Below are 113241 nucleotides of genomic sequence, written 5' to 3' on the forward strand. Positions count from 1 at the left end.
CCTGATAATCGACCACACATATTTAATGTGATAGACTTGCATTGGTGCAAGTCGTGGAAAATGGTAATGGAGTGGGAAAGTAAAGAAATAAGTGGACTGTGGTGAACACTGCATTTGGAGCCATACACTAAATACTAATTAACACAAATCTGTCTGTACATTTGTCTTTCTTAGAAAATATGATATGATAATAATAATAATAATAATAATAATAATAATAATAATAATAATAATAATAATAATAATAATAATAATAATAAAAATAATATTTTATCCATGAATTACCCCCCTCTTGTTATTCAGTAACTGACATCTCAGAACTCTGCTGGCTTTAATTCTTGCTGCCACATAAACAGAAGCCAGTTTACACATGGACTGCTTTGTGAATACAATTAACTAGCTGGTGTACTAAAGTGTAGATGTGAGATGCATCCAACACAAACTGCCCCAGTCTGTGCATATAAAGACAAATATAAACCAGGAGTTTGATTACTAACTTAGGACCCACTTCTGACCTTGTTGCCTTCAAATAGATAGTGTGAGTGTAAATATGATTGCTCTCGACTACACCACAGGTGTTTGGGAACAGATACAGATACATGTGACACATAAATTGTTTTTGTATGAAGTATGTCAAAAATAGCACAAAGGCATTTTCAAGCGCTGCGCACATTTCTCATGTTGTTTGGGTTTTCTCTCTGTAACCAATGGCGTTGTTTGTGTCTGCATCCTCCTGGAAAGCAGTGTGGTTACAGTGATGATCCTCATTCCAAATCTCATTATTTTAGAGCTAGAGTTATTTGTGTTGTGTAACTGTAATACTGTAGAGTGTAAGTAATTATTTTCAAGGAACGCATGGATGGTTTTATGATAGCAATTCCTGTCAGCGTGATCAACATTTGTTAAAATTGTCCAGTGGTTTTCCATTGCCTCGCTGTACACCTTCACACAGGTGAGACTTAAATAAGGATTTTTGTTAATGCACAACCTGGCCAATATATGGTAACACAACACAGCGTATAATCAATACAACCATTACCAGAAGACAAAAAGAGGGTGATCACTCAGGGCCTCTCAGTGAGATTAGCTGGCCAGTTTATTTTTATTTTATTTTATTTTTTTACAGTATCCAGATAGAGATCAAAGGCTGTAGGCACTGTAGGAAAAACATTGCTGATAATATTAATGCATCCAGGATTACTGGCAGAAATCTAAAGTAAATACATCACTCAAGTACTGTACTCAAGCACTTTATTTGAGAATGTTATATTGGGTATTTCCATACATCTTTTCCACTACATACCAAAGGGAAAAGGTGCAGTTTTTCTCCAATCCAGTAATCTGATGGCTGTCATTACTTTGTAGATAACAATGTAACATTCAATATGGCATTTTATAGATTTTACTAACTAACAGCATAATCTAGTAATATATAGTGTCTCTTAATATCTGCAGCATTATAACACTGTCTACACAAATATTTCAGGATAAGTACCTAAAAAAATCGATTTTAATTCTTCCCTGCTTTGACATTCAAATTTAGAATGTGAAACTGTTACTTGGAATGGAGTATTACCATGGGATATTGCTACTTTTATCTAAGTAAACAATCTGAAAATGTCTTCTTCCACAGATTAATGGTTACATTTTTTGTGCATTTTGGTGATAATTATCAAAACAAGACATAACGTAAAAGTATACAAAGCTAAACAAATGTTTAATGACAAGCTTTAATATCCACTAAATTAAAAATAAAGGATCTTTGTCGGTGGGGTATATCAGATGACAAGTTGAAATGGGTTTTCATCCATATAAAATCCAGCTGGATGCAATGTGTCTGGAGATGTTCTCCAAGGCATTTTTTTGATATGTACAGTAGGAAGCAAGTAATTGAAGAAAGAGTAAGCAACACAGGCTGAGGGAACATAAGTAAAAAGATAAATTAAAAACACCCACAATCCTCACAATGGATGAAATAGTGTGGGAAGCTGCCCTCACAAGTCTTTTCTCACTTGTGTGCTCTTGTGGGGACATCTGTTATCAAGCAGTCAAATCACAGTTTATATGTTCTCACTGATTGATTCATACATAAACATACACACTTAGATGCATACGCCCATACAGTACACACGCAAACATGCACAGTTCCTATGGTTGTTGTGGGTGGCACAACCACATCTAACTGCTGACTGCCATAAGGCAACTTTGCAGCCTGGTGCTGCCTGATATGGCCTCTATAAACTTGAGTTGATGAATGTATGTTAGCAGAATGCTAAATAAATCACAGCAACATAGATGATGGTGCTCAGTTCATGCTATTTTACACACCGGCTTCACCCTCGTGTCATGCTAATGAAACGTTTCATAATCCACAGAAGATTTCTTTCAGCCGAGAGATCCACAATATTGCGCATAATCTTAATGTCAGGGGGTGAGTTCACTTCAGGAACTGGAACTCATTTTGAGCCTCATGTTGAACAGGACTTGGAGAGACAGATTGTAGATTTTAGACACATACGCTCCTCTCTCAGCCTTGCCAAGGCAGAGCGACCACCAGTGAGCAGATGCCGACTTGAGGTAAGCCGGGGAAAGGCACGGACCCGGCAAGAAGGAGGACACTACTGTGACATAAAGGGCTTTCACTCCCTCTTTTACTCACATGAACACGTACAGCACACACACATACTCTAAGCATTGACTATGGTCCTGAAAGTGAATCATATTTTATGCACCACCAGTCATCGCTTTAAATTTCACCACATCCTATAAAGAATTTATGATGTTACCACTGGTTAGTACCAAATAAGCATGTGTGACATCCTTGCTTAACACTGAGGCTCGTTCCCTAGTTGGCACTCACTCTATAACATGACATACAATGAGACAGAGAGACAAAGAGGAAGAGTTTTGGCATGGCTGCCAGTTTGGAAGATGATGGTGACAGCAGAGGCACCACAGAGAGGAGTTAAAGGAGAGATGAGGAAGAGAGAGAGAGATTGAAGACCCGGAAGAGATATCTGGATATGAGAGATGCACTAGCAGCTGCCTTTCCTCCAGGGAGAGTGGGAAAGGACAAGCTTTTTTTTTTTTTTTTTTATTGTAAGCACATTCCCACAAAAAGCCAAAACCAACAATGAATTGATTCTATTAACAAGTGTTGTGCAGCCAAAGCCTGATGTAGCTTATTCCTCTGTGCCATAGAGCTCCATTGTTGTCCAAAACCTATTAATAAAAACACACCGGTGAGCCACATTGTTGCACTGGGTAATTTAGTCCTTTATTACCATGAACATGGGCACTGTAGTTTACTGTATTTGAATCTGTCCCACTGACTAATGCACAGAATGTCTATTAATCCATGTCTTAAAATAGTCCCCAATAAAAGCACAGCAAAAACGTGCTAAAAACTACGATGCCCAGATGTTTTAGAAAAGTATGAAGTATGCTGCCTTTTTTAGCCATGCTAGTGGCATGGCTCTAAGGATGGCAATGTCAGTTAGTCCACAACTAACTGACGTGTCGTCTCCCCCGCCCCCTCCTGCCCAGACTCGAAGTTCACGGGGGTTGCCAGGCTGAGACCGCAGCATTCACAACAATGTTGCTAAACGCTTTTCTCACATAGCCAGACATTACTCCACAGCACAGCGGAGTAGCTAACGGTAGATGCTGGCTATATTGACAGTCATAAAAGCCCGTGCTCACGCAGAGCTCTGTAACCAACTGACAGACGCACTTTCTCGTGGCTTCAAATAACTCACGTTGTCGGCTCCAGCCGCTGAACTACACGTTGTAAACAGCCATGGGCTGCATGCCTGGTCCTCCCGGTAACGTTAACAGTTAGCAGGGTTAGCATGGCGGCGTTAGCCAGGACCAGTCGGGATCACTTTACTGGCTATGTCTCAATTGTTTTTGCGAGTAACCAACTTGGGTACTCTAGCTATATAATTCAATGTGAGTACACAAATGTTGAAATGACAAAAAATGCCCATCCCTAGTAGCTGTGATAAATTAGCCTGAAGCTAATGCTTACCTGTTCAGGAGAAAATAAGCCAACTCTGCGTCCTTTTGGGATCTAAGCTGTCTCCATCTTTCAAATACATCTCCAATATTTACCAGGGGATTGTTACGTCTCTGGTCACGCAACTGTTAGAAACATGCTGTTTTCTTTTTTTTTATGTCATGTAGAATCTATCTCCGTTGATCCTGTTCGTTTGTTTGCTGCTTTCATGGCTGTACTACCGTTACAGCTGTAGCGTGCTGGGTTTACGTGTTTACAGGTATATCTGGCAACCCGGCCTGCCTGTCAAACTGGGCCGTTGATAACAACACACAGATCAAAACATAAACATAAATTCCGTAACGGAATGTAAATTTCAAAAAGAAAAAATACTGACATTAGCATTGTTGTCAGAAAAGATAGTATTTCAGTTTAACATGTTTCCTTAATATCTGATGAGGCATTGGTGTCATTTTTGGATTTATTACTGTACAAATATTACATATTGGACCTTTAAATAAATAAACACAGCTATACTGTATGTGGTTTCAAGAAAGAATCACAAAGAAGGAGGGAAGGGAGAATGACAGAAAATAAAATCTAACTAAAATATAAAATGATGATAGCTACTTTAAAGGAATTTAAATGATAAATGTATTAGTGATAAAAAAAACGACAGAAAATTGAGGGCAAAACCTGCTTAACCAGTATATTCAGTATGTATCGTGTTAGAGATAATTAGACTGAACTGTAAAATGGTGATGGTAAAGTGAATCTAGATTTTTTTTTTTTAAATCTAGATTAATTAGGAGAAAAAACACTGCTCACCCCTGAGATTGACTGGAAAGCAGCTTAACATACAGTATCTCCTTTAACAGATACTGATTTAGCTTGCACGCTCAGGCAAAGTAATCAGAGGAATACTGTATATATATACGAAAGATGTCAACACAAGGAAGAAACTGCTGGCATGATTTAAGTTTTTTAATAAGCCTGTTTCATTTTACTATTTCATGTGCAATGCATGAATGAATTTGCTCATTAGAGTTGAATTGAGCTTACAGTGTTCATGGCAACGTTCCATTAGTTTCATTGTCACATTTTATCAGATGTTTCAGTGTGGCAGGTAGGGAGAAGTAGAAAGAAGAGAGAGACAAAGATGTGCTGAATGAAATAGAAGGGTAGAAGTAGGAGGAGCTGTAATGTAAATAATTGATGATACTGATAAATAAATTGTGGTTTCACTTTCATCGCTTTAATATGACCAGGCTCCGATTATTTGTCAGAAGAGAAATTGATGCTGATTGTGGCTTTGTCAGAACAGGGAGACTTAGGAGAGTTAGGCGGAGAGAACTGAAAATAGTCTGGTAATTGTGAGGGTCAAGGTCACTCGTTGCTGCCAAGTTGAGCAGCATGTGGACAGTGTGATGGGACACGGTGGAGTTTCCTTTGCATTCTCGAACAAGCTTGTTAGCCTCACAGTCGCTCACGACTGAGTACAAAGAGTGTTTGTCTAAAATTAATTTGTTAAGATGTTTTCATGTATCCTGTTCCCTCTGTTTGGAACTGATTGCAGACTTGAAAAAGCTTTTCCCTGGGTGTTTAAAATGATTGCACACAATGCAGAGGAATAATGGAAAAGTAGAGTTCTAAAATCAATTCTTGTTTTTATCCTTGGTTTGTGCTTGCCTGCTGTTGGAATTTTATTTTAATTTTGCTCAAGTAACATTTTGATTTTCACATTGTTAGTTTGTTGGTTTTTAATGATGGGACATAGATGGATCTCCCAGATAGATAGACATAACTGTATATGGTAGCCTGCTGGCTGACGCAAGGGAAGGTTTAGTTATAGTTGAACCTCAAGATACTGTAGAGCAGACAGCCTATTTTTTAAATAAAAAATAAACCATAAAGGCTGCAGAACATAAACAATCCAACCTCATGCACCACATTGCTGTTAATGGCAGCAGCAATGTGGTATGTGACTGACTTTAATGGCTATATTGTGCTGCAGATTGGAGCATCACCTCCTTTCAAAGGATTAACTGATGGTTTAATCAGCTCCATGTCCAGCTTGTTACTAATTTAGCTTATTCCCCGCAGTCCTTATGTTTTCGCCCCGCAGTTTACCTTGGATTAGGGTGGCACCTAAATCATGGTTGCAGCTGAGTCTGTCTGAGGTTTCTCCCTAAAAGGAAGTTGTCCTCACCACTCAAGGTTTCTGCCCAAAAGGAAGTTTTCTTCACCACTGTTGCACTAAATGCTTGCTCTTGGGGTAATTATTGGAAATGTTGGGTCTTTGTAAACTATAGTGTGTGGTCTAGGCCTATCTGCAAAGTGTCTTGATATAACTCTTGTTATGATTTTATACTATAAATAAAATTGAATTGAATTAAATTGAATTGAATTGAATGTTGGAATAATACAGCAGAGCGACTCACGTCATGTTATGTCACAGGACTTTTAGCTATACCATCCCTCCCTCACCTCTGTCATTATCAGTTCATAACCCTTAACTGGAGGCAAGGAGATTAGGCTTGATTGGTTATTGTGTATTCTTTCACTTGCCATTTAAATATGTATTAACAAAAAATGATATCAATACCTACAGTATGTCTGCTGCAACAATGCTTGTGGCAGATTTTGTTACCTTTGAACAGATCCAGACTAACTATTCCCCCCCTTCTTCCAGTCTTTATGTTAAGCTAAGATAACTGTCTCCTGGATCATAGATCGTCTCATCTAAATCTCTGCAAGAAAGTGACTTTCTATTTATTTACCAGGTACCCTTTAATGTAATCAAATTGTAATGCATACCAGCATACATGTGCCATGTGTTAACCAAGACATCTGAATTAACACACAGTATGATCATTAGAGAATAATCATGGTTTTAACCATAGACTGTAAAAAAAATGATGGACGGAGCTTCTGGGTCAGAGTGAATCCATTGCGGAAGTGCTTTAAACCTGCATTCTATAAAGGCTATGAGAAAACGACCCTACTTCTTACTTGATTTCTTATCTCAGTAAACATTTTCATATGAGTTTTTTTCATGAGTTTATGGTCTTAATCGCTAGTTTCAAGATTTCTTCAATACAGCATGATTTTTATTTTGTAAATGATGGTGTCATTTATTTTAAAATAGATGATAAAGCCAGGCATGTTTTAGGGTATGGCTACACGCCAAACTGTCAATCAGGACAGAGGCTTAGCGATGCGTATCCATGGCACTGTGTACATTAAAACAGCCATGAATTTAGGGTGCTGTGTCTTAAATGTTGATCTTCTCACTGAGTTAATTGGAACACTTGTCTAGCGTTAGCTGGTAACTTAAGGGAACATTTTCTGTGTACAGCAGCACATGCAGATGAAGGGCATCAGTACCCAGAGGTCCGCGTTTACCCGGCAGTAAAATGTCGCCAGATGACTCGCTTCAGCCCTTCAAAAATGGGCAACTTTCCATTTTTAGTGTTTAGCTTAGCGCAGGGCTATTGAAACCATAGACGGCACTGGCTTAGCCACGTCATCCTCCCCAGCTTGTCCAAAAATCAACATGTCCTGTTTAAAAAAAATAAAAAATGGCGATGTCCAAATTGCCAAAGTCGAGGCTTCAAAAGGTAGCCCACAAACCAATGGGGGACGTTACTGCTGCTGCTGTGGCCATTATTCTTTATAGTCTATTGTTTTAATAAGCAGTGCACAAGCTTGTCCACTTCGCCCTATACTATTAGTCACTGTAGGCCTATTTTTGAGCCTTTTCACCTATTCATCCTACTACTGCAGCTGCTGATGCTTCTGCTGCTACGCATACATATAGAGAACGACATCCACACAGCATCTATGGTCTCAACATCCCACTGAGACTTCAAACACTGACATACTCCTTGTCTGTTGACATGAGAGAACAACCAACAGTTTTGTTTTCCCAGAGTCACAGTGTATCCCCTGGTCTTTAACCACACAAACACTCTCACGTCTGTAACCTACTGCGCAATCCAAAGGCGAGCGTGTGGGACAAAGGAGAAAACCGCTGAATGGATATAAAGAGACACAATGTGAAAGGAAAAGGCATAAGAAAAAGCTAATAATGGGTACATTTTAGAAATTCTGTTTGTCTGTCTCTTTGTTGCATCACTGTGACTGCAAAAACATGGCTTCTGCATTCAGCTTCAACAAATGCCAAGTGAAAGTCAGTTTAGCATTCAAGGAAGACGTGCAACAATTTTAAAATCTTAAATGTATCATGCCTATTGCTACGTAAGTTCCCTTGGAGGATAATGCACAAGGAGGGAAATGGCTGGGTTTTAAATGAGAGTCATTGAGAATATAATCATCTTTAGGTTTTGTTTTTGTTTCAGTACATTTTGTCAGTTTGAGCAAAACAGTGCATACATACAAGTACATACAAGTTTTTATCATCAGTAGTGTGCTGCTTGCAACTGCCCTCTATCTCCATTCTAATACCCATATTGACTCATTATTTTCAACCTCTGCTGGAAAGAGCCTCATTTTCTTTTATAGCTGCAGTGGCTGAGGGAAATGTGCCGGTGAGTCTTTTGCAACACTCTACGCAATATGATGCACTTCAAAATACAGGTCTGACACCAATGATTAAACTAGTAAGCTTCAAAACTTAAAAGCTTGTTACTTTTTCTGAATTTATCAGATTGGCATCAGGATTCCATTTGGTGAACAGTCATTCTTGCTGGTAAAATACAAAACAAAGTTCCAAAGAAGTAATTTTTCCTCTGTTCACCATGAGGAAATATTTCTGTTGTAGCTGACTACTTTAACAAAAGTTAAGTGAGTTGGCTCCTGCGCTTGGCATCACTTGATGAAGGGCAAACTTTGGGTGAAGGCTTTTCTAGCTTTTAGGAAAAGTTTGGTCCATTAAAGAAAGAAAGAAACAAACAAACAACAAAGGAACGAAAGAGGAAGACATGATAGAAATGGACATGAAAGCAAAGACAGGCAGTTGAATGAGAGGCTGATGGGGCGGAAAGACAGCAGGACGAACAGACAAACAGAGAACCTCGGGTAATGAAGGCAGCAGAAGTTGAAGTGCCCTCAGTAGCAGGAGGATGAAGATCTTTACTTTAAAGAAGCCAACTCTTGACTATAATTGGGAGCTAGCGAGTGCTGAGAAGTGAGTCTGTGATGTGATCATTAGCCCAAGTGTGGAGGCTTCCCCCTTTAGGAAGAGAGAGGAGCAGAAAGGACAATGAGCAGAAATGGCGAGCTAAGTATATGGAGACTTTTTTTAGACCAACATAAAGGTACCAAAGTACCAAAATCACAAGTGTCTGGATGAAGAGGTGGAGGAAGGACGAAGATAACGGTCAGACTTAACAGACATGGGAAATACCCAAGAATAATCTGATTCATCTAGGACACCCACTGGCACTCCATCTACTAAGATGTGAGGAGTAAAGGTAGAGTACAACAATTCGTCTATGTCAGAAACAGCTGTGGGGAGCATCTGGTGCTCCTTGTGCTGGATTGTATGGCAACACGAGAAATGGGGCCATCGGTGCACCGTTGCTATACCAGGCCTCAGTTTGGTGAAGTCAGTGGCTGGATACAGTTTAAGAGATGGATGCCTGAGTGCAGATCAAAAGGATGTGCTTTCACAGCACGCCAACTTCATTTGTTGGATGAGTGGTATTGGCTTCAACACCACAACAAAAGACGAAACCACTGCCAATCGCTTTAAATGCCTCATTACCGCTTGTTGCATTAAGTAAATTTTTCTTCAGTGGAATCGACATGCAGCACAACACATTCAGGCAGACGCTTGAAACAGGGATTACTGGCTGAAAATGTGCATATTACAGGTTTGTGTCGAATCCTGACAGCACAGCTATGGGCCTGGTAGAAAAGTACTTTAGCTGCTATTATACCCAGAGAATGATTTGAGGTTGTTTGACGGAGCTAGGCTGAGTAAAGAGTAACTAATTACTTTTGCTGTTTGAATAATTTAATTAAAATAATAATTAATTTAAGGAACTGGCCAAACTCATGATTGTAAGAGAGAAGTTTGAGTAATTCATATTGTATTTGATTAATTGCCATCTATCTCTTACATGAAGTCTTTGCCCTTTTTCTGCTGGGAAGAGTCACAGACCTTGCCACCTGACCGCATAGCCTTCTCTAATTAGCTACAAGTGGATCCACCGCTCCAGCTAAATATTTTATTGGAAGTGAAGGTCACGGCAGAGCTCCGTATAGGATGTTATGTGAGAAAGTGTTTTAATTTATGCCTGAAATTATCAAAGCCAGGCACTGTGACCAAAACAGGCCTCATTCTGCATTTCTCGAGGTCGAGGAAAAATAATGAAGAGAAAGGCCCGGGAGCTCAGACCTCTGTGAATGTGTCAGCAAACAACAAACACAAGAGACAGAGAATAGAACTATGGCTAAAACACAGTCCCTCGTGACAGTTCACACAGCACATTACACCTATATCACATTGAGCGTAATTGAAGCATGCACAGTTCGTGTCAAAGGCCACCCATTGATTTTCATGACGGTTTAGACTTCCCTGCTTACATTACAACGCTGCTCTTTTCATGTCCAGGCTTGGGACTGTGCTTATTTGCTGCCTCCCAGCAGCAAGTATTTTTTACTCTCCTCATCTGTATTTTTCAGATTAAGCTGTGATCTGTATTTACATAAGGAGTCTGGACCAGGCAAGCGGTCTCCTTGCCCATGGTGTGTTGGTGTTCCCAAGTTCTGTCTCCTCTGACTTTACACACACATCCTCAGGCAACCAATGTACTGCCTGTGTTTGTCCGTGGAGCCTGTCATCTTCAAAACTGTCATGCCGTCTCTCTCTCCATCTCTTTCCTTTCTTTCTCTCTTTCCCCTCTCTCACTTCATCATGCAGTACCTCCACTGTCACTGTTATCTTTGCGCAGAAAGTCATCTTTTTGTGTCTTGCCTTTATCTCTTTCCCTCCTCCTTACCCTCCTCCTTTCTGCCATCTCTACAGCACTGCACTGTCTCTTTATATTTAATGTATTACAGTAGTGTTCTCACATATAAGCATATTCTGAGAAGAAGTCACACTGAAGTCAGAGCAGTATCCCATCAGGAGCATGCATGCAGCTTGTGTGTTAATGAGTCTTTAGTGTCCTTTTTGATTGGTGCACAATAGCATTGATCTACCACAGCTCTGCCGGTGCCTTATGAATGCTGTGAGGCAGGAGAGGATGGGGAAAGAATGCAGAAAGTGGTGTCAAACTGATAGGAGGAGAGATAGATAAAAAGATGGGATAGGCAAAGGGCCAAGGGAGGAATGAGAAAGAGACACATATAAAGGCTGGGGGGAGGCTATGAATAACATCAAATTACATCACAAAAGAAAGATCTAAAGTACCCCGCTGTATCAAGAGCTACAAGGAATACAGTTTTAAAAAATAGCTTTGGATTTAAACATGTATTTTTATTCAGGCATTTATTCAGTATGTACCATGACACTCCACAGGGATTTTTATACCACAAGCATTGAGGCTCCAAAAAAATACCATTGCTTAAATGTCTAAAGAACTTTTACGTTTTGTATTGTTGTTTTGTATTTTTGCAGTAGGTTCAATGAGCAGATCTGGGTCTGCAGGGCACAAAAGGATTAGGAGCGTTTGTGGCATTGCCCACCCTCTCTGTCCCTCTGTGAGAGTGCCATTTGATTGGCATATGTGTATGTTGCCATGTTTATACATGTATGAGTGTGTACTGTATGTGTGCATGCGCTGGTCTGCATCTGCTGGGATGATTGGTGACAGAAGTCCTTGGCATTTAATGTGTTATTAACTGTCACTCAGTGGGACCTTCTCAACCATCACAATCAATTAATGTCTTATCATATAGCCAAGAAGTGAGCAGTAGTGTCTGAGTGTTGATTTCAATAGCAACATAGATAGCAGATAATATACTCCAGTTTATTATGGTGACTAACTTTATAACAACTTTAAGGACATTAAATCAGCTGTTGGCATCTACCTTCCATACCCTTCTATAATGACTTATGCTTATTAGTATTCTATCCTTTTCTCTTAATGCCAAAACTACAAGCATACCATGCGTTCTCGAGCTAATGAGTTCAGATGTTGTGGAGGTACTGACAAAGTTTAAAGTTACACTCAATTAGATTAGAAGTTTTCATATTATTGATATAGCTCTCTCATTCTAATTCCCACTGCACAATTATTTTAAAAAATCTGTGCGAGTGGGATTGAATAGAAAGGACTTTAAAGGTAGTTTCAATAAAGAGCTGTACTGCTACTACAGTTAACATTTTGACATGGGCTGCTTTCATAAGACCTAGATAATGGCTGGGCAAAAGCAAATTATACATTTGAAATGGTCAGCTACTTAATTGGTTCTATTTTCTCTGAGACCAACATGAGATCGATTAATTTACTTTGTTTAGTTGAGGTTGTAACGTTATACAAATAATGAAGAAAGATACTACATTATGGGAGCAGACTAGGCCATATCGGGACTACGGGCGGAAAATAGCTCTTGTGCTAAAACTCAGTACAATGCATCTCTCCTTGTTCTTATACAAGGTTAATGTTAACTTATGCATTGTCCCTGTTTAAATAAAATAAATTCAAATCAGGTCATAGTGAAAGAAAACAAACACAGCACCTGAACACCTCACAAGGTCCTGACCTAGACTAGCATATCCACATTTTTTGCTTTGTCTTTTTCCTACACTGCCATCCCCATTTAGTTGACTTTACTAGATATTTGCGTGGAAACCCGTTACCTTAAACCATTTACGTTTTTACACAAGGTGAAACTTAACAGAGAATTCAAAGTTGATTTTAACACATAGCTCTGTTGTTTGTAAATTTAGAGTACTGTCAGTAGCGAGAAAAACCAAAAAAAAAGGGTGCTGCCAACACCATGTTATCCTCCTTCTACAGTTTGCACCCAGGAGACTGAAACAGGGCAAATTTTAAACGTGCTTTTAGCCTCTTAACATGTTCAAAATGTCATTACAAGTGCCTACCCATGTGAAGTGATTCCTTCCGAGTGAACCCAGTGAATCTGACTGCAGTAGATTTGAAAGAAATGCATTAGCATTCCATTGACTGCCATTCATTTTGGTGTCACTCTGAGAGCGAATAACTTTACATCTGAAGCGTTTAAAGACTCTATTTGTCCATTGTTTATTTCTAAAGAAACACAACAATATATGAAAGGCTCCATTACCTTGTATCTCCCGTTATGGCGTTTTTGTAAAAATAACGATTGTGTCATAACTGCGCGACTTACTGTCGCATAGTAGACAAATTACCATATAGTCAGGAGAAGCTCGCAGGCAGTTTCGACTTACATTAGCTGTTTAAGTTTAATTACTAATGTTAACTAGCATTTTAGTTAGCAATAATTAGCCTGTGCCTATGTTATCTCCTTACATATACCTACGCTCTCCGGCTCTGCAAGATTCAAAATGATTGAGATTTCTCTTGGCACAGCTACCAGAAGACTTCCAACAGGTTGCTCATGTCACATCTACGTCTTCAAGCTCAATTGGAGGTTGTGCAGCCATTACCAGAAAAGTGCTTCTTATAGACATCATTGGTCTCCGTGGAAATCTACGGCATAGTTATTTCCATTACGTTCACTGTCTATGAATATTACTCTTTTACAAGATATATTATCTTCAAAGAGAATTCAATATTTAATATCAATTTAAAAAAGATTTTGATATAGGGCTTTTTTGTTACATATTATTTTTAAAATGGATCTATTCGGAGTAGTGTAATTTTTATTTAATTTATTTATTTATTTATGTTTGTGTAATTATTGTGTTAACTGTAAAATATGATTTGTATTTTCAAATGTTGTGAAATGTGAAGTAATGTCTTGTGTGTACAGTGCGTAATATAATATTGTAAATTGTATTGTCACATAATAGATTGTAGGAGCTCAGGAAGTATAGCTTTTTAGCTGATACTGAAGCTAATGGGGATCTAAATAAAAGAAAGAAACAAACATATCCCTCTGAAAAATAGCTCACTGCCCAGACCCCATTAGTCCCCACCCGGGTCTCGGTCATGGTGCAACAATAAATGTAGATCAACATGAACCCTAAATCAACCACACAAAACTAAAACCCAGATAACGTGAATGCACACCCAACATTAACATAACATTATTAAAACACACTTTAACTAGGACTGTTCAGAACATATATTTTTTCCCATGAGCCTTTGCACCACTTCAGTGCAGAATAGTTCAAATGACCACACCCCTCCTAACATCCTTAGTTATCTCTGCTTAATATGATGTGTACACTACATACTTAAGCTGATTATTACAAATAACTAATGTGATTTAGTAATGAATATGGTTTTCAACAAAACATGAAAGAATAAGTAGTGCATGCTAAAAAGTTTAATTACAACTAAATCTGGGTTTGACCGCTTGTGAAAGTGAACCACAGGAGACTAGAGAACTTATTATATTACATTTTGGACAGCCTCCCAGAATAATTTTTGAGTATAGGAGAAACTTTTGCATCATAAATGATTGTGCTGTGAGAAAAGGCAGTCAAAGGCCAATTTAAAGCTTCTGTGACCAAAGAAGCTACATCAAAATTCGGACAGTGTCAGAAATATTGGACCAAATTCCCACAATGTGACTGCTGCTACAATCTATGTCTATCATATTAAGACATGAAATTATGCAAAATACACTGACAAGCTAGAGTAATGCTGCTGCTTTAAAACATATTTACCTCAATCTCTCTTAGCAAAATCAGCAGTCATGTCGTCCTCTCTTCTCTAGCTGCAACTGGCTTGGTCATTCATCATACAATCTGACATGCCTCAAGTTGTAGAGTACAATATTTCATGTTATATGTCCGACTGTAGAATGCATTACATCCACCTTACACTTCACTTATTAGAAGTCATAACCCTAACATGTTTGTTCAGAAGTTTCACAGCTACCTATGTAATTTACCTACTGAGAGAGGGTACCGACAAACTAGTAAACCTACACCTAAACTAGATTTACTGTGTGGCAAGTGGAATCACATACCTACATACATACATACATACATACATACATACAGCAGCTGGAGTTAGATGTGGATACTTTGCTCATGGGCACATTTGTTGCTCATCAACTTACCCCCTCTCCATAGCCTGACAAGCCAGACCCACATCTGGTGCCGCTAGGGTGCGTCTAGATTTCTAGGCTACCCTCCCCACTGATTGGGTTGAAAATCACTGAAGCATCAGTGATTTTAAACCCATGCACAACCCCTTTGCTGCTCAGTCTTGTCTCCAACATTAAGGCTACCACCAACCCCCACTGTTGTTTCTGCAGAGTTGTTAGCAATCAGACAGGACTATTACTAAGATCACAGTTGACAAACCTTGTGTATTTTTACTGAGCTTTACATGTTTTATTTCCAGCCATTTGTATATCTGAAAACCTCAGGCCCATAGGCCCGCAGTAAACCTCATTTTTCAATTTGGCATTAGTATGTATTTGCACAAACTATTATAAGATAAATATCCCTGGAGGCAGTTAATTTTTTTCATGCTGATGATATTTAAACGGCACATTTAGAAAATAAATGGTTCAGTGAATGTAAAAATGTTTTCTAAGTGTGTCATTGAAAAATAGATGTCAAAACTCACAGAAAGAGGTTCTGTAAGGGTGAAAGCTTTGTGTGTGGTTTTAAAAGAGCTGCCACACCAGTTCACTTGTTCACCAGTTCAGTGTTTTTCAATATACTGTAGAGAGGAGTAAAATTTCAAGAGACCAATTGGTAATTTACTCTGAAATCAGGGATTGTAGTATATTAGCATGCAGAAACAGACTCAGTATGTGGTGTATATAACATAACTCCTGATGAGCAAGAAACTGCTGGCCCACCGTTGTGTTTGTTTCCTGAAAGGTATTCAGTTCAGTGACACATATCGGCTCCTTAATTTTTGCTTGACATTTTTTCGTTTATCCTCTGGATTTCCCAGTGAAGAGATAAAAGTACACAGTATGATTCATTATGTGACCGGGGAGACTAATATATTCAGTTTGCCTGTTACACCAAGATTGAAACAAGAAAAGCTCATGCATAACCCCACTTTTTCCCCAGGAAATTAATTTACTACAGGACAAATGCAAATGTGTGCGTGTGCATAGGCATGTGTGTGTGTGTGTGTGTGTGTGTGTGTGTGTGTGTGTGTGTGTGTGTGTGTGCATGTTTCCATCACCCTCAATTAAGGCAACCATTTTGTTTGAAAAAAATGCCAGAAACCGAAATACAACTAAAATCCCTGGAAAACTAATTTGTCTTAAGTGCCTTGTTTCTACTGCATGCTCTTATTCTCTCTCTCTCTCTCTCTCTCTCTCTCTCTCTCTCTCTCTCTCTCTCTCTCTCTCTTTCTCTCTCTCTTGAACAGAGCAAATGAGACTCAAAACTAATGTTGCTATGTGTCCCATTAGTCCTAACTTAAGGCCGTTGATTTAATAATTTAAAGTTGCCTCTGAGATTTAATTATGTTTGTATTTCTTCTCACCAACTCTTATAGGAAGTAGTAGTAGTTACACAGGCTTCGCTTTCATGTCATCCATTCAAATTGTCCGTTTTGGTGTTTCATTCAGACTTGCCAGTTCACAGGTTAATTGGTTCTGGACAGCTGCTGAGAAGCAATTTGTTTACTATTATCGCAAATGCCTCGCCTCAGTCAAGCTCTATTCTAGTATTCAATCATTTCCTTCTTTGCCGGTTTCCACAGTTGCACAACACGTAACCCGATCCAATTCAAGCTAGATCAAATTCCCTTGGTTAAGTGATTTTTTATGGTGCAGTGTAGGTCAAATTCACTAGGGGAAGTGAATTTGATCAACACTGCTGAGAAGTGCAACATGAAGGGGCTGTTAGAGAAAGGCAAAGAATAGGAATAGGTGTGTTGGGACGAGAGACTGCAGTAATGATGCTGTCTGTTGTCTTCTTCTCTCTACTTCGCCTAGTCTTTAATATTGTCTTATACATGTACATTCTACTTTCTTTTTAGCCTCATAATTATTGGTGTTAGGATCCTTTCCTCTCCATCCCTTGGAGTGGATTGCAATGAAATGTTGTTCAGAGATTCATGATCCCCAGAGGTTCAATCCTACAGACTTTGGTGATTCCCTGACTTTTTATTTGGCACCACGGGTTTTAATTTACTGCATCCAATACAAAATCTCAACATCTACTGGCTGGTTTGTCACAAAAGTTTGTACAGACATTTATGGTTCCCAGATGAGGAATCTTAATGACTTCTAAATGTTACTCTGGTGCCACCATGAGTTGATGAGTTGACTTTTGTTTTGATTGAAAGGTCTTGAGAACTAATGTGTTGCCATGGAATTTATATTGATGTTCCCCTCAGGGTGAATAGTAATAACTTTGGTCATCGCTGATTTTTTATTTAGCTGCATCATCAGGTCAAAATTAAACGTTAGCCAGTATTATGTATTATGGCCCAAACGAGGATCAGCCGTACTTCATTGTTAATTAGAAAATGTTAAGATGGTTAACATGGAAAGCATTTTACCTGATAAATGCTAGCATGTAAGCCTTGTCATTGTGAGCATGTTAGCATGCTGATGTTAGCATTCAGCTCTAAGCACCCATGTGCCTAAGTACTGTACAGCCTCACAGAGCCACTAGCATGGCTGTAGACTCTAAGTCATGTTGTGTTTTGATAGGTGATATCTAATTGTGGACATCCAAATGTGGTCATTTCAAAATATAATTCACAAAATGATCTTCATGATCTGAGGTTTGGATCATGGAACCTGGAGAAAAAGATACAGCACAGTGTAGTAAACAATGAACTTCTTGAATTTTAAAATTCACAATTTACATTGTAGACAACTCCATTCCCTGGCCATCAAACACCAAAATATCCTATTATTATACTGTACAATGCAGCCCCATTTGATGCCAAGTGATTTATTTTGTTTTAGATGTTGTCTCCACACAAGATGACGATGGACCTTTGCTTCAACATTCCCCTCTTCCTACTGATAACTTCCTGCATCTCAGTAACAGATTGTCCTGTTTCCAGGCCTGACTGTGTCAAGGCAGATAAGGTCAGCTGTTCCCACTGGTAGTCAACTGCTGCAAGGTTGTGAAAGGAAGTCTCCAATAAGGGGCTATGCTGTGTGGTTTTGCTATTGATCCTGTATTCATTAGCTGCTGCTTCAAATTATTAGTTAAGTCACAGAGGTTGCTCACATTCATCCCTGCCAGATAAGCTTGAAGGCTTAATCAAACTACAGGCCATGCTGTGAATTATGTAAATAATACTAACGTAAGAAAAATTCTAAATAATCCGCCATTTTAAAGAGGTAATAGCTGTGGATAAAACATGCACCGTGTGTTAATTGGTCTCAGAGGATTTGTGGAAAGGAGCTTTGACTTGAGTACCTTTACAGATTTGGGATTTATTGTTGAAATAAGGGTCTCCCACCTTGCAGGAGATAACAGCAGAGAAGAGCAGCTGTTATTTGCCACTGCCGATCTATAACTTTGTCTTCCACAGATTGAACCTGCTGGCATCAGAGGGAATTTAAGAAATTAATAACTTAGTTTTGATCCCCAGCAATAAGTCTCTGTTTGTGAGCCACGACTTATCATTCCTAATGATTGCCCTTGATTGAGGCATGCATGTGAACATACTTGGGTGAAGAGTGTGCATTTATAACCATGTTTCTACATTTATCAGGCAAAGTGGGGCTCTCTCTAACTACTAGTGAAACATATCAGCCAACTGCTGCCTTGGCTGCTGCACAAAAGTAATAAAGCACCAAGCTTGCCAGAGGTCTGGCAATGTTTTAAAATCTTCTCCTTTCCCCATGATCAACTTTTCACATAACAGCACAATTAGAAATGTTTGTTAACGTACAGTGTTAATTTCCCCCTCCCCCACTTTTGTCTAATGAGGTTTGGCAATGTTTCATTGTCTGTATCTATTCTCCCTGGAAACAATGTTGCAGTAGCACCACACAGTAAATTTTCATCTAGTCAACCGACCAGTTTTGATTGATTAGATAAAACCCCGTATTTCAGGCACAGTTACCTTTGAATTCAGCCAGCCTGCGTTGTAATGTTCTGCTTTGTGTCATTTTGTGTGCAGCGCCTCAGGTGTGGCTGAACACACAGCCATGATTTAGCACTTCTCTGGCAGCCAGGTGTTCATTTCACTAACAATAGAGCTGCGACGTCACTGTGCAACGGGCCAGCTCCATCCTCTCATCACAAATTAGAAAGCAGGGCCCAGTCACTGCCTCGCTTCCGAGTCTGACTTGTAAATGGTCTTTTTATTTAAGGCAACCCTTTTGTCTCGCTAATCAAAGATGCCTCTTGTTTGAAATGCGGGTGAATGAAATGGAGGATGGGATGATGGATAGGAGAGATGGACTGGAGAGAGGAAAGGTGAAGGTATACGGTAAAAGGGTTGCAGTTTAATTCATGGATTCCGTTTTAATTAGGCCTTTTAAACAGATGGGGTTTTACAGTAGATATGTTTTTTTTTTGTTTTTTTGCAGTATCAGCCCTGAGTGGCAATGACAAAGACAATGCAAAGGCTGGAGTTCAGTGATTTATTTATTCACTACAGATAAAGGAAACATCCCATATCGGCGGCAATATTTGAGAAAACATTTGAGAAAATAAACACCTGTGTTCTCTAATGCTCACAGTAGGTGAGCAGAAGTATGATCCACATATATAAAATGACGGTGATGACACTGTGGCTGACAGTAACAGTCTTCCATATGGTTTAGTGTTGATTCTACATCAACTTACAGGTCTGCTGCATCTGTTGCTGCATCTGAGGTTGCATTTGATTTAAACAAAAGATCATATAAACCAAACTCGCTTTGTGGCTATCAGAAATAAACAAATACCAGATTAGAAAAGACATGACAGGTTTGAGGAAATTGCTCACCCATCTGTGTGGAATGGTAAGAAAAAACTAAATGAGATATGTGCACAATATAAAATATTGTGCGAAACTAAAATACAAAACAGACCAATTCTGTTAAAAAAATAGCTTTGATAGATTACATGACAGTAAATGAATATTCCTGAGAATCTAGGCTTCTCATTCAGTAGTCAGGAGATGATCTCTATTTGTCAAACACATCTACCTCTTTGCTCTCCTTTATGCCAATGATACATCAGGGGGATGATAACAACTCTGAAACAGCAAGGTTGCTATAATTATACAGACAGGAATAATTCACAGTCTATACATTGTCCTCAGACAGATAATGCTAAATTTCAGCATAAATGTTCTCCAGAGGTGCTTCAAAGTTGTCCAGGTGCAATTTAACAGCTGACAAAGACACAATAAACACTTGAGTGTTCTGTTTCCCTAATAAACATTGACTTTGAAGAATGTATGAGTCAGAGGGGAAAGGTAAATCTCTAATCAAATATTGACTAAATAATAGTGTGCTGTTGCCAATTAGAATCACAGCTGTGCATTAGTAGGACTGTGCTGACAGTGCATCTTGTTCAAAAGCAAAAATTGTGATTCTTAGAGAGCTTTGGCTAGAGACTTATCCCTGCATGACCTTAGCAGTAGTTTGACATTTTATTTGCACTAAAACACAAATATGAGCCTCTTTTTAGTCTTTTACTTTCTTTCAGATGGTTTATAAGGTTATAAATCCAAGGAATAGTTTGATAATTTGGGAACTGCGCTTTCTTGAGTTAGATAAGAAGATTGATTCCACTCTCATGCTTGTTTAGTAATGTGAAGCTAAAGACAGGAGCTTAGCTTAGCATAAAGGCTGAAATCAGCGGGAAACAGCTAGCCTGGCTCTGTCCGAAGTTAACAAAATTTGTCTACCAGCATTTGTAGTTCACAAATTAACACATTATATCTTGATTTTATGTTAACTTTGGACAGCACCGAGCTAGCTGTTTCCCCCTGTTCAGTCTTTATTCTAAGTTAAATGAGCTAACTGGCTGCTGGTTCTAGCCTTATATTTACCAGACAACCAATGAGAGTGGTATCTGTTCTCATCTAGGCAAGAAAGCAGAAAGGTGTGTTTCTCGAAATGTGAAACTATTTCTTTAAATGTGACGTTAAACATTACATTTCATGTTTGTTTGTTAGATGTAAAAATCCTATTTAGACAATTATGTTTAATGTGGTGTATCTGTAGACATATTTATCCTTAACCAACATTGTGTGAACACTGTGCAATGATCTGTTACCATTTTAAATTGGGTTACCTTTCAAATAAGCCATATTATTTTCTCTAGCACATCATTTGTTTTCAGAAGGTGAGTCTAATTATTACTGATTTATTATCAACCCAGCCTGGTAAAAAAAACAAAAAAAAAACGGTTGGCTTTAACTCTCTCTTTGGTCCAAATCCCTGAATTCCAGTTTAATTAATGTCTACTAAATTAGAGATTGTTTGCAATCCAAAAATGTCTCTCATCTCTCCTTGGCTGGAAGTCTATAATCAAGCTGTAACTTGGACATTCTACAAATTAATTAATAAGGTGTGGGCTTTTTTGTGGCCAACATCCCTGCCCTGTCTAGAAGTATACAGCATGAAATGTGAAGATTCAGAATTATGAGTGGGCTGCCCATGGTTATCTCAAAAGCTTCCTTGGAAGAAATTATTTAGTTTCTGTGCCTCCATTTGAAATGTGTGCATTCGTCTATGAGTTAAAAGAAATGTAAATCAGCAGGCAGGATAATTACTGTGGAAACACCTTTTTAGCTCCAACTTGGTCTGGTACAATGCTTTGAAAATTCTGTGTAAAATAAAGTGGTGCCACACAGAGGGTGGACCCCTGAGGAGGAGAGGGGAGGAGAAGATAATGAGGGAAAAGCAGGTTTCATGGTTATCCTAGTTAGAAAGCGGAAAACCAAAGCATAATAATTACTCACTTTGTATTTTATCAATATGTTCCAATCAATCATAACTCTTTAATGTTTAAACAGATAGGTGATAGGACTCCGCTCTAGCAAAGTGACTATTGATCAGCAACAATCAATAACCTGTGTTTCTGGGTGACTGCAATGTCTGGCAGCATAGACATGCTGCATCATCACTGCTCAGGCCACAGCCAAAAGTCTCTGATCAACCCACCGTCCAAACAGATAATCAATAAATAAAATCAGTATTTATTGTAAAAAAAAATATCTGCATCATCAGCAACTTGCAAATCAAAAATCACTCTCCTCATCAAACAAATGTCCAACAGCATGGTTTTTCTGCCTGATACTTGCTTGACAGGGAACTATCTTCTTCTTTCTTCATTCTTAAGTTGTCTTTGATTTCATGTCAACGTTTAATGACATACTACGCTTTACACTAGGGGGAGACAAATACCTTCATAGATGGACAAGCATTGTTTACTGCAGATTACATGAATTATGATTTAAAGTCATATTTTATGATGGTGGAATAACAAATTGCTGCAATTCTTGGAGTCATTCTCAGGCAAAAAGTGAGAAAGTGCGGCCTACATGTTTAAAAAAAAAAGAAGCAGTGTTGTACTGTATGTGAAGACTACTTTGTCATTGGGATACTGAGCTACTAAATCAACACGTTATGTGATTAACTAATCATAAGCAAAGAAAATTAGCTGCAAATTAAGAGTGTTTATAGTCACGGCTAATCCACGTTTTTGGTGTGATGTACCAGAGAACAGAGGAAGTTTGGGGGCCTGGTAGTTATATTGAAACGTATATAAGAAGAATGTGGGCCATATTACTGGGTTGTATCCTGAGGGAGGCACATTGTAACAATAGACACAAGGAGAGACACAAAGAGGAAAGGAGAAGATAGAGAGAGAGAGCGAAAGAGAGAGAGAGAGAGAGAGAGAGAGAGAGAGAGAGAGAGAGAGAGAGGGGGGGAGGGTTATAGAATTGCACTTTTCACAATGCATCTCAAAGCCATAATGCCATATTGTTGCAGAGTTTATGGGATGTGTCGCACAATCAATAACCAATCTATGTGAACTTGATGGATGGATAAAAGTTCATTTGTTACATAACCGATTTGCCGTTCAGACAATATACCTGACGTTGGTAGGTTTGTGGATGGATTTGTTCTGTCTATCAAGCCTCTTGTGGCAAAGCATGCTGGGTGACTGGTGGCTTCTTTATACATTTTGTGCATAGTAAGTAATAAACCACTCTACTTCTTTATGGCCGTGCATAAATGAATTTGTCTCAACTATCGCAGGGTAATATCTTTCCCAGGCAATCTGCCTTGCCACAGGCATGCCTGGGTTGCTATAACAACAGCTGCTGCTATATCTGTCACTGCATTGGGTCACGGCTAGCTAAAAGAGCAATGTACATCACATCTCTCCATAACTGCAAGTCTTTTCCCCTTTCCCTCTTCTTGCCTTCACTTTTTGCAGTCTTTTTTTTTTGTCTTCCATGTTTCTGGCCTGCTTATCTGGACCAGCCCTGCTCTCACTGAATAAAACTCTCTGCTACACAGCACTGTAGCTCAGCTCTGCATTTAAATTACACAGAGTTTAATTCAAGTAGAAACATATTGAAAGTCTTTTTGTTTAGCTGGTTTTCCTTTCAACAGCACCACAGTCCCAGACGATAAGGAGAGCATAAGATGGAAACAGCTGAGAATCAATACTGCATTTTCCTTTTAACATCTTGTGGACTCATTTAATTGTGCAGTTTCAATGGAATCTGCACTTACAATTACACAGAAGTGAGAATGTTTCAGTAAACAGAGGAGCTTCAACACAGACTGTGGAATGCATTACATTTATTAGTTCAAAACCAGCTCACACACATTTAGTCTCAATAGCAATGCCAGCAACAGTCAAAGCTTAAGAATACATGTTAGAGTAAGTGTAAAACTACTACTGAATGTACTTTAATGTCAGTGCTGAACATGGATTAAAGATTTATACAGAGGAGAGTATTGGAATGAATTAGATGAATTCAGATCAACTCAAATAGAATGACTTAATATAATCTGTTTTTCTACATTTCCATTTCCATTGTGGTTTCACTGATGCTCAAAGCAAAATAGGGAGAAATGCACATCCACGCAGTATAAAAGCTTAGCAATCCATTTTCCTTAAAAAGACATCAGAAAGATATTGGCCAATACAAATAAAACTGTGACCCAAAATCTAACTCTAGTCTATAAAATTGTAATAAAACAAGAAAATGTGTACTACAGAGTCAGTATGTAAGTTATACATGTAAATACCACAGCATTGACAGCAGTCAGACCTTTCATTGGATCTTTTCTGTTTATAGGCTATAAATCACAGAGGCACTACTAACTACTAAGAAATATCTAGTAACTCGATGCACTGGCAGGTCCAAATAGCGCATGTCTGGTATTTATCTGATAATAAGTGCATTGTTATTTAACCTGCTCTATTTGTGAAAGCATTTTATTTCAGATGCCTGGCACGAAGGTAATAAAAAAAAAAGGGAGGACAAGGAGGAGAAACATTGAGCACTTGGACATTTTTGACTGGCTCTTCACATAACACAGTCAATACACAGGGGAGGTCTGTTGGCAGGATTCCCATGGCTGTCTAGGAGTAATGATACCTTCATAGTGGCATAGATGAGGTTGTGGACACTATGCCTGTTTCTGTCACATGACAGATGACTGAAGTCCCACCGTGATTGGTTAATACCTAAAAAAAGAGTAGAGAACATGTTCAGTCTTTTTTAACATGAAATGATTTATATGCTAAATAATCAGTGTCATAACTGCAATATTAAGCGATATACAAATTCAACATAATCTAATTCACATAAACAACTGTGCCCTTTAGGATTATTATAACTCAGGAGCCCTGCTTCATATACATGCAAATGCCATACATTTTAGATTGCTATATTTTACTATCTTCACTATGCAGATCAGTGCCTGAGGGGACCGTGTTTGAATTTCATCTATTTGAAATCGTCATGCTCATACTGAACTGTTGAATGAAATACTGTACACTGAATGAGGAGCGAGAGGAGGACTTGTGATCAGGTGACATTTCCAAAAATGGCAGGAATGAAATCCCTTTTGAAGGGAATGAGCAAGAGGAGACAAAGGAGGTGTTGAAGCAACAGAACTCCACTACAGAGCTGCACAGTTATGAGTAATAAAGGTACAAACAGGGTGATGATGATTTCACTGATGGGATCAGGTTGAGAGAGTCACATGTAAAATACCGTGTCACTGATAACCACTTTTATTCGGTAACAGGAGTGGCTGGGTTGTCTTTCTGCTCAGAGGGAATGGCTAGGTAGTTTGTCCTGCAGACAGATTGGTAGAAAAACAGTGTCTAAGTCCTGGTGGTAGGGCCTTTTTCTACCAACATATACCACAGAATAGTGCTGGTTATGGTTTGAACAGCATTCACTACAGTGGAACATGAATTTCCCTTATTTTGGGACTGTGATGCTTTTGTGTATTCATATTTTCCCCTTATTTTACAACCACAGAGGAAATGGAAGATAAAAACCATCACTGTAATGTGAGCAGTGGGGAGCTATTCTACAGGCTGCACATCAGGAAGACATGACATCCTCATACAGTATTTAACAGCAAACTTTCATATTGTTAAAAACCACAATACCTTCGACAAATTCAATAGAGCTGTACAGAAACTGTGTAGATAAAGCAAAATCCATAAAAGTAAAAGAGTTTTGTGACTCTCTCAGCACATTTCAAACATAGCCTCATTTTGTATCTCTTCAACAGATTATCACTTTTGCTGCTGTGTTCCATATTTTCCCTCCGTAACATGACTAATATGATAGGAGGCACTAATGCATCACAAAATGTAACCTCAAAATGTTCTAGCTGTGGTACATATCCATTAGGACAACCATCAAATAGCCTCTTTGAGTGGGTGTAGCTTCTCACTGTGGGATGTGTTGTCGGGCTGTGAGGCGGCCACAACCCATTAACTCTTTCAGCTGCAGGAACTGATGAAGTTTACAGAGTTACGCACATTCGATCACTTAATGCCTCAATTAATGTGCGCCCCTAATCTGTCCATGGATCAATAAAGTTTACTTAAATGCTGAGGGCTCATTCTACTTGTCGACAGCCCCCTCATGGCTTAAATGTTACAAATAACTGTACATTACCTTCCATGGCCGTTATTAACTGATTTAAAAATTACCTAATTGACTTTATAAGGGCTTTACTTCAGTTTTCAAATAACACAAAATGCAGAAATACATATGTTATGGTGCTTGCTAAGGTCTAATCATGTTTTATCCACAAAACTGCAGTTAATTAACATGTTTTTGGGAAAGTGCACAACACACAATCCATGACAAAGACATATGACAAAGAAAAGTAGCACATCTTTTCATCATCTCAACATTTGGGCAGCTGGACCCAGCACATTTGCATACATGGAGCTTCCCTATTCTTCCCAGAATAAACAACAAATGACACAGTTCTTCCCAGTAAACTTTGTAATAAATTAGAAGAAGTAGTAAAATAAAGTGTTACATTACATTGTGTTTCTATTATGTTGTGCACACCCTCAGTATATTTACTCTTTGGGGCTCTATGCATCAATGCAGGAGTCAGGATTAATTATCTGCAAACCACAATAACTGGATCAGCACATGTGTGCTGTGTTATCTGTGATTGTTCTGTCTGGGACATAAATTGCCTGTTCAAATGTTGTCAACCTGGATCGACTGGCCTCATCAACACCATGGCAATCCAGTGGGAGCTGACTATACAGGCGCTTTCGGGTCTTTGTCGGTGCTGACAAGGTGACGAATAAAGTGGGTTTTTGATGGAGCTGCAAATCCACCGCTGATGTTAAAAAGGTTGTTTTGAAAAAAGAGCAGTCAGCAGTGTTTGGAATTATTCAGGCCTGTCAGGTAGTCTAAGGGAAAAGACAGATTACTGTTGCAACAGGGTTACAAACTGATGTACTGTAGACTCAATTAACTCTCTGTCTGTCAGTCTGTTTGTCTGTCTGACTCTTTCCCTTCCTCTCTGTCCTGCACTCTCTGCCTCCAGATTGCCTCCTAAATCTATCTTTCCAATATGTTTCTAAATTATTATTATGTAATAACCAGACATCCAGGCGTGCACAGGTAACACTTTTTTGTCACACACTGTCTTGGTGACTCATAATATGAACTCACTCCCTTGCTTTGTTGTGGGTCATAGAAAAGAGAAAGTTAGTACAGATATGTATCTGGACATTTTGCAAAAGGTTTGTTTTCAGGACACACAGTGTTTCAATTTGCTGCTTTCAGCCACACCCTGACACACACTTACAGTAAGTGTGTTTTCATCCATTATTTGTGTCTGTGTGAGACTCACGCGGTGTCCTGTGCCTGCTCATCAGACTTGGAGATCTTCCTGTAGCAGTAGATCATCTCTACCAGCAGCCAGAAGGTCAAGCACACCAGCAACACATACATCATGATCTCTGAGTAGAGCGCTGCGACATCTCCAGTGGCTGTGGAGCCCAAACAATAGCACCGAAAATGTATTATTCAGTATGCACCCTTCCTATGGATGTCCTTGTGTTGAATAAAGCAGTAAAGATGTGTTTATTCACTGATTAAAGGAAGTGCTAAGCTTGTTCATGTATGTGCAACACTGCTGACCCACAATCAACGGTCAGTTATAATAGAGAAGGCAATATTTCTATGGTTCAACTCAATATGTGCAATAGTTATTGCTATGCATCTGAACTGTAAGCAAAGCAAGGTTGTGTTTTCTGGTGAGCATCCTGTTTGAAAATACACTTCAAAACCATGTTGGGTAACACTTGACTTAAAGGTATCAACAAGGCATGACACTGTCATGAACACATGACACTGTCATGACACAGTCATGACACATGAAACCTAACCCTAACCATAACCCGAACCATAACTTGTGATGACAAAAACCGAATGACCCTTACTAAAAGAAGCGTTGTCATAAATGTTTACGACTTGTCTATAATGTTTATGACCCGTTCATGACAGTGTCATGTCACTTTTATGTAGATACCTTGAAGTGAAGTGTAACCCCATGTTGCATACAGAACATTATGACCATACCTGTAGTACAATGACAATAAAGCCTATATAAACATAAAGGTGCCCTGTGGAGCTTTTTTGTAAACCGTGTTTCTTACCAAAATACATTGTGTGTATCCTTAAGGTCTAACAGATGGGTTGTGTTTATTTCAGTCCTCAAAAAACATTTGCAGAGCCATTTTTTTTTTACATATTTGAAATTGTGCATTATTTACATCCATGTTTGCTTGTAAGCGTTCTTCTTTACTGCTGTTGTTGCTGCATTGCTTCAGTTGTTGGTGCCACCAACAACTGTCGGTCAGTAGAATGGCGTAGAATGACCTGCGTGCACGATACAAAACTCGTAAATATATTGCTCCATTGTGCTGCTCGTTGTCAAAAACTCCACAGGGTACCTTTATGTATAAAATAAGACGCATAATAAGTCACAGTGTTCTCAGGGCTTACACGCCTCATATTTTAGGTCATATTTTGGTTTTATGTATACAAATGCAAGACTAATTATATTATAATTCATTAAGTTATATCATATTTTATTTTTGGGGATAGGTTCACATTATTCCAAGTCTGTCTTAGAACAATACATTGAAATAGTGCTTTCAGTGTAAGTGATGGGGGAAAAAAATCCCAACAGTGGGGGTCAGTTCATCAGATGAAGCGTGTATCGGACAATGTTTGTGTTTTCACCGAGCTGTGGCAGAAGAAAAGCAACAAAAAGAGGGAATTTCGCACTAAAAATACTGTAAGTTTGGGAAAAGCCTGAAGCTTTGTTTTAACATGATTAACATTTCTACCTTATTTTTGCAGACAGAGGACTGTGGATTTTTTCCATCAAACGCATTAGAAAGAGATATTTTAATTGGCCGGTATGAGAAGGAAGAATGATTACAGCAAGCAAAAACAGTTTTAATGTACATATGTGCACCTGACTTGAAAAAAATGTGAACCTATCCTTTATTATCTTTCATTTCAGGATCATGATGAGACACTGCGAACCACTGCGCCAGTGAGTGTGCACCAAATTCCATAGAGCCTGCTGACCACACAGTTGACAGCTTTAACTGATTTGATTCTGCAGTCTCTGCAAATAGTGGCTATTAGTGTTATATAATCCCTTAGATGGAAAATCACGGATACGTTTGCCATGAGCTAATCCATTTTTACTACTATGGACATCATTACTGTAACCCGATTCCCTAGCTGTAATATACAGTTCACTGGCTGACAGCTTTGTGAAATTTGGGTCCACGTGTATGAAATATGACGGAGAGGCTTTTGAATATGTATAAAAGATCAAACTGTAGTATATTTTGGAATGTTGCACTTCGGAGGATCAACACATCCATTTTTCACTCTTTCCAGGTACAAATCAAACACTGGGATCGAAATAGTGTGGCCTATCTTTAAATGCCTCTGATAGTGAACTATATACCACGTGCAAGCAGATATAAACAATTTAAAGTTGAAGAATAAAAAAAAAAATTTCAAAATATACATATTGTATTGTATCAATCGATCAAGGTGGAAAATGACACATTCAGCAAGCCAAGCATTCGGGAAGCAGAATACATTACCCGTTATTAAAGATTGCAAAGTAGTTGGTTTGAATTAACCCCTTCACTGACAACAGAAGAAGGCTTTGATGAACAATAAAAGCAGACAAAACAGGACACTTAATTATTCCTCTAAGTACAGTCGCAACAAAGGGGAGAGAAGGAAAATGGTGTTGTTAGTGGCAGAGTGCCCTCACACTAATGCATCACTTAGTGAAAACAATGAGTTGAAAATATATAATAAAATGCAAAACCCACTTAAAGCGGCCAAATAAACACTTTATGCAACATTGAGGGAGGGGCATGTAAAACACAAAAAGAACACTCAGTACTCAGAAGTCAACACTGCACAGACTTGTGTTTCTACCAGGAGGGATTGTCAACGCCTGAGTTGAACCTCTCCAGCCTAAATTGTGTGCAACTGTATCATCATCACATTTTAGCTGGACCATTCAGTGTTAGAATGTGCAAAACTGCAGTGAAATGATCAGTTATGCTGTCTGGCATCTGCTAAACAAACCTTTATTTATTTTATCTCAGTTCTGAGAATATTGGTTAATATAAATCAGTTCTGCTGATATTGTACAGTACAACCACCCCTGTTGATACACAGCTTGACCAGTACTGATGTTATGAGAGCTTATCATGAATAATATATTTTCTCTGGGGCTGTAAAAGTGTTTCTTGCATTTTTAAATGTTGAAATAAAACAAATTTGAGATGCAATTGATTATATAGATTTGGAAAAAAGCTTTAAAAAAACAGATTTGAGTTGTAGATCTCTTGGGACCGATGTGTATTTTTCATAACCTCACAGTGGCAAGCCACTGACTGAGAAACACTTGAAGGCAAACACAAGTCTGAGGTCTGAATAACCTCATGTGTAGCTCTGGAATAACCCAGCTAAACCAATTTTTCTCAATAGAGAATCATACTGTTGCTGGACTTAACACTGAGCTGCACGGATATGGCAACCAAGCATTTGGCCAAACCTGAGCACAGAGCAGGGCATAATAATATGGAATCAAGTGGGAAACTATTAGCCAAACCTTTCGCTTGCACCTTCAACTTGATGTGCTTGGTGACGGAGACCGAGGGAGTGAAGAAGTCAAACTCAAACTTGCGAAGTACGTGGCACTCATAGACGCCACTGTCATTATAGGTGGCACTCTTAATTTGAATGGAGACATCTTGCAAGTCCTTGCTCCCTTCCCAGGTCAGACGGCCCTTAAATGGTCCACCCGATTCAACTGGATTGTCAACATCATACTTGAATATCTAGGAGAGAGGAAAGACAAGCAGGCATGCATAAAATATATAGTACTACTACGTGTACATATCAGTAAGTCACAACATACACAATAATGTTGCAGCGACCTACATGAATTTTGACAGGTGGTATGTCTTTTTCTTCTTTTGGCATGTAGTACCAATCCACAAATGTCTTTGCTTTGATCTCATCCCTCTTCACACAGGAGATGCAGGTCAACTTCATGGGTTCCCCCAGGACTGCGTCAGTCTCCGACGGGACATCGACACATACTGGCCGGCTCAGGTGGACTGGAGGAGCATGGAAATGTAACATTTATTTCTGCAAGCTAGCCTGATGAAAGATCAGTCAAAATGTCTGAAGTCCCCCTCCACTGTTTTGCTTATTGTTACTTTATGTTTGACCTTCACTGTCCATAATGATGTGCAGAGTTTGACACAAGAGGCTGTTTTCACCTTCATCTGCTGAAGGAAGAAAGTGTATATGTGCTCATCTTAAACAGGAGTTTAAGACTTGTGCTGTAGGTACAAGATGATCACAACTAGTTTAGAAGCTCCTGATCCAGTATGGAACTAGACATACTGGATCTAGTTTGATTTGTACATGATGACTTATAGCTGCATCTTAAAGCACTTTTACTTTGAAATGCTCTTGTATTTACAATGGGCCCGCTGTTTGGTTCAGTGAGTATTGAAAAAGTCTCTCAAAAACTCGAAAGGAAAACTACTGCAGTATATAAGTCTAATGTGGAAGTTTGACACCTTCAGCACACAAACACTGATAATGGACTTTTCATTGAAGTAGGAAACATCATCAGTTTTCCTTTTGAGTTTTTGAGAGAGCTTTTCAATACTTACTGAACCAAACATTGTAAAAACAAGACCATTTCAAAGTAAAAATGTTTAAAGATGCAGCTGTAAGTCATCATGTACAAATCCAATTCAATGACTGTGAGAGCACAACCGTGCACACTACTGTGACAGGCACAGTTTTTAACTGTAGGAATGAAATCATGACCCAGTCTTATTGAAGTCATCAGCTCCTGCACTCTGTGCTTACATTGAATCCAAAGTTGAGCCAGATGCAAAACACAGCATTAAGACACAAATTTGATTCAAGCTCTGTGAGCACTGAAGAGACTTGAGTCACAATACTGATAGCAAATCCAAGATCATCCAGGCCAGTAAGCACTAATGATAGCCTCTGCCAATTAGCATTAGTTGGCAGAAGTAGGAATAAATGGAGGATGCAGGAACTGTTTGTAGTGTAGGAGGACAGTAATGTATTGTGGGAAAGAATCAATGATGAATAAATGGATTACAGGAGATAGAATAATTAGACGAGGGCAGGAAGTGGATGATAGCGTGGAGGGAAAGAATTGAGGGGATTATAAACACAAACATGTTTTTGTGAAGTGAGGCAGTACTCTCAGCAGCTTGCCACATGGATGTATTTGTGTGACTGCTGCTGTGTCGGGTCTTGTGCTCTTACATAATCCAAAGTCCCCCTGGGCAGACAGTGACAACATTGATTCTTTTCTTTTTGAGGGCTCATACAAACACATGAAAATAGGACAGAGAAATAGGGAGACAAAGAGAGAGTAAACTAGAGAAAGGACAAAGAAAAAGGAAAAATGCTCAACCCTGGTGTCCTCTGTTGAATGGATCCATTTATTTCGCTTAAATGCTGACACTGAGCGCTGCTGCACTGTGCAGACATCAGTAAGACTGCTCTGAAAGTGGGTTTTGAATTTCCAGCCGGTTGGAGGGTTCACAAACCATTAACACGGCCCTTGGTTACTCATCTACGCATCTATGTAACATTCACAATCAAACAAGAGATTTGAACATGTTGCACTGTTAGGCTATACTTACCAACAAAAATCAAAAGTAGGCCTACCAAAGTTTGCAGATGAACTCTGGTTTGAGTTACCATATTAAGCTCTTTCTGGAGCTCTTGGTGGACAGTGTCAACTCCAACTGTAAAGTTGTCTTCACACGAGGCCAGGAGTAAGATATCAAGAGATGACTTTAGGACCACGGACAGCGCCTCTCCTCGGCTGATAAGCGCGCAGGTAACTTCCCTCTTTAACGACTGAAAATCCAGACCAAACGATCTGCTCAAAGGCAGGATTTCAAACGAGAAATGGGTATAAAAGAACTGTAGAAACGAGGATGTGAAATCTCTACGCGCTCACTTGAATTTGATTCTTCCAATAACCCCCCCGACTCGCCATTCATCTTCTATCTAGAATGCACTAACTTCATTGTTCACTCCACTGGATGCAACAAACAAGTCCGTGATGTTAGACGGCTTCTCAACAGTCCTGCTGCTGCTGTCACTCAGTCCAGATCCATCCAGAAACACAGAAGAAGAAAAAAGAAAACAAGCGAAGAGGAGGGAACCTGTGGATTCTCAACAGCCGATGTTTGCTGTTGATTTTGGAGTCTTGTTCACACAAACAGCAAAAGCAATGATAACAGTTCCCATATTTCACCCCTCAAAGAATATCGCCATTGATTGTTTGAAGTCTATTTCCTCTATTAGGGATGACTGATGACATTTCCCAGCCGCGGCTCGCTGCCTTTGTTTTTCAGCAGACACTTAGCGCTGGCAGAGCAGAGGCTTTGATACGCATGCGTGAGTCACTCCCACCTTGACCATATTGTTGTCATTTGCGTCGGCCTAACCAACTTATCGCGCACGTCTGTTTGACGGCAGGAGCTAAACAAACAAAACACAGCATGTCATTATATCATATAGGAACCGAATGCTAATCCGTTTTTATTAAAGCTGAAGAAGAACAAGGGGACCAAACTGGCGGTGCCATGTGTTATATAATCGTGTTTAGCAGCTGCTAGCAGAGTTCTTTCATTTTATTCAGGACATTTCATTTGTTACATGAAATGTGCATTTTTCCTACCCAAGCCTTTGCAAGTCTTTGTCCAAAAACGACATAGCACCAGTGTTCAGGGGGAAGTTCAGTGGTAGCCTTGTAGCTAGGTTTACAATAATATGGCTGCAGGTTTACAAAGCCTACATACTGTGCATAATATGCATGCATATCTACACGTATCCACACATACAAGCACAAAATAGTAATATACGTGCAAGGATTCCTACCCTTGATGCAGCAATGAAGCTTATAAAATACTATGTGGGACACAACCCACTAATCAAATTATATTCTATCCTCTGGAGTTTAGCCTGATCTTTTCTGTGATATTCTGTCTATACTTTGGTACAAACTCTTCCATGCTGCACGAATGCACTCCAGCAATAATTGCCTTTCCTTTTCTTCAATCAGTTAAGGGATGAACAATGCTGAATACAAAAGGCAACAAAGAAATATTTCAACAAATTATGTTACAATGAGTCACTGACTGAGCTAGAAAAAGCTTGAAACCTTATTCCTGTCCCTCACGCCAACACAACCTGCCCCAGAAGAGGACTGAAGGAATTGCTGAACAGTGTAATTATATTCCATTTTTGTCCCTCACTGGAAACTGCAATGATTTGACTCTTGTGAAGGCTGTAAGATGTAATGAGGATGCAATAAAATGACCAACTGTGAATCCACAGGGCACATCTTGCTCTTTTTCTTTCTTGGTCTTTCTCTTGTCTTGTGTTTAGATCTGCAGTACATTCAGTGTGAATATCAATATTGATTTTCTAACATATTACTTGTGGAACATCGATGTGATCCATTTCCTGCTCCAATATAGTGTATATGTATTCCTTTCTGTAGGAAAAGAAGTGCTGTTTGGCTATTTTTCTTTACAAAGAAAACATCTTACTGATTATATGGTATTCAGTTTAATCTGTTTGATTTGTTCACAGGAAAGAAAATCAGGAGATGAACCAGTGATACTGCATCCTCAGGCCTGAAAGAGCCACTATAATCTCACTTTAACATCACAGTAGTTAATCTCGCTGTATCTGGAGTAATGAAAGGATTAGTCCCCAGGAGAGAAGGAATAAAGGGTTTGAGAATGTCAGCATTAGACTCTTTCAAAACAACATGTGGGGGGAAAAAAACCTGTACATTTGTTTTGAATTTCATATTTTTTCTATCTATCTGTAAAGATCAAAATCTTTACGGTCCTTAAAGGACATGCTGTGTTAGAGCTGTGAAACGATGAGGACGGTTGACAGAGTGAACCAACAGGTTTTTGCAGTAATGTTTAGTTGTTGGAGCACATTTTAATGTAAAAAGAACAGCAAAGAGGCAGCTGAGTGCACTCTTGTGTTGCTGTCAGCATCAGCAGTAGGCCCGCACTCTGAGGAGCAGACTAAATATGGCAGGCCTGGTTAAACCACATCCTGCAGATAAGGAAACCATAGCAACAGCAATGCAGTACCATGGCGACTACAGGAGGCCTGCTTAGCGACAGACCACAGAGGAAGACAATAGGAAGCCTCAAACCCAGCTCTTTTTTTGTTTTATAGGCATTCAGTGTGTCTGACTTACTTTTAAAAAAAATCTTTGTTAAAGGTATTTCAAAGAAACCGGTGAATACATAATGTGTTTTCACTCAAGTGGTGCTCTGTGTTCAGTTGTAAGGACATTCACAGCAGGTGATGAATACTGCACTTCGAGTATTTGAGGGTAAACTTATCTCAAAAGAGAAGAGCAAAAGGACAGCATTAACCAGCAGTTTACATAAAGGAGTGATTCATTTAAAGACTGTGTATAAATAAGTGGGTTAGAGAGTATGTGTTTGCTCGTGTGTGTGTGTGTGTGTGTGTGTGTGTGTGTGTGTGTGTGTGTGTGTGTGTGTGTGTGTGTGTATGTGTGTGGGGCCCCTCGAGAATGAGAGCAGATTTCTAGGGATTTGGAAGGATTTCAAGATTATAACATGATTACAGCAGACCGCCATGGATGAAACATGCATGTTGGAAATTGAGAAGTAAATCTAATGTGCTTGCTAGAAAAACCTGCTGCAAATTGTCAGTTTACTTATCTCTCTAAACATTTATCATATTCATCTTGATCCATCTGTATCTGTACATCCAGCACACTTAAGCATTTACTTTATTAGTTGTTTTTTATTTCTTAACAGTGGCATATTTTTTGTGGCATATTTTGTATTTAATATATTTTATAATTTTATATATATATATATATATACACACACACACACACACAAATAAATCACACAAACATCACACAAATAGTCTTCCTAAAAATAACCCTTGTGTTGATCTAAACAACTAGAGCAAATATAATGTTGTACCACTGCATATCACCACACAAAGATGTACACACTCACACGAACACACGGCTCCAGAGCAGCTCAGCGTGGAGTTCTATGATGCTATGTCCCACCGTGAGGCAGACACACACAGGCCAAATCAGTGGCACATAGCAGCTAATCTAATTGATAAGGCATACAATCTCAGGAAGCCACTGAACCACACCCCTCACAAACACAAACACACACACACACAAAGCTACAGGGCAATGCCAGCTTCAACCCGGGGGAACTTGGCACAGAGCTCTAAGCTAACACTGATAGTAAGTGAAGACTTGTTCCATCTGACCTTCTGATTTGTCTCACAGCCCCCTATAGGAATACTCACTTTCTATTATAAGACCCAGAACCCTGTGTGTCAGATAAACCATTGAACCAGAGGAAGGCAGCAGTCGTACAGCATATTCTTTTCTTAAAAGATTTCAAGGTAGAAGTAGTAGTAGCTACTTTTAGTTTCACTTGGTTAGAGAAAGCTCACCACAATGAAAAGGGCTTTGAGAAGAAAAGTTAGAGGACATGCATGTTTGCTAAACAGAGAAAAGGGGGAAGAATTGTTGTAGTTTAATATTAAATATTCATGAGGACATGTGGGTCGTCACCTCTACAACACTGAGAAGTTGTTGTGAGCATGAACCAACACAGGAGCACAAGTGTCACCTTGTGTTCATTCAGCTGAAGTTTATTATCTTAATTAGAATATGGAAATAAACAGAGCCTGTATGAAAGGCTGGTGTTAACTCCTGCCTGAGAAACTATTTGGACAAGATGACAGATTGGGTCACTCTGATGCTTGTTGCCAGAAATTAATTCTGTTCAGGATCACAAATTAAAAAAAACAAAAAAACAGCTGAATTGTTTGAAAGCTGGCACAAATTAAGATAGAGGTCACTTGGATCGTTCCTCAACAAACAAGACAGAATATTATATTGTGCATAGATGACTGGATGATGATTTAGGATGAATATGAAGAAGCACAAACAGGCAGGAGAAATAACGAGAGAACCACAAAAGAAAACATTTCTCAGCATTGATCTACATTCACATCCAGGTTCTGATCAGTAGGCCCCCACATGTCCTCTGTGTGTCCAGTTGTATTGTCTATTGTGATCTGACTGTTCAGCTCCTGCTTTCCTTGGACATTAAGATGGAGCCGATCTTGGCTCTCCAGCATCTGGCAGTCCAGTAATGTGTCAGTGTTGTTGCTCTGGACAGTGTAATTCACCTGCTGGTCAGAAATATGACTCTCCAGTTTATAGCCACCAAGACCTTTGCTCTTTACTTTTTGTTGGCTGAGACTCTTGCTAGCTGGAATACTGTCCTGCCGCTGGCCGTCAGCGGGACTGCAGCAATTGACGCCAGGATAATGCTCCCCGTGCCCCTGCTGAGTGGTGCTGCTGTCTGTTTGTGTACTGCTTCTCGTCCCATCTCGTGACTTGCTGTCATGCTGCTGGCTCTGTCTGATCTGGCCTAATGTGATTTGGAGCTCATTGAGGCGCTGTGATACATAGCGTCTCTTCAGTTCCAGCAGGATTGTTCCATTACGACTCAGGCTTGGCATGCTTGTTGGTGATGCCCTCTGCATAAGAATATATCACAGATAATGTATTGTAGATTATGGGTGGTAAAATAATTTATGAATCCATGCACATAGTCTCATGCAATGGTGCAAATATGCAAACGTATGCACACATCATATTCAAATCACACTGATTCACATATTTTCCTCTTTAGTCAGTGCTGAATAGGAGCAAATGAATATCAGCATGATGGTAAAAAGGAGAGTTCTCTGCGCTTCTGCAGACCACAACAATCGGGTGCAACCAAGGCAGGACACAACAGTATAAAATAACAAAAAATATGCCGGTGCAACACAGATGTCTTCTCGTTTTATTTTCAGAAGACTCTGATGAAGATGTAATCTTACATCAAAACGTTAGTCACTGTTATGCACCTTAAGAAATAAAACCATTAAGTAAGAAGACATCTGTGTTGCACTGGCAAATATTTTGTTATTGAATATCAGCATGATGTTTGAATGATTGAATCAACTAAATCAATCAGTGTAATAGGTCATTTATATGTATGAAATGCTAAATAAAAATTTGTATTGAGAAAGTAAAGAAATTGAAATATGTAGGAAATAAAAAGACTAAGAGACAATGTCTTAGCCCTTCACAATGCAATTAAATTACCACACAATAATTCTTTGGATTATGCAGTTACATATGAGATGTTTAATATTCTAGCTAATTACCACAGAATGGTTGCCAGCACTGTTCTCTCTCTCCTTTAGCCATGTGCTCATTTGAGCTCTCTTCTGTAGCTGCACGCTCAGCTGCAAGAAAGACTCATTCAGGCAGTCAATTTCTTCCTCCATGCAGGACATCTGTGACAGAGGAAATGGTGAAGTAAGGTGCAGTGCTTGGAGGAGGACAGTGACTATTCTCTGAAACTAAGATTTGTAACTAAGTGATACCTGCATTGGTGTCCCTTTTGGTGATAAACCTGCAGAAATTAAACAAGGCTTTTGATCAAGGGTCAATAGTTTGGGCTTCTTAAAACCAGTTTTTTTTTTTTTTTATCTTGGTATATTAACTATAAATGCCATAAAAGGTAATACGCTTTAACTAATTTAGCAACTATCCAGCTTCTAAGTGGTGATACATTATGATTTTCAATCATTTTAAATTTTGTTGATGCATGTCTGTATGTCATATTTACTTTGCAATGACAGATGCATAGTGTCAAATTATAGGGTTACGATTCTGTCAAGTGCTCTTTTAAGATATGTGGTGTGTTACTATATTTTGTCCATCCCGTGAACAGTTTTGTCAGAAAAATTGTTGTCATTGATTTGCATACTGTATAACCTCACTTTCTATCTTATTATAAATTTACAATTGTCTTACCTGTGTCCATCCCCTCAGTTGAACTCTGTTTGAGGTTTGTGATGAGTTGTTCTAACTTGAAATATTTATATTTCTGAAGTCTAAGTCAGAAAAGAGGCAGAAAAGTATTTAATTACAGGATTTTGTTCAAAGGGCATACCATACTCTACTGCTCTTCCCACCAACCTGCAAGCTAATAGGTGCTCAGTGAACTGTGCTTCAGTGGGAACTCTAATGTTGAGAAATTCCTCAACTAACGCACCGTGCTGCCCCTCTGAAGCCTCACATTTTGTCTATAAAAAGAAAGGGTAAAAAGTTAGCTGCCCCTACCTGTGCAGTATGAGGATGATGTGTGAGTCTTACATAGCACTTACTCACCTCTGCTGGTTTCCATTTGAAAGAAAAGTTGAAATGCTGAAGGCTTAAAGCTGAAATGGCCTCATGGAGAGCTTGCACAAAGCTCTGGGGTTTGGATCCTAGATTAATAAAGAAAAATTGTGCTTTTAAAGAGGATTGCCAGAGCTATTGTACATGACTTTTGCCAAGCAATGACACAAGATCGGGTGCTGACCTGATGCTATGTAGGCCATGGACTGGAGAATTGTAGCAATGAAATGTCCCACGTGCTGAAGCTTTGCCTCTGACAAATAAAGGATTTGATTGACTGCATCAAAATAAAAGTCCCTTGAGCAATGAGCCAGCAGAGCCTCATTGGAGGAAGCCGAAGAAACAGGGATTGACTTGGCCAGTAGCAGAACCACAGATGGGAACAGGGGGCAGTTTGCAAGCAACTGCATCACCTGGCAACCAAACAGGAATACGGCCGAGTGTTGAGGTGAGAGGTTGTCCAACGCAGTCGGGATAAGTTGCCCATCATGGTTCTCCTGGACAAAAAGCTCTGTAGTTGCTAAAACAGATGGAAAATACTGCCTTTTAGGCTCCATATTTACCATCATTTGTTATTATATTTACCATATTTGTTGGCCCCGTAATCTAGTTAAATCATGTTTACCACTGTGGAGATGCTGATTAGACTCCGCTGTGGTAAGGTTCTGTAAAGACTGTTGGATCTCCTGCAGGGTCTTGAATAAAGGAGATATGCTGACCAGCTTGGACAGGTCATGGTCACTTAGACAAGGAGCTGTGCTCTGTAGATGGACTGGGGAAGACAGAATCATCTCACTGGGGTGACACAATATCCTGATGCGCTTGGAAATTCAACACACCTTTGTTTAGATTTGTTCCTTACCTGGCTCTGCTTTGGTCATATTCACAGATGAAAACTGTGGACAAAATTTGAAGGACCAGATCATTCTTCACTTAATTATTCTATTGTAAGATATGCTACAAACAACACAAACTACAACGGTACCTGTGTATAACACATGTTGGTGTCACCGTGCTGGGTGTATCCAGCTTGCGGCTCACATTCCCTGGTATCATGAGGACCTGTTTGACAGTATGGGGGACCAGGCAAATCCTGGTTCTGCCAAGCTTCTCCTGTCAGCCTACATAAGAGAGCTTCCACTGACCTGAGAACAGCTCCCAGTAATGCGATGGAGGCCTCGGCTAGGACGATGGGGATGTTCAGTCCCATGCAAATTTTGTTTTAAAGAAAAACATATAATGAAGGATGTGACATAGTATTCAACCTGTCAAATCACAACAATGGGTGACTTAAAGAGTAAAATAGGTAGATATGAGTCTTTGGGCAATAAAGGAATAGTCTTACATATTGGGAAATGCTTGTTTGCTTTATTTGTCAGAAGCCAATTGTCTTGAAACAGGCGGAAACCGCGAGCCTGGCTTTGTATGAGGGTAACAGAGTCCACCTACCAGCACCTCTAAATATCACTCAACATGTTTTGTGTATGGTTCTTTGTACTAAGCTAACAGACTGTAATTTTACAGTATAATTATCATACAGAGAAAAGGGTATTAATCTTCTCATCCATATCTCGACAAGAAAGCAAATAAGCATACTTCCCTAGAGGACAAACTATTCCTTTAATCATCTTGGTTTTAGGATTTATCATCATCATCATCCAGTTTTACCTTGTGTATCTCGCTCTCCTACACTGCTGTTAGATGGTTTATCCCTCATTGCATTATGAACTAGCAGCTCCTTAAGAAGGCTTAGTTTTTTATGATCCATATTGTCGAAGACATTCTAAAAAAAGAAAAAACAATTTTACGCTGTTTTGTTGTGGCACTTGAGAAGACCACAACAGTCTTATATAGTCTTGAACATTACAAATCTAATGCCCAATTCTTTCTTGAAATATTTGATTTATGCCTTCACTTCACTATAATAAAAACTCACCTTGAGGGTTTCAGTCTGTTGGCAAATGTTTCTATAAAACTCTTGTGTGTCTTTGCGGTGTCGGGCCAGTTGTGAGGCTATGTGCAGGTTCTGATCCTCTAGTTTGTCGTACAGAGTCTTCACATTTAACTCCTCCAAATCACAGCGCCCTGACACACTTCCTAAATGGGAATAGTAAATGTCAATAATGTGTCAGTTAGGAATGGACTGAAAATAAAGGGCAAAAGTCTCATCACGCCATCCTAAAGAAGGGTACTTCAAAAACTTCCTTAACTCGGCTCCATAACTAATAATCTATATGCACTGGTTTTACTGTAAAGTGTCGTTGAGTACCATGTAAAGCGCTATATAAATAAAATTTATTATTATTATTATTATTATTATTATAATAATAACAATTCAGTCAAGTCTCTCAAGCTTTTTAGACAAGCCGGATGGAGCATGCAATGGATGATAAGTATTACAATTAAAATTGCAGAGGCTAACTAGAGAGCCAGAGATAACAGTATAAGTCATTAGACTGTGATATTAGTCATTATTTTCTTTATCATCAATCAAATGGGGAATAGGCTGTGAAATGCTACCTGGTCATGCGTGATGGTTTCATAATGACTACTAGGCCAATGGACATTTAAACGCCCTATCAAGCTGCATGAATAATGCAATAATAATCACTAAGTGAGAAACATTAAAGCCAACTCTACCTTCAGGTCATTTCAAACATTATCAGACTAGAAAAAAATGATGTCAAATATATTGAAGAACAGTTGCTGAAAAAGTTGTTGAAACTTTTCTGGAAAAAATTTTAATAATTGATTTATGATCGGGTTATTGAAGTGGTACATAAAACATAAAAACTGATGGGTCAATCCCATACTGTATACTGTAAACTCTTTTAGCCATGCTAGAGGCATGGCACAATGGATGGCTATTATATTTTGGGTTGTCGTTCGTTCGGAAGGTCCACCACTTAGCTCCAGACTGAAATATTTCAACATCTATTTGATGGATTGCCATGATTTTTGGTAGAGGCATTCATGGATCTTAGAGCATGAATCTGACCAACTTTTCATTGAACGCCGTCATCAAATCAAGATTTCAATTTGTCTAGTACTTAAGTTTGTGACTAAACACCTGCAAAACTAATTATACATTTCTATCAGCCTCAACTGTACTTTGTGTTTAGTGCTACTTGGCAAATGTTAGCATGCTCCTCTTTGATAAAGGTTATTGTTAGGGCTGGCTCAGGTTTGCCTTGGACCAGCCCTTAGTTATGTTCTATAGGTTTAGACTGCTAAGGAACTTCCAATGACACACTGAGCTCCTCTCTCCTCCTCTCTCTCTCCATATGTGTGAATTAATGTCCCAATGTTACTAAGTGAGCTTCTTCGCCTACATCGTTGTGCTTCCCGCGTCGCAGATTTCCTTGGATTGTGGTGGCACCTGGATCGTGGTTACGGCTGCATTCCTGCTCAATGCCCACTGCTGCTACAATTATTATTATTATTATTATTATTATTATTAATATTATTATTGGCTTGCATATTATTATTACTGCCTCTTTCCTATTAATATAATTTCCACTGTTCATCATGTCATGGAACAACCCATTAATTTTGGAGCAGATCTGAACTATAGGGCAGATACACTAATAATTTTTTTTTTACTTCTGTTAACTCTGCGAGAGAGGGCATTTGCTGCATTCATGTGGTGTCAGAATAATCGAAAAAACAAGTTCCCGACTGGGAAAATTCACACTTCATTAACATTGTGACATAAGGCATGCCTTGGCGGAGGTCTGCTTTCAGAGTGCCCTTCTAGTGGTTATTATTGTTATCTTCGACTTTTATATTTGCAGTCTTCCCACTTTGTATTGCATTTGCTGCACAGCAATTTCCCTCTGGATAAATAAAGTTTCATTTTATCTTATCAACATGCAAACTCACTGTGCACTCCGCCACACCCAGCGGTAACACCATGACTTCCTGATTCCATTAGTACTACTAATACATTTTAAAAAGGGGTTCGATCTACAGCACAGTGTAACAGTGAGCTTACCTCCTTTTGAAACAGCGGGCTCCTCAGCTTCTGCTCCTTCTCCTACACCCCTACTGCCTAGGAAGCCACCTAAGCTTGGGACAACTATGCTGAAACACAAAAACAAAGCCACACATATATGTCTTATGTCAATTTACATAGTTTACAGAAAGGTTGACAAGAACAATGAGACAGAAAGGAGGGTGACTTTTAGCATATATTATCAAGGGTAAATTAATATTTGCTGCTAGGACTCCCAACATCAGTGTCCGGACACATTGATAAATCACACCATCAGTTTTGATGTCTAGCCAACAGACCTGTCTCCACTGCAAACACAATCCACTGGATAGAAGGGCTCCCCAAGGCTGCGCCACTTTGGCTTAGTCCTCCACTGGGAGGCAAGTTTTGCATTGCCGGGTCGCAGAACTAGCACTGTGGTGGTCAAAACCACAACTACAACCAGCAGCAGACTCAGGATCCCTACACACAGTTAGCATTGTGTCATGATAAAATAGCAAGCACAGCCATGCACCTGCATGATAAAATGTTGAGTAGACATTACTTTTAAACAGTAAGGATGTACACCTGCTATCACTCCCCAGTCAGGTAGAAGGTTGAGTCTGTGCTGCTTGACAATCCCGTACTTGACCAGCTGTGCCGGGGTCATGGGCTGGAAGACGGAGGCCCGAGGGTCACACTCTGTCTCCTCCTCACTGACCACCACCACCATACTCCACTCTGGGACAGCACTGTCAACAAACACATACTTCCCTGTTTCTGAAAACACATGGGCAAACCTGAGAAGAGGAGAGGAACAGAGAGGAGTTTGTGGTGTATAGGGCACGTCACAAAATGTGATTTCAAATAATCAATATTTGAGGCTCTACCTGCAGTATGGACTCGAAACATTACCTTGTAGAGTTAAAGTTTGTCTGCTTCATCAGTATCTGCAGATGTCTGAAGGCACCAAAGTCCCAGCTGGGGTTACTGTTAAACAGGTGGTCTTTCTGATACACTGGGAAGTGGCTGAGACGGCGGTCTTAGGGATATAAAGAAAGTTAAAACAAGATTACTGTGTTTAAAACAAAAAGAAATCACACTGTCATGATAAAAAAAAACATGAAAGTAAACAAAATATGTCGTACCAGTGTGGTTGATCGTAAGATGGAAAATGAGCATGTCACCAGAGGACAGACAGACGATGGGGTTGGGGATACGAGGAAGGACAGCAAGGTCGAAAGCATCATTATCATCTTCTTCTGTGTCTCTCCTCGTTCTGGGTCTTGTATTTAGGAGTTCTACTGGTTCTGAGTAGAGATAGATCGATGCTCAGGGTTTAGACAATCAAGTTAAATGTTCATATGATTTCCTTTAAAATATAATGGATACAGAAAGACATTATAAAAATAAAATGAATCAATATGACAAGTTATGTTTAGTCACCTGATATAAACTGATTGATGAGCTCTATCTGTGTGGGAATCCAACCAAACACCCCTTTTGTGTCAAACTGGACCAAATGGATTTTACCAATACTCTTTGCGTGGATATCTGGTCCTAAAACATTGATTACAGTCTGGGAGTAAACGGAAACAAGCTCAATAAGAACTGCTACTGCAGCACAATACAACAGTATAATACATAAATTCAAGAAATAAAATGACAAATTATCAATAACTCATTTTAAGAGGCCTTCGCTCTTATTAAACTGACAAGGCAGCCATGTTTTTACCATATCTGGGAAGCAATTAAATATAATGAACAGTAATGGCATATTGTGCTTCTACGTGAAATATATACATACATGCATGCATGCATACATACATTAACTTGTGTTTTCCATGGCTAAACATGTAGATCATGGTAAAATAATGAAACACAAAATGGTTTAACGTTTAAACGTCCTGTACTTGAGAAAAAGACTGTTGTATTAAAATGATATTACACAAATAAACAGTTTGGGCTGCTTAATATCTCTAAACCCAGTGCATCCAAAACATGTACATTCATAGGTGATGAAATTGCTTAAAATTATTAGACCAAGTAGCTATTTTGTTGAACTGCTAAATACATTTTGCTGCATGGAGAGATGAGTTCATTATTCATCACTTTCCCTTTATCGCAATGATATCACCAAATGTGCAGCTGCAACATTTTTCCATGTGTCCTGCTGAGACTAAGACTGGCCGAGACACAGATAAATGCTACGGCAAGCTTTCCGCCAACTAACCGATTTTGCTAACCCCTACAGTCTGAAAAGTCTCTTGGCTGCATCCTTACAATACTAGTATTAGATTTGTGTTTATTTTTATCTGGTGGTAGCAGCTTCAGAAAATCCTCTCATTCGCATACACATTTAATGTAATTCTTAAGTACGTATAAGGTAAATAAGAAATCCATTATCTTCTAAGGTATGGCCAATCACCAGTTTGTCAATGGCCCTGTCACAGCTCCCTTACCCTGGCCCAAACCATCTTGTCTCTTTCTTTGAGGCAGAGCAGCAGGTGTCCATCTGGTGAGAACTGGGCAGACAGCTGAGGTAGTCTGGAAAGGCAGGAAGTGTTGCAATGCTCTTCGGCTGACACATATCGCTCACACTGGCAGCTGGGGCATTAGGATCAGGCAGATAAGACAAGACACAGAAAGACAGATAGCATTTCAGGCTACTTACCACTTAGAAATAATAATTCATGTCCTTATTTTATCTAGCTTTAGTAGTTTTTACAGGGGCATTTTTCAAATATTAATTGACTCTGCAAGGTGTTTTGAAGGTCCAAGTTGAATTTAAAAGTATAAGTGAGATTCACATGCCCATCTCCACATCCAGACTTCCTCCATGTTGTCCACAGGTGATATTACAGGAGTGGAGGGAAGGTGACACACACTCCCTGGATGCTGCCAGACGTACCTGACCTGTGGCACATCGTCTGTTTGCCTGAAACACATTGAACACAGACATCTAAAAATGTCTTCAAACACACAGATCTTGCCGGTCATTACATTATTCATGATTAAAAAGCAGTACAAGAGTATTTTCCATCTCACTGTTCTTCTGAAAAAAACTAATTATAGTAAAATCATCACCAACAGGTCATATTAAGGCAGTGTTTTCCACAGGTCAATACAGTAATTAATAGCCACTATATAATACTGACTTCAGGTTGGCAGTCCAATTCACTGTCAGAGGTAGAGCTTTTGAAATCCAGTTCATTATAGAAGATGAAACCAGTTCTGCACAAACACGAGCCATCCGAGTGCTGGAATGCACGATTCTTACCAATGCAAGTACAAGAAGAAGAACCTGAGGAAACAGGTGTGACATGGCACACCAATGTGATCAACAGAGATATTTTCCTGTACTGATGAACAATGCTTTTGAAACTGTTAACTTAACGGTAAAATAAGCATATGATGTGTTCAGATAAAAGCACTTAATGTGACCCGAGTTATCTGGAAAGATCTGATAGGATCTAACCTGCTGTTGAGGTTGAGGAACTGCCACAGGGAAAGCATGCCTTCTGAGCAGGCAGGTGGTTAAAGGTACCAGCTGGACATGGGTGACAGTCAGCCATTGTTTCAGCATGAATGCGGATACCAAAGGAGCCAGGGGGGCAGGGTATTAGTTGGGTGGATCCCATTGGACAGACATACCCAAGAAGACAAGGGTTACTCTTGTAGTGGTGTGTACCTGTTGAATTAAAATAAAGTCACACTTTATTTGGAGTTTGGCATGAAATAGATGATTTGTGGTAGTGTCCAAATACCTGGGGGGCAAAAGTATCCTGGTGGACATGGAAGGCATTGTGGGATAGCAGAGAGGTACGGACGATAGGTGCCCCCCTCACACACGCTACAGCAACTGTTTTGGGATCCTCTGAGCCCACTGGTGTTGACAGGCATGGAACCCCCTTTGCAGGACTTCATGGCAGAGCTGTTGGCTGGGCAGTAGTAGGGAAATGGACAGCTGTGGGGCATTGTAACAGGGTTATTTATAAAGCTTTAATCCACACCGTATAGAATCAGGCCAAATTTATTAAGCTTTCATCATTTCAACAGTTAAAGCTGTGGTGTAGTGGGAGTGGTGGTGGTGGTGGTGGTGGGGGGGGGGGGGGGGGTGGAGTGCTGACCTTCTCAGCACCACCTTTCCATTTTATTGTTTGACTTTTCATCATTTGATGCTCATTGATCCCCCTATATTTCTGAAAATCCTAGACATGGTTGTGACCTGCACTTCGTTAGTGCTTTATGATTAGCCTGTGTGCGGCCCGCCGTACGGGTTGAGCAGAGGCTGCACAGTTTGACCAGCGGGCAGTAGCCGCACACCAGGCCGCCGGATGGTGTTGCTAAGAATTTGCAATGTACAACTATTATCAGACCAGCCCTCGTGGCCTCGAAAAACTACCGGCCCACTGGGAAAAGTCCCGACTTGCCACTCCGCTACTGAGTTAAAGCCTCTAATTTCCATCTCAATCTTACAAAAGTATAGTTTAGTTTATTTGTTTCACAGAACATAAAAAAACAAATTACACTGAAGAAATACAAAAATACACTTGAGTGTGTGGTAGAAAACCTGTAGCGGCTTATATAAAAACCACAACCAAAGTACATACGCGGTGTGTTTGCATGCGTTTCAGGTTTCAGGATATTGGACATCTCATGCACTCACAGTTGTTTGGGGGTGTGGTAGGAATGAGATCCCTCAGGACAAAAATACCCTTCAGGACAGACTTGCGGCTCAGCAGTCTGAGGTCCACAGTATGAGCCAGCTCTGCACAGCCTCTCTGAGACTGCACCTGGATTATAATCCAAAAACTAATTAGTGCCAAACTTCATTACCGTTTCTTGGGAGAAAAGCATTTATTCAAATAAAAGACTCAAAGTTATCGCATACAGAATCTAATATACCATGCTAACATTATAAACTGCGTTGATGAACCTACCCATGGGACATTGATAAGAGGCCCTGCAGGGGATCCCCTCCACATTGGGCTTCCCGGTAGCCTGAGGATCTGGACAGAAGGTTCCTCCTGCACACGGTTCACACTGGCTGGGTGCAGCAGCTCCAGGAACGGGCCTCTTGGTGCCTGCAGGGCAGAAGATGGGGGGTCCAGACCCACGGCACCAGAAACCAGGTGGGCAGGGACTGTCGGAGTAGTCTGTAAGCCCTGTAAAACAACGGTTTTCTGAAAAAAACTATTCATCACTTCACACACTATAACCAAAATAGAAATAACTCTGCTGTATCATCGTCCACACACATTGAGGGGATGTTAAATGGAAAAACAACTGAACCATTAAGTTTATCAAAATGACTCCAACACAAGTGAAGTTCTTTACTACTCATAATTAAGGAAGCCTTTATTTACGCATTCAAAGAATCTGAGGGAGAAGATGGAGGGAGACAATCTGCTGAGAATCAACCAATACTGTAGATAAAGTACCAATGTGATTTCAATTTGAAATCATTTAAAGCATTCATGAGGAAGATGAGAAGGGTTTTTTTTGTATTTTTGATATAGGAAGTTTAAATATAGTGTCTTCTATCACATGATACCTCCTTCCCTCTTATCTCAGGCACAGGTTTAATAATGTGCATACATACTAAAATTAATACAACCTACTGTAGAAAAGTAATTTTTGTGTCCTTAGAAATGTAAAATCAAACCTGCCAGAGAGAGGACTATTAGGGCGTATTTTACACTTTAATATACAGCAGGCACAGGATGTAGAAGAATGAAAAGGGAAAAATACCTTTAATGGAAAACATAAGGATAAGGATTCTGTTACATTTGAAATGGGTAATTTTAGTTCATCTTTTTAATTAGTCGTGGTGAGTTCAATGCAGTGTGTCAGACCTGTGCTGTTACAGTGTGAACCAGGAGGGCAGGGCAGGCAGTCGCCCTTACTGCCTGCTCCAGGGGAATCTCGGTAGGTGTACAGCGGACATGGCCTGGGTCCTGTCCCTCCATTGAAATCACTGCCTGGCAGGCCATCACAGTAATGAGCAGCAGGACACAGATGAAGGACTGGGTCGCCTGCAAACAAACAAGAAAAACGCTTTCAGATATGTTGATGGTGAGGTTGTTTTAATGCCACATTTGTTACACTCTTGCTTATTAGTTGAGGAATCAATTTCAATAATTTATTGATCATTTTTAAGACTCATCAAGCCCTTGCCCCTGGCTAAATTTCTAAGTTATAATTTTCGAGGCAGGGCCCTTCAGGCTTCTTCCAATTATCAACCTGAGGTTTTAACTGTAGTTCCAGTCCCAGGGTCCTGCTGGTATCTACTTACTCAGTTTACACATGAAACACACAATGATGCAATTAACTTCCCGGCAGGAAAGCAAGCAAGCAGTATGCCGCTTCCCAAGCATCAGAATTGAAAAATGCTCATCTAGGCCAAAGAAAAAAGGATTTTTTTTTGTTTTACTGTGAGAATCAATGTCTCAAACTCAGCCATTCCATTCCATCACTTAAAAACAACTTGTCCTCTTTATGTCCAACTTTATCCTGCATTTTTACCCTGAAAACCTGATAACAGTAGCCACAAAAACATTTCCAGCTACTCAAACATAAGGTATATTATAAGCTCATACCAGGTTTACACCAATGCCGAGGTGGGCAGGGTAAGCAGTTCTGTAGGCTGGAACCTCCTGGTGAGCTTCTGACAGTGTTTGCAGGACACAACAAAGCCTCCTCTGTGCCCTCGGGACAGTAGAAACCTAGAATAATAATAAAAAAATTGCATTAACACTTTATTATACATATTTAAAGAATAAAATGATCAACTAAGTTGATGATAACTAATCTTAAATGTCAAAGAATCTACAATTTAAGTATGACAATCTGTATGTTGTTTTTTAACGATTGATGTATTGTACCTGGTGGACATGGTCCAGCACACTGCATGCCCCACTGGCACTTGGTCCGATTAGACATTGGTCCCTGAGGGGTGAAATCTGCACTCCCAGAAACACAGAGATAGCCTGCAGCACACATACCCTGGATCCTACCAGCCCTGAAAAAAAGATTCACAGGATTAGCTTACACACAAAACCACACAGAAACACATATACACAGGAACCTTTAGAAGACTCAAAAATGTATGCTTCATTAGATAAATAGAATGATAATTACATTGTTTCTAACCTTTTCACCTCCCACATCCACATTCATTATATTCATGCATATCAATGTCTTAATTTGGCTGTTCTGTGAGCTGTGACTTCTGAACATGCTAATTGTGAGTATAATCAGAGCAGAGAAGAATATTTGCCTTTGAGCATGTGTCTATGTGTGTACACAATGTGTGTGTTCCTAATTGTGTGTCTGTCCGTGTATTTCTGGATGTATGTGAATGTGAGACAAAGTGCACATTGGAGAGCTTGTGCGTGCATGCATACACTGCATCCAGTGTACCTGCAGAACTTTCCTGGAGGGCAGGGTAAACACTCTCTCTCTTCTTGTAGCCCTCCCTGGTTTGAATGAGTGTATGTCCCATTAGGGCAGGGATGAGGCACCATTGTGCCTGAAAAAAAAGATGCAGTAGAGCGGAGACTGACAGAGCGGAGACTGACAGGGTGATTTATTACATAATTACAACAAAGGAATATGTTTTTTAAATTAAAACACAAGTCTGGTTTTTAAGGTTATACATGAATGTATTTATTTATTAAAGTTGCCATCTGCTGTAGTCAAAAAAATTAATTTTAAAGTACCTGCAGGGCAGAATGAGTGTGGTGGGCAGGGCCATGGCTCTCCCACTATTGCCTCCTCACAGTAGAACCCAGCTCGGCATGGGATGCAACTGTCTGAGCCTGGGTTCGGCTGGTACTCCCCTGTGGGACAAGGCAGGGCCAGGGCAGAGCCTTCTGGACAATGGTGGCCCTAGGAGATGATATAAATGACAAAGGGGGTAGGATTCAATGCAGCAGGACATTAATAATAATCAACATGGCACAAGCTTCTCTCTGAGAGATACTGTTAGAAATCAATAAGAACAATGTAAAAGGGAAGGAGAGAAAAAAAATTCAGTGGAAGGGAGAGAGAGCACAGAGATTAAAATAATGATATAGTATCTGAATAACCCTTACTGTACCTTGGGGCAGAGGAAGGCATATGGAGTGGTTGAAGAGAAGTCGAAAGGGCAGTAGAAACCAGCAGCACAGGGGCCACTTGGGTTGGCCAGACCCTCAGTGGAGCAGTAGTGACCAGCAGGACAGGCAGAGCAGCTCTCAATGGACACTCCTCCTATGACAACAAATAACAGTGATGCAGATCAGACAAGCAGATAACAAGAGATCCCATTAGGAACTCTTTCAAATGCAAATGCAAGCTCCTAATTAAAGAGATGATATGGATATCAAATTATTCAATTCATCACACAGTGTTGTGACTCAAACAGAAAACAATATGAGCGTAAACAGTAGGTGTACCGATGGTGTTGCGAATACTGCCAAGAGGGCATGGAATTGTGGAGATGCACCCTCTTGGACAGTAGTGGCCCACGGGGCAAGGGCCATTCCTGGGGAAGTTGTCAGAGCTCTGCGGCGTTGGCTCCATGGCTCCACCTTGGCAGAAATAACCCTGCAAACAAGAACCTAGACAAAAATACAAAGATACACTCAAAGTGTATCCTTCAATCAATTAGACAGCAGCAGCTGATTCAGAACAGTGCTGTTCGAGTCCCTACTAAGACCAAGAAAGTGGATCACATCACTCCAGTTCGGAGGTCTTTACACTGGCTCCCTGTCTTCTAAAAGTATTTATTTTAAAATGCTACTGTTGGTTTATAAATCACTGAATGGTTTAGGGCCAAAATACATTTCTGATCTTCTAATACATTATGAACCATCCAGACCTCTCAGGTCATCTGGGACAGGTCTGCTTTTTGTTCCCAAAGTCAGAAGTGAACATGGAGAAGCAGCATCAGTTTTTATGCACCACATATCTGGAACAAACTCCCAGAAAACTGCAAGTCCGCTGCAACTCTCAGTTCTTTTAAATGAAGGCTGAAGACTTTTCTTTTTGATGCTTTTTTTTAAAATAAAGTAATTGTTCATTTTTTACACTGCACTGTATTTTTTACTCTTGTATTTTATACCTGTTATTATTTTTTAGCAGTTTTAAAATATTTTTAATGAATGTTTTAAAATAATTGTTTTTAAATAAAATGTTTTAAACTTCTGTTTGTTTTATGTAAAGCACTTTGAATTGCATTGTTGCTGAAATGTACTTTATAAATAAAGCTGCTAGTTACTAAATGGTTGAACTAGTATCAGGGTGTGCATTTTGGCTAAAATAATGTGTCACCAAATATCATTGTGTTTGGTCACCTTGTGGTGTTGAGGCTCCATATGAGCTACAGTACACTCCAGAGGGACAGGGTGTGCAGACAGAAAGAGAAAAGGCTCCTGTCTGGTTGCTGAAAGTCCCTAAAGGGCAGAGCTGAGGCAGGGCTGTCCCGGCAGGACAAAAATGGCCTAGGAAGAGAGCACTTATTAAATATTGGTACTGCAGAATTAGAAATTTGACCACTGGACAGTATTGCTGCTGTATGTAAACAGGTAAGTGATGTGATTTGTACTGTAGATTCAAAGTTTATTTTCATCATCCTCACCAGCTGGGCAGATAGAGGGCTTTTGAGTGGCTGAGGAGGAACACATGGTCCCTTTGGGGCATATCATACAGTGGGATGCTCCAGGAGCAGGACTGTAAGTGCCAGGCTCACAGGGCACCTCACTTGCTGAGCCAACAGGACAGTTATGGCCAGCGGGGCAGAGGTAGCCATGGGAAATATCAGACGGGGTGGGACTGGAGCTGCCACTAAGGCAAACATACCTGTAGGCATAAACAAGGAAAACAAACTTCATATCACAAATATTGCCACAAGCTGCCATTAGTGAGACCGAACAATCTGTCAGTGAGGAAATATAATTTACAAATTTTGGAGAAGTTTTCAGTTTTGTAATGGTAAACGGTTTTAAATACACCATACAGTATTTAATGCTAATGTAGCTACCATTACGTTATTTTGCTTATGTTCTAATTATTCAGAAATAAGCATCATCAGCCGCTAAGTAATGCATGTTTCCAGAAAACAATGCTTTAATAACTGGCAATGATTAAAGTCAGACACAATAAAATTCATGTTTCATGGCCAAAATGTCTTTGAATTGTACCAAATTTCAATTCTAGTCAAATTCTTCTCAGATCTTTTTATTTAGGGCTTATAAATGGAATAGAAATAAACAGCAGCCGACACACTGAAGTGCTACAGGTGCTTTAAAGTGGGTTTTATCTCTGAGTATTTATTGCAGAGCATTTATGCAACCCAATGCAACAGACAGCAAAGTGTTTCAAGTGGATCTTATGCTGCTGAAGACACCTGCTCCCTCTGTCCTGCTGAGACTTTATTATGGACGGAAACAAACAAAACTGCATCCACAGTGTGTGTGAGTGGCGAGATTTGAAACTGCAAAAGCAGAAGAGCAGAAGTGTTTACCCAGCATGACATGGGAGAGCATCTGAGAGCTCCGCTATTGCAGGCCTGTCACAATACAGACCATGCGGGCAGGGTGGGCACTCATCAACTCCCTTCAGTCCTTGGGAGATGGAAAGAGAGCCTGTGGGGCAGGGGAGTGGATAGCCAGTGCCAGAGGGGCAGTAGTGGCCAGAAGGACAAAGATGGCTTCTGGTAGAATTCCCCTGACCAAAAGAAAACAAAATAAAAACTATTATAATACCATTTGTACTTTTAATGGCATAATTGCCTAAGAATGAATGCATATTATGAAGCTATACTTTATTAATCCCTCTTGGGGAAATTTTGTTTTCTTTACTCCATTGTTACATACACAGGCCCGAAATAGACAAATACACACACAGATACATGTGTTATTGTTATGGAGAGAGGTGGTGAAGGTGAACTGGCACCTGTCCAGCTACTAGTCCACACTCCATTCCTGGTCCATGCTAAACTTGAATCAGCCACCCTCCTGTCCCCAAGAAAAATCCCTAAAAACTGAGCTACTGCCGCCCCTACATGTGCAGTAAAGTATGCATTGCTTGCATGCATCTTGACAGTAGTGCTAGAGGAAAAGCAATTCATCATCAAGACACCAACAATAACCATAGTTAATTAAATGTAAATGCAGCAATATTTTATATCTTGTGCACAAAGTTGACATTTCGGCTAATGGTGCTATTAAAACAGAGATAACGGGCAAAGAAACAGATAAAACCTAGAAAACAGGGAGCATGAATGTGCTCAAGCAATCTTTTTTTAGGTTTGATTAGATGAAAGGTCATGGGTCACCATTATAACATTATAAATCATTCTCTGGAAAACAAGGATCTACCGACCAACATTACAATGTTACAGACCAACAAAGTCAACAGAGAACAACACCTGATATTCAGTAGAGGTAGGGCTGGTTGATCCAGTAGGGCAGTAGTATCCTGCCTCACAGGGTCCTGTTGGCTGGGTCAGACCAGGTTGAGAGCAGAACATTCCTGTAGAAACACCAACAGAATAAAGAATTCATCATAAATATTTGAAACACAGTGACTTGACTGTGCACAAGTCATTTAAAAAAGGTTTAGGTTATGATTATGTTGAACAAAACACTAATCCTTTCCACACCAGCGGGGCAGGGCAGGCAGGCATCAGGATTGGAGGCTCCGAGCTGGCTCTGCACAGTGCCAGGTGGGCAAGGGAACTCCAGTCCTAGAGTCAGTCCTGGAGGACAGTAGTATCCAACAGGACACAGTGCAGGCTGTACAATACCTTCAACTGAGCCACACAAGAAGAATGAATAAACACAGATGATATCCGATGAGACCAATAAAATGAACCGCACTTTGACACGGTGAAACAATGCAGCTGCATAATTAAGAAATGCACACTTTAACACTGTAAAATCGGTTGTCAGTTAGATTAGCTGAGTGAGAGAGGGCTTTCAATTAGTAAAACCATGTGCTTCCCAGAGTGACTTTGTGACAATCCCCATAGAATGGGTGTGTATTTGTTGCTATCATGATAAAGTAAATGTAAGACAACTCATGTTTCCCACCTTGACAGTAGTACCCAGGGGTACAGGTGGTGCAGTTGTCTTGATGTGTGTTGCCCGTTTCAGAGCTAAAGGTTCCTGCAGGGCAAGGCATGGGGACTGGCGTTCCTCTGGGGCAGAAGAAACCAGCTGGGCACAGAGCCCTATCTGCTCTGGTGGAGCCCCAGTCGCAATAAAACCCTGCCCAGCAATCCCCTAGAACACAAAAGCAAAAACAACACATTTAAATGGAGGATATTATCTTTAAAATTCAGATTGAAACTTACTTAGGAAAATAAACATTAATTTTAGGTATTTATTTATTTCATTTACCTGCTCTGAGCCCCTGTTGGCAGAAAATCCCAGGTGGACAGAGAGATCCAGTTCTATTGTCATTCGGGTTTGACACTGTGGCACCCATCAGACAAAGAAACCCAGCAGCACATGGTCCTGAAGGCTCAACCAAACCTTCAGACCCACAAAACTGACCCGCTGGACACACAAGGCACTCACCTGCCAACACAGATAAACCGTTTTACTCTACAAATCCGTCTTCAAAAAAGCCAGACAACAGTGCAAGATATTACCATTTGTTCTCCAAGGTTCTGGGTTTTTACCTGTGGTGGTGAGACCGTGGCTGGGGCTGTAGGTGCCTTTGGGGCAAGGAAGAGGCTGACTATCTGGACTCTCCCTGGGACAGATGTAGCCAGCTGGGCAGGGCACAGGGGTGGAGACTCCAGAGGAGCTCCCCCTGGTGGGGCTAAGACTTTGGGACTGGCAGTGGAACCCAGGAGGACAGGGATTACATTCTTTCTGGCCAGATAAATCCTGGAACCAGCCTGGCAAAGATAATTCAAACAGTGAGGACATGTTCAGAGAGGGTGAGGGAATGTGTACAGTATAAATAAAGTTCTTACGTTTTGCAGAGTTAAATTCATAAAGTATAATTTCTTGTTTACCAAGAGGGCATGTTTTGCAGTAATCTTTGCCTTTTCCTCCAGTCTCATTTTGGTAAAAGCCAGCAGGGCAGGGTGAGGGTACGCTGCTGCCCTCGGCACAGTAGTGGCCTACTGGACAAACACCTCCAGATACACTTGACATTGGAGTAGCAGTCTGGGATCCCTCTAGACAGTAGAAACCTGGGGAGAAACACTTGAATAAAATGTTTGAAAAGCTACACTTTTATAAAAAGTAGGATTATGCACCACACTAACATAACTAAATTTCCAGTCGTATTTCTGACCTGGCAGGCAGGGTCCAGAGACTGCAGAGAGGCCAGTCTCTGAACAGTAGAAGCCGGGACTACAGCTACGACACTGAGATTCGTCCACAAGCCAGCTCTGCTCACTATCGAAAGATGCAGACTAACTATAAACTGCAGCAGTAGTCAAATGATTTCATGTAATTTAGATAATTGTTCAGTATCACAGAGAGCACTCAATGCTAAAACCTACGATAACGCTTCAGATTACATATCTTGTTTCACACAATGTTATATTTTATACTGACAAAGCATTAACGTGGACCATCATCAATGTCTGTGGATTTGAGTACATCTTCAAAATTTCAAAAATTACTACTTTATACCTAGATAACAAGTGTAGTTTTAGAGTTCAAATCCTATTAGGTCTAATAAATATTATCGTTCATGGCATTTATAGATATGTGGGAGATTATAGAGATATTGCAGGATATGCACCTGAATGTTCCTTTTGGGCATGGTTTTGGTACAGAAGTCCCCACAGAGCAAAAGAAGCCGGGAGGGCATGGGAATCCAGTCAGACTGTCTACTGGTGAAGGTGCAGAGGCTCTGCCAACACAAACAAACCCTGCAGCACAGGGCCCACTGGGGAAAGTCCTCCCTTTAAATAAATATATCATTCAAGCAAGATTGTTATCACCCTAATAACAGATCAGCCATTTACCTTTAATTGTTTCTGGAATACATCACTAAATACTGCAGCTGTCTGCAAGATAGCTATCTATGAGAAATAAACAACAACTAATTAATAGGTTCAGAGGAGGGGATGCATTGTACCTGTTCCTTTACAGTACATCCCAGGGTCACACAGGGAGCACTGCCATTCTTCAACCAGTCCTGATGTGTTTCCATAGGTTCCTGTTGGACAGGGATGCTGATTTGCTGATCCTTTGGGACAATAAAATCCTCTCTCACATTGAAGTGGAAGGGTCATTCCTGATGAACAAATAAGGTACAGAATGAAAAGGAATTTACTCTTGCTAAATCTAAATGTAAATTACATTTATGTCCCCAGCTGCTAAATGCTTTGTCGTCAAACAAAATTGTCCACCTATCACCTTTACCTTGATCTGGACAATAGAAACCAGCAGGGCATGTCTCACAGCTGCTCTGGCCTGGTCCGAGCTGGTAGCTGCCTGGAAGGCAGGCAGTCTGTCTGACACTGCCCTGGAGCGACCATTAAAATTATTTTATTAGACTTTATATTTGGAGAATTACATACATCATCAGGCATAACCATGGTGCAACAACAACAAAAACAACAGTTGAGACTGAGACAGACACACAACACAGGAAGAAGACAGAGAAAGTGAAGAAAAACAGGAAAGAAAACATGAATTGACCTATAGCATGCAGTAATGGACTTGTCATGACAGAATAAAAACCACAGCCAAAGCAGGAATGCTCATGCAGAGACATTACATACAATATTCAGCAATGGTGACAAACAGTAGCTTGAAGACTAATACTGGATGGCTGACCTTCTCACAACAATGTCCCACTGAGCAGACATGTTGTTGTGGTCTCTCAGAGCTCTGTCCCTCAGGACAGTAGTAGCCTTCTGCACACTGGCCACTTGGCTCAGCTATTCCTCTCTGGTGGCAGTAGTGACCGGAAGGACACTGCTGGCAAGCCTTGACTGTAGACCCACCAAGGGAACCTGATGGATAGCACACAATACACGTATCAATTATAAATTAATTCATAAATTGATATACTTTAAAAAATGTTGAATTGTTTGGTGCTTTATCTATACATCCATTGAGTACACAGCGTTTGTTGACTTGCAAACAAAAGTTGATTAAATTAAAGCATTAGAATAGATACCAATGTTAATTTGATGCAAAGTACATACCTATTCATCAGTTTCTAATTCATAACCATTCAAAGGAGCTAAGGCACATGTTAATAGGATTTTAGTTGTCCGCCTCGAGACAAGAATACAATTACACGATTAAACCACTTTGTTACTGAAATTATTCATAGGCGCCCAAGGGAGAGCAAAAAAAGGCTTCAATGGAATTTTGCATATTTCTCTTCATCACTGAAGTGCAAAGATAGACACCAGTTCATGTAAGGACATTAGTGGGCGAAAACTGACAACGCGTGCAACAAAGAGGATTAGCTGTTGTATTTCTCAGTTTAGTATTGTGTCTTGTTACTCATATTCATCATTCATGCATGACCAAAAAAGGGCAGGGGATTACTGAATTGTTCCTCTTCTCAAATAAAGAGAAAATACATCTCGCACACAGTTTCTTTTGATAAATAAATCAACGAGATTATTAGATACATTTAACAATTACAGCTATATTACAAAAGAGAAATATCTCACTTTTTATGGTTCCAACAGGGCAGGGCAGAGGAAGAGGAGTTCCAGGGGGACAGTAGTGTCCTGTGGGGCAAGGCGTGGCATGGGGGTTTAAAGAGCCTTTAGGGCAGTGATATCCTGCAGCACAAAGCCCTGCTGGGGCATCTAGACCAGTCTGGTTGCAGTAAGAGCCAGCCTCACAGGGCTGGGGGTAGGCAGAGCCCAAAGGACAATAGAAACCTGAAAAATAGCCACAAAAAGTATCACTTAAACAAATCAACTTCAGCTACACAATCAGGATTACTGTTCTTATGCACACACACACTTCCTCTAAAGATAGAGGATTTTTTCAAACTATGAACTTTTTATTCCCACACTCTTATTTAAAGTTAATCCAACTGATTTTTTTTATGTGCCAGTGGGCAGTAATTACTTTGTTGCAGGAATTTAAATCTGTTTCTTGCTGGTCTGACATAAGCTGTTTTGTCAGTGCAGCTGTTTTATGCGCACCATCACCCAACCATCTGCAGCTCCTCAAGAGGGAAGTTCACCTCCAGCATTTATGCTTTTTATAGGGGAATTTGAACCATCAAGCGTGAGGTTCTTGTGCAGGAGGTATTCAATTCGAATAACCATCAGCATTTATCTTGCGCTGCCTTCACCAAGTTACTGTATCGAGAAAATAATTTCATTAAGGGGTGTAACTGACAAAGTATTTTCTATAATCACTGACTTAAATAAAAAAAAGAAACTAACAGTGAAAGAAAAAAGTTCATTCTTCACCATGTCCCGATTTAACACTTCATTCATCATTTTTAAAGGGTAAGTGTTTAAATAAAACCAAGATTAAGTGGTATTGAAGCTAGAATATGCTGCACAGACTGGACAAATCAGATGAAATCAGTCATATGTCACAGCAACTTAAGTAAATGGGATACCCATGTCATGAGGAAGAAAGATGACGTGTGTGCCTGGGGGAATGAATTAAGTATCACATCGAGCATGTTCACACAAGTTCACAGTCAGGATTTACCCACCCTTAGGGCATATATCTCCTCTGTAGTTGGAGCAGGCATAATGTGGACTCTCAAGACATGATGGTGACTGAGTCACAATACGGTCTGAATCTGCTTGTGGCAGCGTTACCGCTTCGATCCAGCTAGCATCTCTCCCTATAATAGAACATGGCAGATAAAGCATGAAAGATGTCCAAGTCAAGATCTTTTTCTTGTAGATAGGAAACCAAAGAGGAGCCACTTTTCTCTTTTTAAATAGTGATTTAACAGTTTAGACTGCCTAGGGAACAACATATTTTTTTAAATGTAACACTGCAAGGCAATGATTAATTGTAGATTACTTGAGGGAAAGGTCAAGCTGAAAAGCTGCTGCTTTGTGGGACATTTGTCACAACACGTGAGGCTTTGCACTCTAGTTGAATAGTTTGAAGAAATGGATGTACTGCCCTTTCAAAGGAAGCATTCATTGTGTTATTATAAACTGAAAAAAACAGACTTACTGGAGTTATTGAGGCAGGACAGATTGTGAATCCAGGGGGCGGCATCTGTCTTTGTGGTATAAACCTCCAGTATTTCACAAAGACAGCTGAACAAAGAGGAGTGGGCTCGAGGTGTGGGGATATCTGCACCTCCAGAACAGAAGAAACCTGCAAAGCACATACCTAACACAAGGAGGTTTTAGAAAAAGCATGGAATGACTATTGACTTCATTATTTATTAATTTAGTCCCGAGAAGAAATTGTTGATGTGGGCAGCGATTCAGGCATCTAGAACCTAAACCTGTAAATTAGTTGCGTTGTACGGCTGAAATATAAAATGTTTTGGATTTTACAAAATTGGCACTCTATACTCATGATAAGCCTGATTGTCCTTGACTAATGGAAACCTGGTAAAATCACCTGTGGGCTGTGAGCCTCCAGGACTGAGGCAGTATTTCCCTGGGGGGCAATGGTGGCAGTGAGAGGGGGAGGAAGCTCCAGGCCCTGGGAGGAAGCTGCCAACAGGACAGGGTTTGGGTGACCCAGTACCCCGCGGACAGAAGTGTCCCATGGGACAAACATCTCCATAAGGCTGGGAGACAGGAGAAGGCTCAGTGGACCCCAGGGAACAAAAATGTCCTGCGGTAGACAATACAATTAGACATCTTACTGACAACAAGGCAACATTGAGGGGAAACTGTGGCTTAATACAGTGCAGAAATACAGGAGAGAAAAAGACACTCATAGCTAAATTTTCTGACACCATTTCCCCTTATGATGCTGGACTGTCAGACCTGGGCTGCACGGTCCAGACGGCTCTGTCAGAGCAGTGCTGTTACAGAAGAAGCCAGAGGGGCAGGGGGAGCAGTCAGTCAGGGACGTCCTGCCTGCTGATGGACTGACACTTCCCATCGGACACGGAGATGGCATAGATGAACTCTCTATACAGTAGAAACCTGGCCAAGGTGGTGCAAGTCATTGTCAGCTTCAGTTTACTTTGTACTCTTTATGTATAGTTAATACATGTGAGTGCACTTTTTTTTTAATTTTTTTTTTATTTAATTACCTGGTGGGCAAGTGTTACAAGTGGACTGTCCCGATGAAGATTGAAAAGTGCCAGGGCTACAGATGGCCGGCTCAGCACTACCATGTGGGCATGCATGGCCAGGCGGGCACTGACATCCTGCGACACAATCAGATAAAGAAAAGTCTTGTCCCTCCTGGTTTGAAATGAAAACAAGAGTAATTTGAATATAAAATACTTTACTAATGTAATATATATTTTAAATAAATGATGTGGCAATCAGTGTTGGGAGTAACGCGCTACAAAAGTAACGCAATTACAGTAATGTATTCCTTTTTGCTGTAACGCAGTAATATAACGCATTACTAATTAAATTTCGGTAATATTATTACCCGTTACAATCTCAGTAACGCGAGTTACAACGCATTTTAATGCAAAATTTTTAAGAATTTCCCAACACCGCGAAGCATTTGTTCACAGGGAAAAAAAGCCTGTACTCTTGCTAGCTTACTGAGATGCAACATGTCCGTCGAGCTAAGTTGCTCACTTTCTTGTTTGTAAAACTGCAACTGTAATAATTATTACCGTTCATGACAGCAACATATTGAACAGTAAAAGACAAGCGTTTTTGGTCGTAATTCGAAGCAGTTCCACTACAGGCACTGTAGAGTTACTCTCCACGGTTGATAAACTGCAATGATTTACGTGTAACAACCTAAACATTAATTCCCGACATGTTTAAATCTGTCAGCGGCTCGGACACACTGCTGTCCGAGCTGACGTACCGTCACCTGTTGGGACACAGATGTTATGAAAATAAAGGAATTAAAAAGAGAGTGTCTATGAGCAGTATTCATCCTGTACGAAAATCATGTGGGAGGCAAAGAGGAGAGAAAGCAGACTTAGCAGCAGGTGCCATGACTCTCTTGATAGGTTCCGGGCCATTTCATGCTCAAATTAGCAATGTCTTCTCGATGAAAGGCGAAAACAGGTCAGATGCCTTTCAAAGAATAAAGAGGAAGGCCCATCTAAGGCATATAATAACCTTACATGTTGAGTATGATTTGTAAAGTAATTGATGAGTTCTGCTACATATCCACAGAACCAGTTTCTACACAAAGTACAGAACAACTACATTTAGGGAGCAGACTTATACAATGGATACACCTAATGGAAAAGTCTTTAAAGTAACATTACAGTTGCAATCCCTGCTACAAAAGGCTTACATGATGGTAGTTAAACTGCAAAATGATCAAATGTGTCAAAGAAAACTTTCTTGTAAGTTATATTTCAAACTAAGTGCATCAGCAAAAAGGAAAAGTAGTGACATTTTGGAATTAACCAAAAGAGAGGACATATGTCCAATGACAGCACATATTTTTTAATTAGGTGTTGCTTCTCTGGTGTCCTACATTTTTATCAACCAACTGGATTATTAGACAATGCATTCTCACAAACCTGAACGGTGCTGTTTTACATAGCTTCATTTCGGAGATACATGGTTTTCACAGGACAAGACAAATGCCATATGGAGCATGTTGACATTGCTTATAGCCATGCAATCCGATATTATATAATGGTCATAATGTATAATTTGATTCAGTTTACTTCAAAGTACAACCATTTTTGTGTGCAGTATTTTGTCCATCCACTTTAAGTGAGAATGAGAGTGTGTGCAATATAATTAATATGTAAAGTTGCACTACAGTACAACCTTTTACAGTAAATAAGGTAAGTAAAGCTTCTGATCCAACTTATCATGTGAGTGTAACTATATGGAAACCAGACTTACAGTATGTGATCAGACATTGTGTTAATAAAAAAGAAAATGATGAAGTGCAGAGACTACCGTGGTTAAACCTGAGCTGACCTCTGATGATGTGTACTGTACCTGGCTGATGGCCAGACACTGATCCTGGTGGGCAGAACCACCCCGGGGGACAGAGGAGGTCGACAGAGGTCTGAGCCAATGAGGGGCAGTAAGAACCCGGGTAACAAGCTCCACAGTCAACCTCCGACTCAGCCCCAGACCTCCCCAAGAAAGTGCCTATATTGAGGAGACAAATAATGTCCACTGTTCTTCTTTTTCTCACACACAGACATACACTGAGAGAAAAATAAATAGCAAGGCATAATAGTGTAATGTATGGGCACCATAGATAGCTCAATTTTTTCACTTGGTTAAGTAGCTAGCTGACCATTATGACAGTTTTATGGGGCTCCCATTAGGTTTTACAACACCTCTAAAGTTTTGGTTGGATTAAGTCATTATATTGTACCTCTGGGGGCTTTATTGCACTGTACACTACCTTTGGAGGCAGTTTAATAAAAAGCAAGAGGTCAGACAAATGGCTGAATCAGGGAAATGACAGGACATGTATATAATAACATGTTCATAATACATTTTAACAGAATTAATTTCCACTTCTTACAGAGCTCTGTCTGGCTATGTTGGTTTTCTACCTGGAGGACAGGGGCTTGGATTTGCACTCCCTCTAGGACAATAATGGCCTGCTGGACACACATCACCATGGGACTGACCCAGGGTTGAATTGCCAGGAAGTGGGAATGGCGATGTGATATCTCCTGTAATAGAGACAATAGACCTTTATTGGATGTCATTACTCATTAGGTTAGTGAGTGAACTAAAAAGGCCAGAGCCATTTTCTGCAATCCCAGGGAGAGAAATACTATAAAGAGAAAGCAGTGGAGACTGGTAAATGTTCTGTGGAGACCTCTCCAGCACTGTGGAGTCAAAGGTCATGAAAATGTTAAATACAAGCAGAAGTGCATTGAGAGAAAATGGTCCACAGCAGAGTGTTTTTCAAGCTTGTGTCAGATTACCCTGTTTTTATATATTTCAAATACCATTTAACCAATCTGCATGTTACCATGCATTTATTAACACTATGTCAGGGGTAAGACGGATCAGCCTGTTACCTGTGGTATTACCCCAAGGTGTGGCCATTCTGGATCCCTCTACGCAGTAGAAGCCTGGGTTGCAAAGACCAGATGGGGAGGAGAGGCCAACCTCAGCGCAGTAATGGCCAGGCAAACAGGGCTGACATACTTCTATAGAAACTGCCCCTGGAACAACAGAAATAGAACTCATATGTTTGATCTAAATGATAAAAAAAAGTGAATGAATATGGGTCAAGTGAAATAATTCCACTTCACTTCAGTAATTGTTTTCTGAGAGAGGAGGGTGGCAAATTATTTCATTGATTTCAAAGATTTCCACTAACATTGGCAATAACTCCAGTTAAGTCAGCCCATTACGTTCAAATGTCAGCAACAGTGTATAGTGTAATTATTCAGTGTTATCTGTCACCGTCTACGGAGCTGAAGGTGCCTGCAGGGCAAGGAACCATATAGCTTGTACCCTGAGGGCAATAGGACCCTGCAGAGCAGCGGCCTCCTGTTGGGCCCTCCTCTGGCTGCGCAGAAACAGAACCGTGGATACAGAGGTAACTAGGGGCAGCGAGATGATGTAGACAGAGACAATGGGGAAGGGGATACAGAATGTAGGAAGTGATAGATGAGAAAGACAGAGGGAGACAAAGCATAAGGGAGGTTTAATTATAGACAACTGAGACAGAATTAAACCGAAACAGGATGTCATATCTTTCATAGTCTATCTGTGAACATGATGAAGTATGTGTTCAGTAGCATGTGTTTACCCAGGAGAACAGACCCCAGTGGGAGCAGCCAGTCCAGAGGAGCTGCAATATCTCCCTGGAGGGCAGAGCTCGCAGTCCAACTTATTGGACAACCCCATCTGCCTGCTGAAGGTACCAGCTGGGCAGGGGTATGCTACACCAGACTGCGTTCCTGTAGATAGATAGCACATAATATCTACAGATGGTCCAGGACTAACCATCACAGAACAGTTTGTGAAGGCCGTCCTTATCTTGATTATGCCCTATTATTGCCATTTGCATAATTAGAAGGCCATTTACTGCTACAGCCACTTAATCAGGAGTACACACATAACAAGGGCAATATTCAACATTTTGCATGCAAGACAACACATTTTTAGTTAATTAATCAATTTCACTGAGCCTGCAGCATCATTTGTGTTCCACATACCGTATATTTATATCTGATCAAATGATCTCGTAACATTGTACATTTGTCAAGAGTGTGTAAGAATAGCTGGACTATTGTATCCTACCTGGTGGGCAATAGTGTCCTTTAGGACACAGCATGGGTGTGTGAGTACCAGACACATGCCCAGTGTCAGCATCCACTGAGCCTGCACAGTAAAATCCTACTGGACATTTAACACACTCTGCCTGTGGAGGGGTACATTGCGCATATCATTTTTTCTACACAGACTTAATACAAAATTATGACTACAGATGTTCACGAATATTAACAGACATGAACACTGAGATGATAAAAGTTAAGCTAAAAATGGTGTACAGTGCAGACAGATGGGGAAGATGCTTTCAGGAGAGCTATAACTTCCCCCAGAATAAATCTTTTATAGGTCATATACAGTTAGTCAATAGCACTTTGGATTTTGGATCCAGTTTTAGAGTAAAACATATTTTTCAGTCCAGTATATCAAGCCATATACTCATTAAGGCAGTAGTGCAGTTACTGAAGGTTATTCTGATTGCATAATATACAGTAGTAGGTGCGCACCTTGCCTTTTGGACTGTAGGATATGTCAGAAAATTAGCAGACTGTTTATCCTCATTTTCCTCACCTGTCCAGGTAAACCCTGATAGGTCCCTGGCAAGCAGGGTACCTGTCTATCAGATCTAGGTGGGCACATGTTTCCAGGTGAGCAGAGTATAGCGGCCCACTGGCTGCTGTTTTCCCTGCCTGGACAGTAAGAGCCAGCTGGACAGATATGAGAAGGGAAAGAGAGCCCTCTGGTGACACACAGGAAACCTACAAAACAAAAGGAACACTGGAGGGATTATTCCGCAATAAATCAAGTTATGTAATAGAAGCTTTATCTTCTGGCAGATAAATGACACAATTAAACGTTAATGTGTGCAACATAAATTAGTTCCAACCTGGAGGACAAGGCAGGCAGTCGGAGAGATAACTGTTTCTGGTTTTGTTGCTGTAATGTCCTATGGGACAAGGCAGTGGTGCTGACGAACCCTGGGGACAGTAATGACCTTCAGGACATTTGTCACCTGTCGTCCCTCTGTCCTCCGGTGTGGGTGACCAGGCTCCAGAGACGCAGTAGTACCCTGCAGCACACTGGCCTGATGCAACACCCTTCCCAGGGGATGAACAGAAAGAGCCTGGTTTGATAGGACAAAAACAAATAGTGAAATTGAGTGGAAAATGACCCTGAATTACCCAGCTAAACAGATAATGTAGAACAGGCACTGCATACTGTATTAATCCCAGTTGCAATATTATTGTGTGATTACTTTGTTTTTGAGTACAGTTTTTAAATAACAGCTGCCTTTTTTGAAGTTTTCTTATTTTGTTAATATAGTGTTTAATTTCCATTTATGATCAAGTTTGTCCTAAACTCTGAGTCAACTACTTATCCTTGAGGAAACTCATAATTAGCAGTAAATGATGTGTGACCTGGAGGGCACGGCAAGCAGTTCTGGGGTTGTGCCATCCGAGTGTGGGGGTTGATGGATCCAGCTGGACACGGGTACTGGTGTTTGGACCACGTCCCGGACGGGCAGTAATGACCCACTGGACACTCATAAGTCCTCGACAGAGAGCCATTATGTCTGCCAGGACAATAAAAACTATCCAGACAAAAAACAAGGATAGAATGATTTAGTTCTTGGCTGTTGATGGTGGCAATGAGGCATGGCTATACTCGTGTCTGTGCGTGTGTACGTATGCAAAGTGACGGGGGGAATCATTAATGCGTACAAACATCAAAAACTTTACTGTATAGTCAGTTTTTTTTATAATCCATCATGTTTATTTGTGAGAATGTCTATATGTTTACTCTACAGAGTGACTGTGTGGCTGTTAAGCGAGTTTACCCCTGGGGACAGGCACTGCAGCTGGCTCTGCCGTCTTCTACACTGATGGTTCCCACGGGGCACTGTTGAGGAGCCACAGAGCCCTCAGAACAGTAATAACCTGGTTGTGTGAAGGTAAGAGTCATGAAAGAGATGCACACTCAAGCGCACACACAGAGACATGCACAATCCACAGGGGACTGGGTTTGAGTTACACTGTCAACACAGCAGCTACTTATGTTTAGCCCAATTAACTTAAAACTTGAAAGAAGGTTTTGTTTACCTGTTCAGTAAATTGGCTCTGGGATTATGTAAATACATTTTCTTTTGTATTACATACAATGCCATGCAACGTATAGCTTTCAGCTGTCTAAACAATACAAACCTCATCACATTATCACCATGTGTTTTCTATTGACTGGCTTCATGCATTTTGTTTTGACAGTTTTCTCTCCCATTTTTTTTCTAAATCTGGAGGGAGCTGATCACCTTTGGGGCACGGTCCTCCCCGACTGTCTCTTAAAGGAGGGTCAGGGCGATCTGCACCCCCAAGACAGAAGAAACCTTCCCAGCATTCTCCTGACGGCGCTGAGAGTCCCGCAGCATCGCAATAGTAACCGGGGAAACATGGCTGGCAATCATCCTGAGAGAGGAGAGAGAGAGAGCCTGTGAGAAAATGAATTATAGAAAGTGCCTCACTTGCAACATTGATTCGGGATTAGATATTGATTGGCTGTCACAATGAAAGACAGAGAAAACACTGTAAGTTAGTGTATAAACTGTATAGGTCTGTGTACTGTGGCAGGACCATAAAGGTGTTTTGTAGTGCTTTAGACATCTGACAGTGTTCAATATTGAATAATAATAAATAATGAAATACAAATAAGAAATGAAGCAAATAGACATGACATGAAATAAATAACAGATACATATAAACATAAATACAGACTATATAACAGTAAAATTGTGGAATGATACATTTTTTAAAACTGAATCAATGAATATATATCACATTTTGTCTGCATTTATATTATTATGATTATATTTGTATTTTATGTCTTATGCTGTAAATCACAAAACAGTTTGAATTATGCAGAGAAAAAAAAAAGAATATGTAGTTGTTGCATATTTGTGTTATCCATATACAAATATTTATAATTAACAAAACAAAAAGGAAACAAAATTTGACAATTCCAAGCAAAATTACATCCTGTTGCAACTGAGGGGAGAGACTCTCTCAATCGTTGTCAAGGAGACATGTGTGTGATTGAGTCAAAGTGACCTGGGAGACTAATTTGGTGAGATTAGAGAATGTTCCACGTGGACAGGGCAGAGGATGTATGGTGGCCTTGGGGCAGTAATGACCGGCAGGACATGGCCCTCCCTGTTCTGGTGAGAGACACAAAAAACAAAGCTGACATTTGTCAACCATCTCAAATCAGGAATACTGATGGAGAACCACTAACTCAGAGAATTACAAGGCTGAAAATGACATTTTCTCACATATTAGTAAGATAAAATGTGCTATTACCAGACTATACTGCATTGCATGTCCTGAACATGCAGTAGCCTACATGATAAAGATGTTTGTTTACCTGCAGCCTGTGAGAGAGGTTGTGGAGAGGTGTTTCCATATGAGCAGTAATAGCCTTCCTGACATGGTCCAGTGACAGCTGTGCGATTTCTGGAAGAGCAGTAATGGCCGCCGTCACATTGCCTGCACTGAGAGACAGACCAGTAGCCAGGGTCAGGACCGTACGTTCCCTCTGGACAGCCTCTCAAGTCAAATCCAGTTCCTTCAGGGCAGTAAAAGCCTGCAGGCCACAGAGCAAACACAAGGAAATGCATAAATATGAAGGATAAAAAAAATGTAGTTAAATTGTTAGCATCAGCATCAGCCTTTTCACTGATCATTGTGGTTTGTTTCAGTGTTTTAGCGAATTCTTTGCTCGAAAATTGATAGTTTCATTAAATTAGCATACAAATTCAAAATTATTTTAAAAAAATTGTTTTAAGGGCATACAAAACAGCAAATTACACACCTGAAGCACACAAGTAAAGAGAGCCAGACACACAGTACCAGCCTGGCACACAGGGCTCACACTGAGTAGCATGTGTAACAGCAACATATGTCCCTGGATCACAGGGCAAAGGTTGAACAGTTCCCTCTGGGCAGTAGTAACCCTCAGGACAAGGTCCCCCTGTAATTCCATCAGTGGGGGTAGATGTGACAGCTCCCTTTACACAGTAATATCTGCATAAGAAACATTAGAGCATGAAAACTCTGTAACATGATGAAAAGCACTTTTTTATGAGTAGGTCTTCTATAAGAAAAATAACAAGTAATGTTTATTTCTTAAGTTCATCAGAGTCTGGTGTACCCCCCACTGCAGGGTCCACTAGGTTTAGTGAGGCCGGCAGAGTCGCAGTAAAATCCCCCCAGACATGGTTTGCAGTCCTCCTGGATACGCAGGCCTGAGCTGTTTGACCAGCTTCCTTCAGGGCAGGCCACGGGAGCTGTGGTGCCTATAAAAGATGAGACAAACATCAACTCACATTAAACAGAGGAGTATGCAGAAAACTATTCAAAGACTATTCAAAGATGACAAGAACAATTCAGCCATTGGGTTTAGCGATACAATATACCGTACTGTGACAATTTCTTTTCACACGCTGTAAGCAGAATTTAAATGCAACTAAATATGTGAGACACTCAAGCACCCATTGGTTTGTATGTGTGCAGAGTTGAGCAACCCAGGAAAAGGCAGAGTTTACCCTGCAGCAGCATTATTTAAGCTTGGGTAAGTGCCCCATGTCAGAAAGAACAAGTGTAAAAATTTATTTGAAGAAAACTGTATCAAAAGTTATAAAATAAAGGTCAGTACTTTCTGTAGGATGCCAAATGGTAATTAGCATGAATAAAACATTTTAGCCCTTGAATATAATGGGGTAAAATGTCAATAGCCTTACACAGTATAAATTTGGTTGCATTAGCCTACAAAACAAGCTGCATAAGCATTGGATTACAAAAAACATTATTTTGAAAATGTGGATCGCCTGCAACTTGATACATTTCAGGCACCAAATAGCAGCACTGAAGCAGCTGCTGGCTGATTGCTTATTAACGGAGGACAACCCAGTAACCTGAGGGGCAGTAACGACCAGGTGGACACCGGGAACCTGAGACTCCATCCAGCGGGCTGGGAGAGGATGCTCCCTCTCTGCACCAATAACCAGCATTGCACGGTCCTATAGGAAGAAGAGTATCACAACACATAATCATCATACAGTAATATAGATACATCTACAGCCCTGCAGTACACAACTGCGGATCACACAAATTAGCTTTTGAGATACCAGTCTTTGAGAAAAAGAGAAGAGAAGAGAACTATTTCTCACCTGCAGGCTCTGACATTCCCACAGAAGGACAGTGCTGTCCAGCAGCACATGGCATGCAGCCTGCAAGGCTGTGTGTGCGCTGTCTCGGGTTGAAGGAGCCTATGGGGCAGGGGTGTTGGTTGGGCAGGGCTGTACCTGCAGGACAGTAGTGTCCTTTAGGGCAGGGCCTCAGAAAAGAGGCATTTGCTAGTCTCAAATCACAGTAGTAACCTTGAAAGAAGAGAAATGTATATTTTTTAAATAGCACTAGCAGTTTGTGAAAGTACTGAAAACTTATTATATTAAACACTTCTTTCAACAAACTTGAAAAGTGCAGTATAATAAATAGAACAGATGCATATAATACAAGCAATCAACTTTAATAAATAAAACACTTGCTGGGGAGCTTGAGAGCTGTTTTCATTATAGTCTGTTCAGCAAAACAAAAATGGCACAAGGCCAAACAGTGTTTAAAAAAGAAAAGTAATATATATGCTTCTGCTGAGAAGGTAAAAAGAGTAAAGAGGTCTCCTACTGTACCTTCTTCACAGACAGTGCAGGCTGCCTGTTTCTCTCTGTCCTGGTAGGTTCCTGGTGGGCAGGGCTCTGGAGCTGCACTACCCTGTGAGCAGAAGTGGCCTGGAGGACATGGCAAAGCTGTAGCCACAGTCTGACCAGGTGGACACCAATAGCCTATCAAGGTGACAAGAGACAATACTTTACAGTAGTGTGCAAGGATGGAAAGTTGGTTGGAGCAGAACAACTGTATCAAACAAACATATCTTTATGGCACAGGCAACTACCAAAAACATATTCTTAAGTTTTAGAATACCAATAAATCATGACACAGTGTATGGACTGACCTTGGCTACATGGTCCAGTCGGAGCCCTGAGACCTGCTCCTCTGCAGTAGAAACCTGCGGTACAGGGCTGACAGCCAGCCTCACTAACTAGACCTGGCACTGAGGAGAAAGTACCAGCTGGACACAACTCTGGCACTCCTGAGCCCTCAACTGAAGAGAGAAATAGTTAAAGTAGTCATTTATTTAGCCATTCATCCATTGCCTTTACATGACAATACCTATTATGGGCTGTAGGGCACTAAAGGTTATAACAGGTTACATTGGGCAGAAAGTTTGGAGACATCTTACACGGGCCAACAGTTTATCGACAGGCTAAGAAAAATAGACACAAGATGACTTGTGAATAGAAGAGAAGAATATTTATAGGCCTAAAGATGCTTATAAACATAGACATGGATTAACCCTCTTTTTGCTCTTAAATTGAAAATTGCAGACACCAACAGCTAATGTAAGTACTCTAAGTAAATATTTTTTCCTAGCAAACTCAATTATAAATCAAAATCAAATAATAATTAACCAAGTATTTCACTTCACTTCATTAATAGACTTAAAAACTTTGTTGGCAAGTTAGTAATACAACCGTTCTAATGTAGTAAAGCACGGCTTACCACAGTATGCCCCAGGTGGACAGATGCTGCCTGTTTCTCCATCTGTTGGTCTGGCCTCAGTGGCTCCTCCTACACAGTAATACCCAGGGAAGCAGGGACCCATTGGCTGAGCCAAACCTATTGAGCAACATAAGTACATTTTTTATTTGTATTTTATATAACCAAAAAACATATGTATGAGTTGCCTTGAGACTTTACAAACAAGACACTACAATATGTTTACTCTTTGGTTTCACTGTTTACAAGTTCTAAGTGAGAATTATTCGTTATATTAGATGCATGTGTTTGGTTAAAAGGTTAAAATAAAAACCAATATAAGTCTTGGGGCCCGATATGAAGAACCAGTGCCATAGACTATTGACCCGCTGATGGTGGACTGTTGGGTAGTGTGCATGAGTAGGTTTTTGATTATCAGTGTCCAAATACCTGAGATGTTACAGAAGGTTCCCGGTGGACAAGGCACAGGCTCTGAGCTACCTAAAGGGCAGTAAAAGCCCACCTGGCAGCGCCCCCCTGTTGATGTAGCTGGACAAAGACAGTTGGCATTGGTGTAATTGTCCAGGTCAAAAGGCTGGGAGTTCCATGCTGCTGACACACAGAACCAACCTGAGAGAACAGTTCAGGAAAAGACATAGTGGGAGACAATGAAGATGATGTACTAATGTTTTGACTGCTGTCTATCTCTGTGATATACAAACACTCCTGCTGGTGACATAGAGTAGAATCAGTGTATATGTCACATCACATGATAAGTTTCTCAGCACAGGGGGGGAAAAAAAAGACGCTTCACAGGAGGAGGAAGACAGCAATTCAGAGCAAGGTGAAATAAAAAAAAAAAAAAGATTGTTTAAAAATTGTGTGCATTAGTGGGTTGGCATATGGAGCGAGGCTGTTTGGCACCTTTGTACATAAATGATAAATACAAGGAATTATCTAAAAGTTGCTGCTGTTGCTGGAATGCTAGAATAAAACTGTAAAGAGAGGAAAAGTAAAATAATGACTGGCGGGTGCTGGCGTTGTGATGTTTCGTGCTTAATGTGCACTCTTTGTTACCTTCCCGCAAGTCTTCCAGACTGCTTTAGATTGGCTTGCCGACCCCTAGAGACAAAGGCTGGCACAGAGGACAAAGTACTGACACTGAAAAAGCAGGCTGTACGGCTGTGATTGTGTCTTCGGTAGAAATAAACAAAGACGCTGTTACTGACCAGCCTTGCATTTTCCAGACACTTTGGTCAGCCTCTCCTTCTCACAGTAGTGTCCTGGAGGACATGGCAGGCAGCTGTCCAGACTCTGAGTCATAGGCTCTGGGTTGTAGTATCCACGAGGACAGGGAAACTGGGTGGCATGCCTTGTACCTATGCATATAACAATTTGTTTTCAAATGAGTGTGATGTGCCATTTAAATACTATACATTTTTACTTGTATTGTAAAAGCTGAGGGGAATCGTTTATCAAAGCAGTACAACAAGAACATCTTAGCTAGTCTTATTACTGTCAATTAATTCATTAAGAAACGCAAGCATGACTGATAGTGTTTGGGTGGAGTCTTACCATCAGGGCAGTAGAAGCCAGGGGGACAGGGGAACTTGGTGAAGTTGCCAGTCTTTTCTGGACAGTAGTAGCCAGCAGGGCAGCGTGAACACACTGACTGGCCTGTGAGGTTGGTGTATGCCCCAGCTGGGCAGGGCACTGAGCTCGCACTACCCTCAGGGCAGTAATGAGCTGGTGGGCAGAGACCTCCTTCTGAGCCTGGAGAGAAAAAAAAACAATTAGATGTGGTGAATTACTGAGATTATGACTGCTAAGCCCTTAATGTGATGAATCATGTGATAAACCCTGATTAATTCAGTAATCATTCGTTAATAACAAAACTCCCTCACACATTCAGATTTCCTGCATCTATCAGCATCTGTTTCTCTTCTATCTGATGCTTATTCATACGATTTATCTCCACACATTGTATATTAGCTCTGCCCTCCGCTTTTTTAAATTATACAGTATGTATGAACTACATTCATTATTAAGCATTGTTTAAATAATAGTGAAACCATTGTGTTCAAACAAGTGCTCGAACTAGGTTTATCCTGCAGAAAAAAAGCACGAAATTAACTTGTCATGAATAAAATAAAAACGTAATATTTTGCCATTCTACCTGTAGCTTTTCTGTCTCCCCCTGGACAGTAAACTCCTGCCTGACACAGTCCAGATGGACGAGTGAGACCTGCAGTGCCACAGAACTGACCCGCTGGACATGGACTACAGCCACGGGTGTCTGTCAGGTGAAGACTGCAACCATACGTGTGTAAACATGTAAGCACACACAAACATATACAGTTACATAGAAAAGCAAACGGATTAACTGCTTACAAGTGTGTACGAGTAATATTTGGGTCCACCTGTTAGAGTAGGTTCCTGGTGGACAGGGCAGTGGGAGACTGGTGCCCTCAGGACAGTATCTCCCCCTTGGACATGCTCCTCCCACTCCTGTGCTGAAGTTACCATCTGGGTTTGGAAAGTTCACACCTTGAGAAGTTGCACATTTAAGATAAGTTTAGTTTTCCAATTCAGTTTAGCAGGACACTGGCCCTTTTTCTACAGTAGCAGGTCTTTAGTGAGATTACAATGATAAATGGCAATATTGCCATTGTCACAACTGCGCTAGTATCATATGTGTAGTGTACCTGCTATGCAGTAGTAACCAGCTTGACAGGGTCCAGTAGGTTCAAACAGACCCCAGTCCTCACAGTAGAACCCTGTTAGCACAGCATGAACAATTTAAAAAACACCACTGCAGTAACAGTAAGGCATGGAAATCATCAAAATGTTGATGGTTAATCCCATTGCATCATGAAATAATATTCCTCCTCTAGTTAATTAAATGTGATAAAACATTCTATCATTTCCTTATATCTTGATTAATTAGTTCCAACACGTCTACCAAATGAAGAAATTGATAAATGAAAATCTGATTCAACATTTACTGAAAGATTTTCCAGTGTGTTGCAGAGCAATGAAGACAACCATGTGACAATACTCTCACCTGCTGGACAAATGAGGCACTGCTCCACTTGGCTGAGGCCAAAGTGAGGACTGTATGTGCCGGGAGGGCAGGGCAGGATACCCTCAACACCGCCACCAAGACAGTAGTGTCCTGCTGGACAGGGCTGGACACCTTCTCCTGACAGACAGTAGGTCCCTGAGAGGCAGTCATCACACTCGTCTGCCCCTTCATCCGAAAAAGAAAGAATAACATAATAAAGTATTGCCTGCATCTTATATTTTAAATCGTAATACTTGATATCAGGGGCAGAGCGGGGGGGTGGCTACTGGGGCTCCAGCCACTGAATAAATGAGTATCATATGAAACTAGACAACCTAAGGAATCCAGCAGCACCATCTATGTCATGCTAGCTTATCAGGAAGGGGGCTAAAAAAAAAACGCTCCAAACCTAGGCTAAATCTTGGCAAGGGAAAAACTAACATGGCCATTTTCGAAGGGGTCCCTTGACCTCTCACCTCAAGATATCTGAAAGACAATGGTTTCTATGGGTACCTGCGATTATCCCCTTTACAGATATGCCCACCTCATGATAATTCCATGCAGTTTGGGGCAAAAATCATGTAGTTTTTTTTATGCAGTATAAATGTGTATTCTAAAATGGTGTATTTGAATATTTCTGATATATATAATATATATAATATTTCGCTTTCCTAAGTGCTGTTAGAGCAGCCCAGATTATTATAGGACAGATTCAAATGTAGTACATTTGTCAGACAAACATTCATCCTGTGAATGCAACTCCAGCATAGTATAACAAAAACAGATTTAGTTTCAAGATTAGTAATGCTGTTTACGCCAAATTCCTGCCCTACCTATGTTATGTAACTTAAAAATAGTAACATCAATGTTTGCCTCTCTTTAGGTGGCAGGAGTGAAAATGAGTCATCCTCAACATTGTTGTGTTCTGGTTTCAGAATGACGAAGACAGTTCGAGAACAATCAGATACAAAATGAGATGTCAGCTCTACAGGATCATTTTTTTCCTTGTATCTGTACTATATCATGTTTTTCCCAAATGATGTTCAGATTTTTAAGCTTTCTATTATCATATGGGTTGAAAAATAGTGCAAAGAGCTGCCGTAATTGGGAAACAAATCTCACTGCTTGATATCTCATGCAGTTACATGAAATTCATTTTCTATACCTGTAGTGTTCGAGTACGTCCCATCAGGGCAGAGTACAGGAGACCTTGAGCCCATGGGACAGTAGTGTCCAATTGGACAAATGTCCCCTGTCACACCATCTGAAGGCATTGAAGACATGGCCCCTCCTGAACAGTAATACCCTATAAATCAGTATACAAAAATAATTTATGGACATAAAGTAAGAAAACAAACGACAGGCATCTTCACCTACCCATTAAATAATAGTTTGAAATGGTCAGAAGAGAAATGTTCAAATTTTATTCTATCAAACATTTAACTGTTAAAAAACATGTAACAATGTTTTGAAACATTACATTGCTTTTTACCACTTTGTACCACATAATTAATTCCCATACCTGCATAACAAATTCCTGAGGGCTGGCTGAGTCCAGTACTGTTGCAGTAGAGTCCTGGAGGGCAGGGCCAGCAGGACGACAGGTTCTGGGCTCCCACAGTGCTGCTCCAGGTTCCGACAGGGCAGGGGTGCTGCTGGGGGTACATGGTCCCTCGTGGACAGACGTAGCCTGCAGAACATACCCCTCCAGAGGCCACGGCCACCTGTGGGAATGTTGGAATAATCATCAGTATGACAAAGTTGGATCACTTTGGCATTCAGTTATAGTAAGAACTTTAAAAGTTAAAGCTGTGGGCAGTTTGTGTTGGCAGCTGTCATTCATTTCCCACGCATTACCAGCAGCTTATCCAAAAAACACTGCTGAAAAACATTTTTTATTTGCCTAATGCAAACCTGAACTAAACATGTCTCTAAATTCTTATTCATATCAAATGACAGAAAAACACTTTAGCAGTCAGAGCAAGTGGGAAATGAACAGCTGCCATTAAATCAACTACACTGGTTCAAAACTTAGAAAGCAACAATATTCAACATAAAGACTGGATCATTCCACCACTTTAAAGTGGACAATCTTTCATTGTCAGTGCTCCTTCACTTGCTAGCAAAATACAGGATTGCCTCACCACAAGCACATAGCAGACAAAATGTCAGACCTTCACCATCATTATATATCATTCAGAGCTTAACATGGTAAACATGAAAGGCATAGTGTTGGGTTCCTTGCTACATCACTGCATATGAAACATATCAAGAGTGAACAAATAATTAATTTAAACAACAATTTGGTCATATGACATTAAAACATAGTCAATTTAATTCCTTTCAATACGTGTAGAATGAAGTGATTGTTTTAATTCTCTCATTCTCTATGCACAACCTCAGATACACTGGCAGAGGCACTATATATCTACAAGAGACTGCCATGAGAGTAATTACTTTTTGTTACACCATCCCAAAAAACTCAAACTTTAGGAATGTTTAGAACTACTTCTTAAAATGTTTATGTATTATATATTATATTTCTTTTTCAATTTCAAATAATTAAATTTTTCCTAAAACATCAGTTCTTTCTTGGATAAGCTGCTGGAAGCCGAGCTGCAGTATCAAAGTCTTTATTTATTCCTTCTTACTGGAGAGGCAGTGGAGGCTCCAGAGGTGCAGTAGTGTCCCGGGTCACAGAGACCCTGAGGTTCAGAGAGACCGGCTCTGCTGCAGAACCAACCAGCCTCGCATGGCCGACAGTGGTGCACAGCGTCGCCACCAGGCTGGTCAGAGTAAGAGCCCTGAATAATAAGATAGAATCATTATACAATATCAATTTTGTGAATTTGAATGAGGGTAAATCAAATTCATGAACCTTTAGTGAAAAAGTAAGAAATACAGCCAACATGACTAAGAAGACAAGAAATAAGATTCACACACACCACACTACACGCATAATAACACACTAATACTGACTGGCGGACAGGGTCGAGCAACAGAGGACCGCGGAGGACAGTAGTGTCCTGTGGGACACAGTGTTGGCTGGGACAAGCCTGTCTTGTTACACAGTCTGCCTCCCTGACACTCCACACATGACTGTGCACCTCGACGCTGTGGAGGATTTATAAACAAGGGGATGAACTTGAATATGGCTTAACGTCATTATCTAATTTTAACAGTACCCTCAGTAGAACAGCACTTGGTATTCTGTATGGATTATTCCCTACCGACTGAAAAGTGCCAAGAGGACATGGTTGTGGCCTGGCTGCCCCCTCCAAGGTATAATAACCCTCCTCTGCTTCATTCTGAACAGGCGTAGCTGAGCCACCGGTACAGTAGAAACCAGGAAAACAAGGACCTGAAGGTGAGGTGTTGTTGGAACCTAAACAATAGAAACTGACAGGGAGAGAAACATTTGACACAAAGAATACAGGTTTGTATTTGACATGGTCCTAAATATTCATATTATAAGGAATAACAGTAAGTGAGTATGAGTGGCATTACCTTGGTGGACAGCTGATACATTCCTCAGGACTGCTGAGGCCAGTGCTGTTGCTGAAGGTGCCGGGGGGACAGGGGAGGGGAGAGGAAGAAGCTAGAGGACAGTAACTTCCTGCCGGACACAAACCTCCTGTCGGTCCATCCGCAGGAGTCTAGGCATAGTCACAGCACATGCATGTACAGTAAAGAGAAGCCAAAATGTACTGCAGGGAAGTCATTTCACTCCTGAGGCCAATTCCAGTTTCATCACCACATTGAAAATCTAAAAGTGTAAACAGTCTTAATGTGACGTGTCACTGATCTTTAATATATAACGACAAGAATAAAGAAACTTCTATTTAATAAATAATTTAAATAGCATTTTCTTACTGCAGACTTAGCTCCCTCTCTACAGTAGAAGCGCTCTTTGCAGCTTCCAGAGGGCTCTGAGAGTCCCACACTGGCGCAATACTGGCCTCCACCACAAGGGGAGCACTCAGACCCATCACTGAGGGCTGAACGTATGCTGTAGGTTCCTTCAGGACAAGGTTCAGGAGTAGAAGTGCCCTCTGGACAGTAAAAGCCCTATTAATAGAGTGACAGAGAGAAAAATGTTTCACAAGCACTGTCTCATACATGCGACAAAACAGTTTTTCAAAATGCTGTATATTCCTACCTTAGGGCAGACTAAGGGCATGTGAGTTCCCAATCTGTCACAGTAATGCCTGGATGGACATAAAACACACGCCTCTCCCCTGTGACCAAGTGTATTGTTCCTATATTGGCCAGCTTGACAGGGGTAGGTGTGTGGGTAGCCAGTCCCTCTGGGGCAATAGTGCCCATGAGGACACACACCGGTCTGAAATATTACAGCATACATAATAAATGTATCACGTATTTTGTTATAACATCAGTCTTCACCTACAATCAAAAATCACCATGTGAAAAAATGTTTTGCTTAGTATTTAACTATATAACCATGTATAATCACTAAGAAAAGTTGGATACTTTACTGTATTTGTTTATCTTAAATACTGTATATCTCATTTATTTGGCATCTTACAGGCCTTGTAATAGGCTGCTGGGAGTAACAGTACTTCCCCTCTGGACACTGGACACACTCGCTGGCATCACGCAAACCAGGAGATTCACTGTAGGTACCATTGGGGCAAGGAATGGGGTTAGGATCCTATGAGGGAAATCACATTTGCAGGTAGTTTAATGGACCAAAAGTCCTTTAGACATTTGAAACGCAGACCATATTAATTCATTAATTAATATACGGTATTCCTTTTCTATATACATCATTCTTTGACTCACAATGCCTCCTCCAAGGCAGTAGAAACCTCGAGGACAGAGGGTGGCTGAGCGCTGGGGGTCTCGTGCCAAACCTTGAGAGCAGAGAAAGCCTGGGGGGCACACCATGACGCTTAACATGGCTTCCTCACTAGTGGTCTCATTACTGCAGTAGTGGCCCTGCAGGCACGGAGAACACTCCACAGAGCCCTCGTCCTACACACAAGAGAACGTGAAGGAAGATTCAGAGAGTTGAAGTTAAAGATATCAACCAGTATGGGGGAGTGACAGAGCAAAATACAGACTGAAAACACAACGGAAAAGAGAATCGAAGATGCAGTAATAACACGCTATTTCTTTAATATTGAGAGCAAAAAAAATACAATTAGACTTTAACTACTCATGTTGCTGACATTTACAGATGTACATACATGGTGGGTAATGTAAAACAATCACTGTGGGCGGAAAATGCTAATCTAAAAATAGGACAAACAGAATGGCTTATGGAAGGACAAGAATAATAAGCCAGCTCTGGTTTCCACTGGATCCGTCAGTTGATCAGTCACAGTGGACTGTGTTATAGATGGGGCCTTACAGAGTAGCTGCCAGTTCCACACACTCTGGGGTTGACAGTGGCTGAGTGGGGACAAAAATAGCCAGCAGGGCAAGCAGAGCAGTCCTCTAGCCTCCGACCTCCTTTCAGATGGCGAAATGTGGAGCTAAAGAAAGACAGAACAGAGTGGATACACTAAATCCTACTAATTACACCAGCTTAATCCCTACCCTATATAGCAAATGAACACACAATGACTGCTTACGCTGGGCAGGGTGAAGGTTTGGAGGTGCCCTTTTGACAGAAAGAGCCTTCAGGACAAATCAGGCAGTCTTCTCTGTATCTGTTCCCCATTTGGATGCTGTAGGTGCCTGCAGGGCAAGGAAACTGGGTGCCATATGCAGTCCCTGGTGATGCAACATACAAATAGTTCTATCCACATGAATGACTCATGATTACAGCTCTTAAAGAGAAAACAAATCTTATTTTATGAAATCAATTTCATATAGAAAGCTGTATTTAGATTTTTGAACTACAGCAGTAACACATGTATTCATTTATTTAATTTAGATACTACATATATGACCACTTATGTCACACTCATGTGTACCTTCAGGACAGTAGTGTCCAGAGCTGCATCGACCTGACGGAGTTCCAGATCCAGCCAAACAGTACCAGCCCTGTGGGCATGGCCGGCACTCACTTTCAGCTTCTAATCCACTGTGACCGCTCCATGTCCCCACAGGACATTTATACTGGGTGGGGAACATAGTTCCAGGGGGACAATAATGCCCTGCAAAGCAGAGGAGTGGTGGTCTCTGGATACCACCAGTTCCTGATAAAGCATAAATAATACAGTCATCAAGGTAGGAAAACTTGCAAACAAGCAGCAAGCTATAGATTTTATTGATATAAAGTAGATTAAGGTGATACTGAAACAATCAAATATCACTATATTTTCAATCTAGTACCCCAATGGTGACATAGTTTGACAATATTTTGAGAATTACTATTATAGCTTTTAGAACTTACACACAAGAAAAATTCAATAAGTAAATGTTAATGTTAAGTAAATTATCAACATGGATATAGTGATAAAATTAGTAGAGGCATTCATTGTTAATTTCTTTTCTGTAGAGCAGTCAAGTTATCTCAAAAATGTGTATATTATATCCTTAATGCACCCTTTAGGTGTAGGACACATTAAAGCTTTATCAATATGTTGACTCATACCACAAAATAGATATTTTATTGATATATCACCCAGTTTTATTTGGCAGAGGTACAGTAACTAAATAAATTGCTTCTGATACTATGAAATATTAAACAGTACTTTTAAAGGCCAGCTGAACATGTATATGTGTGAAAGATAAGTGGCACCTCGAAGACAGGCATATCGTGCTGGGCACTGCTGACACTGCGAGCGGTCAGTGAGGTCAGTGCGATTGCTCAGTGTCCCTGGTGGGCAGGCATTGGTCGGCGCATTGAGTTTGGAAGAACCAGGGGGACACACAAACCTATCAAGATTAAGACAAATGCATTAAAATGATAGGGTAACAATTTAAAGGCAGGATTAGAATGCAGGCAATATTACAAAAAATCCTTTGTAAGAGAAAGGTTTTTACTCCTTCAAACCAGACATGAAGTATCAAAACACAAGTTGATTGTTTCACTGAAGCATGCTTCACAGAAAACGTTTTCTTGAATTTGAAGAGGTTACTTACCCTTGCATGCAGTCCACATCGGGGGCTCTCAGAGCTACCTGTGTGCAGGCCTTCCCTGCATAGCACTCCCTACAATCAGCCAACTCATCCTGACCCTCTAAGGGGTTAAAGGAGCCCGGTGGACAGGGCACAGGGTCGCTTCTCCCCTCGGGACAGTAAAAACCTGCCGGGCATTTAAGACAGTCCTTCACACCTGGAGGGATAAGTTAAAAAAAAGAATACGCTGTAGTAGAGGCGCATGGGTAGCTCACCTGGTAGAGCTTGCGCCCCATTTACAGAGGTTCAGTCCTCGCCACAGTGGCTGCAGGTTCAATTCCAACTTGCAGCCCTTTGCTGCATGTCTTTTGCCTCTCTCTCCCATTTCATATCTAAGCTGTCCTATAAAATAAAAGCCTAAAATGCCAAAAATCGTAAAAAAAAAAAAATATACACTCTAGACCTACTTTATTAGAATGTCTGCTAGATTAATTTAAATGGTATTATTTGGAGTTTTTGCAATATACTCCTATTTTATGGGCCCTGCTTATCTAGCACATAGCTCATAGTTAGGTTTTATTTGACAGTCAACCATTATTGGCTTCACAGCTCCGGCTTGCCATCAACATTTTATTTATTTTTTACTGCTAAATTAGATGCATCTCTTTGCCCTCTTGGCATCCATCGGTTGTAATTTCTCATCCATATATTCCGGTTCATCATGGACATTAAATAACACAGATCTTTATATAATCACTGAGTTTTGCTGTGATAGACTGCTATAGCACTATATTAGTTTAAGCTGAGATGCTGAGGAACTATAGGGCGATTCCCAAATAATAATTTCACTTATAAATTATTAGCAAGCCACAGCCTCATACTCAGTATGCAGGGGGGTATCAATGACTGTAAATATGACTTAATAAGTGGAGAGTATAAAACAGTAATAATACAGCTTATAAATTCACTTATTGCTCCTTGATGAGGGGTGAAGGTGCCTCGAGGACATATCACTTCTTCTAAGGTGCCAGCAGGACAGTATCTCCCCCGAGCACAGGGCAAGCCAGGACCCGATGAGCCTGTGATACACACACAACATTTTACTTCCTTTTTTTTCTGTATGTATTGCTGTAGTTACTTGCTGTGACAGTTTATTTTAGTATTTCAGTATTTGTTGCTCAATTGAAGTCAGTGTATTAGTGCTAAGACTTACCTGCAGGACAGAAGCGTCCTTCTCTACATCTCTTGCAGGCTGCCCTACTTGTCTGACCCAGTTGTTCCCCTACTGTACCAGCAGGGCAAGGTGACCCATGATGGGTGGCAGTGCCCTCTTCACAGTAATAGCCCTGTGGGCACAGGAACTGGGAGGTGGGTCTCAGTGAGCTGCCTTCCAGACAGTAAAACCCTAGAGAAAAGTATTTATAGTTCATAAGTTCATTAGAGAAAGAAAAATAAAATTATATATATATAGAGAGATATATATATATATGATATAATATCCTGTAAACAAAGATATATATATATATATATATATATATATATATATATATATATATATATCTTTGTTTACAGGATATTATATCATATATGGTAAAGACATGCAAAACAATTAACTAAGTAAAATGAAACAATTTAACTGAGTCGGTAAGTTTAGTAGTATACAAAATTATACTGATATAATTGCACATATTGCAGTCTTTGGCTGTGAAACTGTGAGTATAATAATTTAGGTTTGACAATATCAATCAATACACTACCTGCAGGACAGATTGTGCAGTCTCTCAGCCTCTGCAAACCTTCTTTTGGACCATAAGTCCCTGCAGGACAGGGTACAGCTACACCTCCCACACAGTAATGAGCTGGGGTGAAGAAAAACATGTACAAATACATATCAGGCTTCTTCCAGGAGGACAGTAATATAAATGTCAGTATGCAGTGATAAACACTCACCTATTGGACACACCACACATTCTAACTCTTCCCTCGTGTCTTTGTATGTTCCTGGTCGACAGGTGATCGTTTGACCGGATCTGTGGACATGCTGGCTCCAGCGGGGGGCCACAGCTCCCCCACACAGCAACGACGTATCATTACAGCTACGGCAATAAGTCTGCCCAGGTGTGGAAGACCAAGTAGGAGGACAGGGGAGCGGCTGTGACATCCCACTATCTGGACAGTAACTTCCTATGGCAGGCAGATGACACACTTATATATCAAAACACTGTATTAAGAGCAAATTAGATAATGCTAATTTATAACTGAACTACCTGCTGGACACTGCAGGCACTGGACAGTGCACACAGTGGAATAGAAGCCCGGAAGACAGTCATTACACACAGTGTGATCTATGTTGGGCTCTTTGCCAGGCCCACACTATAAGCACATATAAGAGATGAATAAAAGAGAAAGGAGATAAAGCATATGACTTTGATTAATTTTTAGGCACACTTTACCAACAATATGTAATGGCAAACTAGACATCCTTCCCTCTTAGATAAAACACATTTTAAGACAAAGGATTTGGAATTGAAAAAGTCTGCTGTAGTTACCTTACTAGGAAATCCAGATGTGCAGACAGAATCTACAGGGCATGTCAGACACTGTAGGACCCCCTCTGGGGAATGCTGCCCTGGGGGGCATAAAGAGAGCGTCCCATTGGCTGGATCACATGAGAAACCTGCAGGACACAGCCTACAGTCCACTTTGTCCACTGCACTGATCAGACCTGGAAAACAAGGCTAAAAACTATATATAGTAAGGATATAACATATGCAGTATTTCTTTGGCTTTCAAAGAAGGGCATAAAGGAAAGGTTTGTTGTATGATGATGGGTTGTTATGCACAGCTGCCTCTTACCTTGCAGTCAGTGATACTACTTTTCCCCGTGTAGAGGTTGAATGTTACTCCTGGACATCTATGAGGTGCAGATACATTGCCAGGACAACTATACAACAAATAAAACAAAATATAGTAATGTAGTATCTATATAGCTGTTGAATGTCTGTTTTTTTATATTATTTCAAATGATTACATGTGATTAAAAGGAGCAAATAATGTATTTTATATTACGGTTGCATTGATGTATTTTCATAGTGTACTGTACACAGTAAAATTACACAGGTTAGTCATTTCAAAAATGGTTAATGACTTACAAATGACCAGAGGGACACTCCAAACAAAGCTGGTGGGAGAAGTATTTTCCCTCTGGACAATGAGCAATGTCTGTCTCTTCAAAGAGGGGGAGGTCTGCACTCCCTTCAGATGATTCTTACAAACATAAATTAATATCATGTCATTAGTTAATATGTATGTTTGACCATCTAGTCAATATGGTTTTGTTTCTTCTTAAATAAGCTTTGTTAAATATACTGTAAACAAAAAAAACTATATAACTTGTAAGAGTTAATGGCTCTTACCTGAAGCAAGTCCAGATTGTGTTAGCAGCAGAAAAATCCATGAAGCTGAAAAACAGAAAAGGTGCATTACTTTCCATGAACACATTATCACTGAAGTCCACACTGGTTCTTTTTATTGTGTTTATTTCCATTCAAGACTGTTTGGTCTGAGCCTACAGGAAAGATTGTTTAAAGGCATGAAAGTGAGAGGCCCTCAGTCACTGAAAGTGAAACAAGAGCATGAAATGTGAGTCCCATGTGATTGCTCTAGCTGATAATGGTGTGCGATAATGTTCTGTAACTGTACCTTCCACTTCCATAATGCATGAGTATGTGCTAAGGCTAACCTAGATATTGTCTCTGTGAGTGGATCACTTCAATTATTTAGGTTACCTCTGTAATTCAATTAGAGGTTATAAAGAGAAGAAAATATGGGACAGATATGAAAATCTGATGAGTTTCTGGAATCAAATCCACACGCTAACATCGAAAGCTTTATCACAAAGACCCCTTTTGTCTTCAAAATGTGAGGATTTCTAAATGAATTATTTAATGTTAGTGGAAAATTAATGTAAAGACACATCCTCTGTTTGAGCAGAGAGTGAGTTACAATGGTGCATCTGCAGATTGTTTTTTGTTATTTTTCAAGCCAGGAACAAAATGTTCCTGGCACTATTAATACATGATTAAAACGTGTTTGATTCAATATGTTATTGTGTCATTTGTGTATCTTCATGTTTGAGAATACATTTTGTTTTTACTTTGCAGGAAGTCGGGTGCAATACATGGAAAGTTATGAATTATTTTTTTCACAGCTCTGAATCCTGTCATAGACCACTTCCTGTACCCTTACTAAAGGGTTGGAACATATGTGTGGGTATTTCAGCATTTTTCTGCAGGTGCATGCACCCCCAAACTACGTGAGCACAAGATATTTGATTGCATGTTTTGAGGCAGCAGTAACCAGAATAACAATGATGATCGCAGTCCACTTTACTTTGCTCTTTTTTTGGGTGACACAAGGTAAAGTATAGTCTATATACTTGGATCATTGGATTAGACTTTAGCAATTAAGTGTGTTAAATATATTAGCATGTATTCCATAATTCATGAATCTATACAAATGTGCTCTGTATTTAATGTAATAAGTTTATTTCTGTAAAGTTAATGTCTTCTTTCTGCAGATTTTGTGAGCTGTATTAATATGAAGACGCCCTTTGATTCCGTGGCTGTAGCGTTAGGCGACTCTCTAACGTTGAACTGCACCTACAATTGCTCCAATGGATTTGTTCGTGGCTGTTGGAGTAAAGCATCAGACATCTCTGGCTGTCACGGGACAGTCATCAAAGGCAGCTTGTGCACGACGTCCTTTCATCTATCAAATGTCTCCAGTGAAGATCTCAAGGGGAACTACACTTGCTACACACAAGACACAGGGGACCCTCAACTTCAACAGAAAACAGAGCGCATTGTTTTACTGCAACCTAAAGGTTATTGTATGAAAATCAATATAAGATATATTGTCTTTAACCTTGTATTGTCCTTCGTATCACGGTGACTTGTTTAATTTAACGCGTTCAAGTGCAGGATGGGTCTCGGGACCCCGAAGGACGAGGCCCCCACCAGTTCACGTGAAATGTCATCACATAGTACGCGAGGGTCACCAGGGACCCAAAGCTCAATGCAAGGCCAATACAAATCGTCAAATAAACGGGTCCCAGTGACCCGAAGGACAACACAAGGGTTAGGAAAGCAACAAGTAAACACGTTATAAAGCCCAAACTAGATTTAAAGTTCAATGTTTTTTGTGTGCCATTTTTTTTCAGCTCAAACAAGTGCCCCAAACTGGACGATTACCCCAAAGAGTATAACAAAAAATGGTGAGGACTTAGATTTTTTAATTTTTTTTTTATTAAAATGTCTGATATTAAATATTTTACAAATTGTAACATTGCATTATGTTTATAGATTACTTTTATGTATATATTATATTCTACATTTCTCAGCATCTCTTCCTGCTAAGCCAAAAGATTCAAGTGGAGGTGAGATGCAGTACATAATATTAAGTTTATGAAGGTACATAATGATAAATATTAATACAATCCAAGTTAATGTTGTCATTTCCATGTTAACAGGAGAATTTACTGGAATTAAGGTTTTAGCAACAGTTACCGTTGCTGTGGCCACGGTGCTTGCAGCATTGGCCGTTTACCTATGTCTGAACCGGAGCAGACAGAGTTGGAATGATAAAGGTGATCACAAAATATTACACTATAAAACATACATTGGCTGTAAAAAACAGTAAGACTTCTGTGAATAAGAAAATGCACACAACTTCATCTCTATGACCGATAGTCGACAAGTACCTTAAGGGAAAGTTGAAAAGAACTTACATTGTGTTATACTGCGTTAATATTGTCTTACATTCCAGGGGAACCTGTTGTGTCAAGGTCAGGGTGAGTACAATTTAAGAATGACTATTTGAGTAAATCTGTGTTTAATTACCTTCAAAAATATGATTTCGCTAAATTATTTACTTGTGCTTGTTTCAGGTCACCACTACCTCACCACGCTGTCCCCTCGCCAGTGAAGGGTAAACCGTTTAAAATATTTAAAAAAATAAAATGCAAGAACAAAGTCTCCAAATGCAGTCCTACCATTCATACCAGTCATATTCCCCAGGGTCAATGTCAACGCAAAGTGAAAGAGTGATTTTGAGGATTCCTACACCAGGTGAGATTATCTCTGGATCAGCAGTACCACCATACTTGTTTTCTAAGTGATCCAGCATCACTGTCTGCAATAAAAAGACTGACAATAACTGATATTGAATATTTTCTTTGGCCCAGATAACGAGAGTGACACTGAGGTGCCATATGCGGACATAATGATCACTGTCCGAGGGGTCAGTACACCAGAGCTCACTCAGGTTGGCTACTTGACTCCTGGAGACCAAAAAGAGGTGAGGGCTGGACTTCAGAGTCAATATGTTGGTCACTTTTAAGTTACTGAATCCCAAAGTGTTAGGACAGCGTAGTCTCCTCTGTTATAAGAGCAACTCTTTGCAACTGTAGATCACGTATGACTCTAAAACAGATAAATAATGTCTGTTAAGTGGGAATGACTATTAGAACCCAAAAGCAGACAGCAGATAGTACTTAAGAGCCAGGAAAGTAAATGATAACAAGGTTTATTAGAATGTACTCAAGTGTGCAAAGTCCAGATCCAAAATAATGCGAGAAGGAGCAAGGCGGAGCAGGGTGGTGGCAGATCCAGGGATTAGAGTTCGAAACATAGGGCTATAGAACTAAGTAACAAAAGTAGGATGGAAAGAGACAAACTGTGAAAGCTTTGCCTACAACCTGATCTGACGCAGGGTGCAAAGGAGAACAGGTGTATAAAGCAGAGGTTGATTGTGGCTGATGAGAAGCAGCTGGACACCTGGCTCCACCCTTGCAATTAAGACAAAGAGAGAGAGAGAGAGAGAAAGAGAGAGAGAGAGAGAGCGAACAGAACACTGCTACACAGAGGCAGCAGGCCTGACACCTATGTTATGGTGATCGCTTATAGTTTACTGCTGTTGGTTTACAAGGAGGCAGACACATCTCTTAGTACAACACAATACAATTCAAGAGCACAGCAAACAAAATGACCATAAACTTTAATAAACACCTCTCTAAAAACTGATTATAACCTTCATGAAGGTACGGTTTATAGCAGAGGTGCTGAATTAGATTGTATTAGTTTAGTTAGCTAGGTGTTCCTAATAAACTGGCAACTAAATATATATATATATATATATATATATATATATATATATATATATATATATATATATATATATATATATATATATTGTTTAAATTTTACTAAGTTAGTTTACTTATTAGTATTGCCATTGATTTCAATGTTGGTTTACACATCTGCAGATTGCAAGGTTAATATACCTATGTAAACCTAATAAATTATTTTGGAGTAAAGCAAGTGGTTGCTTAGAATGCATGTGTTGCTGTCACTTTGAAATACACCATATAATACAACCACTTTTGTCTTTCAGTTGGCCTATCAATGATAATATGAATACCTGAATATCTGGCCTAGTCTCGCTTTGCCAGACCTTCCTCCATATGGCGCTACAGTCTAACTATGCTATAGGAGAGCCCCCCCACCCCACCCAAAAAAAAAAGAAGTCTTAAGACGTTCATTATTCTCATCATGCTAAATTATATTACTTTTTCTCTGCTTTTCCTTCAGTGGTGGGGAGATGAATCAAGGTCTCACCTGCAGGCCTCACGTTCAGCTGACAGACTGCATGTCCCCCAGCCCAGAGAGGTCAGCCGCAAGATGAGCACCAACTCAGAGTATGCAGTCATCACATATGCCTGACTGGGCTCGTTGCTGCTGGAAAACGAGAGCGAGAAGAAAAAACATGTCTGTGTTTAGTTATACATGCTACATTTTGTCTTTTTATTTCAGTAATGCCTTTTTATATGTAATGTTAGCCTTTTTTCTTGTGACGTGTTCTATGTTTGTAATGGACCCGCCTTTGTATTCAATAAAGCAATTCTTTTCTGTGAGTTTCATGACATTTGAGCCTCGTCAGTGTCCGTAGTTAACGTTACAACTGTTGCCTAGAAACCGTTATCAACAAAACACAGAAACGTTAAAGCTAGGTAGAAAAGATAGATAGATAGATAGATATGCTAGATAAAACATTCATAAGTAGCTAACGTTAAAGGTGGATACGAAGTGCGAACTATTTCAGGTAACAGGTCTAACTAATTACTAATGTTTTGACATGTTCTAAATCTTGCTATATATATAAATATATATATAAATATATATATATATATATATATATATATATATATATATATATATATATATATATATATATATATATATATATATATATATATATATATATTATAGCAATTTAAGTGGTGTGTGTGACGACTACCTAGCTAGTTAGCTAACGTTACTCTATTTAACTAGCTAACGTTATAAGTTATAGCTAACTAACGTCACAAACTTAGACTGTATAATACAGTCACAAACGCTTAGCTTAACGTTATATTCTGTGGAAAGTTCCCAGTGTTACCTAGTTCCTCTCCTTTTCTACGCTACACATCAGGAAGAAAGTAAATTACTGAGAACCCTTCGACTTCTCCTGGTTGGTTATCCCTAGCTCAGCTGAGCTGTCTTTCACAGAAGTTCCGTCCCAGTGTATCCAACAACAACAAAAAATGTCAGTACCTTTTTCCAACACTCACCTCCGGGTTCCGCGAGGATTTGGTACCATCCTGGAGGGGCTGGCCAGAGAAGTGCTGCGAGACCAGCCTGAAGATATCCCAAAATATGCTGCACAGTACTTTGATGCTCTTCTCAAACAAAGAGAAGGTAACTGCAACTTACAACTTACATGTGGTAAAAATGAGACCAATGCCATTAACTGCTGTCAAATAATTGATTGTTGTTCTTTCTTGCAGATAGTGGCATGGACCCTGCTGACTGGGCTACTAAACTGGAAGATAGATTCTATAACAACCATGCATTCCAGGATACTGGGGTACTAAATCAAAGTCACAACTTTCATCACACCTATAGATCTTTCTTCTGTTTGTCAATATGTGTATTTACCATCACACCTTCTTTTCCCCAACAGCCTAGTCCTGAAAAAGAGCCAGCAACAGAGGTGACCATTTCCAAGTGAGTCTCATCTTATTGTGCTATCAACAGCCAGGAAGATCAGCAGGAGAGGGAGAGGATGGACATGAGGGATAGAATAGTAACAAGTGACAAGTGAAGAAGTAATGAGAATTAAAATAAGAGAAGAAGTAATGAGAATTAAAATAAGAGAAGAAGTAATGAGAATTAAAATAAAATATAATGTTCATGTTTAATACTAAGGTGTACATCTGGAGTTGCTGTGTGAGGTATTCTGTAGATGTGGTTGTTGTTGTTTGTTTGTTTGTCCTGATTAGGAAAATGAAGAAGTAGAATTTGGAAGAAAAAATGTGCACAATCTTAAAGGGACAGTTCACCCTAAAATCAAAAATACATATTTCTCCTCTAAATGTAGCACTATTTATCAAACTAAATTGTTTTGGTGTGAGTTGCCCAGTGTTGGAAATATCAGCAGTAGAGATGTCTGCCTTCTCATGTTCATGTTTACTTGCGGGAGCCATCTTGGAAACCAGTCATAACTAGTCGAAAAACGAGCACCGTGCAAATAAGTCTGAGATTCCCATACTGTCTATGGAGATTCCACGTTGCACGGCGTTCCACTAGTCTGGTTGGTTTCCAAGATGGCTCCCGCAAGTAAACATGAACGCGACTGTCTTTATAATCTATATTTTTAATAAACTATCTGTACACTTACAATGTTGTCAATGCTTTGGTTCACATTTAGGGACCCTCATTATGCTAACATTATGGTGTGGTGATATTTCGAGCCTTTTTAGTGGTATTAAATAACGATTTAATTTGAGTGTCCCTATGCCCCAAATACTAGCATTGTAAGCTAACCAGCGGTCCGCAGTAGCCTCGTCAAAGCTCCAAACTCATTCGATTAGCATGAAAACATGTCCCAGAGAGCGACAGAGTAAGTACACATCAGTTAATAACCCCTAGGTTCGTTTTGTGCCGGAATTGTCCTTTAATAGCACTAAAGGTAAGGGGAAAAATATGTATTTTTCATTTTGGGGTGAACTGCCCCTTTAAGCATTATTATAGCACAATCACTCAACAGCTCAGCCTGCAATGGGGTTGGGACAATGCATTGTCCAAACCTCATGGAAGGTATCATTTTTAAATGCTTGAAATTAATCATACATATGTGAAGGTCACCTCGGTATTGAAAGAACTTTCAGGTTAGCAGTGTCAAGTGTGAGAAGAAAGGGCAGGACTAAAGGACAAGAGGCCAACAGCTGCAGGACGACAGTCACAGTAGCATTATGACTTTGTATTGTTTTCAAGAAGCATCTCTTAAATCACCATTATCACTTACATTCTCTCCCAGTCATATTGAACATTCATCACCTTAAGTCTTTCATTTTGATTGGTACTTTTATAGAGAAAAAGCATATGAGTCTCAACCTGAAGATGAATCCAGTTATTCAGCAGAACCTTCAAATGTTTCCACCACACAACCTAATGTCTCTGAAGAGGTTGATTTAACTGAAAGCACAGATGAAGAAGAAGAAGAAGAAGAAGAAGAAGAAGAAAGAAGATGATGATGATGATGATGATGATGATGATGATGATGATGATGGAGAAGATGAAGAAGAAGAAGAAGAAGAAGAAGAAGAAAAACATGATATTACAGAGAAAGGTGTTATTTCAGCAGTGGGAAAGGGACATTCAGAAGACAAATCAGTCAACTTGATCCCAGCTGCAGATGTACAGCCAGATGAGCTGAGTGGGACAGAGGAGGAGAAAGACCCAACAATAACTACATTTGATCAAGTTGACAGGGCAGCTAATAGAGTGGATAGCAGCTCTGCTCCAGACCAAAATATACCTAAGTCTGAGCTAGAGCCCACTGACTTGTTATCATTAAGAGGGATTTCAAATTTAGATGTGTGTGCTCAGGAGTTAGGAATGGCAGAAGATGATGGAGGTGATGAACAGGAGATTGCAGTTGTAGATGAGGAGATTGTAGACTCGGAAGAAGAGGAAAATGCTGGGGTTGAAGAACCTGTGGAGGTCTTTCCATATTCTGATGTTAATGTGTGTGCTACAGAGCTCAGAGGAACAGAAAGAACAATGGAAGGAGCCACTGCTGAAGATGATACACGTGTCATTGATGAGGACAGCTCAAAACCCCAACCAGAGGAAACTTTTGCACAATCATTGTCCCACTCTGACACCCATGAGGGCAATCAACAAGAAGCAGAAGATCAGATAGAAAAAACAAAGGAGGAGGAAGGACCAGATACTGAGGCTTCTTCTGGGGGAATACATGAAAGTTTAGCTCATGTAGAGGGTGGCTTAGACAGTAATGTTATAGCAAAGGAGGATTCATTGGTTGAGATTAGCTTTGAAGATGTTCCAGATGTTCAGCAGATTCAAGAGTTTGAGGAGAAACAGCTAGAGGAAGAGGGCTCAGTAGAGGTCTTACAGGCTAACGTATTAGAAACGCAACAGGAGGAAGAGTCGAAAGAGCCTACTGCATTGGCAACAGACCAAAACATATCTAGCACAATAGACCATGATGAACCTGAAATGATTGGAGTTGAAAAGGAAGTTAACTCTGAAGGGGGGGAAATGAAAAGTCAGCACGAAGCATCTGATATAATGACGGAGAAGGTGGACACAAATGATTCTAATTTAAAGGATAGTGATGATGATGATGATGATGATGATGATGATGATGATGATGATGATGATGAGAAGCACAAAGGTGTTAAAACCATCAGCTCAGCATCACATCAGCCCACCAACAAGACAGACAAACAGAACCCAGAGTATGAAACCGATCACAAAAATGAAGATAATGAGAAGATAAGTGAAGGCGAATTTCACCAAGATGAGGATTCTGAAAAAGAGGCAAAATCAAACAACCCTAACTTCAAAGAAGATGAGACAACAGACCTGGTTGGAGGAGACAAAGAGGACATACATACAGAAGGATATAGTATGGTGGAGGATCAAGAAATTAATGATGGTGGTGTGGAATATCCCTCATCACAAGTGACCCAGTCAAATATATCAACTGCTGCAATGGAGACGGAGAGTGAAACTTTAGAGACAAGTGCACTACATCTACCAAAGGAGAACGAGGCGAGTCAGAGAACACCTGTAGAGTCACAGCCAGAGGATACAGTGATAGAAAAAGAGGTCACATCAAAGGAGAGAAGTTTAGAAGCAGAGGAACGTGTAGAAGAAGGAAAGGTTGAAATACAAGAGAAGAGTGATGCAATGTGTGAAGAGGGAAGCATCAACCCCGCTCAGAGTGTAGGTCGGCCGGCTGCAGACCACCAAGGAGAGGAGAGGCCACTTGGGTCTGGAAAGGACTCCACAGGCCCTGAAGGCAAGAGTGGTGACAAGGTAAAATGTGATGCTTCTTCTCAATACAGAATATAATAATCCAATATATGCATCAGTAATGCCTCATATTTCACACAATTTTATACGCCTTAACATCATAGATGAACATTTTTGCAATGAGAAAATAGCCCTGATAGTTTACCATTTATGGCCATAACTTGTATGATTTAAATATAATAGAGGCTGTTGCAACTCACCACATCTCCTCCACTTGTGTCAGCAGGCTGAGAATAAATCTTCTTACAGTTTCAGACAGAGGTGTCTTTAGCTACACCTCTGCTACAAGTCTGCTCTGCTCCCATTCCTGTCTCAGGTAGCCTATATAAATAAACCCTTCAAGGACGAGTCTGATCAACAGTGCCCCTCTTTTTTTCCGCGGACCCTCTGGGGATAGGGGATTGAAAATAGTTTGTTTTCTGGATGGCGGTTGCTCCGATAAACTTTGAATGTCATCGAGGAGGTCACAATCAAAATCATCTTAACTGATATGTGCAGAAATTCTAGTTTCAGTCTCAACGTTCACCATAATCTGTGTCTTTGTTCATAGGGGCGTCTTCCAGATGCTGTTTGAGGCCTTTGCTCTGCCGCATGCTCATAAAAGTGTAATACTGCTTCTAGTTCCAATCTCCTCATGGGAGCCACCACAGCCTCCACAGATTGAAACTTAATTCAGTAATCTGTCATCATATAAGACCGACTGGACAATTTGTCTTGTGAATTTAGGCCTTTAACATTTTTACTGCTGTCACAGTTAGCCCTGTCTGATTTGTCTGGACAAAACACACACGGAGGGGAGTGTAGGAAGGGGTACTAAGAGTGTTTCCATGGTAACCCCTTACCATCCTGCTCCCTCTTAGTGCCGTCATGGAATTAATAGGAGATGGTGATGCTGATAGTTGCTAGGCACCATCTCTATCAGCAATCTACCTTAATAGCAGTTTTTAACTGACACTTTGTGTATATGTACGTACCAAACATACAGTGGCAGAAGTGATTTCAGCTGAAACAAAGCTACCACAAAACAGTACAATACATAGGCCATCTATTCTAACAGTGACCTAGCTGCTGTATCTTAGATGCTTTGTCTATTCTTTTTATTTTAATTTCTATGTCTTTAATTCACTGTTTACCAGTGCCTGCAATGATGTTCCTATAGCCTTATCTTCATTGGAGAATACTGTTCGATACATTAATGATTAGGCTAATATGAGCAGACTACCATGATTGATTACAGTAAACTGAATTACACGGTGGTGATCGTTCCTTCAGATTAACAGTGAATTGATCGATAAAGCAAGTCAGCATTGTGAAATTAAGCGTGAGGATAACTTAACATAGAGAGCGTTAATATCAGATATATAACTCAGATAAAGGGATGTTTTCTGTTTCCCTCTCCGTCTTGTCTCTGAGGCTGGCAAAGGAGTGTGGGCGGCCATACCAGCTGGGATCAGAGGGATGGAGAGGGTTGTTAGCTCACTCTGCCTCTAATAAATGTATAACACCTCTGAGTGTAAAACAGTCCAAGATGCTTACACTGTTTTATTTTCATGCTATTAGTAGAATTTAAAGTCAGCATTTATTGTTTATGACCATCTGGCTTTTTACACAGTATTTCTAAGTTGGTCATCTGTTTTTATTTGTGGAGTTTAGTGTTGTAACACTGCAACTTGTGAATTTTTATGATGCTCAGTAAATGTGATAGTCACTCTGTGATTTCCTAATTTATATCCAGACTGTATAGTTCATCATTTGCACGTGTTTCAAAACGGTCAAACTTGAAATCACTAAAATAATCTACACATTTAGCATGTTTCAGTTACTTTTCTGAAGTCTTTAAGCTGTGCTCGGTGAATGTTAATGCGAACACTGTAGGACAGCAGCCTTAATGGGACTGAAAAGATGGAATGCTTGCTGTCATGTTTGTAGGAGGTCTCTCTTTCCCTCCCTCCCTCCCTCCCTCTTATTCTCTTCCTCTCACTCTGACTGTATGTCTCTCTCTCACTCTGTGCGTGAGCGGGTGTTTCTGAACATACAGTAATTGTTAGTAAGAGCCAGTGAGGCATCTGTATTGTACCGGAGACACATTTAAAGAGAGCTTTGCTTGGTCCACATAGAAATCAAGGCATCCAAGTCATATTAGGTCTGCTCACCTGAAGACTGAAGTCGTCTCTGAGAGTAAGAAATGGACTGTCACAATGTAAGTAGAAGCTTCAGATTAACTTTTTTTAATAAATTCATTTTTTTTATTTATTTTTTTTTAACCAACTCATCAGTTTGGTTAATTGGGTAATACAGTTTGTTAGTTACTTATGTTATTTACTAGTGTTTGGTTGCCCTCAAACTGCATACTGCCATGTGTGTTTTTTTCCCTTTTACTAGAGTAAAATATATTATGTTAGCCATTTGAATAAGTCTGACTCACACATGGAACATTCTTCACAAAAAAATAACCACATAAAGTCGTATGTTGCACAGTTTTCAATTCAATTTTTTATTATAAGTGGATCATCATAATATTTCAAATCAATTTGTGTCAGCACAAGTCTAAAGACCCTGAGGCAATAAGAACAATAAGACCTGAGAAGGTGTGTGGCCAGCCAATTTCAGTGCAGCACTCCTGTATCTCTGCTGCTGCAAAAACACTTGATTCTGGCTGCACAGTGAGCAGTCAGACAGAGAGGCTAATGAATGCTGGCTGAACAGGTGGGTGGTCACACTCCTACACTGGAGGGGTTTCACTGGAGACATGATGCACTGCTTCACCAAGGCAGTGGGATGACAGTGGGCTCGTTCTGTGGGTTGCCTTTGTATGAAATGTCAATCTGTTTCTATAAGCAAAGCACGGGGTGTAGCTGATATGTGCTTGCCACAGAATTTGAATTGGTGTTTACGTAACTTGTCGACAGCCTTGGCACTTTTCTCCTGACACTCTATGACAAGCCAGAATTTCTCTTCCGCACACCCCCGTGTTTCCTTTGGGACAGTGGATGCTGTACTTTCAGTCACTAAACGAGCTGCTGGTGTTGACTACAGTAGCATTTTCGCTGGATCATCCTTTTTCGGCCCAGGTTGCAGAGTAAGAAGTTATTTTGTGCACATTTTTACACCAACCTTGTTTCTTATCCAAATAAAAAGCAGATTGCTTTATTTTGTGTAATGAATGATGGTCAATGATCTTATAATCATTGACTCTTGCTCAGGGAATCATTATGTCAACTAAATATGCAGTTTTATGGTAAAAAGAGAAGAAACACAGCGGACAATGATGATTCATTACAAAATAGGCTGATTCAGACATCAGTGAATTATATGACAAGAGGAGAAGGGGAGAGAAAAAAGGAGGCAATGTGGGTTAGTGACCTCCTGAGAGCCCCGTTGAAGTCATGTAATAAGGGTGAGCCACTCTGCAACAAGCGCACATTCCTCTCCGTCTAATAGATAGTGATGTGGCGTATACAGTTAACAAAATATGGTATTGCAATCTGTTGAGGGTTAGATTCTTCCACCCATGTTCCAGGGGGAAAAAAACATCCACATATGACCATGTAATAGGCTACCCTTCTGTGATAGACTTCTGGTCCTCTCTGCAGGAGGAATGCAGCCGGCCCCAGGAGGAGGAGGACATCATGGACATCCCCCTGGATGACCCCGAGGCCAACAGGGCTGCTGCCAAGATCCAGGCTGGCTTCCGTGGACACATGACCCGTAAGAAGATGAAGCCGGAGGACAAAGCAGAAGGGGAGGAGGTGAGCAGCACTGGGGATGTGCTCAACGGCAGCGAGGGGGGCACAGGTCAGTGGTGTAGAACCATGGGATAAGGTCACATAATGCCGTCAAAGAGGGCATTATGGCTGGTGACTGTAAGGATGGTAACAGAGTCTCCCATCAGGAGCTGTAACCACAGTAAAGTGACGGAAGGTAAGCGATGGAGAGCATAAGTTGCTTATTTGACCGTAAACAGACCTAGAGTTAGAACCATTCAAGATTCTATATAAAGAAAATAACTATTATAGCATAGTTTGATGTTCCGCATGGTGTTGGTTGAGCATAAGATTTCTTCAGGTGTCCCATAATAAGATGTTCGAGGGAAAATGTCAAACTGATTTACCATTATACACACTAGGAGAAGAAACCATTTAAAAACTATATGTAATTAAATACACCTATTAGAAGCCCTTATGGGTTTTCCCAAGTGTCATTACTGCAATACATAACCGAGTGACTCATTTAATTATCCCGTACAGTCTCCGGCAGCAGATGATGGAATATCTCAATTAATTACTCTGTTAAAGGGGTTATAAATGAATCTCTTGATAGATGTGCTGTTAAATCGCTAGAGAGATAAGATGTATGTCAGAGTTCACTTCACCTGGAAAATGTCAAGTTACATTCTCACAATGGTAAACATGTTTTTCTAGTTTGTATTTTATTCAACCGTGGACAAGGAAATGGTTTCAGAATTCAGTTTTTAGTCCAAAACTGGTTTGCCGTTTTCTCCTGAGGGCGTCAAGTGTTTCAAGCAAACACTTAGAGTAGATTTTATGGTTTTTTTATCTCTAAAAAGGACAAAAGAAAACAAAGTCATTGTAGTATAAAATGGTACTAAGAACTAAGAAGTAAGACAATGCTTTAGATTCCCAGCCCTCAAAATTTCACCTTTTCCTATAAGACAAAGTAGCATTTTCTTTGGGGATGTGGCTGACACAAGGGATGCTCTTCAATGATTCTCCTTAACCCAGTTGCTGGCTGCCTTGCATCCTTATGTAGGATATGTATTTATAGCTCCAGGTGCGTTAGGTACAGTATATGCTTCAGAGGGCCAAGCAGAATTAATGGAGCTGTCGGACTGGAACCATGCATTCCTTCCCATTGGGGGAGACCCCCTTTTCGCAATAGAATTGGGTTTTTGAGCGTATCTGTAATGTAAGCCACGTTCTCAGCATTACAAAATACGTCAAAACTTAGAAATTAATTCTACAAACAGATATTTGCATGGTGGAAATTTTCACCTCCTTTGAAAATGACTTCTCCTTAAGCAGCAACTCAATATCAAGTTTTCTTCAAGTGTGTTTTTTATAATAGAGCCACCAACAAGTATCCTTACAGTTTGTGACTATGCATTAGAGCCTTTAACCTTGACGATAAAAGCCTAAACAGAAACTGTTTTTTCCAGGCTCTGTATTTAACTACGCCTTGCCTGTTTCTGTTTTTAGAGACAGGAGGATCGAGGGCAGTAGAGAGAGACGACACATCTGTGCCAGAGCAGTGACGCCTCGGTCCTGACCTGGATGAAGAGAAAGAAGGGGAAGCAAAGTAGCGAGAGATGGCTGACATAAGCTGGCTGGGCTGGCTTTCAGGCACACGTTTTTACCCCAGGAGTCTTTTATTTATTTTTTATTTTTTTTCTTCAACACGAATTAGCAGTAGAGAATGAACCGACAGTTTTGAGGGTGTGTTATGTGAATTTCCGTGAACTTTAACACTCCTTTTCTGCTTCTTCAGCAGTCTCATCAGTACGGATGTCTTTGACCCAGAATTTGCAACTCACTGCATGTACTTGTGAAACTTCTGGTAGTGTGCTAGTTTTTAGATGATGATCTGTGAATGTGATAAATGAATGTCCTCTAAATGCTAAACAGGGCTTATTGTTGGATGGATCAGTTCATACCATCTGTGTATAAACCTTGTAAGCATCCGCTTTAGACTTTGCGTATTTAGTGGCTTAAATTATTTATTTTGCATTGTTAATGATGTGCTTGTATCTTGACTTTTATTTACCTATTTGACTTGCTTACAAAAAATATTAAAACATCAGAGAAGAGAAGTAGCTATGTATGTTGTATTTATTCTAAGTTAATTAATTCAGACTGCACCTCAATTTTCTTTTTGATCACATGATAAGTATGTTCTCTTTTCACCTATTCAAGCATTTTCTATAAATCTGATCTTCCAGAACAGTAAGCATGCAGTGATTACACTTTTTTTTTTCTTCTCCAGATGCATTTGGTACAGCATTCCTTTGAGACATTATTTCAATATGCTCTGTTGTTGTGTTGGTGGATTTGACTTGTTTGACGTATGTTAAATCAGGTGTGTGAAATGTATTATCATAGTTTGCAGAGTCGTGTGCTAACTAAATTAATGGTACCTTGCTGAACTTTGCTGTAGAGTCATGTCATTACACTAATAAATCCACCTTAAATAGACAATGAAATGTCTGTTTTAAACTTAATTCAATCAGGTTAAGTAAGGTTTGTTTCAAAGAAACCTTTTATGTCGTCTGTCACTTCCATTTCTATTCCTCAATGGTAAAGTTGAGATTTTTGTACAACATTACAGCAGCCAAAGCTGCCCTTTTTTCTTTTGTCACTGCAACATAAGCAAGGCTACTAATTAGAGAGAGCAGTTTCCATGAAGCTAAAGCAATGTTTTGTCTCCCGTGTGGCTCTCTTGCACAAGAAGTCTCATGAATAATTCATTACATAAAACTGTGCATTTCTCATTTTACAACTGCCAATTACACTAGACAAATTAGTTGGGGTTTTACTCATACTAATAGCTATTAAATAGGGCTGTTTAAATAATTAGATTGTACGCAAAGCCTGGATGCATTAAATTATAAAATGTTTTCATCCTATCAACAGTGCATTGTTATGATGAGCTACACCCCATGTGTGCACCTGTTGGATATTTGGCAATACTTTTTTTAATCTATCTATCTTTATTGCAATAAGGCTGTTTAAATCACAAAAGACACAACACAATTTGTGCTTCGTCTTATTTCGCTTCATGAGAAACAGGCTAGAGCATCTTCAGTCTCCCAGTGCTCCCACTCAGCCCACCTACACACATCTGAGCCATACAGCACTCTGCACAAACTCAAACTGCACATGCATTCTCACACAGGAAAAACACAACCCATAGTTTAGTATGCAGATCCCACTCAAGTCACTCATTCCCTCTCGTGCACACATACACAGGCGTTGTTGATTGTGTCACCAGCTGTAGAGATGGGACAACCAACATGAGTCTTGCTCTCAGTGGTTTTTGCAAACGCAGAGTGCAAACCACTTCCTTCTCAGGCTGACATTCCTCCTCCGCCACGCTCTCATAAACATCCTCTATGGGTTTTATATGGACCGATTCTCTCTTTTCTCCTACTCAGTCCCAGAGGTGCCATGGCCACGTTCACCTGTCTCTTTAATGACTGTGGGTGAACAATCAATATTCTGCACACCTCCAAACATAGCACAACACCCACTTTGTGTTGTAGATTGAATTCTGAGAGTGAGGAAAAAGACAGGTTTCCACAAACAAACAAAAACAGCCTGAAAATCATGTTGGTCAGGGTTTTATTAGATCCTTATGTGAGTCATGTGAGCGAGTGCGAGTTTGTGAAGCGCAGCCTTAAACTTGCCAGGGTGAAGCAGAAATTGATAGCACTGTCTCTTTTAAGCTGAACATGGACTATTTTAGGAGTAGAGCATGTGTAAGATCTGCTTGCTTGGTTTGTGCTGTTTCTCAGACAGCTTGTCAGAGAGAAAAGATATTTCTGGTCTCCTGGGTGATAATTAGATATGAATAAGCCAAAGGAAAACAGCAGGGGGCGCAATTATCTGCTTTCCAGTGGTTGTGCCACTGGCCACTGGCATCACCATCTTAGATACAGTAGCTTTAATACCAAGTTGGTTACACAGTTTAGCAGTAATGAGAGGACTTCAACGCCACAGCTGTGTAAACAGCACCTGATAGATCACCATCAGTTACGCTGTAAGATAAAGGAATCACAGTCAAAAGATGTGATTTCGGCAATATGGTGTATCACACTGTAAAAATACATTTTGTCAAATGTGTATATCTGAGTCACGTGGGATGACATCAGCCTTGTTGTAGATCAAACGTGATAATGGTTTTATGTCATAACACAAGCACCCAAACTGACTGAGACACACAGGCCCCGCCTGTGCTCCTCTCTCTTCCTGTATTGAGTGGAAAGAGTCCCCATTGATTCAGAGTGTGTTAGAAGATGAGAGGAAGAGGGAGGTGCTGCTTTTATCGAGGGCAGAGGTGGAGGGGAGAGGTTCGGCTTTGATGGGCCACTACACAGGAGTCTGAGCTCTGGGGGAGTGGTGGTGAACAGAAGCTGCTCCCACATTCCTGGAGTTTTCTATTAACCATGATTCCTCCTCTGCATAAAACTCCCTTTGTTGTCAAACAAAATGCAAAAAAAAACTAAACTAAAGACTGCTTTCCTAAAGTGGGAGAGATTACTTATAATGCAATTGACTCATTAATCCATACAAGCCTTAATTTCCAGAAAACAGTGGAACACAGATCAAATGACTGAGGTGACACATAGGGGCCCATACTGTCTCATGTAATAAAATGTGACAGTCCTGTTTACAAGAAATTAGAACTAGAGGCAACACGCTATAATAACCATCATTAATAAATAGTAAGGTGATAATTAAACTTTGCTTAATGGTTATTTTACTGTTAAAACATAATCAATGAAATTATGATTTATATTGTTTACTAATTATTAGTAATGTTATAATTATTAATATTAATTATAAGTTATTTTATCATTAGTTTAGTGAAATATTAAATAATTAGTTTATACCGATCAATTGTTAATAATCTATAAACATTATTTGAATGCTATTATAAAGTTGCAACTAATGCTTATAATGATCAGTTAATGATTAACACATTTTTAAAAAGCATTAAATATAATTAATTTGGCCCCATTACTTGTTTTTGGCTATAAAAGAGATGGTTATTTGATTATTAGTGCACTAATACTAGCTGTCTAAATAATGTATACAGATGCTTTACAAAGTATTTATTATTAACAAATTAGTATAATCATCAGTTGTAACTTTATAAAGGCCATCCTGATAATGTTTATAAACAGTTTCCACATGATTTTCTTAAAGGTTTACAAATCATTTGGTAATCATTAATGCATACATAATTATTTATGAAGAAACTGGTAAAATAACAAATTATAGCACTGCTAATAATTAGTAAGAATTTTTAATTATCATTCCATTGTTTGTTAACAGTAAAATAACCATTAGCATAGGTTTAATTAACTAACACTTTACCATTTATATTATAAAGTGTTTCCAAACTGGATGGTAGATTGGTCAGAAGAGAGATCTAAAGCAATGCAAATACAATAGTTAATTCAAACTATTGTATTTGGACTTTTTGTAGACATTGTTTTTAATTGTCAGACTTCCCTTCTTGAATAGAGCCTGATTTTTCCCTTTGTTTCACATACAACTTTTGACCCTTTTTTGTTTTACACAGGCGTGTTGGACATTTAAATAACAGGAAACAAAGAGGGTGTAGCAAAACAGCCACAACTGTAAAATCATGGCCAACACTGTCATGGATGTAAACTGCCAAATATGCATCAGTTCACTGCCGTATTGTAGCTTCTACACCACCTAGGGGACACAGTAGGTACAACAATGTTCTTTTTTTCTTTTGTTATGAGTTTCCGTCATGTGTTGCTCTTATCATGTAGCTCTCAGCTCCGAATATAGTACCAAGGATCATGCACCTGACAGGTACTGTAGCAACTAGCAGCAAAATGCTTCAAGGCTGCATGTGCTTGTGTGTGGGTCAACAGCAGGCTTGGTTGCCCAGTGACGAATTGTGAGTTTATTGTGAGGCTCCAGTCCAGAGAGGAGTTTGCACAATGTGACAAAAGTGGGCCAAAGGGGGGGGGGCAAACTTAGACATTTCAGAGCTTTAAGTGGGCTTCTCTTAGAGCTGAAGTATAGTAATTCTTCTCGGTAGGAATTCTTGCAAAGTAGCTGAACTCAAAATTGAATTTAGCCCGTTTATGGTTTTGAATGTAGAAAAAAGGCAGCACTTGTTTTTTACAGGAAGCTTTAAAAAAAAAAAAAATAACGGTAAGATAAATAATCGCCTGAAAAAGCAAACACTGTTTTCTTTGAGCTCCTTTCAGAAAGAGCAACTTGGAGTGGGAGAGAGGAGCTCATCTATACTATGTCTCTGTCTCACACACACACACACACACACACACACACACATACACACACACACAGTTGGCTGTTGTTGGCTTTGACTGGGGTGCTGTGAGGAGAGTGGGGCTCAGTGTGACCAGGCAGAGGCCAGTGTTGCAGGCAGGCGGGCTGTGAAGAAAGTTTTGAGCCGCAGAGACGTGCCCAGAGTGGATAAAACATGCTCACTAAGTGGGAGAAAGACTCTGCCCAGGACACAAGATGAAGGTGGAGAGGAAGACCTATTCTACAGGCGACAGTTTTGCTGACATTCCTCCACTACTGACGATCTTTGGCCTCCTCCTCCTTCTCTTCACAGGTAAGATCAAACATTAGTTAGGCTATGCAGAGATTAGAAGATAAACAATCTACCCAGACTGTGCTATTTTTCAGATGACAACCAACCAAGCAAATTGGTTGTTATTAAATTGTTCTATTCTGACCTATAAAAACCTGTCTTGGCCCATTATCAGTAGGCTAACTATCATTTCAATTAACACATTTTTTTAATTGTCTTATTTTAAAGTCTGTTACTTTCTTTGTGTCACTTGAAAATCACATCAAAACTCTAATTCTTGCTCCTTTTGAAGTGAAGTTAACCCAGGTTAAGTTAGTTGCTGATTGTTTTTTATTGTCCGTGTATTCCAAGGGCTGGCGGCACAATGGATTTGTTCATGGGTGGGGCTCTCAATTGGGCCCCCATCACAAGTTCAAAAGAGCCGGGAGTGTCCGTTGTAGACGTGTTAGAAGGGCATGTGTAGGTTAAGTGGGATGCAAAACTTGATATAAGTGTTTGTGCAGAGCTGGTGAATAGGGCAGGGCCTGCTTTTTTTGAGTGTGGGAAGCTTTAGAGGAATTAATTTGAGGGCTAAAGTGATGTCAAAACTTTAGTAGGCTATGTGGAGATTTTGGTTTTAAAATGTGTGATTTAATTGCATGACCCTACTATGGGCCCAGTTTACCCAGTTTTGGTATAATCACTGGATCCAGTGTCTATCTCCAACTTCACCAGTGACAAAGACCTACTCTCTCTCTCTTTCTCTCCCTCTCTAACGCTCTCTCACTCTTTTCAAGGGAGGAAACTAGTTCCAACAATCATGCCCTTTGTCTTATCGCCTCGGCAACCCCTGTCAGGCGAACCAAATGGTTACCACGGTAATAAGGCGATGCCCTGCTAACGGCCTCACTGCAAAGAATAGTGAACAGTGCTGACTCTCTCTCCTCCCTCTCTTCTAGGTTGATCTTTCCATCACTGAGGCTCTAACAGTAGGATGCCCCTCACAGGCCCGCAGTCAATGTTTAGACCTCCATGTGTTCAGCCGCTGCTGAGTTATAGGAATCTCCGCTGTGAACATAATAGCTTTGCTGTGTTTGGTTTCCAAGACAGGGCTCTTCTATAAAGGAATGAAATGTGGCTCACACTGTAATACCTTATCCCTGTATCACTGTGGGAGGTGGAGGATAATTAGGGAGCACAAATCAGAATTAGAGTATACTTGTTCACTACGAGGGGTCATGAGGAATTCCTGGGAGGAGTTTCTGAGAAACAGACCAGTGATTAGTGAAAAGCAACGTGTGTGCATATGAGTTTGTTTGTGTGGGTGGCATACAGGCTGTTTTAAAGGTGCAATATTAGGCCTAATATATTTACTGTATTAAATCCAAAAATGACCACAATATGTCATCAGATATTAAGGAAAGATGCTAAGTTGAAATACTATCTTTTCTGACAACAATGCAGCCAGTATTTTTTCCTTCAAAATTTCCAGTCCATGATGGAATGTCTGTTTGTGTTTTGGTATCAACTGCCCATTTTGACAACTGGGCCGGGTTTTCTCCTAAAAAACCTCAGTGTTTCTAACAGTTGCGTGACCAGAGAAGCTTAGACCCCAAAAGGACGCTGCGTTAGCTAATTTAAAATGCAGGCTAATTTATCACGGCTACTAGGGATGGGCATTTTCAGTCATTTTAACATTTGTGTACTCACATTGAATTATATACTCAATATAGTAAATATAGTACTGAAATTGGTTATTCACAAAAACAATTGACAATCTTTACAATGTGATACACCAGTGAAGTGATCCCGACTGGTCCTAGCTAACGCCGCCATGCTAACAAGTGATAACTGCTAATGTTACCAGAGGACCAGGCAAGTGGCTACAGCTGTTTACAACCACCTTGACAGACTTATGACAGAAACCGCAAGTTGGACTTCCTCATAATGGAAACATGCAATTTAACTTTGGCAAAACAACCGTGTAGCCTGTTCAGCAGCTGTAGCCGACCAACAGTGAGTGATCTTAAGCCAAGAAAGTGTGTCCGTCAGTCCGGTAGAGAGGACGTAAGTTTAGCGATTGCTGCAGTAATTTTAAGCTGAGAACTCCGCTTTTGTGCCAAGAAAGTGTGTCTGTCAGTTGGGTGTAGAGGACGGCGAGGTATTGGTGTTTTTAGCGGTTCTTGCCATAATTACAGAGCTCCGCGTGAGCACAGGCTTTTATGACTGTCAACATAGCCAGCATCTAACGTTAGCTATTCAGCTCCTATGTGAGACTTGCATCAGTGAATACGTTTACATGCACATAATATTCCGGTTTTTGCCCTTGTTCCAAAAAAGACAATATTTCGACTAAGCTGTTTACATGGCTAATGAAAGTGAATATTCCACCAATATTCACATTTATGTGTAGCCGTGCAAAATATGATTTTTTCTAAGTTCACCAGTGGCGCCGGACTTGATGGACCGTGTGAACACAGCGTCTCTCTTTCATTCCTTCAACCAGCTTCTTGAAATGGTTGGCGTAGCGATGTGTGCACATATCCAAAACCTGTGTATATCCAAGTCTTTGATAATGTTTAAAAGTAGCTGTGTTTCTCCTTTTTATCGGGTCTGCAGCCTTGCAAACTGTTGGCTGGTTGGTTTGTGTACAGCGAACATAGCAACACACTATTGGCTACTCAGTTCGAGACCTCACTATCGTCTCTTTGATTTTTTTCCAGGTGAGGTGTCAGGAGTGAATGTGACCAGCCAAACCCAGGTGGTGAGGGGCACCGTGGGCAAAGAGGCCCTTTTGTCAGTCAGCTACTCCAGCAGCAGCTCAGACAAGCCTGTGATTAAGTGGCAGCTAAAGAGGGACAAAGAGAAACCTATCACTGTTGTGCAGTCCATAGGAACAGACATCATAGGGAACCTGAGGCCAGAGTACCGCAACCGTATCGTGGTGTTTGAGAATGGGTCACTGCTGCTTCACAACCTGCAGCTGTCAGACGAAGGGGCGTACGAAGTCGAGATCTCCATCACAGATGACACCTTCACTGGAGAACACTACATTGAGCTCACTGTGGATGGTATGCAGAATTACCTTGCTTTCAAAGAGCAGGGTTCTCTCTTATTTCAAAATATGTGAGTCTGAGCAGAACACGGAAGAGGAGTTATGAAGCTAAAAGAAAATCAATACAAAATACCTTATCTTGCCCAAGAGAGTGTAGTTGTAATACTGGAGTTTAGTTTTTTTTAGAACATGATACGCAGTGATTCACAGAGTTGGTAGTGTTCTTTTTGAGACACTAACTAGGATTCCACTAACTAGAGCTCAACCACCCTCTCGTATCTTTGAATATTCAATCTCAAGCCCCCCTGTGTTTTTGTCCTGTCTCCCTGTCTCAGTCGCCGTGTCCAAACCTTACATCCAGATGATAGCCTCGTCCGTCCTGGAGTGGAGCGAGCAGTTTAACCTCCACTGTTCCCACAATAACGGCACAAAGCCCATCTACGGTTGGCTGAAGGGAGGCAAGGTGCTGACCAATGACACACGCCTGCTGCTTTCACATGACCAAAAAGTGCTGACCATCTCACGCGTTGTGATGTCAGATGATGACATTTACGCCTGCACAGTGGAGAACCCCATCAGCAGCATGAAGAGCACGCCTGTCAGGCTCACTGTCTACAGTAGGTGGCATGTTACACCGGTAGGATCTCAAGTTATACAAGTTGACATTTAGGATGAAGAAATGATGGTATAGTAACATCAGATGGGCAGAGGAGGAAGAAGTATTCCGATCTTTTAATTAAATAAAAAAATAGCAAACACTTCACAACAAGTAAACTTTCTGCTTACAAAATGTTAAATAAATGTACAGAATCAGCTAAATGTACTTACAGTGTCAAATGAGATGCAGAATTACCCTGTTGCTGTTAAATTGTTACAAATTATAATTTTGGATTATTGTTACCTGTGTAATAATGTGTACGCATTTTAACAACACATTTTACTTGAGTAAATGTTGTTACCTACATTCCAACACTGGTTTCTAGGTCTAATAAATACCAACCAATGTAATAATGAGTATGGAGACTGGCTTTATTGTATCTCATTGTTCAACAACCATCCATTTTCAGTAGCTAGCAGAAGCAATTTTCATCTCATGCCAACCCGCACACATGCATGCCTGTCTCTCCAACAATGTTGTTTACAACAAGTGCAAATCCAGACTGTGAGCCTGAGATTTGACCCACAGCGGCTGTTACTGGGCGCCAGCATAGGGCGACATGTCGCGCTGAGAGAGAGGGAAAGGCAGTCTAATCCAATGAATGGAGAGTTATTTATGAGGAGGGAGCAGTAAAAGAAGGCAGGTGGGGATGACGCTTTGCCTCAGTGGACTTCAGTAATCCTGACTTCATTATCACTGTACTATGATGTGTTGCATGAAGAGACAGGCCCTCAAACGGCTCTCTTTTCCCTCTCTATGCATAGCAGCATGGCACAAAGTTTCAAAGAGACTACCCTAATGTGCTACTTCACTGCACCTTATTCATGCCAGCACACATAAAAGACTTGGCAAGCAATGTAAACAAAAAAAGAGTAATTAAACAATAACAAAAGAATGTTATGCCTGTTCCATTAACGTATAATTTGAAAGAAAAAAGGATGTTCCTAATTGACACATTTATACCAGTGAAGACACAACTTCATCTAATCCTGTAAACTTTACTTTTTCACTATCAAAGAGGAAAGTAGGAATAGTAAGAAAGTAACATACAAGATGGTGCCGCAGATGGCAGCCTCTGTACAACGCTCTCTATATTATGTCTTATTTGTATATTTGTATTTTTGTATATTATGTTGATATGTGCCTATGTATATTGTTGTCTCTATTGCACAGTATGTGTCTATATTACTATTTGTCTATGTTTACTACTACATGTCTATTTGTTGAATATATAGAGAGTTAACACCTACCGAAGTCAAATTCCTTGTGTATGTAAGTATACTTGGCCAATAAATCTGATTTGGATTCTGAGATTGGCATGAAGTTTTGCATGCAATATATTTATTAAGCTCTGAAGTTATATGTGAAGCAAAGGTACAAGTCAGCAGTTCAGTGAGCGAGAAACTCCATTGCCCTGCTGTTATTGACACAAACCTCTCCCACTTTCTTTCTTTTTTTTCCTTCTTTCTTCCTTTGTGTTTTTGTCTACCTCTGTGTATCACTCTGGTTTAGGACGAAGCTCGCTATACATCATCCTGTCCACCGGGGGCATATTCCTCCTAATCACCCTGGTGACAGTGTGTGCCTGTTGGAAACCATCCAAGTGAGAGCTACTCTTTCTTCTCTGTCCTCTTTTGATCCCTCCTCTCTTTCTCTCTACCTCTTTTACTTCCTCTCTCTCCCTCCCTCTCTCATTGTCTTTGATATTGCACTTGACGATGTGACTAGAATCTCAAGTAGCTCAAAAGTGTCACTATACACTGACAAATTGGTGAAAAAGTAATAAACTCAGTGACCTGTAGCTTTTATGAACTACCATGTGTTTTTTTTCCTGCTTTAGAAAGAAACATCGACCTGTCCCCCAAAGAGCTCCCATCTATCTGGAGCAGAGTGAACATGGCCATGATGGTGAGCAACAGTTAAACATATTTAAATGTCTACAACAAGTTTTATATATATATATATATATATATATATATATATATATATATATATATATATATATATATATATATATATATCATTTTGCACATTAAAGTGTTTACTAGGCAGCAGAATATCAAACAATACTAAAATAAATATATATGTTTTGCAGTTGATGTTGTTCCCAAACCAACTACACTTGGCCGAAGGAGTCCCATGCCTCTTTATGTTCTCAATGAAGATGTAAGTCAAACTTTTATGACCAAAATTTCCATCTAGCATCTAAATGATATGAGCCATTGAAAGCTTTACAATAAAACAAGACTTTAGTCTACAGCCATGTTAGCATTTCTGTGAAGCTGTACTTACAGAGGCACAGCAGTACTTTGAGCTAACACAATAACAATGGTAACATGTATACCATGTTCGCTATTATAGTTACTCATGTTAGCATGCTATCATTTGCCAGTTAGCAATAAACACAAAGTACAGCTGAGGCAGATGAAAATGCCATTAGTTTTGCAGATAAATAGTCATAAAAAATGTAAGAAGTCGAAGTCCAACAATCATCAAAGTTTTTGCAATTCATCCGGGGAGGCACGTTTGTCTGTACCAAATGTCATTAAGAAAAGTGTAAAAATCTGGGGATCACAAAAGTCATTCAGGATTCATCCTCTGGGCACCAATAATGTCTGCAATCACATTGTGCTAATGCATCTAATAGAATATAGAATAGAATAAAATATTTTCTTAAAAATCAAAAATGCCAACCTGCTGTTGGTACTGGAGAAAAAGTCATGAATTTATCACTGCCATTAGGATTCATCCTCTGGGGACGACGAATGGCTGTCTACTAAATTTCATGGCAATTGATGAATTAAATGTTGAGATATTTCAGGACCAAAGTGCAGACCAACATCCATAGAGCACTAGTTTAGATGTTTTACAACTTATGGCTTCATAAAAATGAGAATCATAGACAACACTACAGCTGATGATGATTTTAACCCGTGTATCTTCATCTTGTTTCAGGAGACTTTGGAGCGTTCGGAAGAATGTTCCGGCAATGTTGCCGTCCAATCAGAAATGAATATCCCTGCTACCTATGCTCCAGTGCTTCCCCCCTCCTCCAACAGAACTGATCGGCCCATCTGGTCTGCCCCTCGCAGATACCCCCGCTGCCCATCTCCACTGGCACAGCCTCTCCCACATCCCCTTCCAGGTCCTCCCCTGCGCCCAGTCCGCTCCCCTGCTCACTCTCCTTGTTCATCTCCACGCAGTTTCAGCCCGATAAGAAAAGCCCGTCCACCAGTAGGCATCCCAACCAGCCACCTGCCTGTAGAGGCAGAGTGTCTTCACCCTTGTGATCAGACTCACTGTCCATCACAGCAGTGACAACGGCTTAATGTACGTTTTCATTCTGTGATATGTAAAGTACATGTGTAGTTTGTTGGTCTTCTGTTTCACCCTCTTACGAGGATAATGGATTTGATGCACTAGGTTAAGCGATGAGTTCACTTTCAGCTAATTCTTCATATGCCATTATTTATCATTTATTTCTCTACGGCTATGCACAATATTTCTGTAGTCTTTTATCTTGTCATTTGAAAAATGATATTCTGTCCACCAGCACGTAGTATATAATGTATATGATGCTGAGACAGTAAAGAATTTCCAGCTCTGGTATATTTTTTGCTTCTTGATGAACTATGAATTTTCCTGAGGAACTTTTGATAATATATGTACATATGTAAGTTAATAGTTTTGGGTCAGGTGTTTTTTTTTGTTTGTTTTTTTTAAACAATTAAACCACAAAGTGTATTCTTATTCAACATTAGGTCATCGTATAACCTAAGGTAATAAAAACTGTTTAAATACTTTGTAGTTTGTCATCAATTATGTAAAAAAAATTTCACCACAACTCTGCTACAAAAACATTCATTTTAGGCTGAACTGTATTGTATTTTAATCAGTGTTTCAACAAAGTAATACCACAAAGTAGAAATGCTTTCACTTTTCTTTTGTCTTTGTGAGGGAGCTGAATGTGATCTGCCATTCTTGAGTGTGAGCGTAATTCCTTTCTAGTACATTAGGTGTCACCCACACATTTCTTTAACTACTGTATTTCAATGCACACTTGTCAGGAAGAGATCCTATATATTTTTTTTACATTTACCACTTTTAATCCATAAAATGTAGCAGTTGACCTATGCCATTTTGGAGTATATTGTGTGTGTTACCACTGTTTTGCTCTTTTGCTTTACCTAAAGGGACATCCATGCCCAACTGGTTGACTAACAGACTCTTCTTAATTATGGAAAAACTGTACCTGGAAATCCATGCATTAGAGTAATGATTACTTAATATGGGGTTTATTTTATCCCCAATATATTGCATGTTGTTCTTTTTTCCACTGCACAAGAAACACT

The 113241-nt window shown here is 40.1% G+C and overlaps 7 protein-coding genes and 3 long non-coding RNA genes across 15 annotated transcripts; 4 read left to right on the forward strand and 6 right to left on the reverse strand.

Moving 5' to 3' along the window:
* Positions 1–23815: 23815 nt before the first annotated feature.
* On the reverse strand, positions 23816–33495 carry scn3b (sodium channel, voltage-gated, type III, beta). 2 transcript variants are annotated; one of them, XM_028573784.1, is made up of 6 exons: positions 32757–33495; positions 30994–31172; positions 30662–30890; positions 27350–27488; positions 25219–25302; positions 23816–24686 (listed from the first exon to the last, which is right to left on the reverse strand). In XM_028573784.1, exons 1-5 carry the CDS (start codon positions 32815–32817, stop codon positions 25239–25241), a joined length of 672 nt encoding a protein of 223 aa, XP_028429585.1. In that variant the 5' UTR covers positions 32818–33495; the 3' UTR covers positions 23816–24686; positions 25219–25238. The 2 variants fall into 2 exon arrangements, with proteins under 2 accessions (XP_028429585.1, XP_028429586.1); XM_028573785.1 differs by lacking the exon at positions 25219–25302.
* Positions 33496–36664: 3169 nt separating this feature from the next.
* On the reverse strand, positions 36665–76982 carry LOC114552552 (zonadhesin). Its single transcript, XM_028573443.1, has 81 exons — positions 76904–76982; positions 76547–76687; positions 75382–75567; positions 75023–75094; positions 74738–74864; positions 74494–74627; positions 73893–74090; positions 73547–73696; positions 72768–72947; positions 72342–72458; positions 71734–71883; positions 71411–71563; positions 70892–71101; positions 70637–70741; positions 69874–70018; positions 69535–69746; positions 69088–69306; positions 68775–68881; positions 67982–68135; positions 67514–67613; positions 67095–67267; positions 66563–66799; positions 66247–66434; positions 65707–65827; positions 65213–65363; positions 64864–65003; positions 64473–64619; positions 63996–64118; positions 63403–63579; positions 61575–61691; positions 61303–61464; positions 60929–61147; positions 60530–60691; positions 60051–60185; positions 59038–59253; positions 58184–58362; positions 57767–57869; positions 57480–57638; positions 57141–57303; positions 56685–56788; positions 56401–56580; positions 56059–56280; positions 55775–55954; positions 55466–55657; positions 55036–55185; positions 54802–54905; positions 53896–54098; positions 53011–53231; positions 52727–52873; positions 51827–51991; positions 51490–51641; positions 51110–51278; positions 50811–50919; positions 50273–50409; positions 49988–50113; positions 49244–49423; positions 48329–48553; positions 48055–48181; positions 47153–47352; positions 46864–47076; positions 46544–46689; positions 46196–46323; positions 45848–45992; positions 44832–44964; positions 44534–44695; positions 44301–44427; positions 43974–44185; positions 43706–43868; positions 43407–43495; positions 41349–41509; positions 41081–41195; positions 40398–40594; positions 40275–40308; positions 40038–40184; positions 39597–39932; positions 39404–39501; positions 39212–39318; positions 39047–39126; positions 38614–38642; positions 38392–38523; positions 36665–37713 (listed from the first exon to the last, which is right to left on the reverse strand). Exons 2-81 carry the CDS (start codon positions 76662–76664, stop codon positions 37159–37161), a joined length of 12711 nt encoding a protein of 4236 aa, XP_028429244.1. The 5' UTR covers positions 76665–76687; positions 76904–76982; the 3' UTR covers positions 36665–37158.
* Positions 76983–77039: 57 nt separating this feature from the next.
* LOC114550727 (uncharacterized) lies at positions 77040–78451 on the reverse strand. Its single transcript, XR_003691725.1, has 3 exons — positions 78361–78451; positions 78033–78185; positions 77040–77105 (listed from the first exon to the last, which is right to left on the reverse strand). It is a non-coding gene; the product is annotated as an uncharacterized LOC114550727 (long non-coding RNA).
* Positions 78452–78653: 202 nt separating this feature from the next.
* Positions 78654–79341, reverse strand: LOC114550680 (uncharacterized). The gene is made up of 3 exons (XR_003691723.1): positions 79255–79341; positions 78889–79037; positions 78654–78780 (listed from the first exon to the last, which is right to left on the reverse strand). It is a non-coding gene; the product is annotated as an uncharacterized LOC114550680 (long non-coding RNA).
* Positions 79342–79781: 440 nt separating this feature from the next.
* On the reverse strand, positions 79782–84728 carry LOC114552877 (multiple epidermal growth factor-like domains protein 6). Its single transcript, XM_028573972.1, has 12 exons — positions 84681–84728; positions 84364–84597; positions 84171–84272; positions 83627–83818; positions 83382–83492; positions 82438–82630; positions 82094–82230; positions 80979–81120; positions 80756–80879; positions 80185–80376; positions 79932–80053; positions 79782–79785 (listed from the first exon to the last, which is right to left on the reverse strand). The coding sequence occupies exons 2-12, from the start codon at positions 84572–84574 to the stop codon at positions 79782–79784; spliced, it is 1530 nt and encodes a 509-aa protein (XP_028429773.1). The 5' UTR covers positions 84575–84597; positions 84681–84728.
* A 252-nt stretch (positions 84729–84980) lies between these two features.
* On the reverse strand, positions 84981–90189 carry LOC114552730 (uncharacterized). Its single transcript, XR_003692215.1, has 5 exons — positions 90090–90189; positions 85830–85874; positions 85566–85680; positions 85270–85357; positions 84981–85151 (listed from the first exon to the last, which is right to left on the reverse strand). It is a non-coding gene; the product is annotated as an uncharacterized LOC114552730 (long non-coding RNA).
* LOC114552729 (uncharacterized) lies at positions 86689–90385 on the forward strand. The gene is made up of 10 exons (XM_028573738.1): positions 86689–86831; positions 86993–87298; positions 87635–87688; positions 87815–87850; positions 87944–88060; positions 88240–88264; positions 88361–88401; positions 88491–88541; positions 88658–88770; positions 90063–90385. The coding sequence occupies exons 1-10, from the start codon at positions 86783–86785 to the stop codon at positions 90192–90194; spliced, it is 924 nt and encodes a 307-aa protein (XP_028429539.1). The 5' UTR covers positions 86689–86782; the 3' UTR covers positions 90195–90385.
* Positions 90386–90452: 67 nt separating this feature from the next.
* On the forward strand, positions 90453–92066 carry LOC114553279 (sperm surface protein Sp17). Of its 3 annotated transcripts, none has more exons than XM_028574518.1 (4): positions 90453–90573; positions 90943–91208; positions 91298–91377; positions 91474–92066. In XM_028574518.1, exons 2-4 carry the CDS (start codon positions 91055–91057, stop codon positions 91519–91521), a joined length of 282 nt encoding a protein of 93 aa, XP_028430319.1. In that variant the 5' UTR covers positions 90453–90573; positions 90943–91054; the 3' UTR covers positions 91522–92066. The 3 variants fall into 3 exon arrangements, with proteins under 3 accessions (XP_028430319.1, XP_028430321.1, XP_028430320.1); XM_028574520.1 differs by having other exon boundaries at positions 90997–91208; XM_028574519.1 differs by having other exon boundaries at positions 91020–91208.
* Positions 92067–92459: 393 nt separating this feature from the next.
* Positions 92460–101017, forward strand: LOC114553278 (probable serine/threonine-protein kinase kinX). Of its 3 annotated transcripts, none has more exons than XM_028574515.1 (3): positions 92460–94859; positions 98450–98651; positions 100073–101017. In XM_028574515.1, exons 1-3 carry the CDS (start codon positions 93000–93002, stop codon positions 100126–100128), a joined length of 2118 nt encoding a protein of 705 aa, XP_028430316.1. In that variant the 5' UTR covers positions 92460–92999; the 3' UTR covers positions 100129–101017. The 3 variants fall into 3 exon arrangements, with proteins under 3 accessions (XP_028430316.1, XP_028430317.1, XP_028430318.1); XM_028574516.1 differs by having other exon boundaries at positions 98450–98605; XM_028574517.1 differs by lacking the exons at positions 98450–98651; positions 100073–101017 and adding an exon at positions 95407–96821.
* A 4010-nt stretch (positions 101018–105027) lies between these two features.
* hepacama (hepatic and glial cell adhesion molecule a) lies at positions 105028–112106 on the forward strand. Its single transcript, XM_028573973.1, has 6 exons — positions 105028–105218; positions 107900–108247; positions 108567–108848; positions 110402–110492; positions 110730–110797; positions 111949–112106. Exons 1-6 carry the CDS (start codon positions 105122–105124, stop codon positions 112104–112106), a joined length of 1044 nt encoding a protein of 347 aa, XP_028429774.1. The 5' UTR covers positions 105028–105121.
* The last annotated feature ends 1135 nt before the right edge of the window (positions 112107–113241 follow it).

The sequence above is a fragment of the Perca flavescens genome, chromosome 3 (genome assembly GCF_004354835.1).
Source record: "Perca flavescens isolate YP-PL-M2 chromosome 3, PFLA_1.0, whole genome shotgun sequence".
In the NCBI taxonomy this organism is placed as follows: domain Eukaryota; kingdom Metazoa; phylum Chordata; class Actinopteri; order Perciformes; family Percidae; genus Perca; species Perca flavescens.

Coding starts and splice junctions, on each gene's coding strand:
- scn3b (XM_028573784.1), bottom strand. CDS start 32,817: ATGGTAACTCAAACCAGAGTTCATCTGCAAACTTTGGTAGGCCTACTT. Junction 31,173..32,756: donor CCTACTTTTGATTTTTGTTG/GTAAGTATAGCC, acceptor ATGCTCCTCCAG/TCCACCTGAGCCGGCCAGTA. Junction 25,303..27,349: donor GAGCAGGCACAGGACACCGC/GTGAGTCTCACA, acceptor ATCTGTCTGCAG/GACAAACTACCTAGCCATTC.
- hepacama (XM_028573973.1), top strand. CDS start 105,122: ATGAAGGTGGAGAGGAAGACCTATTCTACAGGCGACAGTTTTGCTGAC. Junction 105,219..107,899: donor CCTCCTCCTTCTCTTCACAG/GTAAGATCAAAC, acceptor ATTTTTTTCCAG/GTGAGGTGTCAGGAGTGAAT. Junction 108,248..108,566: donor CATTGAGCTCACTGTGGATG/GTATGCAGAATT, acceptor TCCCTGTCTCAG/TCGCCGTGTCCAAACCTTAC.
- LOC114553278 (XM_028574515.1), top strand. CDS start 93,000: ATGAAGAAGAAGAAGAAGAAGAAGAAGAAGAAGAAAGAAGATGATGAT. Junction 94,860..98,449: donor AAGGCAAGAGTGGTGACAAG/GTAAAATGTGAT, acceptor TCCTCTCTGCAG/GAGGAATGCAGCCGGCCCCA. Junction 98,652..100,072: donor CGGCAGCGAGGGGGGCACAG/GTCAGTGGTGTA, acceptor TTCTGTTTTTAG/AGACAGGAGGATCGAGGGCA.
- LOC114552729 (XM_028573738.1), top strand. CDS start 86,783: ATGATGATCGCAGTCCACTTTACTTTGCTCTTTTTTTGGGTGACACAA. Junction 88,265..88,360: donor CCTGTTGTGTCAAGGTCAGG/GTGAGTACAATT, acceptor TGCTTGTTTCAG/GTCACCACTACCTCACCACG. Junction 88,771..90,062: donor CTCCTGGAGACCAAAAAGAG/GTGAGGGCTGGA, acceptor CTTTTCCTTCAG/TGGTGGGGAGATGAATCAAG.
- LOC114552877 (XM_028573972.1), bottom strand. CDS start 84,574: ATGTCACAGCCGCTCCCCTGTCCTCCTACTTGGTCTTCCACACCTGGG. Junction 83,493..83,626: donor AGGACGCTTCTGTCCTGCAG/GTAAGTCTTAGC, acceptor TGTGTATCACAG/GCTCATCGGGTCCTGGCTTG. Junction 80,880..80,978: donor AAACCTTCACCCTGCCCAGC/GTAAGCAGTCAT, acceptor GTCTTTCTTTAG/CTCCACATTTCGCCATCTGA.
- LOC114552552 (XM_028573443.1), bottom strand. CDS start 76,664: ATGTCTTCAATGCCTTCAGATGGTGTGACAGGGGACATTTGTCCAATT. Junction 65,828..66,246: donor ATCAGGGTTTACCTGGACAG/GTGAGGAAAATG, acceptor ACCCCTCCACAG/GCAGAGTGTGTTAAATGTCC. Junction 48,554..49,243: donor TTCACACTGTAACAGCACAG/GTCTGACACACT, acceptor GTTGTTTTACAG/GGCTTACAGACTACTCCGAC.
- LOC114553279 (XM_028574518.1), top strand. CDS start 91,055: ATGTCAGTACCTTTTTCCAACACTCACCTCCGGGTTCCGCGAGGATTT. Junction 91,209..91,297: donor TCTTCTCAAACAAAGAGAAG/GTAACTGCAACT, acceptor TCTTTCTTGCAG/ATAGTGGCATGGACCCTGCT. Junction 91,378..91,473: donor ATGCATTCCAGGATACTGGG/GTACTAAATCAA, acceptor TTTCCCCAACAG/CCTAGTCCTGAAAAAGAGCC.